Source organism: Schistocerca americana, chromosome 2, assembly GCF_021461395.2.
Source record: "Schistocerca americana isolate TAMUIC-IGC-003095 chromosome 2, iqSchAmer2.1, whole genome shotgun sequence".
NCBI lineage: Eukaryota > Metazoa > Arthropoda > Insecta > Orthoptera > Acrididae > Schistocerca > Schistocerca americana.
Window position 1 is genome coordinate 55,232,922 of NC_060120.1, and position 144,179 is coordinate 55,377,100.

Below are 144,179 nucleotides of genomic sequence, written 5' to 3' on the forward strand. Positions count from 1 at the left end.
GAGGCAATCAGATGGAAATAATTGATAAGAAGGGCGTAGGTCTGGAGTTTAAACAGGAGACTGGGATGCCAGACACAGTCATAGGCCTTTTCGAGGTCGAGGGATACAAAAATGACGGAGTGACGGGAGTTAAGCTGGAGGGAGAGGAGATGAGTGAATCGTAGGAACTGGTCATCAACAGAGAAGGAAGGTCAAAAGCCACATTAGGTGATGGGGAGGAAGTGGTGTCGGTGGACGTGGTGATGGATGCGCCGGTTAAGAAGGATACCAAGAGCTTGCTGAACACCGAGGTGAGACATATAGAGCGACAGGAAGAGGCATCAGATGGAGGCTTGTTGGGTTTGGAGAACATCAGGATACGGGAGGTTTTCTACACGTCTGGGTAGAAGCCGGTGGCAACTACTTTGTTGGTTTACATTGTGAGGTTAACAATGGGCAACTACAATGAACCATTCATGAGTGTAAAACATCTCTCTCATGTCGAGATGCTGGTCAACTTGAGCATTCGATACCACTCATCTGCTTCTACGCGTGACGTAACTACTCGTATGTTGCGTTGTGCTATGTCACGGCAGTGTGACGTATTAGAAATGTATGTGTTTGCAGAGAGGTTTTGGACTATAAAGTGGCGCACTCTAGTGTAGGGTGTTTCTGTTTCTAAACTGTTTGTGCACGTCGCAGTGATACTAGACTCCTTAAGTGCTGTTGGTGGTAATAATATTGAAAGAGTTTGTGGCTGTTTGTTACTGAATTATTTTGATATTGGCAGAAATGGGCGTTGGATCTGGAATTATTATTAGTGTTATACGTTGTTTGTGGCTGGAGATTTAATTTTATGTTTTGTTTTTCGTTACTTGTGGACGTGGCAATGAAGTTCACAAGGGACTAACGTTGTGCACGATTAAATTCCTACAGTTATCCAGTATAACTGCCGAGTACGTGTAGTGTTACGTTTGTGGAGAAGGTGTGACCAAAGTTCCGCATCTTGGACCAGGGACCATTTTATGTGGTGTTACACCACAGTCCTGCCTGGCGCAGCACCCTGCTTTCCTGACCACTCCGCAAAACGACGTCGGAAGGAGGGGTCGCAAGTTAGGAAAGTAACTAGGAACCACGTCGTAAGAACACGCATGCGGTACGCAAGAACCAGTATTAAAGGAAGCTGAAAATGTGGAATTTGGCAGACAGGGCTTCTGCATGGACTATCAACTCCGAGACCATGGCTGCGGTTACCCTGGACGCTGCATCACAGACAGGAGCGCCTGCGATGGTGTACTCAACGACGAACCTGGGTGAACGAATGACAGAACGTCATATTTCGGATGTTCAAATGTTCAAATGTGTGTGGAATCTTATGGGACTTTACTGCTGAGGTCACCAGTCCCTAAGCTTACACACTACTTAACCTAAATTATCCCAAGGACAAACACACACACCCATGCGCGAGGGAGGACTCCAACCTCCGCTGCGACCAGCCGTACAGTTTTTTGGATGAATTCAGGTTCTCTTTACAGCATCATGATAGTTGCATCCGTGTTTGGCCATACTGGCGTATCACCCGGCGTGATTGTGTGGGGTGCCATTGGTTACGCGTCTCGGTCACCTCTTGTTCGCATTGACGGCACTCTGAACAGTGGACGTTGCATCTCAGATGTGTTACGACCCGAGGCTCTACTCTTCATTTGACCCCTGCGAAACGCTACATTTCAGCAGGATAATGCACGACCGCATGTTGCAGGTCTTGTACGGGCCTTTCTGGATACAGAAAATGTTTGACTGCTGCCCTGGCCAGCACATTCTCCAGATCTCTCACCAACTGAAACCGTCTGGTCAATGGTGGCCGAGCAACCGGCTCGTCATAATACGCCAGTCACTACTTTTGATGAACTGTGGCATCGTGTTGAAGCTGCATGGGCAGCTGTACCTGTACACGCCATACAAGCTCTGTTTGACTCAATGCCCAGGCGTATCAAGGCCGTTATTACGGCCAGAGGTGGTTGTTCTGGGTACTGATTTCTCAGGATCTATGCACCCAAAATGCGTGAAAACGTAATCACATGTCAGTTCTAGTACAATATATTTGTCCAATGAATACCCGTTTATCGTCTGCATTTCTTCTTGTTGTAGCAATTTTAATAGCCACAAATGTAGTTCTTGGTCTAGGGGACTGATGACCTCAGATGTTAAGTCCCATAGTGCTCAGAGCCATTTGGACCATTTGAACCAAGAGCAACTATAAATAAAAAATTGCAGTTATGATACTGTCCAATTCTCAATTTTTCACTTCTCTTCTGTATTGTGGCTATTCTCTCACCTAAATATGTCCCGCTAACTAGGTCTTGGCAAATGATACTCGCCTTCGAACAGGGACCTTTCCCAAAACATCGCAGCGTTCGATACAGTGTAGCTCGTCCCGCGATCCAGTGAGCTCTGACGGTACTATGCGCAAGACGGGTCTCGCCGCTGTAATTCATACTCATTTTAAAAGTTAGTCCCTTTATCACGATATATTTCGTTTGTTCGGCGTTTAATTCATCATTAACTATCTTGTTTTCTTCGTCTGAATGTTGCCATAATATTTTCAAACTGATTAAAGTATGGTAACGTTTTCATCTGTTATTGTAATATTTGAACATTGATTGACTTGCTCCTTTCTTACCTTCTTGACAGAACGTTAACGCCTCTCATAAACAAAGGAAATGTTATACTGGGTTAAGTCAAGTAGTTTTTTCTACGAGGACAATATTTTCGGCTTTGTCTGTTACTTTTACTTAGAAGTCAGCGTAAATGTTTATAAATCCATATGTGCCGTTACTGTTTGAGAACTCGTGTTGTGTGTGTTCAAATAGAATAGGAAAGTGTAGAGAGGTGAGACTGGACGCTATTTGCTGTGTTTCACGAAGTTGTCAAACTGCAAGGCAAGCCATCGCTTATTGTTGTGGCTAGTTCCTAGTTACTTGCGAATCCCTTGCCGTGCGAGGCAAATATCACGTGATTGTTCGAATAAGCTCGATATTATATCGAATGCTGCGGCGTTTCGGGAAATCTCGAGCCGGTTCGAAGGCAAGCATCATTTGCGAAGCGCTCGTTGACGGGATATCTTTGGCTAAGACAATAGCCACAACATGCGTGAGAAATGAAAAATGTTTTACGAGAAATGGAAAGCTCTCAGTCTGCTCGCGAGGCCAAGTATACGTGTCACCTAGCACTCAATTGTGATTATAGACAGAACATTAATATTGACAATAAAATCTGATTGTAACTGTCGTCAATTCTCTCTTTGCAGAAATTTTTGAAAGTTTTCGTTTGAAATAAATTTATAGTAATTAGGACAATACTATTCTGAAGTCAGTTGCGGCTAGTGTAAACATGCATTCTTGATTATCTCACAAACAGCTCGTTTGCTGATCTTTATTTGCTGGAACGTTGTTGTTTCTAGTTCCGTTTAATTTAAGCCGTGTCTCGTCATTTATTACGATACAATGTGGGATTGTGAATCCACTTTGATGCAATCACTTTTTGTTTAATTACTTACTCAAAATAGTTTCAGCGAATACCTCCATTATCAGTAGGTTTCTTTATTCTAAAACATGCAAAAACTACCATCGTTACAATACATTACGAGAAAAAGTTATTACATATGGTCTTTTTGCTTCCACATATTGTGTGTGTAATTTTATAGTACCTTTTTATTTTAAAATCACTACATAATTTCTGGATTTGTTGCCGATTCTTGCGCATGCAGCATGCCTTATACAAAGGTATGACCGGCTATTATTAACAAATATATAAATGTGAACTTTCAAACGTGAGTGTTATTATGATTGTAATTTGCGGTCGAATTATGATACGATTTTGGTGCGGACCCTCCTCCATCCTACAGAGACACGTAAGTAAGGATCGGAAGTTGTCAGAATTTCCGCTTCTAGTTTCAAAATTTTCTTGTGATGCGCATTACATCTGGCGACACACATCAACAGTTAAGGTGGCGTAATAGCTGATTACTGCCAAGATGAAACGTTATGCTTCTTTTTATGTTTCCGGAGCAACTAAAAGCGGGCCATCTAACGTGAGTACGGGGAAGATTACGCCACACACTTGTGCACACGAAAATTGCACTACAATACAACCGCAAATTTAATTTGTAATAACTCTGACGTTTGTCAGGTCACATTTTCATATTCAATAATAACAGCCGCTCATACCCTTGCAGATAACATGCTGTATGCCGAAAAACGCCAGCAAATATAGAAATTAGGCAGTGTTTTTAAAATAAAAGGGTACTATAATATTATTTACACAGTGTTTGTAACCAAAAAGCACATACGTAATAACGATTTTTCATAATGTGTTGTAACGATGCTACTTTTTGTGTGTTTTAGAATAAATTAACAAACTACGGAGCTGATCCCGCAAGGTACAAAAAACAGGCAAAAACATTGTTGAAGAGAGAATGAAAAAAGCATGCCAGATTTAAATGAACGCCAAAATCCCCAAGACTGACTATATTTTACAGGAGCTCGAAGTGTAGCACGGACTTCAATTGAACATGCTTATAATACTTTACGCAACGAAACTTTGTCTCTAAATCTGGAAGAAAATCCAGAGTGATCCTGGTCGAATGTAATGAATGTTAGCGGCGAGATACAATGAATGACTCCTCTGTGCAGTAGGAATGGGAATACTATAGATGACAGCGCTGCTAAAGCAGAATTACTAAACACAGCGATCAGAAATTCCTTCACCAGAGAAGACAAAGTAAATATTCCAGAGTTCAAATCAACAACAGCTGCCAACATTAGTGACTTAGAAGTAGATATCTTGGGAGTACTGAAACAACCAATAAAAGCAAGTCTTTCGATCCAGAGTGTGAACCAGTTAGGTTCCTGTTAGAGTATGCTGATGCAGCAGTTGAAAAATTAACAATAATATACAACTGGTCGCTCGGCGAAAGATTCGTATCCAAAGGCTGGAAGGTTCCGGAGCAATACACTAAATTACAGGCCCACATCATTAACGTCGATATGCAGCAGTATTCTGGGACACATATAATGTTCGAACATTATGAAATACCTCAAAAAGAACGGTATATTGACACATAGTAAACACAGATTTAGAACACATAGTTCTTGTGAAACACAACTAGCTCTTTACTGACACGAAGCATTCAATGGTATGGACAAGGGATTTAAAATTGATTTCGTATTGCCGACTTGTAATCAAATTTCGTGTTTATGGAATATTGTCTCAGTTATGTCACCGGATTCGTGATTTCCTGTCAGAGTGGTCAAATTTAGTAGTAACTGACGGAGAGTCATCGAGCAAAACAGCAGTGACTTATGGCGTTCCCCAAGACAGTGTATGTAAACGATTTGAGCAGTCGTCTTAGATTGTTTGCAAATGATGCTGACGTTTATCGTATCGTAAAGTCATCAGAGGATCAAAACAAATTGCAAAACGATTTAGAAAATATATCTATATTGTGTGAAAATTTGCAATAGACCCTAAAGAGTGAAAAGTGTGAGGTCATCCACATGAGTGCTAGAAGGAATCTGTTAAACTTCGGTTATATGATACACCAATAAAAGCTATGGGCCGTAAATTCAATAAAATACGTAGGAGCTACAATTGCGAACAACGTAAATTGGAAGGAACACATAGAAAATGTGGCTTTTATTGGCAGAAGATTTGGAAGCTGCAACAGATCTACTAAAGAGGCTGCCTACACTACCCTTGACCGCCCTCTTTTGGAGTACTGCTGTGCAGTGTGCCATCCCCACCAGATAGGACTAACAGAGTACATCGAGAAAGTTCACAGAAGGGCAGCGTGTTTTCTATTATCGAGCTATCGGGGAGAGAGTGTCACGGACATGATATTGGATTTGGGTGGACACATTAAAACAAAGGCGTTTCTCGTTGCGACAGGATCTTCTTGCGAAATTTCAATCACCAACCTTCACCTCCAAATGCGAAAGTATTTTTTTGACACCGTCTATATAGGGAGCGAGGATCATCATAATAAAATAAGGGAAAGCAGAGCTCTCACGGAAAGATACAGGTGATCGTTTTTTCCGCTCGCTGTTCAAGACTGGAATAATAGATAATTATTGTGATGATGGGTAGATGACCCTCTTCCAGGCGCTTAAACGTGATTTGCAAAGTAGCCATGTAGATGCAGACGTAGATGGTGGTATTCTGCTGAAACTAGTTTGTGGAAGTAAATAACAAAAAGTACTCGCATCAAGGCGGGCCCACAATCTCATTGTTTTCGTAGACACGCACCAACAGAAGAGACCAACCTACAATTTATTTATTCTTTTATCAGAAACATATGTATTATACACAGTTATGACTTTATTATTTTTAACCAAAACGTGGCCACTTCCAATGCATTTTCTTGCATGAAGTTCATCTCCCGTGCAGGATACGGGACATAGTGGGCACTGAAGCAGATGATGAACAGCCTCGTCTTCTCCACAGTGATACTGAATATCATCTTCGTCAGTGTAGCCAAATTAACCTTTGATCTGCCAACTCTAGATCTCAGTCTGCTCAGGGATTTCCAAGTCGTCCATTTCTCATCACAGCTAGTAGGTAGAGTTTCTGAAACACTTTTCGAGCCAGGGGGGAACCTAGGTCGTAGCCCTCCACATTGCAACCTAGTTTTTTCAGCAGTGGTTCTAAGTGCCGTAGATATTCTAAGGAAACTCCTACTTATGTTGGTTGGTTGGTTGTTTTGAGGGATGGGACCAATCAGCAAGGTCATCGGTCCCACCGGATTAGGGGATTAGGGATGGATGGGAAGGAAGTCGACCGTGCCCTTTCAAATGAACTATCCCGGCATTTGCCTGAAGCGACTTAGGAAATGCACAGAAAACCTAAATCAGGATGGTCCGACGCAGGTTTGAACCGTCGTCCTCCCGAATGAGAGACCAGTGTGTTAGTCACTGCATCACCTCGCTCGGTTAGACTTCAGTCTTTATGGGTGCGGTTCATGCCCATACAGAGGATGCTTTCTCTCTTACTCCACTTTCATTCTTTTCTCATTTTCAGCTTTTTTTCTTCGAACAAGTGGTGGTGCTATCCCTACGAGCTAATAAAGCCATTCGACTGGAGTGGATTTCAAGCGTCCTATTATGATTCCACATGTGTCACTGAGAGGTATGTCCAACTCCTTGGCATGTGTTGAATTATACCAGACAGGTTTATCGGGGGTTTTCTTACATTTCTGGAAGTTGTATATACTTTGGATGTCTCAAACGCTAAGCGACAATTGTGAATTGTTTATTATTCACGCTCTGTCTCTGGTGAGAATAGCTGTGTCGCTGGAAGATGTGCTTGTTTTGTCGTCGCTGCGTGGCAGCGAGGAAAGCCGGAGTTGTATCGTGAGACAGACGTTGAGCAGAGGACCCGAGGCAATGTAAACGTGAAGTTAAGTGTTTGAGTGAAATGATTTGTGTTGGAATATTGTGAAACAGGGGAGAAATATTCGATTAAAGAATTAGAATGAAATGAGATTAGAAAAGCATATGAAGAGGAATGAAGGTAATATTTTTCATTTAGTTGCATTGCAGTCACACGTAGTTTGGAAACATTGCTGAATGAGACATCTTTATCAAGGAACTTTAGATTCCGCATTAAAGATTGAGTACATTTCAATGTGATGTATTTTTCGTGTTTATTAATGATTTGTCTAACATTTGTGACAGTAAGAGTTTGATAACACTATGGTCCTTTGTCATTGTTAATCATTGTTGTAACATGAATTTCATACAAGTCACAATATATCAGATAATTTAAAAACAGTTTTTTAAAGAAATATTCACCTAAGAGCATTGTCCACATCCTCAGTCCAAGTCATTTTTATTTGATTTGTTGTCTGGCGCATTGCACTAAGCTCTTAGCAACTGCAGTTAGAAATTTGCAGCTGGCGTACGGAGGGCAGCAAGCACCGCGTTTCCAAGCAGGTACCTTACGAGGTAAAATATTTTCATTTCAGGACCAGTTTGCTACGAATATTATCAACGCACAGGGACCATTTCACGAACAGAATTATTAGGCAGATGACTAGGGCATAGGGACCACTTTGATTAATTAAATAGGATTCAATCAGTTTGCACATTTTTTTAGAAAGATTATAAAACAGGGCTACAGTCAGGCTGTATTGCCGCAGTCAGATGTATTTGGTTTTCCCTGCAGTTGGAAATGCACAAAGTCACCCAAGCGCCGGCGGCGGTGGCCGTGCGGTTCTGGCGCTGCAGTCCGGAACGGCGGGACTGCTACGGTCGCAGGTTCGAATCCTGCCTTGGGCATGGATGTGTGTGATGTCCTTAGGTTAGTTAGGTTTAAGTAGTTCTAAGTTCTAGGGGACTTATGACCTAAGATGTTGAGTCCCATAGTGTTCAGAGCCATTTGAACCATTCACGCAAGGCTAAACAACAGCGAAGGTACAACCAACCAAGCCAATAGGAGTTTAAAATCAAACGAAATAATTTTTAAAGGAAACTTTCAACACCTTACCGTACTGTCTTCAATTAGCGACTACCTTCCATGTTTCTCATGATTCAAAACCTGCGCTCGGTCGCTAGGAGAAGGTCATCTGCATAGAAGAAGCTAATCTTACTGGGTGCTAAATGTTGGCCGTTCGTGTACGTATTGAACAGATCTGGATCCAGCAAACTTTGCTGTCGGACGTCGGTTTTTCTGTCGTCTCTATCGGCTACGCTTTTCGTGGAAGTCGACGGAGAACCTGTGATTCTGCAAATGATTAAGTACGAGGGGCGTTCAGTAAGTAATGCGACGCACTTTATTTCTGAAAGCAGGTTGGTCTTATTCAGGATTCCAATACAGTATGTTATTCCACACTCTTCTGGGTACAACACCTCCTTTTTCAATGTATTGTCAGTTCGATGGGACGGACTTGGGTCACCTTACTGGGAGGGCCTTTATGCCCGCGTGGTACAATTCTATTTTTCGACATCAGAGTCAACATCTTGCTGCATCAGTAACATCCCCCTCATCCACATAATGCTTCCCACCGAGTGCGTCCTTAATTTGACCAAACACATGGAAGTAGGAAGGTGCGAGATCCTGGCTGTATGGTGGATGAGGAAGAAGAGTCCAGTGAAGTTTTGTGATCTCTCTTCGTGTACCCAGATCTGTGTGAGGCCTTGCGATGTTGTGGAGACGCAGAAGTCCGTTTGCACCTCTGTGGCGACGAAAACACTTGAATCGTTTCTTCAATTTCTTGGGGGTAGCACAATATGCTTCAAAGCTGATCGTTAGACCGTGAGGGAGGACATGAAACAGAATCACCCCTTCAGAATCCTGGCAGGGCGCCGCCATGACTTAACCAGCTGAGTGTGCAGCTTTGAACTTTTTCTTCGGAGGAGAGGGTGGGACGCCACCCCCCATGGACTGCCGTTTTGTTTCCGGTTCGAAGTGATAAGCCCCTGTTTCATCGCCTCTGACGATGTTCGCCAAAGAACTGTCGTAATCAGCCTGTAAGCAGCAAGTAGTTCTGCACCGACGGTCTTTCGTTGCTTATTTTGGTCTCCCGTTAGGCGATGAGGAACCGAGCAGGCACACACCGTTGTGAGCCCCGACTGGTAGACGAGTGTGTCAGCCCTACCAACAGTGACGTCCAGTTGTGCAGTGGGGTGTTTGATTGCGATTGGCCCATCGCCCCGAATGAGACCGTCCACACATTGCAACACAGCAGGAATCACAGTCGTGGGCAGCCGGCAGGCACACGGCAGATAGGGCAGGTTTGCGCGACCTTGTTTCGTTGATGACAGACTCATCACCCGACGACTCAACTTGCTTTCGTTCACTGACAGGTCTCTGTAGACATTGTGCAAGCACCTGTGAATATTTGTAATGCTCTTGTTTTCCGCCAAACGAAAGACAATGACTGCTCTCTGCTTGGAATACACTCCGTTACTGATGCGTTTTGAAGGCTACGTAACGTGTTGTCACCTATCAGGAAACTGTACGTGTTGAAGCGAGAGTGTCGCACGATGACCCACAACAAATACCACATTTTTCCAACGGAAACTGTCAGAAAAAAATGTGTTGCATTACTTATTGTATACCTCTCGAATGACACACCCGGTATAAAAGGAAAGCGTCTGTTGGTAATGCAGGGTGTATACGACCCGGGACAACCGGGAAATCCGGGGAAAACCCTTGAATTTTTTTTCATCCGGCAGAAAACCGGGAAAAACCATGGAATTTTTCGGAATTCCGGGAATTTTTCATTGTTTTAGCTTTCAGTTAAATTTTTGTAATTTTGACTCGTAAGAATTGATTCTCTAGCAAAGAATGTTACTGTATCCTCCTACTGGAAAATGATACTGCAGCAATAAAATATAAATGAGAGGGAAAAAAAATAAAACTTCATAGGAAAAGGAAATGCACCATTTACAACAAAACACCGTGCACGCACAAGCGCCAGCAAACAGCAAAAATATGTCAAAGGCCTTAGGGCGAAGACTATGTAATACTTTGTATCAACCAACTGTTTTCTATGAGCGTGACGTCACAACTGTTTACATTTGGTTCGTTTGACCACTTGCCAGCGGGCTGATGCACATGCGCAGTTGACTCGCGTATGAGCAGTACCTTCTCCCGCTTCCCGGTACTTGAAGTGTGGCTGTTACCTGTATCGGCAGTAGCAGAAAGCAGCCAGATGCAAACGAGAAAAGCTTTTCTCGCGCGCTGTAGCTGTCAGATTCGCTCATGCGCAGAGTTCTCTGTGTTGTAGTGGGGAGGGGGTTAGTCTCCACCTGACCCCTGTTTGCGTTAAGTGATTTCGCTATTTCCTCTTCGTTTCCATCTCTCACGTCAAATGAAAACAAAACGGATTTCTGCGGCCGGGAGCTATCAAGTGAATTATAATACGTTCACATAATTACGAAGGGCAAAAATATATTATTAGTTGCAGTTTTCTGATTTTATTTTATTCCCAAATTATTAGCAGTCAAGCATTAATCGCCTTGCAGAACAATGAAGTCATGTCACTCTGACAAAGAAATTTGGCTTTATTAATCTTTCCGCTGAAGTAATCAATTTATTTGAAACGAAGTCTTTCGTTCCACAGTATTGGCTAGTTCCAACTGTTCGCTTAATTTCAAGTGCACATATTCATCTTCTGCCACAATAAAGAACCAAATATGAGACAGTACAGTACTGGTACTCCAAGAAAATTTATATTCCAAAAACCTCACTGAAAAGCTTAATATCAGATGGTACCTAGTTCATTGTGAATCTGAAAAAAAAAAAAACCAATGTGGACTTCAAGCCGAATTACGGATTTTAATGTGGTTTACGAAATTCCGATGCTTTTTGAGTATCCTCTGATGTCCTGTTTCTTTTATGGCGTAATGTAAGCTGTCTTAGTGCTTTATACATACGAACATGCAGACTTCCTACACCTCTGCAGCCGCGCACGCGCAATAATGTCTGTCTTCTGGAGCTCTCTGGCAACCACTAAGTAGAATCTATTTCTAACAGTCTCGGGATAGTATTAGGAACGGTGCTTCGAGAAGTGTTACTTTCAAAGTAAATTTCTTTTTACGCAAGATGAATTATGTGTGAGAAGGTGGGATGAATTTCTTGAATCACAGAACGTTTAAAGCTGAACACTTTCAAGACCAGTCACTTACAAGAATTTCGAGCCCAGTAGACCACACATTTATGTCATTATTTTAAATTTACTGGCACATTTGTGTGATGTATGAATCATCGAGACCAATATTATATGTGAAAGCTTAGCTTTTCTTGTAGCTATACTATGTATATTAATGTAAACCATTAACTCTTCCTCTTTGTGTGTTCACGGTACGTAACAGTGATCTTGTTATTGGCTGACTGAATCACGTGTCCTATGCTCTGAATATCTACTGTCGTCGGCTGGCGAGATCACGTGGCATGAGATATGATTGGCTTACAAAAGGACATCGCAATCTCGATTTCAACGCTCCGGAAAGTAACGTGTTGTGTTTGGTGCAATTCGAATTTCAAAAATGGTTCAAATGGCTCTGAGCACTATGGGACTTAACATCTGTGGTCATCAGTCCCCTAGAACTTAGAACTACTTAAACCTAACTAACCTAAGGACATCACACAGATCCATGCCCGAGGCAGGATTCGAACCTGCGACCGTAGCAGTCGCGCGGTTCCGGACGGAGCGCCTAGAACCGCGAGACCACCGCGGCCGGCTCGAATTTATACTTTCGTAATACGAAAATATGCAGCGTATATGTTGCTGCACATCAAAGGTCTTACCAAAACTTCTCTCCTTTTTTCTCATCAAAAGTCACTCCAGAACTTCTCTGCCCCGTTTCTTTATTTCCGGAAAGCTCTACGCATGTGTATAAAACGTTAACCATTCAAAGTAGTGATAAGTTTTACCGTTCCAAAGGAAAAATCTACAGAAAACCTAATGTCACTTTGCACGGATAATGTGTATTTTCACCCGGGAAAAAGTATATTTTTTAAACGGGATATCCGGAATAATTCGGGATTTTTTTCCTTGTCCACGTAATCTTACTGTTCAGTCGTTCTGAAGACGTCACCGCCGATATTCCCGCGAGTGAAGTGCGGACTCGAGACCAGAATACCAGCGGGATGCGGCGGCCGACAGCGATCCATCGCGGACGCCGGATGTGCCCCTCCTAAGCGGCTCAGTAATGGCGACGCCCCGGCCTGCCGGCCCGCGCTGTCTCACGTCAGCCGGAGCAACAGGTCCCGCATTCACGGCCGGCCCAGCTAATTCAGGGCCGCCGCCCCAGACTGGGACCCCGCGCTCGCAATGAGCTGCGCCGGCGAGTACCCAGCACAGCGCGGTTTGTAAACAAAACAGAACTCGGTCCGCGATTTCATTTTTTAGTTGAGATACGAGGGTCAGTCAAATGAAAACCTTAAATTTTTTTTAAAAGTATTATTTATTGTGCAGAAGTGGTACAAAGCTGTATCACTCTTCAACATCATTCCGCCACACTCAATGCAAGCTGCGGCGCCCGCATCTCGTGGTCGTGCGGTAGCGTTCTCGCTTCCCACGCTCGGGTTCCCGGCGGGGTCAGGGATTTTCTCTGCCTCGTGATGGCTGGGTGTTGTGTGATGTCCTTAGGTTAGTTAGGTTTAAGTAGTTCTAAGTTCTAGGGGACTGATGACCATAGCTGTTAAGTCCCATAGTGCTCAGAGCCATTTGAACCAAGCTGCGGCGGCGCGGTTCTTTCCGTCCCTTTACGACGGACCTGCACCTACCTGTAAACATTGTCTCAGCAGACCATCGCCGGCCAGGGTGGCCGAGCGGTTCCAGGCGCTTCAGCCTGGAACCGCGCGACCGCTACGGTCGCAGGTTCGAATCCTGCCTCGGGCATGAATGTGTGTGATGTCCTTAGATTAGTTAGCCTTAAGTAGTTCTAAGTTCTAAGGGACTGATGACCTTAGAAGTTTAGTCCCGTAGTGCTCAGAGCCATTTTTTCAGCAGATCATCAGTAGGAAAGCCGAGTGAAACCTACTGTACTTCGACGTCAACCAGGCTGCAATTTAAGTCACTATCTACGTTTCGGGAGAAAGTTTTCACACAAATGAAAGGTTGGAAATTTTGTCCTCAATTAATACAGAGTGTTACGAAAAGGTGCGGCCAAACTTTCAAGAAACATTCCGCACACACAAAGAAAGAAAATATGTTATGTGGACATGTGTCCGGAAACGCTTACTTTCCATGTTAGAGCTCATTTTATTATTTCTCTTCAAATCACATTAATCAATGAATGGAAACACACAGCAACAGAACGTACCAGCGTGACTTCAAACACTTTGTTACAGGAAATGTTCAAAATGTCCTCCGTTAGCTAGGATACATGCATCCACCCTCCGTCGCAAGGAATCCCTGATGCGCTGATGCAGCCCTGGAGAATAGCGAATCGTATCACAGCCGTCCACAATACGAGCACGAAGAGTCTCTACATTTGGTACCGGGGTTGCGTAGACAAGAGCTTTCAAATGCCCCCATAAATGAAAGTCAAGAGGGTTGAGGTCAGGAGAGCGTGGAGGCCATGGAATTGGTCGGCCTCTACCAATCCATCGGTCACCGAATCTGTTGTTGAGAAGCGTACGAACACTTCGATTGAAATGTGCAGGAGCTCCATCGCGCATGAACCACATGTTGAGTGGTACTTGTAAAGGCACATGTTCCAGCAGCACAGGTAGAGTATCCCGTATGAAATCACGATAACGTGCTCCATTGAGCAGTACATACTGACGAAACTAAAATGAGCTCTAACATGGAAATTAAGCGTTTCCGGACACATGTCCACATAACATCTCTTCTGTATTTGCGTGTGAGGAATGTTTCCTGAAAGTTTGGCCGTACCTTTTTGTAACACCCTGTATATTCTGAAACTTAGGTGAACAAGTATCACTGCCAAGCCCGTGCCAGTCTAAACACAGTCACTCACAATCCCTTTCACTCACGTTAGCAAGTTTATGGTGTTGTATTTCCCGAAAACGTAGTAGCTACAAAAATACTGATTGTTTTTGATTGAGAATGCTCACCAAATATTAAGTCTGTCGGTACCAAATGCAGTCACAGTTTTTAGCCACCGACCTGCTCAATACGCCACGCGTAATATATGTCTTTTCTCGTCACAAAATTCACTTAAAAATTCCGAAATTTCTACACGTCCATCGGAATAATTACGCAGTCACTTTACCACACTTTCGATGTATGAAACACTGCTAGGTCGAGTAACTTATCGTTTCCATCTACTACACACGTCCGAACTGTTTCATGGCTAGGCTCCCACTAATCTCTAGAATACTCTAAGTCTTCTCTACCAGCAGAGAAAGGCGCGCGAAGAATATTACTTTAACATTGGTCAGTTTACTCAACAGCCAATAGGAAAACAACAATCTCCCGCGTCAATCCGCGCTTTTCATTAATAACCAATCGCAAATAGTAAACCTAACGACTGCACTTTTTACCGACGTAATTATCTAATATGCTGAAGTTTTGTTTATGCATAAAGTTATTTATCATTGTTATTTATACCTGAATTAACTTTCCCTTTACCATAAACTTACTTTACAAATCTGTTCTACAAAAATCCCCTTTGTCCACATCCATACTTCTTCGAAATGTTCCCACACTAAATCCTACTACATAACTCGTTAAACAATTATCTTCATATTAACCTTAAACCACACTCACGCATCATTCAAACTGCTAAAACACATTTACAACATTTTACCTACACAAAAAGACATAATATCACTTTATGAAAATACTAGAACAGTTTATGAAAAACATTCTATTACTTTAGTGCACTCTAGAGGGCACAGTCGAAACTAAATCAGTCCCCTATCCAATACTGTCATCTATGGGCTGATACATAAACTACGTGCCCGTCCAGTGTCGCCGTCACCATCTGTTACTATCCAGCTCTGAGAGACATCTCCTACTTAACCGCCTCCAAGGCAGGATCGTTATACGGCGCTGCGCCTCAAAGTCCTCCACCGCTTACAAAGTGCATAAATTCCTTTAGAAAAAAAATGTTTTGGTAGTCCGCGCAAACACTCATACACCACGTGGCGTACCTCTTCATCAGAACTTCTTTCGTCCCATTGCGTCCTTGAGTGGTCCAAACATATGGAAATCACGTGGGGCAAAGTCTGGTGAGTATGGTGGATGAGGAAGACACTCAAAATTCAGGTCTGTGATTGTTGGAACTGTTGTACGGACGGTGTGGGACCTTGCATTGTCATGTTGCAAAAGGACACCTGCTGACAGCAATCCACGTCACTTTGATTTGATTGCAGGCCGCAGATGATTTTTTGGGAGATCTGTGTATGATGCACTGGTGACAGTGGTCCCTATAGGCATGTAATGCTCCAAAATGACGCCTTTTTCGTCTCAAAAGAGAGTCAGCATAACCTTCCCTGCTGATGGTTCTGTTCGAAACTTCTTTGGTTTTGGTGATGAGGAATGGCGCCATTCCTTGCTCGCTCTCTTCGTTTGTGGTTGGTGGAAGTGAACCCAGGTTCTTGCAAGGAAGCCATCACCTTCTCGTTCAAAGCGCCGAAGAAGTTCTTCACAAGCATCAACACGTCGTTCTCTCATTTCAGGAGTCAGCTGCCGTGGCACCCATCTTGCAGACACTTTGTGAAACTCGAGCACATCAAGCACAATGTGGTGCGCTGACCCATGACTAATCTGTAAGCATGCTGCAATGTCATTCAGTGTCACTCGGAGGTTTTCCTTCACTATGGCTTCAACTGCTGCAATGTTCTGTGGAGTCAAAACTCGTTGTGCCTGCCCTGGACGAGGAGCATCGTCCACTGAAGTCACACCATTTGCGAACTTCCTACTCCATTCGTAGACTTGCTGCTGTTACAAACAAGCATTACCGTACTGAACCTTCATTCGTCGATGAATCTCAATAGGTTTCACACCTTCACTACGCAAAAACCAAATAACAGAACGCTGTTCTTCCCTGGTGCAAGTCGCTAGTGGGGCGGCCATCTTTATACTGATACTGCGACGGTATGTGTGCATCTGCACTATTATGCCTCCTACAGGCCACTCTGCACGCTGTTTGTAGCACGCTTACCAACTTACGGGATAACGGCGCGAAATTTCGATTCGTTATTACAAATTTAAGGTTTTCATTTGACTCACCCTCGTAATTTAAGTGACTAGTCTGGAAGAATCAATGCACGAAGAAATGGGATAAGGAAGTACTAAGAAATGAAGAGACATGCATGTTCTCTGAGGCTATAGATTCTGCGATAGTGAATAGCTCAGTATGCAGTTCACTTGAAAAGGGCAAACACAGAAGCTGGAGAGAAGACTTAAGCACAAGGAAGATAACTGCGAAGAAACCACAGATAACAGAAGAAATACTTCTGTTAATGACTAAAGAAGGAAGTGCAAAAACCGTCAGGGAAATTCATAAACACAGAAATGCAAGTCACTTAGCAATGAAATAGAAAGAGCTGGAAAACTAAGGCGAAATGGCTACATGAAAAATGTGCAGAAATCCAAAAAGAAACGATTGTGGGAAGGAGTGAGTCAGCGTATAGGAAAGTCAAAACAGCCTTCAGTTAAATTAAAAGCAAGGGTAGTAACATTGAGAGTGCAATGGGAGGTCCTTTCTTAAATGCAGAGGAGAGAGCTCATAGGTGGAGAGAGTACATTAAGGGCGTCTGTGATGGAGAGGGCTTATTTGATGACGAGATGGACGAAGAAACAAGAGTCAATAGGGAAGAGATAGGAGATCCAGTATTTGAAACAGAATTAAGAAGAGCTTTGGGAATAAGGCAGAAAGGGTTGATAACATTCCATCAGAATTTCTAAAATCATTGGATGAAGCGGCAACAAAACTACTATTCATGTTGGTGTGTAGAATGTATGAGACTATGATATACCATCAGATGTTCGGAGAAACATTATCCACAAAATTCCCAAGACTGCAAGAAGCAACAAGTGCGAGAATTATCGGTACAGTCACCTTAACAGCTCATGCCCCAAGTTGGCGGAAAGAATATTATGCAGAAGAATGGAAAAGAGAATTGAGGATTTATTAAAGGACGATCAATTTGGCTTTAGAAAAGGTAAAGCCACCAGAGAGGCAGTTCTGACCTTGCTGTTGCTAATGGAAGCAATAATGAAAAAAATCAAGGCTGAAGAAAACTCAAGGCTGAAGCAAAATCAAGACATGTCCATAGGATTTGTCGACCTGGTAAAGCCGTTCGAGAACGTAAAATGTTACAAGATGTTCGAAATCCTTAGAGAAAAAATGGCGTAAGCCATAGGGAAAGACGGGTAGCATACAATATGTACAAGAACAAAGAGGGCTCAATAAGAGTGAAAGACCAAGAACGAAGAACATGGATAAAAAAAGGTGTAAGACAGGGAGTAGCTTTTGTTCCCTGTTGTTTGATCAGCACATCGAAGAACCAATATTAGAAAGGTTCAAGAGTGGGATGTGAATTCAAGTTGAAAGGATATGAGTGTTAATATTCCCTGATGACGTTACTGTCCTCTTTGAAAGTGAAGAAGAATTACAGCATCTGTTGAACAGAATGAACAGTATAATGGGTACAGTATACGAACTAAGAAAATGTCAAAGAAAGTCGAAAGTATTGAGAATTACCAGAAATGACAACAGTGAGAGGCAGCAAAATAACCCATGACTGACAGAGCAAGGAGGAAATAAAAAGCAGACTTGCACTGGCAAAAACTGCATTCCTAGTCCAGAGATTTATTTTTATTTATTGTTTCGTGGGACCAAAAAATTGTTCAAATGGCTCTGAGCACTATGGGACTCAACTGCTGTGGTCATAAGTCCCCTAGAACTTAGAACTACTTAAACCTAACTAACCTAAGGACATCACACACATCCATGCCCGAGGCAGGATTCGAACCTGCGACCGTAGCGGTCGTGCGGTTCCAGACTGAAGCGCCTTTAACCGCGCGGCCACTCCGGCCGGCTCGTGGGACCAAATTAAGGAGAAGTCTCCATGGTCATGGAACGAGTCAATACATAAAATTATAACACGATAGTAGAAACAGATAAAATGAAATATAAGAAACATATTCAGGCGACAAGTTGTAAGTTTAAATAAAGAAAATCAACAATGAAACACTGAAATTTGCTTAATTTTTCAGCTCTTCCAGGAGCTACTCGAGAGAGTAGGAGGAGTGAGCCAAGAGGAAACTCTTCAGTTTAAACTTAAAAGTGTTTGGGCTACTGCTAAGATTTTTGAGTTCTTGTGGTAGCGTATTGAAAATGGATGCAGCAGAATAGTGCACTCCTTTCTGCACAAGAGTCAAGGAAGTGCATTCCACATGCAGATTTGGTTTCTGCCTAGTATTAACTGAGTGAAAGCTGCTAACTCCTGGGAATAAGCTAATATTTCTAACAACAAACGACATTAAAGAAAATATATACTGTGAGGGCAATGTCAGAATTCCCAGACTATTGAATAGGGGTCGACAAGAGGTTCTCGAACTTACACCACATATAGTTCAAAAAGCCCGTTTTTGAGCCAAAAATACCCTTTTTGTATCAGAAGAATTACCCCAAAAAATAACACCATACGACATAAGCGTATGAAAATATGCGAAGTAGACTACTTTTCGTGTTGAACTGTCACTTATTTCAGATACTGTTCTAATGCTAAATAAATCAGCATTTAATTTCTGAACAAGATCCTGAACATGGGCTTTCCACAACAGCTTACTATCTATCCGAACGCCTAGGAACTTGAACTGTTCCATCTCGCTTATAATATGCCCATTCTGTCTGATCAAAATATCGGTTCTTGTTGAATTGTGAGTTAGAAGTTGTAAAAAATGAATCTTACTGTGATTTAGCATCAATTATTTTCCACAAGCCACAAACTTATTTCATGAACAACCCTATTAGATACTGTTTCAATATTACACACAAGATCCTTCACTACCAAGCTGGAGTCATCAGCAAACAGAAATATTTTTGAACCACCTGTAATATTAGAATGCATATCATTTACATAAATAAGAAACAACAGTGGCCCCAGCACCGACCCTTGGGGAATGCCCCACTTAAGAGTGCCCCATTGGGATTGAACATCACTACCACACTCAATACTGCGGAGAATTACCTTCTGCTTTCTGTTCTTAAAGTAAAAGGCGAACCAATTGTAAGCTACTCCCCTTACTCCATAATGGTCCAACTTCTGCAGTAATATTTTGTGGTCAACACAGTCAAAAGCCTTCGTTAAATCAAAGAAAACACCTAGCGTTCGCAACCTTTTATTTAATCCGCCCAAAACCTCACAGAGAAAAGAGAATATAGCATTTTCAGTTGTTAAACCATTTCTAAATCCTAACTGTACATTCGACAGCAAATTATGCGAATTTTATGCTCCAGTAACCTTGTATATACAGCCTTCTCGATAACTTTAGCAAACACCGATGGCATAGAAGTAAGTCTAAAATTGTCAACATTATCCCTATAGCGTCACTATCGAGTACTTTAATCGGTCAGGAAACCGACCACTCCTAAAGGAAAAGTTACAGATATGGCTAAGTACTGGGCTAACATACATAGAACAATACTTCAGTATTCTGCTAGATCCCCCGTCATATCCATGTGAGCTCTTGGTCTTTAGTGATTTAATTATCAACTCAATCTCCCTCTTGTCAGTATCATGGAGGAGCATTTCAGGTAACAGTCTCGGAACACTTTTTTCTAAGAGCGCTATATGATTCCCTGTTGGGACTAGGTTTGTATTTAGTTCACCTGCTATATTCAGAAAGTGATTATTAAATACTGTACATACACGCGACTTATCAGTAACACGGACATTCCCACTGCGCGCTGATTCTATATCCTCGACTTGTCCCTGCAGACGAGCCACTTCATTTACGACTGAACATATGGTTTTAATTTTATCCTGAGACTTAGCTATTCTATCTGCATACCACACACTTTTTGCCTTCCTAATAACATTTTTAAGCACCTTACAATACTGTTTGTAATGGTCTGCTGCATTTAGATTTTGACTGTTTCTAACGTTTTGATATAACTGCCACTTTGTTCTACAAGATATTCGTATCCCTCTAGTCAGCCACCCAGGCTGCCTGTTTGTGCTAGTACCCTGTTTTGAACGTTCTAACGGAAAGCAACTTTCAAAGAGCACGAGAAAAGTCTTGAGGAAAGCATTATACTTATCGTCTACTGTATCAGCACTATAAACATCTTGCCACTCTTGTTCCTTGATAAGGTTTACAAAAGCCTCTACAGCAACTGGATCAGCTTTCCTAAACAATTGATAACTATATTTAACATGTTTTGTAGTACAAAAATATTTTAGAGTTAAAATTTGTGCATCATGATCTGAAAGGCCATTCACCTTTACGCTAACAGAATGCCCTTCTAGTAAAGAGGAATGAACAAAATGTTGTCTCTGGTTGTTCTACTATTCCCTTGCACTCTCGTTGGAAAGAATACAGTTTGCATAAGATTACATGAATTAAGGTGATCTACCAGAATCCGTTTCCTTGCACAATCGCTTATACAATTAATATTGAAGTCACCACATATAACTAACTTTTCGTATTTCCTATAAAGTGAACCAAGAAACTCCTCTAGCTTTAGCAAAAATGCTGTAAAATCGGAGTCTGGGGATCTATAAGTAACAACAGTTAGAAGTGTGACTCCACTAAATTTAACCACACCTTTTCAGTGCAGTACTTTGAAACATCAATTGACTCAAATGGGATGCCGTTTTTCACATACATGGCTACTCCCCCACACCGCAAAGAGCTCCTAGAAAAGCTGCCAGCCAACCTGTATCCTGGTAAAGGAAGCCTCTGAATTATCTCCTTATTTAAGAAGTGTTCAGATATACCAATTATTTCAGAGTCAACATCTATAAGCAGTTCGCTAACTTTACCTCGAATAACTTGTATATTTGGATGAAATGTGCTAATTCCCTCATTCCTCGGATACCTAAGCTTTGTCGAAAGTGGTTCCTTTGTTAGAGATACTTCCCTTAAGCAGGAATACCTATCAACTGACTTCAATCTAAAAAAAGGTGCAGCTCTAACACCCACTACTACAGGAATTTTCCCATGAGTGATCCCACCACCCCCACCTATGCTGCCACCTATAACCTTTGCCAACCTCACCTTTCCGTACCTGTTGATGTGCAGGCCATGTCTAGTGAAACCCGCCCAGCTGGTAGACTCCACCGACACCACTGAAATGTGATCCATGCCTTCTGTCATCAGTGCACCCCCAAGTCTCATGTTATTACGCCTGACGGCTGTATTAGGATGAGGCCGATCGTGACGCTGAAACAGTTCCACGAAATGCACATTCGTGTTGCCAGTCTGAGTGGCTATCTTTTCCAGGCCACCATCTATGTCATACTCCCCATCCCTATCAATACTATTACCAGCCCCAACCACAATCATTACCTGATCCTCTTTAGTAAAATCTCTACATAACCCCCCTATGTTAACAGTCACCTGAGCCAATCCTGCATTAGGCTTCACAATGCTGGTGACCTGGTACTCACTCCCCAGCACTTCCTGCAACTGCTGGCCGACACCTCTGCCATGAGAACTACCTAACGGGAGAACCTTCTTCTTTCTCTTAGACTTTGCAACTGTTCTAGCCACCGTAACTACTGAGGTCTGCTGCATACTTCCTACATCTACAGCTACTAGAGATTCCTCTCCACTAGACTCTGACAGTTGGTCATATCTATTGCAGACACCAATTGTAAAACTATCTGAAAATCTCCTTCTCCTAGCAGATCTCTTGCCAACAGCCAGCTCCCATTCCCCAACCCCCATCTCCTTCCTCATCCTATCTAGCTCCACCTGTGCGTTTTTCAACTGCACCTGAAGGGCACAGATCTTACGCTCCAGATATCTACTGGTACCAAACATAAGTCTTAATTTGGGGGGAGAAATTTCTGAGAATATACGTTTAGAGCACAGCATTGTATGGTAGTGAGACATGGATTGTGGGAAAACCGGAACTGTACGTGCTTGAGCATTGTCCTGCAAAATGATGATCAGGTCCTGCTGAAAGTGTCATCACTGCCGTCTCTATGGTATTCATTTTTGGAACACAGCCTACGACCAGCTTAGAGACAGAAGTGATGACACTTTCTACAGGACCTGACCATCATTCTGCAGTACAATCCTCAAGCACGTACAGTGCAAGATGTTAGTGATTTGTTTGAGTGATGGGGCTGCTAAGCGCTATACCACGTACTGCAATCCTCGTGAGTTCAACTCGATTTCTAAACTGAAGGACACACTTCACGACATTCGCTTCAGAACTGCTACAAATTCGCCGGGCAATACACCGCGCCGCTCTAAATGTGAACACAATTGGCACTGCTAGGAGTATCCTACGACTTCCACATCGCTGGCAACGGTGACTACTTTCAAGGTCAGTAGAACTTTGAAACGCGCATCTATTTTGACCGAGCTGTAAATAGTGGCCACTATTTACGTTCCAACCCTCGTATGAAAACACTGACAAGAAGAAAGGACAGGATCTACATCTACATTTATACTCCGCAAGCCACCCAACGGTGTGTGGCGGAGGGCACTTTACGTGCCACTGTCATTACCTCCCTTTCCTGTTCCAGTCGCGTATGGTTCGCGGGAAGAACGACTGTCTGAAAGCCTCCGTGCGCGCTCTAATCTCTCTAATTTTACATTCGTGATCTACTCGGGAGGTATAAGTAGGGGGAAGCAATATATTCGATACCTCATCCAGAAACGCACCCTCTCGAAACCTGGCGAGCAATCTACACCGCGATGCAGAGCGCCTCTCTTGCAGAGTCTGCCACTTGAGTTTATTAAACATCTCCGTAACGCTATCACGGTTACCAAATAACCCTGTGACGAAACCCGCCGCTCTTCTTTGGATCTTCTCTATCTCCTCTGTCAAACCGATCTGGTACGGATCCCACACTGATGAGCAATACTCAAGTATAGGTCGAACGAGTGTTTTGTAAGCCACCTCCTTTGTTGATGGACTACATTTTCTAAGCACTCTCCCAATGAATCTCAACCTGGTACCCGCCTTACCAACAATTAATTTTATATGATCATTCCACTTCAAATCGTTCCGCACGCATACTCCCAGATATTTTACAGAAGTAACTGCTACCAGTGTTTGTTCCGCTATCATATAATCATACAATAAAGGATCCTTCTTTCTATGTATTCGCAATACATTACATTTGTCTATGTTAAGGGACAGTTGCCACTCCCTGCACCAAGTGCCTATCCGCTGCAGATCTTCCTGCATTTCGCTACAATTTTCTAATGCTGCAACTTCTCTGTATACTACAGCATCATCCGCGAAAAGCCGCATGGGACTTCCGACACTATCTACTAGGTCATTTATATATATTGTGAAAAGCAATGGTCCCATAACACTCCCCTGTGGCACGCCAGAGGTTACTTTAACGTCTGTAGACGTCTCTCCATTGATAACAACATGCTGTGTTCTGTTTGCTTAAAACTCTTCAATCCAGCCACACAGCTGGTCTGATATTCCGTAGGCTCTTACTTTGTTTATCAGGCGACAGTGCGGAAATGTATCGAACGCCTTCCGGAAGTCAAGAAAAATAGCATCTACCTGGGAGCCTGTATCTAATATTTTCTGGGTCTCATGAACAAATAAAGCGAGTTGGGTCTCACACGATCGCTGTTTCCGGAATCCATGTTGATTCCTACATAGTAGATTCTGGGTTTCCAAAAACGACATGATACTCGAGCAAAAAACATGTTCTAAAATTCTACAACAGATCGACGTCAGAGATATAGGTCTATAGTTTTGCGCATCTGCTCGACGACCCTTCTTGAAGACTGGGACTACCCGTGCTCTTTTCCAATCATTTGGAACCCTCCGCTCCTCTAGAGACTTGTGGTACACGGCTGTTAGAAGGGGGGCAAGTTCTTTCGCGTACTCTGTGTAGAATCGAATTGGTATCCCGTCAGGTCCAGTGGACTTTCCTCTATTGAGTGATTCCAGTTGCTTTTCTATTCCTTGGACACTTATTTCGATGTCAGCCATTTTTTCGTTTGTGCGAGGATTTAGAGAAGGAACTGCAGTGCGGTCTTCCTCTGTGAAACAGCTTTGGAAAAAGGTGTTTAGTATTTCAGCTTTACGCGTGTCATTCTCTGTTTCAATGCCATGATCATCCCGGAGTGTCTGGATATGCTGTTTCGAGCCACTTACTGATTTAACGTAAGACCAGAACTTCCTAGGATTTTCTGTCAAGTCGGTACATAGAATATTACTTTCGAATTCACTGAACGCTTCACGCATTGCCCTCCTTACGCTAACTATGACATCGTTTAGCTTCTGTTTGTCTGAGAGGTTTTGGCTGCGTTTAAACTTGGAGTGAAGCTCTCTTTGCTTTCGCAGTAGTTTCCTAACTTTGTTGTTGTACCACGGTGGGTTTTTCCCGTCACTCGCAGTTTTACTCGGCACGTACCTGTCTAAAACGCATTTTACTATTGCCTTGAACTTTTTCCATAAACACTCAACATTGTCAGTGTCGGAACAGAAATTTTCGTTTTGATCTGTTAGGTAGTCTGAAATCTGCCTTCTATTACTCTTGCTAAACAGATAAACCTTCCTCCCTTTTTTTATATTCCTATTAACTTCCATATTCAGGGATGCTGCAACGGCCTTATGATCACTGATTCCCTGTTCTGCACTTAAAGAGCGAAAAGTTCGGTTCTGTTTGTTATCAGTAGGTCCAAGATGTTATCTCCACGAGTCGGTTCTCTGTTTAATTGCTCGAGGTAATTTTCGGATAGTGAACTCAGTATAATGTCACTCGATGCTCTGTCCCTACCACCCGTCCTAAAAATCTGAGTGTCCCAGTCTATATCTGGTAAATTGAAATCTTCACCTAAGACTATAACATGCTGCGAAAATTTATGTGAAATGTATTCCAAATTTTCTCTCAGTTGTTCTGCCACTAATGCTGCTGAGTCGGGAGGTCGGTAAAAGGAGCCAATTATTAACCTAGCTCGGTTGTTGAGTGTAACCTCCACCCATAATAATTCACAGGAACTATCCATTTCTACTTCACTACAGGATAAACTGCTACTAACAGCGACGAACACTCCACCACCGGTTGCATGCAATCTATCCTTTCTAAACACCGTCTGTACCTTTATAAAAATTTCGGCAGAATTTATCTCTGGCTTAAGCCAGCTTTCTGTACCTATAACTATTTCAGCTTCGGTGCTTTGTATCAGCGCTTGAAGTTCTGGTACTTTACCAACGCAGCTTCGACAGTTCACAATTACAATACCGATTGCTGCTTGGTCCCCGCATGTCCTGACTTTGCCCCGCACCCGTTGAGGCTGTTGCTCTTTCTGTACTTGCCCAAGGCCATCTAACCTAAAAAACCGCCCAGCCCACGCCACGCAACCCCTGCTACCCGTGTAGCCGCTTGTTGCGTGTAGTGGACTCCTGACCTACCAAGCGGAACCCGAAACCCCACCACCCTATGGCGCAAGTCGAGGAATCTGCAGCCCACACGGTCGCAGAACCGTCTCAGCCTCTGATTCAGACCCTCCACTCGGCTCTGTACCAAAGGTCCGCAGTCAGTCCTGTCGACGATGCTGCAGATGGTGAGCTCTGCTTTCATCCCGCTAGCGAGACTGGCAGTCTTCACCAAATCAGATAGCCGCCGGAAGCCAGAGAGGATTTCCTCCTATCCATAGCGACACACATCATTGGTGCCGACATGAGCGACCACCTGCAGATGGGTGCACCCTGTACCCTTCATGGCATCCGGAAGGACCCTTTCCACATCTGGAATGACTCCCACCGGTATGCACACGGAGTGCACATTGGTTTTCTTCCCCTCTCTTGCTGCCATTTCCCTAAGGGGCCCTATTACGCGCCTTACGTTGGAGCTCCCAACTACCAGTAAGCCCACCCTCTGCGACCGCCCGGATCTTGCAGACTGAGGGGCAACCTCTGGAACAGGACAAGCAGCCATGTCAGGCCGAAGATCAGTATCAGCCTGAGACAGAGCCTGAAACTGGTTCGTCAGACAAACTGGAAAGGCCTTCCTTTCGGCCCTCCGGATGGTGGGACATGTGTTGAGACATCAGGGAATAACTTCCATGTTACTAGAGGGAGCTGTAGAGGGCAAAAACTGTAGAGGGAGACAGAGATTGGTATACAGCTAGCAAATAATAATTGAGGACATAGGTCACAACTGCTGCTCTTACATGAAAAGGTTGGGACAGGAGAGGAATTCGTGGTGGGCCACATCAAACCAGTCAAAAGACTGATGACTTAAAAAAAAGTGATGAATATCCCTACAAAGGAAAAACTACATGAAAGCTATTCAAACCTTCTTCTGCACGTCTCAATGGCAGTTCAGCGCCAGTCACAATGTACAAGCATTTCACACAGGCCCTCCCACGATGTTGGATGAAAAGCACTGCTTGCCGAATGGAAGGAGCAAATTGTGTGACGTTACTACAGCCGCAATATTGCTCTGAGATAACATAGGAAGAATGGTTTGAGTAAATGATAGCTAATTAGGTGTGTCCGACATTACAGCGACTTGCTAAGTGGTGATCGCATATAGCATGCACGTAGGACGTGCAAATACAGCTTATCGCCATCTTTCGAACTTTGAGGAAGATCGAGTCTGTGCTACACGAGTACAGGATTCTGAGATCATAGTAAAATTTTCTTCGGCAGTTTCCATGAAATAAATTTCTTCCGAGGCATACCAACATAACAAGAACACTGGCATTTACTCCCTATGCATTTTCATTCACTCCCCACAACTTCGCCGCGCTGAGTGGCCGTGCGGTTTGAGGCGCCATGTCACGAATTGCGCGACCCTTCCCGCTGGAGGGTCGAGTCGGGCATGGGTGTGTGTTGTTCTTAGCATAAGTTAGTTTAAGTAGTGTGTAAGTCTAGGGACCGATGACCTCAGCAGTTTGGTCCCTTAGAAATTAACACACATTTAAATATTTTTTTCTCCACAACTTCGTTTTTCTTCTTGCATCGCAACTTCATCATACAAGTTAAACAATTGGGGCGGGATGTATTTTATTATCCCACACAGTATTCTGTTTTTAGGTAAATGTTCCATTCAAGCTAAGCTGTTACTAGTTCAGAAGTGTGGAAGGTGAATTATTTGTGGTTTGAATCAAACATCGTCCTGTAGAAAAGAACTGGTCATACTCTCTACTGCTTCTGTGCATACGTATTCTGTAAGAGACATACATTCATACCTACAGCCGTAATTTTTTTCTGCCAAAAGATTAATTCGATTACTCTACACTAAATATAAGAACAGTCTGCGTACAGGCTTGAGACTTACAATGGGGTGATGAAAGTCATGGGATAGCTCTAACATCGTCTCGGACCGGTGTGGTGCAGCAAGTCGCCGTGGCACCGACTCAACAAGTCGCTGCCAAGCCCCCTGCAGAAGACCGAGCCACGCTGCCGCTACAGCCATCCGTAACTGCTGAAGTGGTGCCGGTACAGGATTTTGTGCACAAACTGTCTTTTTGATTGTGTCCCACAAGTGTTCTATGAGATTCGTGTCGGGCAATCTTAGTGCAATTCGCTCGAATTGTCCTGAATGTTCTTCAAACCAATCGTAGACAACTGCTTCACAATGTCATCAATAAGAATTCCATCGTTATCCCTGAACAAAAAGTCCATGCATGATTGCAAATGGTCTTCCGGTGTTTGAACGTAACCATTTCCAGTCAATGATCGGTTCATTTGGACCAGAGGACCCAGTCAATCCATGTAAACGCAGCCCGCAGCACTATGGAGCCACGAGTATCTTGGATAGGGTCTTGTTGATACACTACTGGCCATTAAAATTGGTACACCACGAAGATGCCGTGCTATAGACGCAAAATTTAACCGACAGGAAGAAGATGCTGTGATATGCAAATGATTAGCTTTTCAGGGCATTCACACAAGGTTGGCGCCGGTGGCGACACTTACAACGTGCTGACATGAGGAAAGTTTCCAACCGATTTCTCATACACAAACAGCAGCTGACCGGCGTTGCCTGGTGAAACGTTGTTGTGATGTCTCGTGTAAGGAGGAGAAATGCGTACTATCACGTTTCCGACTTTGATGAAGGTCGGATTGTAGCCTATCGCGATTGCGGCTTATCGTATCGCGACATTGCTGCTCGCGTTGGTCGAGATCCAATGACTGTTAGCAGAATATGGAATCGGTGGGTTCAGGAGGGTAATACGGAACGGCGTGCTGCATCCCAACGGCCTCGTATCCCTAGCAGTCGAGATGACAAGCATCTTATCCGCATGGCTGTAACGGATCGTGCAGCCACGTCTCGATCCCCGAGTCAACAGACGGGGACGTTTGCAAGACAACAACCATCTGCACGAACAGTTCGACGACGTTCGCAGCAGGATGGACAATCAGCTCGGAGACCATGGCTGCGGTTACCCTTGACGCTGCATCACAGACAGGAGCGCCTGCGGTGGTGTACTCAACGACGAACCTGGGTGCACGAATGACAAAACGTCTGATGAATCCAGGTTCTGTTCACAGCATCATGATGGTTGCATCCGCGTTTGTCGACATCGCGGTGAACGCACATGGGAAGCGTGTATTCGTCATCGTCATACTGGCGTATCACCCGGCGTGATGGTATGGGGTGCCATTGGTGACACGTCTCGGTCACCTGTTGTTCGCATTGACGGCACTTTGAACAGTGGACGTTACATTTCAGATGTGTTACGACCCGTGGCTCTACCCTTCATTCGATCCCTGCGAAACGCTACATTACGGCAGGATAATGCACGACAGCATGTTGCAGGTCCTGTACGGGCCTTTCTGGATACAGAAAATGTTCGACTGCTGCCCTAGCCAGCACATTCTCCAGATCTCTCACCAACTGAAAACGTCTAGTCAATGGTGGCCGAGCAACTGGCCCGTCAAAATACGCCAGTCACTACTCTTGATGAACTGTGGTATCGCGTTGAAGCTGTAGACGCAATCCAAGCTCTATTTGACTCAGTGCCCAGGCGTATCAAGGCCGTTATTACGGCCAGAGGTGGTTGTTCTGGGTACTGATTTCTCAGGATCTATCCACCTAAATTGCGTGAAAATGTTATCACATGTCGGTTCTAGTAAATATATTTGGCAATGAATACCCGTTTCTCATCTGCATTTCTTCTTGGTGTAGCAATTTTAATGACCATTAATGTATGTTAAAATCTGATCTGGCGATAATGGGAACATACTTTTGGAGACAGAGACTGAAACCAAACCCGAGCAACACAGAGACGGTTTGCTTTCATTTGTGCAACAGAGCGGCGAGTAGACAGCTCCAGATCTATTTCGGCGACAGACTACTTCACCACAATTACCACCCAAAATATCTAAGGATTACATTGGATCTGACCTAGTCCTACAACAAGGATCTGAATAACACGGCAGTGATGATGCAAACTAGGAACGACATCTTACTTAAGATGTTCGGAACAACCTGGTGCTCTGCTGCTGAAGCTCTGCGCACTTCAGCACTTCGGCTAGTCCACTCTGTTGCCGAATATGGTGCTCCTGTACGGCTCAATTGCGCACAAATACAAACTCTGAAAGTTGGCAATACTCTCTTAGGATTTAAAGGTTGGCTACAGCGCGCATACACAAGCTCTGGAATCTAAGATATTGTTGTCGCGCTTCTCAGCGCTCGGAGTAACTAGTGGCAGCTTTGAAGCCAGTGTAGGAGCCCGCCTGCTGTGGTGCGCACGTGTGTTGGGGGAGGGGTCGTCGCCCAGCTGCCGTACTGCTGTGTCCATCAGAAGCGACACAGGAGTTGGTATTGAGCTGATATTTTTTATAATTTGCAGCGCGCTTATTAATTTAAAGAAAAGGGTTTTTGTATGTGCGTAGCAGCAGAAGGTAATTTTGATAATGATAGGAGTTGAATTTTTAAGGGAAGCTATTGTTAGGCGAATACATTAAGCATTGATTTTTGTCATTGATTTCTTTTGTGATTGTCAGGGAATTGTTTCACTATGTGTTTAATTGAGAAGTATTTCAGTCTGTCTCAAGAGTTTGATTAATTTGTAATATTGCTTTAATGCCACTGGAGGCAGATTTACATACGAAGCGACTGTTCAAAGAGCTTCTAGCGTTTTGTTAATTGAATGAGAAACAATAGCTTTCAGAATATAGTTTTGGAAAGAAAAGGGAATTACATGTTTGGGTTATCATTTACCGTGTTTAGATTTGACCAAACCCTTTCTCTTGAATTGTATCTAGATGTAGTAAGCAGCAGCAGCTGCAGCAACAGCAGGAGCCATCATACAGAATATGCATTGCACTCAGCATGAATAAAAGCTTTTTTAATGTTTTTGTTAAATAATGGAATGCAGCAGATCAAGCAGTGGCAGCAGAAAAACCAAGTAAGTTATTTGTTGCGATAAAAATAAATAAATAAATAAATCAAATAAAGTTTAGGCGATCTCTGTAATAGTAAAGTTAACAAGAGTTCAAGCACGAGATTTTCAGTAGAAAACACGAGATAAGAAGATACAGCTCGCGACTTTCAACTCTCAATGCATATCTCAACAACACACTGAGAATTGTCGGTGAAATACTAAGATCAACCCCTGTCGATTGATTGTCCATATTGCTCCACATTCTGCCCTCTGCACTTCGACGAAATGCAGCTCTACTCCGTAAGTTTAAACGCATATTAGGCACTCCGCAAGTCCCTATCTGTGAAAATCTGGTTATCCTAGAAAAAACCGCTTCGATCAAGAAAACCATCTATGAAAACAGCAGTCTCAGTTCCACCTATCAGATTCGTTGGAGCGAGGATGGACAGGCTAGTCCTCTGCATTGCCAGAACTTGCCCTGCATAAAGAAGGAACCCCCTGCCTTAGACCAGTCGCCATAGCGTGGACAATGTTTAGCAGGATACGTACTAACCATGGCAGAAGCATGGACTCTCTTCATAGATGGGGTAGACCTCCAAACGGCAAACCGTTCGTCATATAGTTACAGTATGTACCAATAGGGTCTATCTAGTTCCTTTCATGCCGAAGAATGAGTCAATTGATTACATTGTAAATTTAGATATCTATTTCGAAATTACATGTGTTACTGTAGTATTACTTTTGTCATTGTGCTTAAAAGAGCCACAAGTTGTATAATACAAGTACTAAAGCGGCCAGGTGGAGGGAGTGTGGGGAGGCGGCACGCGCCACAAATCTGCACAGCCTGCAGACGGCCGACTGCCGACTGCCGACTGCGGCCCCTGCCTGCCCGGCCACGAGGCCCGCCGTTAATTAACGCGGCTCGTTATCGGCTGCACAGTTTTCCCCCGCCGGCCGTATCGGCCGATGCCGCCGCCCGATATCCCATTAAGGGACGCTGCAGCGTCTGCGTCGCACTCAGCAGCAAAACCAGCCACACGCCGGCCAATCAGGTGGCTGGGGAATCGAGGAAATATGGGAGGAATTTGAGGAACACAAACTGTGCGAGAGGCGGCGAAAATCTGATAGTGCTAGGCGACTGGAACGCTGAAGGAGGGGGAGACAAGGGATGATTGAATTACTGGAGATAAGCGGTTCTGGAGTGTTTCAATACGATTTTACCGCCTGCAGCGGACATCCTCGCCCATCGCCCAGAAAACACAAGACAAAAAGAAATATTTACAGATCAATAGCACGGCTAAGCAGGGATGGCTAGAGGACTAATGTAAGGATGTAGAGGCTTATCTCACCAGGGGTAAGATAGATACTGCCTACAGGAAAATTAAAGAGACCTTTGGAGATAAGAGAACCACTTGTATGAACATCAAGAGCTCAGATGGAAACCCAGTTCTAAGCAAAGAAGGGAAAGTAGAAAGGTGGAAGTAGTATATAGAAAGTCTATACAAGGGCAATGTACTTGAGGACAATATTATGGAAATGGAAGATGAAATGGGAGATACGATACTGCGTGAAGAGTTTGACAGAGCACTGAAAGACCTAAGTCGAAACAAGGCCCCCGGAGTAGACAACATTCCATTGGAACTACTGACAGCCTTGGGAGAGCCAGTCCTGACAAAACTCTACCATCTAGTGAGCAAGATGTATGAGACAGGCGAAATTCCCTCAGACTTCAAGAAGAATATAATAATTCCAGTCCCAAAGAAAGCAGGTGTTGACAGATGTGAAAATTACCGAACTATCAGTTAAATAAGTCACAGCTGCAATATACTAACACGAATTCTTTACAGACGAATGGAAAAACTATCAGGAGCCGACCTCGGGGAAGATCAGTTTGGATTCCGTAGAAATGTTGAAACACGTGAGGCAATACTGACCCTACGACTTAACTTAGAAGCTCGATTAAGGAAGGGCAAACCAACGTTTCTAGCATTTGTAGACTTGGGGAAAGCTTTTGATAATGTTGACTGGAATACTCTCTTACAAATTCTGAAGGTGGCAGGGGTAAAATACAGGGAGCGAAAGGCTGTTTACAATTTGTACAGAAACCAGATGGCAGTTATAAGAGTCGAGGGACATGAAAGGGAAGCAGTGGTTGGGAAGGGAGTGAGACAGTGTTGTAGCCTCTCCCTGATGTTATTCAATCTGTATATTGAGCAAGCACTGAAGGAAACAAAAGAAAAATTCGGAGTAGGTATTAAAATCCATGGAGAAGAAATAAAAACTTTGAGGTTCGCCGATGACATTGTAATTCTGTCAGAGACAGCAAAGGACTTGGAAGAGTAGTTGAACGGAATGGATAGTGTCTTAAAGGAGGATATAAGATGAACATCAACAAAAGCAAAACGAGGATAATGGAATGTAGTCGAATTAGGTCGAGTGATGCTGAGGGAATTAGATTAGGAAATGAGACACTTAAAGTAGTAAAGGAGTTTTGCTGTTTGGGGAGCAAAATAACTGATGATGTTCGAAGTAGATAGGATATAAAATGTAGACTGGGAATGGCAAGGAAAGCGTTTCTGAAGAAGAGAAATTTGTTAACATCGAGTATAGATTTAAGTGTCAGGAAGTCGTTTCTGGAAGTATTTGTATGGAGTGTAGCCATGTATGGAAGTGAAACATGGACGATAAGTAGTTTTGACAAGAAGAGAATAGAAGCTTTCGAAATGTGGTGCTACAGAAGAATGCTGAAGATTAGATGGGTAGATCACATAACTAATGAGGAAGTATTGAATAGGGTTGGGGAGGAGAGAAGTTTGTGGCACAACTCGACCAGAAGATGGAATCGGTTGGTAGGACATGTTCTGAGGCATCAAGGGATCACCAATTTAGTATTGGAGGGCAGCGTGGAGGGTAAAAATCGTAGGGGGAGACCAAGAGATGAATACACTAAGCAGATTCAGAAGGATGTAGGTTGCAGTAGGTACTGGGAGATGAAGAAGCTTGCACAGGATAGAGTAGCATGGAGAGCTGCATCAAACCAGTCTCAGGACTGAAGACCACAACGATAACAACAGCACGAGCTGTTCTGAAGTACCGCGCATCGACACATGATCAAACACCCCTATTCGTAAGTGGAGTAGCCTCCGTGGTTGGCAATTCACGCGCTGACTCAGGTATGCAGTCGATCGTACATATGATGAATACGGTCTGCGGACATGTTATGCCACGTCTGTGAGCCATGGAAAACTTGCTGTTTTGAAGAGCGCGCCGCAGCGCGTTGTGTGTAGCAGTCGCCCTTCGTTTCTGGCGGTGGCGCCGCTGTGGCAATTGCAGCTTTGGTGTGTCCCTCTGGTGGGAAAGGGGAAACGTAGCCTGTTCACGTGCATTTAAGGGGCGCTATGAGATCGCTAGGGGCGTCGCCGTCGCCGTCGCCGTCGCCGTCGCCGTCCGACCCTGGTCGTCCGATCCTGGTCTTCATCTTCGTCTTCGTCTTCGTCTGTTCCCAGTTTGTGTCCTTTCCTTTTCGTGCTGTGCGTTTTTTCTCCCTGTCGTCATGTCCGCCCTTACCACCACCGCCACCACTACCACCACCGCCATCGTCTATACCTCACCTTCCGCCGCCTCCACTACTATAACTTGGTGTGCCCAGTCACACCCCCCTCCTTCCATCCCACCTCTCCTCACTCTCCCTTCGCCCTCGCTGTTTGTCGCCCCCTCTCCCCCTTCTTCCTCTCGCTCCTCTCGTTCTGACCCTTTCCCCCCACTCCCCCAGCCTGTCACTGCGGCTCCGGCTAGGGTGGTGGCCCGTCGGGCCACTGTCCACGCCCAGCTCTCACCGTCGCCTTCGCCATCACCGCCACCACCGTCATCATCGTCGCCGTCACCATCGCCTTCGCCTTCGCCTTCGCCTTCACCGTCACCATCTCTGGCGCCGACTGCTGCGTCCACACCGGGACCTGTCCCTTCCCACCACCTCCCCATCGCTCCCGTCCCTCATGTAACCACCCGCCCTTCTGCCGCCGTCAAACGCCCTAGTGGCAGCCCCACCTCCTCCGCTCCCAAAAAGGCCCCGCCCCAACCTCCATCTCCCCCCCAGGGTGCCATGGATGTCTCCCCGTCTGGCCCTGCTCCCACCTCCTCCTCCTCCTCCTCATCCCCCCCCTGTTTATACAAATATCTCCTGTCCCATCCCGATCCTTCCTTTCTCGAGGCCCGGAACCTCTCCCTCCTCCTCCGCCAACATTTCCCTGGTGCCCCCATCTCTCTCCTTACTCCCAGACGGTATTCTGTTCTCATCTCCTCCCCCAGCCCAACCCTCCATACTGACATCCTCTCCCATCTCCCCGTCACCCGTTTTGGTCCCAATGCCTCCCTTACCCCTGCTCCTTCTCCATCTCCTACCCACCAACCCCAACCCCCGCGTCGCCTGCCGACCCTCACCGCCGTGATCACGTGGCTCAGTCCGTCGATCATGGAGGAAGAGGTGTTGGCGGAGCTCAAGGCTCATCCCACGCTGGAGGTGCAGGCGGTCCGCCGCATTTTCAACTCGGCCGGCCCCACCCGCCTTATGCGGGTTTTCTCTGAGGACGCCCCCTCCAATGACCGTCTCCTGAAGGAGGGTGCCCTCCTCTTCCACCAGCGGTACAAGGTCGACCCCTCCCGTTCCCCTCCTCAATCCCTGCGCTGCCAGAGGTGTCTGCGCTATAATGCGCACCCCACTGCTGAGTGCCGTGAGGCCCCCACCTGCTCGCATTGCCGGCAAGCGCACTTCCTCTGACAGTGCCCTAACCTCCAATCCCCTCCTTCCTGTAATACCTGCAATCTCGCTCATCCCACCTACTCCCAAAAGTGTAAAGCCCGACCCCCTCCAACCACTCCTGAACTCACCGTACCTGTCCGTCCTCTGGACGCCCCCACCCCTCCTGGCAATTCCCTTCGTCCCCCACCCACCGCTGAGGACATCATCAGGTTCCTCACCATCGTCCTCCAGAATGTTCATCCCTTTCAGCGCCCCCACACCCTCCAACAGATCTCCCTCGCCGCCCGTTCCATTTTTCACCTTAAAATGTACGCCACCTATTCCAACAACCAGGCCCATTTCACCTTCTCCCGTCTTGAAACCCTCGTCTAAATCCCTGTCATGGCGCGACAGCACCGTATCCTTTTCATCAACATCCGCTCCCTTCCCGCCAACAAGAACCTCTTCCTACACACCCTTGCTGCCCACCGTGTGGATGCCTTCCTCCTCAATGAAACCTTCCTCCAACCCCACCACTCCATCCACACCTCCCCCTATCTCCTCCACCGCTCCGATAATCCCCTCCCAGTTGCGCGTGGCGGAGTGGCCATTGGTCACCACTGCCAGATCCCCGTTCGGCTCCAACCTCTCCTTCCCGACCCCACCGAACACCTGATCCTTAGTCTCTTCTTCCCCGGCCTTACCATTACCTGTGCCACAATCTATGTCCGCCCCAATGCCCCTCTTCCTTTCGACTTCCTCTCCCACATCGACCGTACCTTCTCCTCCTACGTGATCGCCGCCGACCTCAACATCCATAGTCGCTCCGCTGCCCAGTTACGGCGGTGGCATCGGTTCCTCTCCTCCCTTCACGGCGACCTCATCCCCATCCCCCAGCACACCCGTCCCGAATCCAACTCCACTCCCGATGTTCTTCTCTCCTCCCCCAACCTCCTTGGTCGCATTACGGTGGATGTCCTGGAGCCTATTGGTAGCGACCATCTCCCTGTCCTCCTCACCGTTTCAGACGGTCGTCGCCCTCGCCCTGACCCTCGTAATGACCCTCCCCCTAAGTACGTCCATGACTATTCCCGTGCCAACTGGACTGCCTACCGGGATACCCTTTCCACCCAGGTCGATAGCCACCCTCTCACCTATCGCCTTCCCGATGATGTCGCCCGTGCCGCCTCCTTTCTCCAGCAGACCTTGTCTGAGGCCGTGGAGGCCCACGTCCCTACTGTTGCCATCCACCCCCACCGCCCTACCTTACCCCCACAGGCCGTCCTCCTCCTCCATGAATCCCGTCGTCTCTACCGTGCCTTCCTCCGCACGCGTGACCCGGACACACTACGACGCCACCGGCAACTCCAGCGACACATTCGTAATTTGCTCGCGGCTAAGAAACGCCGGGACTGGCGACAGACATGCACCCGTTTAAATGCTACCCTCCGTATAAACTCGTCCAAGTTTTGGTCAGCCTTCCGTCGCCTTACCGGAACTAAGCCCTCCCCCTACTATCCTCTTCTCCATGATGATCACCCCTTCCCTGACGCCCTTAGTAAGGCTAACCACTTTGCCTCCTACCTGTCCGATGTGTTTTCCATCCCCGATGATCCCCAGTTCGACTACTCCCTCTTCCCGGATATCCGCGATCGAACTGACACCTCTGCCCCTCCCCTCGCTCCTGGTTTCCAGTACTTGGACAACATTGCACACACGGACCTCAATACTCCTATCACTACACAGGATCTCATTGCTACACTCCGCACAAAACGCAACACCGCTCCTGGTCACGATCGTGTCACCTACCGTCACCTTCGTGAAGCTCCTGTCTCTTTTCTCTCCACCCTGGCCAGGCTCTACAATGTAGTCCTGTCCACCGGTTACTACCCCGACCTGTGGAAAACCTCTCGTATCCTGGCAAACCGCCGTCCGCCGTCTCCTCCTACCGTCCCATCAGCCTTACCTCGGTCTTCAGCAAGGTCCTGGAATCTATCCTCACCCAACGCATCCACCAGCATCTCCGCCAGCACCGCCTCCTTCCCGTTACCCAGTGTGGCTTTCGGCCGTCCTTCTCTTCCGACGATCTTCTCCTTCACCTCACTCATCTCCTTTCTGAACAGCTCAATTCCCGTCGCTCCGCAATCTTCCTCTCTCTTGACCTCGAACGCGCTTATGACCGCGTATGGCGTTCCGGTCTCCTCTTCAAGCTCCAAACCTTCGCCCTTCCCATTAACTACGTCCGTCTGATCGGTTCCTTTCTCTCCCACCGTCCTTCCTATGTCACCATCCATAACACCGATTCCTACACCTTTTTCCCCTCCGCCGGTGTGCCCCAAGGCTCCGTCCTCTCCCCCCTTCTGTACCTGTTGTACACGGCGGACATGCCACCGCCGTCACCCCCCATCCACCTTCTCTAGTTTGCCGATGACACCGCCTTCCTTGCCCTTGCCCCCACCCTGCAACGTTCTCAACGCCTTCTCCAATCCCATCTTGACCGGTTCACCACTTGGTGCAACCAGTGGTTGCTCAAGGTCAATCCTTCCAAAACCCAGGCGATCATTGTAGGCAAAACCACCCCTTCCTTCCGCCTCCTTGATTTCTATCTCACCGTCTATGGCCGTCCCATCGCCCTCACTCCCACCCTTAAGTACCTTGGCGTCACCCTCGACCGTCGCCTCTCCTGGACTCCCCATCTCCAGACAATCCAAGCCAAGGCACGTTCCCGCCTCCGTCTCCTCAAGCTCCTTTCCGGCCGCACGTGGGGTCTGGACCCCTCCACCATCCTCCACACCTATAAATCCCTCATCCGCCCTATCCTTTGTTATGCCCATCCAGCATGGATTTCCGCTCCCCCTACCTTTTATAAATCCCTCCAAATCCTGGAACGCCATGCTCTCCGCCTCGCCTATCGCATCCGTCTCCCCTCCCCCACACGGATCCTGTATGATCTCATCCCCTTCCCCCACCTCCTCCTTTTCCTTGAAAGGATACGGATCCTGTACACCTCCCGTAAACTTGATCCTCCTCACCCACTCGTCTCCCCGCTCCTCTCCCACCCCCGCCCGCTGCCGCGCCTGTACTCCCACATCCCGCCCGGTCTCCATCTTTCCACCCTCCTTACCCTCTCCCAAGGTGGCTTCCGCCAGCTCCCTCTCCCTGATGATGCCCTCCTCCCCTCCATCTACCCCTCCTACCAACTTTGATCCTCCCACCCTCCTCCTGTCCTTACTCCTCTGGGCACCCTCCCTCCCTTCTCTCCCTTTTCCCTCCCTCCTCCTTTTCTCCCCCCTCGACCCCCGGGCCTCCCCTCCCCTGTCCCTATCCTCCTGTCCCCGTCTCCTAAGCCGTGGCATCCTCTTTTCCTCCCCTCTCCCCCTCCTCACCCCTGTTCACCTCTTGGCAGGTCCCCGGACTCGCACATGCTCAGTGGACATTCGCGCGCCGGAGATCACCGCCCTCAGTGTATCGTGTGTGCCGTCATGTTTAGTGTTCAGTTTCGCCGTCACGCTCCATTGTTCACCAGTGCCATCGTCTTCTTCAGTGTTTGTGCATCGGGTCACCAGTTCGTAGTGTGAATTGTCATCAAGTGTGAACGGCTTCTTGTGCTTTTATGTTCTTGTGTCTCCTGTTTTTTTCCCACCGTTTACTAAATGATGTCTCTTCTTTGTTTATCTCCATGTACTCTCTTCGGCTGAAGAGCGGCGTATTGTGCCGCTGCCAGCCTACCTGGTTGTTCAGGTGTCAAAATAACAATAAAGTAAAAAAAAAAAACTCGCTAGGGGCGAGTCTGGTCAGTTAGTCAGCCGGGTCAGTGTGGGGCTGTCAGTGTCTGTCTGTCATCCGGAATGCTAGTATGTGATAGGCCGCCAGTCTGCTCGAGTTGCTCTGGCAACGGTCATTGGCGGTTGGATCGATCGGTTGGTCGGTCGCGCACTGGGACGCAAGATGACTTGTCCGCCTTGGGCGTCGGCGTATGTGACGTCGCCGCGTGAGTCCAGTGGGCCGAGCCGTATAGCGACGGGTAGTGGCTTCCGGTCGACACGAGAGCAACAGGAATAAACCCACTACATCGGTCTGGCCGGCGCGAGCTGCGACGCCGTGAGACGGGAGATCGGCGCACCTTCCTGCGTCCGTTGAAGCGGCTGGCAGCGGACGGTTCGGGACAGCGTTTTGGGGGTGCTGCGCCAGGTCTTCGCCAGACATCGCAGTTTATCAGAAGTTAAGTGATTCGTGCTATGTTGTTTCATTGACTTGTTAAATTCTGTTTTCTTGGTCAGTCTCTCGTCCCCAGCTTGCTCGTCTGTCTCCCGTCCGCATCTGTTAGGCAGTTAGTGACTGTCTGTCTGTCGGTCTGCCGCACGTTAACAGCTGCCTCTGTCACGTTTGTCGGATTCAGTGTTAAAGAATTTATTGCTTGAAGTGTAACGGCCGAATTCCTGAAATATGTTTTTATCTTGCCTACCATCTTGAGAGGCGGTATATGTGTAATGTAGAGCATGTTTGTATATTTTATGTAAGACTGTATTTCATGGGTTTTTATTTAAATGGGCATTTTAGTATATAAAGTTGCCACCCTTCCACTGTAAGAGTTTTTTTTTTTTTTTTTTTTTTTTTTTTTTTTTTTTTTTTTTTTTTTTTTTTTTAAAAGACAAGTTGCACCTTCGGTGGCAAGTTAATTTTTTTTAATGTTAGTGTTTTGTACCATTTCCATCCCTCCTACGCGGTGCATAGTTTATGTGGTTGTGTGAGTTGTAAAAATTTTTAGTTTAAAGTAATCTGGTGTGTTGCAGAATGCGCCAGTGTAGTCTTTCAGAGGCTGTTGTGAACGATCGTGACTACGGCCGTGTTAAAAGGGAGCGGCAAGGTTCTCTGCCCGAAAGCTCATGCTGTCAAAATTTGTTCTTTCTGCCTCTGAATGAATTGTAACTTGATATTTAGAGGGTGCTTTCTGATTATAATTTTAAATCTGTTAAAAAACGGGGGCTTTTACGAATAAAATTTCCATTAATTAAAAGAAATTTGTTTTCATCAGTTACCCACTTGCAACTACTTCCGCGCTCACGTAGTGTGATTAAATGTGTTAATGTTCCTGATGAATCGCTAGTAAATAAAGTAAATTCTTAAGAAAAGGTATTGAAAGTAAATTCACGGTTCAGTCTGCTCAACCTGATCACGTAGCTGTGTAAGAGTTGTTGGTTGATGAGTTGCACAGGCCACTTCTCATCCCATCACATACCACACGTGCTCTGTTGGAGATACGTCTGGAGATCGTCCTGGCCAGGGAAGTTGATGGACGTTTTGTGGAACACATTGAGTTTAACGGGCAGTGTGTGGGCCGGCATTATCCTGTCGGAACAATACATCACCTTCCTGTTGCAAGCGTAGCGAAAGATGGGTCTAGCAACAAACTGCACGTACCGAGCGCTGGTTAGCGTCCCATCCAGAAATATCAGGGGTGAACGAGAGATGTAGCTTACGACAACGCAGACCGTAACGCCTGGGGTGGGGACAGTATGTCTTGGATGAATGCATTCTACGAGACATCGCTCACCAGGTCTTTGTCGTATGCACAAACGAACACTTGCGTGCAGGCAGAATCTGCTTTCATCGCCGAAGACCGTGGAGCGCCATTTCGTCTTCCAACTGGTCCGCTGATGGTACCAGTTGAGCCGTGCACATCAACGCTGTGGCTTGAATGGAAGACGATATAGAGGTGTGCATGTCTGCTGTCCCACAGCTAATAACTGGTTTGCAACTGTTCGTGTTGTCACATCCGGGCTAACAAGGCCTCTTATCTGTGGTGCGGCAGCTGCGCCTTTAGACAATATGACGATCCTGGCGGGCGTCTGTCTACATCTACATCTACGTGATTACTCTGCTATTCACAATAAGGTGCCTGGCAGAGGGTTCAATGAACCACCTTCATGCTGTCTCTCTACTGTTCCAATCTAGAACGGCACAAGGGAAAAACGGGCACTTAAATTTTTCCGTGCGAGCCCTGACTTCTCTTATTTTATCGTGATGATCATTTCTCCCTATGTAGGTGGGTGCCAGCAGAATGTTTTCACAATCGGAGGAGAAAACTGGTGATTGAGATATCATGAGAAGATCCCGTCCCAACAAAAAACGCCTTTGTTTTAATGATTGCCATTCCAATTCACGTATCATGTCTGTGACACTATCTTCCCTATTTCGCGATAATACAAAATGTGCTGCCCTTCTTTGTACTTTTTCGATGTCATCACGCGATGCGGATCCCACACCGCACAGCAATACTCCAGAACAGGGCGGACAAGCCTAGTGTACGCAGTCTCTCTGGTACACCTGTTGTACCTTCTAAGTGTTCTGCCAATGTATCACAGTCTTTGGTTTGTTCTACCCACAATATTATCTATGTGATTGTTCCAATTTAGGTTATTTGTAATTGTAATCCCTAAATATTTAGTTGAATTTACAGCCTTCAGATTTGCGTGGCTTATCGCGTAATCGAAATTTAGCTGATTTCTTTTAGTACTCATGTGAATAACTTCGCACTTTTCTTTATTCAGGGTCAATTGTCACTTTTTGCACCATACATAAATCATCTTGCAAGTCGTTTTGACTTTTGCTGCGTGGACGTCCAGAACCTCATCTACGGATATGAGAATGTTCACGTGACCACTGATACCACCATCGTTGAACAACTGACGCAGCCGTCTCCAACTTGTGTGGCTATTCTCCAAAGGACCATCCCGCCACTCGGAAGGCCAGAATTTGACCTATTTCGAACTCACTCAGTTGGCTGCAGAAAGCACGAATGTGTCTCTGTGGCATGCTTGCCTGCTTGCTTCACACGTTTACACCACACTCAGTCTTCTGACTGAGAGCATCCCCTATTAAATTGTAGCACATGTGGCGCTGAAATTCAGTACTGTCAGGGAAAGAAACCATGCAAAGGAGAGGAAGGCATGAAACGCACGACAGAATAACTCAAATAAAAATACGTTAGGGTGATGAGCTTTGGTTGACGTACGCTAGTCAAAAGCACGTAATTAGAAGAGGAAGCAATTAAGATGTTCAAATGGCTCGGAGCACTATGAGACTTAAGGGGCTCCGGAACGCCCTATACTTGCAATGTTAAAATAACGCTTATAAATTACATCTTTCTTCACAAAGTATTTGAGGTAGGAAGTTGAACTTTTTACAGATTATTTATTGGAATATGGGCTACAACTTAACACAGGGATTTTACAAAATTTTAGTTTAGTTATTAAAGATGATTTTTTTTCAATTGTAATGAAAACTCACAACATTTTTTTGCAATTTTTTATTTATATATTCAAAAACATACAGTTTTTTTTGGAAAAAGGCTGTGTTAAATTATGCAGAAAGTACTGTGTAACATTTACGGAAAGTTTGAAACAAATATGTTTGGAAGATCCTTATAAAACATGTGATTAGTATGAGAAAATAAAAGTTTTGGGAATCGAGCGACAAAGATTGGATTAACTTTTTAGTGCATTCCAAGTCCATAGGATGGATTATCTTCATCCTCTGCAAACTCCTCTTCCAGCTTCCTCTTGTTCCTCCTCCTGTTTACTCTTGCTTGTATTTCTAGACCCTTTACAGCCCTGTCTGCAGCCCGAAGGCGTTCCTTGTCTAAAGCAAGCATCGCTCGTTGTTGTGTTCGTAGATTTTGCTACCATTTTCTTCAGTTGCAGTTACTGCAACACTGTTCCAAAAGGTGGTCATGTGTGAACACTTATCACATTTCAGTTGTATTTCACTAGCAAGTCCTACGTGCTTTATTATGGAGAGTTCCAGACCAACTTCAATACAATGAATACATCTTACACACTTTGAAAAAATTCCTTTGAGAACCGACATATCAAATATTTCATTCACATCCGATTCGCCCATAAAACATTCATAGTTTTCACTCATTGAACCAAGCTTCTTCTGTGAAGTATTTTCTTTCCCACTTTGACTGCTATGGGCAGGTGTACTTGAGAGATTAGGTTCACTCACTTGGTTATCGTCTTTATTGTTTACAGTAATAACACATACCTTTGGCTTTCCAACATTTCTCCTTTTCCTAAAAGCCTTCAGAGGATTTCTAATAACTTTACTTTTACTCATTATTATACTTCAACAAAACAGAGACTCAAGAAACAGAATTAATTACGAATATTTTCGAGATAACGACAGAGTAAATAAACATGAAACAATCGACAATCACACCAGCGATATATATTGAACCATCACAGGTTAGCCACAACACATACTTTATCTCACATCACTAAAATGTACCTGATGAACACGGACGTTAATAATAACACCATTTGACAGCAGTTTAACAGCGCCACAGTGGGTCACGCCCATGTAGAACACATTTCAAAAAAAAAATTAAAAATAGTTGTAGTCTTCGGAATTGAATAAATTATATATCTATTAAAAGGTAATAGTCTGCAGATTCAGAAAACGCAAAAAAAGTAAAAATTGAACTTTTCATGATTTTGGGCCTTTCCGGAGCCCCTTAACTGCTGAGGTCATCAATCCCCTAGAACTTAGAACTACTTAAACCTAACTAAGCTAAGGACGTCACACACATCCATGCCCGAGGCAGGATTCGAACCTGCAACCGTAGCGGTCGCGCGGTTCCAGACTGTTGCGCCTAGAACCGCTCGGCCACTCCGGCCGGCAATTACGATGTAACAAGGTAACATACATACACTGAGATGAGAAAAGTGATGGGATACCTCCTAATATTCTGTCGGTCTTCCTTTTGCCTGCCATAGAGCAACAGTTCGATGTGGCATGGACTCAACAAGTTGTTGAAAGTCCCCTGCAGAAATATTGACTCATGCTGCCTCTATAGCAGTCCATATATGCAGAAGTGTTGCCGGTGCACGATTTGGTGCGCAAACTGACCTCTCGATTAAGTCCCATAAACGTTAGAAGGGGTTCATACCGGGCCATCTGGGTGGCCAAATCACTCGCTCAAACTATCCACAACGTTGATCAAACCATCGCGAACAATTGTTGCCCGGTGAAGTGGCGCATTGTCATCCATAACAATTCCGTCCTGTTTGGGAACGTGAAGATCATGAACGGCTGAAACTGGTTTCCAAGTAGCTGAACATAGCCATTTCCAGTCAATAATCCGATCAGTTGGACCTGAGAACCCAGTCCATTCCATGTAAACAGAGGCCACACCGTTCTGGAGCCACCATCAGCTTGCACAGCGCCGTGTTCACAACATGGGTTCATGGCTTCGTGGGGTCTGTGCCACACCCAAACGCTTCCATCAACTCTTACCAATTGAAATAAGGAGTCATCTGACCACGCCACAGTTTCCCAGTCGTGTAGGGTCCACTCAATCTGGTCACAACATCAGGAGATGTGCTGTAGGGGATGTCGTGCTGTTAGCAAAGGCACTCGCGAGCGTCGGCTGCTGCCAAAGCCCATTAATGCCAGATTTCGCGGCACTGTCCTAACGGATACGCTAGTCGTATGTTCCACATTGATTTTTGCGATTATTTCAGTCAGCGTGGTCTGTCTGTTAGCAATGCAACACTACGCAAACTCTCGAAGTATTGAATTCCCTAACGGTTTCCGAAGTGGAATATCCCTTGTGTCTAGCTCCAACTGTCATGCGTTCAAAGTTTGTTAATTCTCGTTGTGCGGCCATAATCACGATGGAAACCTTTCTACATAACTTACGTGAGTACAAATGACAGGTCCGCCAATGTGTCGCCCTTTTATGCCTTCTGTATGCGATACTATCACCATCTGTATCTGTGGATTTCGCTATGTCATCGCTTTTGTCACCTCAGTGTGCAGCTAAAACAGAACGAAAGGGTCACGGACAATTTGGGAAATACTGTCGATTAAAGAAGAAAAAGTGACATCGGAAACGACGTTCTGTAGTACAAATTACATTCCTGAATGTTAGTTCGGAGAAGTAATAAGTAAACACTGACAACAGTCATGTTGCTGTATCGATTACTATTTATTTTACAGTTTTGATCGGCACTAAGCATTACGAATGAACGATCTCACGACCAATTTGCTCCGCTTTCCGGCCCTAATTTGTTAATCGGGACCAACGTGCCATCCTGTGCCAACGGCGTCATTGGATGCGGTATGTAGGGCTGTGGGTCGGCACATCGTCCTTCCGGCCGTTGTCGGTTTTCTTCACCTTGACGACGGCACTTCTCAGTCAACTAGCTCGTCAGCTCGCATCATGCGGCTCAGTGGACCCCGCTCCACTCCCTCCACCAACAAAAATTCCCAAGGAATACCGGGAATCGAACTCGGGTCCTCGGATAACAAAAAAATGGCTCTGAGCACTATGGAACTTAACATCTGAGGTCATCAGTCCTCTAGAACTTAGAACTACTTAAACCTAACTAACCTAAGGTCATCACACACATCCATGCCCGAGACAGGATTCGAACCTGCGACCGTAGCGGTCTGGCGGTTCCAGACTGAAGTGCCTAGAACCGCTCGGACACAGGCCGCAGTAAAGACACAGAAAACTTATTGGCAGATCTCGACCTTTGTCTCTTGAACACTGTTGCTCCCATACACTTCAGTGCGGCACTTGGGACTTACTCAGCCATTGATCTTTCTATTTGCAGCCTCGGTCTTCTCCCATCCATCCACTGGAGAGTGGTAGCGACCATTGAGCGATCTTCCTGTCCCTCCCTCAGCGTCTAACCCCTGGGCGCCCATCAAAATGGGCTCTCAACAAAGCCGACTGGGCTGCTTTCATGTCCACTGTCGTGCTTAGCTCCACACTACATGTAGGTGACTGCAGCCATCCTATTATCAGTCAGCTTTAGCAATCCCCTGTTCTTTGGGATCGCCCATAGGAAGATAGTACTTTGGTGGACCTCAGAAATCCAGAGGCCATTAGAGATCGCAGGTAGGCTCTCCAACTCTGTAAGCAGCATCCACAGATGGAGCACCTCACTGCCTTTAAATGGCTTCATTCTCAGGTCCGCCAACTAGTAAAGCAGCAGAAGAAGAGTACAGTATGTTTCAACCACTCGACCACTTTCGCAGGTTTAGGCGAAGATCAGACCCCTGGTAATTCCTTGAATGTTGCTGCCTTCACTGACCCAAATGCAGCCGCCGAATATTTTGCTCTGCATTAAGCTCAAGCCTCTGCATGTGAGAACTATCAAACTGCCTTTCGTATCATTAAACAGTGGATGAAATGAATACAAATATCTTTCAGTACATGCCACTTGGAGCCCTATAACGCTCCATTCAACGAGTTGGAATCTTTCAGTGCCCTAGCCCTTTGTCCTGATACATACCCATGGATAAAGCATCGACAACCAAATGCTTAAACACATATCAGCGGACTGTCAGCGTCTTCTCCTTATCATCTTCAACTACACCTGGATTGAGGGTGAATTCCCATCAAAATGGCAAGAAAGCACCATCTTCCCGGTGCTGAAAATGGATAATCATCGCCCAGAACTCCATCTCATACCTTTCCAGCGCTTTATCCAAGTTTGCCAAGCCAATAGTTTATAGATTTCACATATGTTTGACTTTGTTAACTGTTGGGGGCAGTCTGAATTAATCTTAAAAACCAGATTCGCCAAGATCGTTTGTAAATCTTTACAAGCAATCTCGGTGAAGCTGGTTTTTAAGGATGTTACATATTTCACTTATTGTTAAATCCGTGTCTTCTGATATTTGATTACTTATGAGTAATAAACTGAATTAAGTAGGATCATTTTTTGATTCTGCAGTCATTAATTTGATGAGTGATGATTTACTTGTATCAAATATTACAAGACGATATTCATTGATTCCGTTAGTTAAAGTATCCACTTAAAGAACTCCACACACCCAAAGGCAAGTTTACATTGTACAAACCTAAAATTGACTTAACTACGTTTTAGTAGAGACGGAGTAAAGAAATGACTGAATGTAGCCTATTTAAAACTTTCGGAGGACAGCTGAACTAACGTCTGAAGTACAGAGTGATGTCATATTCAATAACAATATAAAAAATTGTAATTGTTGTCAACACTGTTACAAAATTGCCAGTGGAGTCATCCTGATTAACTATTGCCTACGTATTGCTTGTGTATTTGATAAATGGCTCTGAAATAACGTTGTAATTTTATGGCCAGAAGTTTGGGCGCGTAAAATTTTCCTCGGTCAAAAAAAAATTTTACTTTTGAAATGTTTCCTTAACTAATACGTTTATTTGTAAAATTATACATTTTTGAATACAGATGAAAACAGCGCTAAAAAATACCAAGACTGGAATTTTGGAATGATTACGCTCTGAATTCGGAACGTTTTGGAATTCTTGCGACAACACTTATTTTGAATACGAATGCTGCAGGAATTATATAATTGTGAAACAAAACGAAGTGTTCTTTACAATGAAGAAAATGAGAACTTTCGAATAAAGCATGTAAATCCTAAAATAAGCAATTGTTAGCGGAGTCGAAATTTTACGAGCTCGTGATTTTTCGGAATATAAACTTCTGAATGTTTGCTCAGATAAAATATTACTATGCTTGCTGTTTATGTTATTGGCAACAGTTTAACTGCAAACTACTCTTTGACTTATAAAGATTAAAGAAGTATAAACACAACTTTGGTATTCCACACACAACTGAATGTATCATATCCGAAGGATTTTTTTAATGTATTAAAGTAGATAAATGACAACCAGTAAAGGTTAATTGGATTACAGATCCTGTATCATATATACAGATTTATATATTTTTATTTAATAAGCCGTTTACTAGCCTCACCAGAACGATTATCACATGGCACGGTCTAATTTCGCTTGATAAAATAGCTAATAATCTTATGGCGCATTTTTGATGATATTTTACTATAGAATCTTAGGGAGCAATGAACTCCACGAAGACGAAAACTGGAACTCGGTAGACCGTTATCAACAAAAATTCGCAGATGGCGCTACTCTGACGGATAACGTGGTTTCGCCTGTTTCAGTTCGACGTGGCCAGTACAGAGCCAGATAGGCGGGTGCCAACATGTATTTTTAACGGAACGTATGCCGCTGCAATTACCCGCCCGACGACTGGCTTGCGTCCATCGAACTAATTGCCGATACTCCGTCCCGCCCTGCACTCTGACTGATTGGCCAGTGGTTTCAAACGGGCTGTCCGTTCCTAATCCACAACATTTGCTGCTGCACGAGCTCTTTCCCAAACAACATATACACGACAGGTGTTAGCGTCTTCAGCTCACGATGCAACAGGTGAATCGATACAAAACAAAAAAAAAAACGAGAAACGCTTCCAGGTGTTGACGGAATCTAAAGGAAGAAATTCGTTTTGATGGAAGATGACAGATTTCATATGGATAATCATTCACATTGTTCTTTCACTGTACTGCTGAATTACTTCATGTTCGGCTGTCTCCTTGGCAAAAGTAAAGCAATTTGAACTGCACCGCGAGCTTACAGTATAGCCGTCATCTACTGATACGACGTACGTAAACTTACTTTCTTACATCAATACATGCTTGACACATTGTAGCACATCATAAGTTTGTTTCAGCCTAAAAGCAAGAACGGAACCCATGGTATAAGTGGAATTTGTTACCGAGATGCGGCAGCCTCTATTCGTCTTGCTTGATGTGAGTCTCAGATTCGACGAAGTCTCGCATTGTATAACAAAGAGTTATGAAGGACGACGATAAAGTAAGAGCACGCCGTTCCTATGAGGTTTGGGCTACATTACAGAAGCCATGGAACACATAATTCTCGCAGCAGTGAGTATCAGAATCACTCATGAAATAAGCAACACAATACCACACAAGCGGCTTGTAGTGAAATTGTATGTTAATGGAATATCGTCTCAGTTATGTGACTGGATTCGTGATTTTCTGTCAGAGAGGTCACAGTTCGTAGTAACTGACGGAAATTCATCGAGTAAAACAGAAGTGATTTCTGACGTTCCAGTGTTATAGGCCCTTTGGTGTACCTTACGTATATAAATGATTTATGAAATAATCTGAGCAGCCGTCTTAGGTTGTTTGCAGATGATGATGTCGTTTATCGACTGGTAAAGTTATCAGAAGATCAAAATAAATTGTAAAACGATTTAGAAAAGACATCCGTATAGTGCAAAAATTTGCAATTGCCCCTAAATAAGAAAGAGTATGAGGTCATTCACATGAGTGCTGAAAGGAATCCGTTAAACTTCGATCACATAATAAATCAGTCAAATCTAAAGGCCATAAGTTCAACTAAATACTTAGGAAATAGAATTACTAATAAATTAAAGTGGAAGGAACACATATAAAATGTTGTGATAAACGCGAACCGAAGACTGCGTTTTATTGGCAGGACACTTAGAAAATGTAACAGATCTATTAGAGAGACTGCCTGCGCTACGCTTGTCCGTCCTATTTTAGAATGCATCTGCGCAGTATGGGTTCCTTCCCAGATAGGACTGACGGAGTACATCGAAAAAGTTCAAAGAAGGGCAGTATGATTTGTATTATCGCGAAATTGGGGACAGAGTATCGCTGAAATGGTATAGGATTTGGGGTGAACATCATTAAAACAAAGGCATATTTCGATGCGGCAGGATCTTCTCGTGAAACTTCAATCAGCGACTGTCTTCTCCGAATGCGGAGATATTTTGTTGATGCCGACCTACAAAGGCAATAATAAAATAATGGAAATAATAAAATAAGGGAAATCGGAGCTCGCACGGAAAGATATAGGTGTTCGTTTTTTCCTTGCACTGTACGTGATTGGAATAACAGAGAACTATTGTAAAGGTGCCTCGATGAACTCTCTGCCAGGCACTTAAATGCGGTTTACAGAGTATCCATGTGGATGTGAATGGATGGATGGACCTTTTCCGCCACGTGGGTCCTTAAGTCTGCGCCGAACCTCTTTCCTTGGTCTTGTACAGCACGTCCTGTGTGGACGCGACTTTAACGAAAACTGTATCAGATTCATTGCACTGCGCTGTCATAAGAGTATTCTCTTCATAAATTCGGAACAACGTTGTGCGTCCACAAACCGCACTGTGTCTCTGCAACGTGGTCATCAGCGATATAACAAGACACATTAACGATGAAAGCAAACCGTAGGCCTACTTAATTCGTCTGGAGAGAGATGAAGTCTTGTATGAGCAATTAGTCTCCGACCTGATTATTCGCTGTTTAAATTTCTCTTAAAATCCAACTAATCTTCGGAATGCTGTCTAAGTTGTAACGTGCTGCACGAATTTGGGATCTACGGTGACTGTTCAATTACGGAACTGGCTGCAATCTCTGTATGCCGATCTGTTGTCTTCACTGTCCGTCGGTCGATGCACCATGCAAGCGAATGTCAACGCCAGTGCTTGATTTGTGATAAAAAACAGGTTCCGGTACTATGACGTTCCTGGGGGAGGGCGGGGGTGGGGGTGGATTTTGCAATCCACACTTCTTAAAACGTTATTTCTGAGCATTTTAGAAGCGTGAATACAAAATTTTTACTGTTTGAAAACAAAATTCTGTCGTACCACATCTCAAAATCTGCAGTTATCATTGTTTTTCTTCAGAGGTACCGGTGCGAGGTACCGGTGTGTACCGTCACAAATCAAGCACTGGTCGACCCTATTTCTCACCTCAGACCAACCCTTCTGACGACCTTTGCCGTTAGAAATATTGTGGCGGACTCAAATTTAGGTGTTATTAACATAATTGCTCGACGTTAAACTGCAGCGTGGAAGTAAGGCGGAATTAATCAGTATTTTATTTAGCTGTCAAAACTGTTAGCTGGTACTCACTGTTTATCTCCTATCGCCACCCAACTTCTATGGATGAGGTCGTCTTCTCGGCTGAGGTGTGTCTCCACAACTTTATTGTTACTTACATTTTTTTGAAACCGCACATTCAGCTACACCAATGATCTAGAACGTTCCCCCTGTCTTGCACACAGATTCCATGTCGACACCTTCCGGTCATCCTCCGACTTCCTCTGTGCTAACGTAGAACGCCTTACGACATCCCTTAACACCACTCTGAAAGCTGTTTCTCGCTAAGTGCAAAAACATAATGCTTTGCCACGAGTACCACTGCATTTGGAGTGTTGTTGTTGTGGTCTTCAGTCCTGAGACTGGTTTGATGCAGCTCTCCATACTACTCTATCCTGTGCAAGCTTCTTCATCTCCCAGTACCTACTGCAGCCCATATCCTTCTGAATCTGCTTAGTGTATTCATCTCTTGGTCCTCCTCTATGATTTTTACCCTCCACGCTGCCCTCCAATACTAAATTGGTGATCCCTCGATGTCTCAGAACATGTCCTACCAACCGATCCCTTCTTCTAGTCAAGTTGTACCACAAGCTCCTCTTCTCCCCAATTCTATTCAATAGCTCCTCATTAGTTATTTGATCTACCCATCTAATATTCAGCATTCTTCTGTAGCACCTCATTTCGAAATCTTTTGTTCTCTTCTTGTCTAAACTATTTATCGTCCACGTTTCACTTCCATACATGGCTACACCCCATACAAATATTTTCAGAAACGACTTCCTGACATTTAAGTCTATACTCGATGTTAACAAATTTTTCTTCTTCAGAAACGCTTTCCTTGCCATTGCCAGTCTACATTTTATATCCTCTCTACTTCGACCATCGTCAATTGCATTTGGAGTATGGTCTTCAATAAATGTGCTTGATTTATAACCAAAATAATTACATCTCAAAAGAACATTGTCTCTCATCTAGACATATTTAAAAACACAGCTGTTGGTTTCTTTTGTTGTGGTCTTCTTCCCGAAGAACGGTTTGATGGAGCTCTCTGCGCTATTCTATCCTCTTCATCTCCGAATAACCACTGCAACCCATCTACTTCCTATAATCATATCTTGGTCTCCCTCTGCAATTTTTCCCTTCAGTGCTAAACTGATGATTCCTTGATGTCTCACAATGTGTCCTCTCAAACGATTCCTTCTTTTATTTAAGTTTTGCCACAAATTTCTTTCCTCCTCGGTCATATTTAGTATCTCCTCATTAGTTACGCGATCCACCTATCTAATCCTCTGCATTCTTCTGCAGCACCACATTTCAAAAGCTTCTAATATCTTCTTTTCTGAAATGGTTTTCTTCCACCTATCACTTCCGTACAAGGTTACATGCCACAGACAAATAACTTCGAAAAGATTTCCTAACACTTAAATTTATATAAGATCTTAAGAAATTACACTCTTCCAGAAACAATTTCTATGCTGTAGCCAGTCTGTATTTTATATCCTCTCTACTTCTAGCATCATCAGTTATTTCACTGTGTAAATAGCAAAACTCAGCTACGACTTTTTGTGTTTAAAGTTGTATGTATATAATTGTGTATGTAATTTTCTTGTTATTGGATGTTTTAGGACGTGCGTGTAATATTACTATCGTTTAGTGTTGTGCACCACCTCGTCACAGACGCTGCTCTGCCCGCACACTACTTAGGTCATCTTTGCTCTGCGAAGATGTGCGGTTAAGTGTTGATTGCGAGGAGAGGAGATAGGTAGTTATAGCGGGGTAGTCACGGCAGTGAATTTGTACAGGAATGACGCAGAACGTGCTGCTCTTGGAATTATTTTTATTAATCCATTGGAAGATATTATTTTACAAAATGAATGTTATCATTACCCACTGAATGAGATGGATCTACTAAGACAGGTACTATTTTTAGAAGATTATGATTTAAGGTAACGGATAAACATATTTTACTTTACGATGGCAAAATTTATTTAGGGATTGTTGGCTCAACATAAAGGCATCTAAATCAGGAATGTCTTGCTATTTTTATAAAGTTTTGTCACAGTCAATTTTAAAGCACTTGAAAAGACTGAATTAATTTAATCATTACTATGAGAACTTTTGCGACTTCCCACGTCGGAGGTTCGAGCCCTCCCTCGGGCATGGGTGTGTGTGTTGTCCATAGGGTAAGTTAGTTAAAGTTAGATTAAGTGGTGTGTAGGCTTAGGGACCGATGGCCGGCCGGAGTGGCCTAGCGGCTCTAGGCGCTACAATCTGGTACCGCACGACCGCTACGGTCACAGGTTCGAATCCTGCCTCGGGGATGGATGTGTGTGATGTCCTTAGGTTAGTTAGGTTTAAGTAGTTGTAAGTTCTAGGGGGCTGATGACCTCAGATGTTAAGTCCCATAGTGCTCAGAGCCATTTGAACCATTTTTTTAAGTGACCGATGACCTTAGCAGTTTGGTCCCATAAGACCTTACCACACATATCCATATTTCCATGAGGAGTTTTGTCTTAGAGTATAATTTCATGTTGAGTTACATATTTGTATTTCCCTAGTTTTGACCTTACGTGACTGTAATTTGTAATGAAATATTTTCTTATTGCTTGCTGAACATCCAATGGAAAAAATTTGTTAGTGGAATAGTGTCAAGAAATTTTTAGATGATTTTTTAACACAGTTTATTGATAGGAATTTTTGTCTAGGGAGTAACTCGGATTATCCTATTCCATTATCCAGCTATCATTACCTGACGATAATTCTTTCTTATGACAGATAAAGTTTTTTATGAGAACCAATTTCGTATTAGCCGACAGCCTTCCCGCATTGGTAAGACCGTTTCCCGTCAGATCACAGAAGTTAAGCGCTGTCGGGCTGGGCTAGCACTTGGATGGGTGACCATCCGGTCTGCCGAGCGCTGTTGGCAAGCGGGGTGCACTCAGCCGTTGTGAGGCAAACTCAGGAGCTACTTGATTGAGAAGTAGCGGCTCCGGTCTCGAAAACTGTCATACGGCCGGGAGAGCGGTGTACTGACCACATGCCCCTCCATATCCGCATCCAGTGACGCCTATAGGGTGACGATGACACGGTGGCCGATCGGTACCGATGGGCCTTCACGGCCTGTTAGGGAGGAGCTAAGTTCCATTGCATGTATGTAAGAGATCGCACTGCACTACTGCAACTCCACAGCTAGTAACAGCTCAGAAATGATGTGCCTTTTTTTTTCTACAGGAATAGTTGCACGGCGTCTTCCATTGCGACACCGTTAAGCCAAGTACAGGAGATACGAGCTTTCAATTTCACAGGGTAAGTTACCAGTGCTGAGTTTAATATTCCTACTTAAAGTTCAGAGTAAGTGTTTTATTTCAATTTTTTTATTCTGTTTTTATCAGACAGTGTTGGTTCAGACAGGACACATTTCATTTGCATTCTCGCAGTCAGATTTGCTTGCTAGAAACATTTAGTACCTAACTGTAAAAGTGAGGTTTCTGTGGGTACTTACTTACTTTCTCCAACACACTAATAAAGAGAGGCATTTATTGATTTGAAATTACATTGGAAGGTTGTTATGGTGATTCAAGATGTCGGTGAAGCGGGTAGGACAGGGTACCTCTAAATGATGAAGAAACCGAGATTTTTTGTGACCTTATTTTGTATATACCAAATTTTAAAGATACAGTCATATATGTCGCCACGCCCCCATTATTTCTGTTACAGAAACCAGCATTGTTTCGGAAAGAACTGAGAACTTTGTTTCCAGAGATTATACGTATGATACATTGTACAGTACTGGCCATTAAAATTGCTACACCAAGAAGAAATGCAGATGAGAAACGGGCTTTCATTGGACAATACATTATACTAGAACTGACATGTGATTACATTTTCACGCAATTTGGGTGCATAGATCCTGAGAAATCAGTACCCAGAACAACCACCTCTGGCCCTAATAACGGTCTTGATACGACTGGGCATTGAGTCAAACAGAGCTGGGATGGCGTGTACAGGTACAGCTGCCCATGCAGCTTAAACACAATACCACAGTTCATAAAGTGTAGTGACGAGCAAGTTGCTCGGCCACCATTGACCAGACGTTTTCAGTTGGTGAGAGATCTGGAGAATGTGCTGGCCAGGGCAACAGTCGAACATTTTCTGTATGCAGAAAGGCCCGCACAGGACCTGCAACATGCGGTCGTGCATTATCCTGCTGAAATGTAAGGTTTCCCAGGGATCGAATGAAGGGTAGAGCCACGGGTCGTACACATCTGAAAGGTAACGTCCACTGTTCAAAGTGCCGTCAGTGCGAACAGGAGGTGACCGAGACGTGTAACCAATGGCACCCCATACCATCACGCCGGGTGATACGCCAGTATGGCGATGACGAATACACGCTTCCAATGTGCGTTCACCGCGATGTCGCCAAACACGGATGCGACCATCATGATGCTGTAAACATAACCTGGATCCATCCGAAAAGATGACGTTTTGCCATTCATGCACCCAGGTTCGTCGTTGAGTACACCATCGCAGACGCTCCCGTCTGTGATGCAACGTCAAGGGTTACCACAGCCGTGGTCTCCGAGCTGAAAGTCTATGCTGCTGCAAACGCCGTCAGACTGTTCGTGCAGATGGTTGTTGTCTTAGGAACGACCCCATCTGTTGACTCACGGATCGAGACGTGGCTGCACGATCCGTTACAGCCATGTGGATAAGATTCCTGACATCTCGACTGCTAGTGATACGAGGCCGTTGGGATCCAGCACGGCGTTCCGTATTACCCTCCTGAACCCACCGATTCCATATTCTGCTAACAGTCATTGGATCTCGACCAACGCGAGCAGCAGTGTCACGATACGATAAACCGCAATCGCTATAGGGTACAATCCGACCTTTATCAAAGTCGGAAACGTGGTGGTACGCATTTCTCCTCCTTACACAAGGCATCACAACAACGTTTCACCAGGCGACGCCGGTGAACTGCTGTTTGTGTATGAGAAATTGGTTGGAAACTTTCCTCATGTCACCACGTTGTAGGTGTCGCCACCGGCGTCAACCTTGTGTGAATGCTCTGAAAAGCTAATCATTTGCATATCACAGCATCTTCTTCCTGTCGTTTAAATTTCGCGTCTGTAGCACGTCACCTTCGCGGTGTAGCAATTTTAATGGCCAGTAATGTATATATTAGTAACAGTGCAGGTTTCTAGTGTCTGCAAATGTTTATCCTTGCCAGTATTTACTTTTGTTTCGCTGAAGCAGTTTGTTCACGTGTTACTGAATGTTTGTTGCCCAAGTGCTACATATATTTGTGGAAGTACATATCCTTTAGTGTGCAATAAATATGAACTAAGTGACGCATTAAAAATTCAATAAAAGGAAAACTCAATGGTAACCGGTTCATAAACAAAGAAAGCCACACTGTTGAAAATAACCTATGTATCAGTTCTTCAGGGAAGGTACTCCCACATGGCATGCCTCCTGGTTATTCAAATTTTTGTGTTAACAATGACGCAGTTTGTAATGCATTTGTTGTTGTAGATGTGGGCATCTTATTTTCTTTGATAAAGGAAGTGGGGAAATGTAAACAATGTGATAGTGCAGGCTGTCTGGAAATAACTGAGCAACAAAGCAGCAGGAAGGGTTTAGCGTCAAAATTAGTATTACTGTGTAAGTCGTGCAATAAATCTACCTCGAAAATGACTTCGAATATTGTGCATAATACATATGATGTGATTTTGAAGTAACTGTGTGCAATAGGAAAAGGAAAAAAGGCTGCTCAAACGTTTTGTGGTTTGATGGACCTTCCTTCTCCTCCCAGTAGTTTCAGCAAGTACATAAAAATACTTGACGGTTGTGTCTAAAGCATATATGGAACGTGCAGTGGAGGAAACTGTAAATATTAGTGAAACCAGGGAATTGCTGCTGCACTTGATGGGACACGGCAACGTCGACAACATCGTTCCTTGAGTGGTGTTGTAAGTGCTATTTCTCTGGAGAATGGAAAAGTTGTTGATGTTGAGTGCGTATCTATGTACTGCCACACCTGCCATGGTAACACTGAAGGACATACTGAACATCAGTGTTCTAAGAATTATGATGGTTGCAATGGAGGCATGGAGTGTTATGGAGCTCTAAAAATGTTACAGAGGTCGGTACCCTTTATTACATTAGATATTCGAAGTACCTAGGCGATGGGGACTCTAGAGCTTTCAATAAAATTAATGAGTTCAATGTTTATGGTGCTACCTTGGTAACAAAACTGGAGTGTTGTGGACATGTGCATACGAGGACGGGTCCTAGACTGAGGAAGCTACGAAGAGAAGTGAAAGGAAAGTTGCTATCTGATGGAAAATCTCTGTCTGGCTGAGGCAGATTGAGAGAAACTGAAATACACCTTCTTCAGAGTTATTATGGACTGGCCATTAGACGAACTGCACTTCTGAATGATGTTACAGCAATGAGAAAATCTGTATGGGCCACCTACTTTCATACGTTGTCCACAGATGACCACCCTGTTCACGAACTTTGCCCTAATGGAGTAGATTCGTGGTGTGGATACCAAAAAGCAAAAGAAAGTGGTCAAATATACCATCATAAGTATTCTCTTCCTGAGCCTGTTATGAACGAAATATAACCAATTTTTAGAGACCTGAGCGACCCTGTTTTGCGTAGTAAATGTCTTCAGGGGGCACTCAGAATCCAAATGAAAGTTTCAACCATTGCATGTAAGAAAGATTACCGAAGAATGTTTTTGTAGGTGTAAATACATTAAAATTTGGTGTACTAGATGCAGTGATATGTTTTGAAGATGAAGTGATAGGAAGGTTGGAAGTTCTGAGATATTTAATCATAAAATGTGGCTCTAATATAGAAGATCAATTGCTTGTGTGTGACAGACAATGGGTGCATGAAGCTGAAAGATTCGCTTTTCAAGTTACCAAAGACGCAAGAAGTGCTAAAAGGAATGCCAAGAGGAAGCTTGAACATGAAGAAATGTTGCAGGATAAAGACTATGTGTCAGGAATGTTCTAAGGCACAGATTAACTGGACTCATATCTTCATTCGCAATTTCCCTCAAGTTGTATTTTTCAGAATTCAGGTGTAAATATTTCATAAGATTTTTTTTATTATTATTTATTTTATGGCCTTCGTTGGACCACTGTAGTCAAAAATACAAAGTTCTAAACAAGTTGTTACACAGGGATACAATTTGGTTCTACAATAACTTAATATGATATTTAGGTAATATAATTCTTAGGGGCTATTCTTATATGAAAGGTGTTTTGCTCTTCTGTCTGCCCAATATTTCTTCATTCTTTCAGATATTTTCTTTCTTTCTTCATCTGAGACAACTCTTCCTGTACTCCTTTTATTGATTTTCATTTGTGGTCTGGTTTGTGGATCTTGCAGTATTCTGGTTTTCTTTGTCTTGGTTTTTAGGTCATCTACTGTAATTTGAAGTTCTTTTATATCTTCCTTAATTTCTGTGATCTATTTAATGTCGCTCTTGCTATTCCACAATTTTTGTATTATTTTTTTACTAATTCTGTTTTCTGGAATTCTCATCAGATGTCCAAAGAATGAGATGCGTTTCTTCCTGATTGTGCTCATGACTGGTTCTATTTTCTTATATAGTGTTTCATTTGAAGCTATTCTCCAATGTCCATTTATTTTACACTGTTTATTTATACATGTCCAAATTATTCTTCTTTCTATTTTTAGTATTCTGTCAATTTCTGCTGTATTAGTTGTTTTGAAGATAGTTTCAGCTGCATACGTTATTTCTGGTTGTGTAACTGTTTTATAGTGTTTTAATTTTGCACCTATAGATAGGTTTTTTTGTTGTATGTGGTTTTGGTAATGTAATTTGCATTGTTCAGTTTTTTATTCTATTTTGCCATGATTGCTTCTCATTTAGATTGTATGTTATTATTTCGCCTAAATATTTAAATTTATCAACAATTTTGATTTCCTGTTCTCCTATTGTAATTTTGTTTGCAAGTGGTGGATCAGTTAGCATAATCTCCGTTTTTTCAAATTATATTCTAAGGCCTACTTTCTCTGCTATTTCTTGTAGTGATTTCACTAGTTGCCTGGCTTCTTGAACGGTGTTGGCTAGGAGAGCAAGATCATCAGCGAATCCCAAGCAGTTTAAGCTAATATCATCTTTTGCACTTCCAATTCTTATCCTCTTTGGATTGTCCTTGTACCATTCTCTCATTATGTATTCCAGCGCACAGTTGAAAAGTAATGGTGATAGTCAGTCACGTTGTCTTAAGCCTGTTTTTATGAGGAATGGTTCCGAAATTTCTGTTCTAAACTTCACTTTTGATTTGGTGTTGGTTAGAGTGAGTTGTATTATTTTAATTAGTTTTGGATGGAGTTCTAGATTTCTTAAAATTTTTAATACTGAAGGTCTGTGGAGACAGTCATATGCCTTCTCAAAATCTACAAATGTTATTGCCAGAGGTTTGTTCCGTTTCTTGTAGTATGCCATAATCAATTTTAAACTAATTATCTGCTCTGCACAGTTTCTCCATGGTCTGAAACCTCCCTGATATTCCCCTAACTCCTGTTCTAATTGCTCCTTGATTCTTTCATATAGGATCTTGGATAGAATTTTATATGTGCAATCTAGGAGAGAGATTCCTCTGTAGTTGTCTGGCGTGCTCTTATCTCCCTTTTTGTGTAGTTGGTGGATGATAGCTGTGGTCCAATGTTCAGAAGAGTGTTCTGTTACCCAAATTTTTGTTAGAGCCATGTGTAAGGAAATTTTGACTACGTCACTTGCATATTTCCACATTTCAACAAAAACCTGATCTTCTCCACATGCCTTATAATTTTTTTGTTCTTTAAGAATTTCTTCTACTTCTTGGAAAGTTGGAGGGTCTAGTTTGTTAGGTTTGGTTTTTGTTGGGGTATTTATGTTGATTTGTAAGGGTTCTTTGGGTTCCTCGCAATTTTGAAGTTTGTTAAATGCTTTTGCCATGATTTCTGCATTTTCCTTGTTACGGTGTGTCATTCTTCCATCTTCATCTTTCAGTATTAGTGTAGGGGTCTCATATTGTTGTAGTTGTTTCCCAAAGATTTTGTAGTAGTTCCTGGAGTTGGTTTTATGATAATTACCTTCTTTAGACTTTATAATATCTTTATGAAATCCTCTCTTGATTCTTCTAATATTTTGAGTGAATTTTTTTTCTTTCATTTTTTAGGTTGATGGCATTTTCTTCAGTTTTATGTGTTTGAAACTTTAACCATGCTTGGTGACTATCTTCATGGAATTTGTCACATTCTGATGTCCACCATGCATGTTTCCTTCGTGGGTTCAAGGGAGCTAGATTCTCTGCTTCTTTCTTAAGATTAGGCACTAGTTGTTCTAGATCATCTGTTATTTTGATGGTTTGTATTTGTTGGTACTTATTATTTTTAATTAGCTGATGTGGGTGGGTCAAACCTCCTTTTTATTTTATTAGTTTTTCCGGTCCTCTTCTTTAACGGTGTGAATTTGATTTTAATTTTAACCATATAATGGTCTGAGCCTGTGTCTACTCCTCTCTGTACTTTAACATTGTGGATCTCCTTATGAAAATTTTTGTCCATACAGACATGGTCCAGCTGCCATTCGCCCTTCCTCCAGTCTGGATGTTTCCATGTTTTAAGTTTACTTGGCTTCCTCTTAAAGTATGTTGATTTAGATATAAGGTTGTGTTCTCTGCAGAGTTCCACAAGTCTTTGACCGTTTTTGTTTGTAAATTTATGTGGACTCCATTTTCCAATTATATCTTAATATTTCCTTTCTTTTCCAACTGAGCATTGAAATCTCCCAATAAGATTTTTACATTCTTTTTATATGCTCTGTTCACAGTTTGTTCTAGAAGGTCCCAAAATTTATCTACCTCTTCCTTTGTTTTTGTTAGACAATTTTTTTCATTTGTTGGGCCACGAGCATTTATTATTGTATAGGTTTTATTCATTGGTTTAAAGCTTAGAGTCGCCATTCTTGGTGATACTGCTTGGAAATCCGTTACTGAATGTATTATATTTATGTTTACTAAAAACCCTGTTCCAAACTGGGGACATTGTTTCATTGCCCTCGGTCCTGGTTTCCCATTATAAATTCTGTATCCTTGTGATTCGAATGGGTCCTCTGTGGTGTTTCTCATTTCTTGGATCCCTGTTATTAAACTTTTTTGTTTGTTTAGTTCATCGGTGAGCTCCTTGAGTTTCCTGGTCTGAAGTAGTGAGTTTATGTTGTGTGTTGCTATATAATTTATTTGCTCATGTTTAATCTTCTTTTTGTGTTTTAATGTGCATTTGGATGGTTGCAAACGCTCCGATTCGTTGCTGTCTTCTAGTTGACTACCCACCGAATGCGATGTAGCCTTTTCCTGCCTTTTTGAGCAGGACGGTGGAATTTTTTTTCCTAAAAGATCTTTCCATTTTTGACTGTCGAAGGTTGTCAACCTTAGTTGGAGCAAGCTCCGATTTACAACTACGGTTGTTAACCGCAGAGGGTGTGTTTGGTCCGCGAGAGCTGTTTTATTTCACTCAAGTCCGCCAGTAAACCGGTGAGGACTTCCCTATCCGCCACCTGGGACGCGCCACGTAGGAGTATCACCTCTCCTCCTACCATGACAGCATAGTAGGTTTATAAGGCTTTGCTCTAATTTTTCTGTATGTTGGAACAGTACATACTTACGTAGCAGACCTATGCTTTATTGTAGAATCAACAAATTATAGGAAAAAAAACGTTTTTATTAGGAAAAAAATTATAAAAATTAAAATGTAAGGTGTGATGTTTTTTGTCCCTGTAATATACATAACAGGTGGCATTAAATAGGTCTAGTACCTCAGCCATCATGTCATGCATATCTGGTAAAAATTTGGTCTCGTTCAGATGTACTGGAATAAATGGTACCTCAGTTTGAGGAAGCATTTTGGAAAAAGAAACTGCATCAATTGCTTTCTAATTTTTTAAGAACCCTAAGCAGTTTCAAAAATATTCAAAATACTTGTAATCTGTTTAGAAAGTGTGCTGCATTACCTGATATCAACAAAGAATCTGTAAAACATGTACATTATATACAGTATCTGAAAGAAATATGTGTTGAATTTTGCTGGCCGTTATGGCTGAACGGTTCTAGGCGCTTCAGTCTGGAACCGTGTGACCGCTACAGTTGCAAGTTCGAATCCTGCCTCGGGCATGGATGTTGTGATATCCTTAGGTTAGTTGGATTTAAGTAATTCTAAGTTCTAGGGGACTGATGACCTCAGATGTTAAGTCCCATAGTGCTCAAAGCCATTTGAACCATTTTTGTTGATTTTTACATAATACTGAGCTGGAAAAGTACCCTGTATCCTTAACAAAAGGAGAGTTGGGGACGTCCACCGACAAACTGGTAAATATAATGTTACTTATAATCAGTCTTGATTGCAAAATGACGCAGCATGTGAAATTTGCTGGATTTGGACGGGTTAGTCCTGTAACTGAAATATCAGATCTGAAGATGATTGTGAATGAACCGAAATCGGTCATATGAATAAAAAATTTTGCAATCAAGACTGATTATAAGTAACATTATAAAATCACTGATTGCTCTTATCCCAATCAGACATTATGTCGGTTTTAGCAAAAAAAAAAAAAAAAAAAAAAAAAAACTGGTAAATGTTGGTGTTGCTTAAAATTTGTTTTGGTAACTCTTTTGGATTTAAGTGTAAAAACGTATGCCCTGGAAAATAATACGATTTGACCCAGATGTCCTGCAATTTCGAAGTTTTTGTCTGGGGTCAGCAATTTAAGTGTTGGTAGGCCTACCCGCCGTATTTAGCTTTCTTGATTATTGTAAGTTGCACTCGTACATTAATATACGTCCTATGTATATTAATAAATAATAAGACGCCCATTTTAATTTAAATGATACTTATTGGTTGAAATAGTAAGCTATTTGCCGTTCTTATTCCTTTGTTAAAATGTGTTTGAAATACATTGCACCCTGTATTGCTACATAATTATAAAAAAAATAATTGAATCTGTTGAAGTAATATATTCTCTGATTTCTGATGTCATTTTATCCAGTGTAATATGATACTCCATTGAGATGGGGGGACTATAGCCCCCATAGCCCCCCCCCCCTTGCCACTGTTCCTCTTATTTTTTGAGATATGGAATGCATCATGGACATGAGCATTCCGCATTATTGCAAATCATGAAAACAATCGGGTTGCCACGCTTGTTATGGAGTTTAATATGTTCAGCAGAGCTTCACTAGAACTGATCCCCTGGTATGCATTCTCTCTTTCTCTGACCTGAACCCGGCTCATTTAGCCAGCTGCAAGGAGACACACACACTACTGAGGCGACGGACTGATAAAGATACTCAACTCACACTTTGAAGAAACGAGGTTCATACCACTGTCCAGTTACTCAGATTTATGTTTTCTGTGGTTTCTGAACCGTCTGCCTCAGCGAATGTAGGCTGGTTCCACTTATTCTCAGTTATACTATGTCGGCGATTGCTGTGCAAACGCTTTCTCCATGTAAGCATACACCATAATTAAATCTACCAGGCAAGCATTAGGGGTTACACTCGTCTGATGTGAGACGTTCTCAGGGGGATCCACTGGGGGCCAAAACACATAATAAACCTGGGTTCGGTGTGGGGTGGTGGAGGGGTGGGTGGACTGCTGTAGCCTATTGTGGGGTTGTGTACCACTGAGACTATGTCGGGGACGAAGCCTCTCCATCGTTTCTAAGTCTCCAATTCAATACAATACAATACAATACAAGAGAGCGCTGGGTGCACAGTTGTAGGTAGCTGTCTGTGAGGGAAAGACACTGGCGTAGGCAGTCTTTGGGGGTGCAGTGTAATATGTCAGTCTTGTTGAACATGGAAGCAGAGGTCTTCAGGCAACCAGTGTAAAGATGTTAAATAACTATGATTTTTGTTTCTTACCAGCACGTTAGTATAGATGAGTTTGCTGATAATTTGTAATTGTTGAGTAATTCCAGAGTGTATGTAAACTGTTTTGAGAAAAAGGGTAGCTAGATATTTCATGTTGTAATGTTTCTAAGATTTGTTAACAGAGCATTGTGTAATTTGTTGATTTGCATTTATGTCATATTAATGAAGTTAAGTAATATTTGCTGTTTAAATCTTATTGTTTGTGAATCAATTGTGAGTAATGTAACTTCAATTGTGTTTTTGAAAGTCAAGTCTCGTTTATAAGCCAAAAGAATTTCATGTGCATTTCAAGTATTATGACCAGCATTGCACACTGCTGAGGCTGTAGCTAGCATATTTATATTTTTTTAATGAGAGACAAGAATATATTGCGTTACTCCACTGCTGCTCTAGAGGTAAGACAATTTAATTTATTTTTTACGTGTACAGGGACCAAAGTTATCAGTTTTGAACAGGGCCAGATGATTCAGTGCCTAAGGGGCTGAATGTATTTTGCAGTGGCTGTATTTTTTTTATTGGTCTTGAGAGTTGCGTTGTCCAATCAGTTCGTGTTAAGTTTTGCTAACAGTTACACAGAGTAAGCACACCACTTGCACTTACAACACACAGCATGGCAATTCGATTTATGTATCCATTCCACAGTCCAGACATCATTCAACGTAATCATGAAGATTACTTTTTCATGTTATCAAGAACTTCACTAATGGAGGAAGAAATTCTCTTCAGCTTTTCTTCTGTGTACCCACTGTGGTTGTGTTCTCCTGTTTCAGCTGCTCTGGAAGATGTTTGGCTATGAAGAAATTGTCATATGTTACAGTTCTTCCTTTCGAACTGTAAGTTTCCATGAGACTGGATACAGTTAGCTACAAATGAATTCCATACTGTGTCTGGTTAGCTTGCGTGGGCGTTTAGCTCCGAACTGATTTGGTCATTCAGAAGAACATAGTTGATTCGATTAAAGAAGTCACCTCCATAAGTAATAGACTAATGACAAAGCGCATACAATGTGCAAGCAAAAAATACGCACTAATTAATGTACGTTCACCCACAAACATTGAAAATAAGAGAGATTTGCAAAAAGTACAGCAGTTCTGGTCTAAACTTGAGAAGATTATGGCGTTAGTCCCCAAAGAAGACACAAAGATATTACTATGCGACTTCAATGCCCACATCAGCAGAGAAAAGGTATACCAAAATTCCAGAGGCAAATTCCCGGCCCATAAATTCACCAACAAGAACGGCATGAGACTCACTGAACTGTGCCAACAGAACAATCTGAAAATAATGTCCGCCTCCCTGAGAAACATCCTCGAAGACAGAAGAAGACAGAAGACTTGGTGATCCCCTATACAGTCTCTCGTAGAATATTAGATCGACCACGTGGCCATCACACACCCTTCACAGAAGGAAATTCGTGATGTGCAAGTCCGAAGAGGAGCCAACATTGACTCTGACCACTATCTAGTGCAGATCAAAGTGAAATTTACTTCGAAAAAAATCCACCCCAAAAAAACTCATCTTCAAAAATTTGATACCAAAATGATCAAAGGAAGAAACAAAAACAGGAAAAGGCAACCATATGGCATCAATTCCGTAACAAGATAATCCAGAGAGTCAAAGAGGCAGTACCATTGAAGAAGAATACGAAACACCTGTGATGGGGTTCTGCATGTGAAGAAGCACTGGAAGAAGGAAAGAGTGTTTCCGGAAATATAACTCTGAGAAGTCACTGGAGACTGAACAACATAACTTCAGACCAGAAAGAAAGCCTCAAAAATTATCAGACAAACAAAGAGGAGGCACATGAGGGACTAGTTGGACTCGATCGAAAAAGACTTCCGAGATGACAATACTCGAAACTCTTACAGGACGTTCACAGGGAGGATTCGAGGATACACCACTCAGAACTTATGTTTTCAAAAACCAGATGGGAAACTCGGGCTGACTATCCGAGATAATTGTAGAGATTTGGCTCGATATTTCTTAGAATTATTCAATTGCTAGGAGCCCACATCAAGATTGCCCAAAGAGACTCCCGCACAAGTAAACACAGAATCTCCACCACCTACCAAAGAAGAAATCCATAGACACATCTTCAGACTGAAGAATATCAGGGCATGTAGAGAAGATAGTATAGTTGCAGAACTATTGACGAACATAGGCCTAAATACACTTGAGGAGCTCACACAAATCATCATATACACCTGGAAAACGAAAAAGGTACCTGAAGAATGTAAATGTGCACTCATCCATCCGTTACACAAGAAATGTGACAGAACAAATGTCAATAACTACAGAGGGATTTCTCTCCTTGAAGTCACCTACAAAATTCTATCCGCATGCCTTCTTCAATGAACACAAGAACAGCTTGGAAACAAAATTGGTGACTATCAAGCCGGTTTCCGACTGGGGCCTTCTTGTGTTGAACAAATTTTCAATTTGAAGATGCTATTGAAATACAGAACTACCGAAAGCTCTCCGATCATTTGTATGTTCGTCGACTTCAAGAAGGCAGATGATTCGGTTGATTGACAGTCCCTCTTGAACGTGTTAGAAGAACAAGGAATTGATCGAAAGACATTGAGACTCATCGAGGAAACACTCACAGGCACGAAGTCTAAAGTGAAATTGATGAGCGAATTGTGAGAGCTCTTTGAGATAAAGACCGGTGTGCGACAAAGTGATGGATTGTCGCCACTGCTCTTCAGCCTTGTTCTGGATAAAGTCATGCGAGAATGGGAGAACGAATTGAAAACCCAGGACCACAGGAAACCCATTCAACTCGGACCAAAGAATGATGACATCAAGGTCAGTTGTTTAGCTTTCGCAGCCGACCTAGCGATAGTAGCGGCCTACGAAAGTACATCGATCAAAAAGATTGAATTCCTCAAGGAATGCTCTGAAAAAGCTGGAGTACAAATTTCTTTCGAGAAGACCAAGTTCATTTGCACTAAATTCGACATTCAGGAACTGGACGCAAAATACGCGCAGATCAAAGGATTTCCACATTTCAAATATCTCGGTGAGATCATAGAACGAACAGGGTTGGAAAAGGAAGCACAGAAAGTTTGGTTACAAAAGCTCAAACGAGCATATGGGAGAATGTGTGAAATCCACGACAGGAAATGTATGTCCATTCATAAAAAGATTAAACATTATTATACAGTGATTAAACCTGAAGTGCTGTACGCGAGCGGAACCTTGTTACTTAATAGAAAAGGCGGTCCGGAGAAAGAAGATCATGAGAAAAATACAGGGGCCAGATAAAACAGAAGAGTGGTATAGACTCAAATCGCGCAAACCAACAGAAGATATCAGGAAACGGAGGCTCAAATTCTATGGACACGTTCATAGACACTCCCATCTTCAATGCTAACTCATACGATTTTGACATATACTGCAAAACTGAAGAACATTCCATGGATAGAAGAAGTCAAATATTACTTGGGAAAGTCACAGATAGGAACATCGGTCATAGTAGACAGGAAAATTTACCGTCAGAAGATAAACAGATGGGTAGTAAAACCAGAGAATGAAGTCCCTAAAAGATCAGGGACGAATTGGTCAGAAGAAAGGAAGAAAGCACATAGCGAAAGAATGAAAGCTATATGGGCTATTAGAAAGGCGAATCATAAATGTAATGCGTGATCTGACAGGGTCCATATGCACATAGTAATAAATAATGAATTCCATACTGGGGTAGTTGCTGCACTGCCATCATCTTTAGTCTTTCGTCACGAATGTGCTTGTCATCAGATCGTAAAATCGCAATACGTTTGTGAACTTATTTCTTCTCATCGAGTGAGAAAAAAATGCTGGCCCCCACACTTGAGATCACAGAAGTTTCAGAGGGAAATTCTTTCCTCCATACTTTCCACTTGCATACATTATAGCTATGGCAGTTTTTAATTGGCCAGTTTTGGGTACCCATGTGGAGACGTTCTCTGTCTCCAATTTATATAAAGCTTTTTTTTCTCTGTAGAATATTATTGCCTAACAACACTCACCATGTACTCAAGTAACTGCCTGCGACTGTAAGTTTCTTAGCGTTACACGTTGGCCCAGGATTTTCTACCAACACTTGCCTGTGAGTAGGAATTTGTGGTGCCACTTGTATCGAACGTGTAAGCACTGTATTATTCGTATATTGTTGTACAGGTTCTGAATATTCATCTTCCGACTTTGATGATTTGCCTTGTTCTGTTTCATGGGGCTGATAGTCTGTATCATCTTTATAATCTTTGTCATCTTCATCATCCAACACATCACATTCAAAAATATCTTCTCCTTCAGAATCTTCATCTGGTAAACTGTTCCTGTAATTCAGTAATTCTTCATCTGGACGAAAACACTGGAGCGCCTTAATAATAAGAAGTGTTAAATTTCTGCAGAGCCCAACAAGGTGTTGACAGAGAACACAAACTAAAGTATGTCCGCTCTTCCACTAAATAAACTAAAATGTAAAGCGAGAGAAGGAATGAAATCCAAACAATAAAATAAGATAAGCAGATGAAATAATCCATTGTCACACCTTTACAGACATGATACATAAAAAATATTCACAGTCAGGATGGCTGGCTGTGGTGCTTTAAGGCAAAATGTTTATAAATCTTTCAATTTTTCTAATAGACGTTTGTTTTTTACAGACAAGGTACATTAAAAGTTATGAAAAATATGGCCCATAAATTAAAATATATGCTGTTTATTAAATATTAAACAATACTCACTGATCATATTGATGGGGATGGTCCTTCTAGTGTTAATGTATTTCGATATAGAGAGTTAATTGGTTCTTGATTTTTATTGCTAATAACTTTAGCATGAAAACACTTTTTACAGCCATGCCAAAAACAGCCATGGTATTGATAAACAGCATTGGTGTCTTCATCAAAACCATCTCCATTTGCTCTGACAGAGTGGCCACCCTACGCAACTGATCCAACAGTTGGTTTCCTAGTGAGATTCTGTTGTATCTTAAATACATCTACTTCTACTGGAGCCTCTTCCTTACTTAACTGCGGTAGCAAGACAAATCTACTGGTTGTGCCAATTGGGAAACTGTCAGACACTGTCCTCTTTCTGCGGCCCCTGTTCCCAGCTACCACTTCCCACCGCTGTTTTCCCTCCTCTCCCCTTAACCTCTTCAGTTCCTCCCTCGCTCTGTCCAAATCAGCCTGAAGGGCTCTAATTTTCTCCTGCTGTTCAGCTATAATCCTATCTCTTGAGCAAGCCCTGTAAAAGAATGGAGGAGTCTCGTTTGGTCCCCCAATTCCCACGCCACTACAATTTCCCCAATGAAACCACCTGTCACAACAGTTGCACAAAACCCCTGAACTAACTTTCCTACTGCAGCTCACACACTTAGTATCCATCGTAGTCTGGAAATTAGTTAAGAGATTTACTAAGCGATAACGATAATATATTAAATACAGATGCAAAACGACACTAAATATGTTTTGGAAACTAATATGTAAGTAAACTATTACCAAATGCACTTAAATTTGTGGTATGATGCTAAATATGCAAGATCAAAAATTAGGCCTAAACAGCCGAATGTAACTAAAACGTACTTTTTGCGATAAGTGGAAGAATACGTAAATAAAAGTAAAACCTTTAATGGCAAATCAGAATTAATTGCCTGGTAGAGGGTTCATCAAATCACCTTCATCGTAATCCTCTGTTATTCCAATCTCTAACATCACACAGAAAAGCAAACACCTCTATCTTTCTGTGTGGTGTCTGATTTCCTTTATTTTATTATGGTTATCATATCTCCCTGTGTAGGTTACCATCAACACAATATTTTCGCATTTGGAGGAACATGGGGACAGAAACTTTGTGAGAAGAAGCTGCTGGAACGAAAAACGTCTTTGTTTTAATTATGACCATCCCAAAACTTGTATTGTGTCAGTGACACTCTCTCCCTTATTTCTTGATAGTACAAAACGTACTGCTTCTTGAACTTTCTCGATGAACTCCGTTAATCCTATCTGGTAAGGACACATAACCACACAGCAGTAGTCCAAAAGAAGATGAACAAGCATGGTGTAGGCAGTCTGTTTATTATATCTGTTACATTTTCTAAGTGTTCTGCCAGTTAAATGCAATCTTTGATTTGCCTCCCCCACAAAATTTCCTTTGTTCTTTTCAATTTAATTTGTTCATTATCGTAATTGCAAGGTATTTAGTTGAATTTACAGCCTTGGGATTTGACTGATTTATCACGTAACTGAAGTTTGTGATATAGCTTATAAATGTAAGAATGTGAAAGAATTTGTTTTGAGATGTAAAAGAGCATAGATGTAGCTTTGAAAGATGTAGAAATTGTGATCCAAAAGTAGAAATTAAAAATCATAAACGTTACACACAATACAAAATACAAAAAGGTGATGTATGTGAAAGAAAATTTAGTGAAAAATATGTAGTCAAAAGTTGCGAAAAATGTACTAAGAATGGTTCTTGTATCAATGGAGAATATAAAAATTTTGCATGTTCGAAATTCAGAAATATACCTGCAGGAAAGCAGTTTAAGTGTTGTAAAAGAGGATTCCCAAAGAAAATTCCTTTTATCTATACTGAAAAATACATGGTGAAAGAAAATTTAGTGAAAAATATGTAGTCAAAAGTTGCCAAAAATGTACTAAAATGGTTCTTGTATCAATGGAGAATATAAAAATTTTGCTTGTTCGAAATTCAGAAATATACCTGCAGGAAAGCAGTTTAAGTGTTGTAAAAAAGGATTCCCAAAGAAAATTCCTTTTATCTATACTGAAAAATACATGTCATTTGATTATGAAGCTCAACAACAAACAGGAATACATATTTCAAAACTCATAATAGTACACAATTTTCATGGTGATACTGTTTATAAATTTAAAATGAGTTAGCAATTCTGTAGCTGGATGGTTCAAATGGCTCTGAGCACTATGGGACTTAACATCTGAGGTCATCAGTCCCCTAGAACGTAGAACTACTTAAACCTAACTAACCTAAAGACATCACACACATCCATGCCCGAGGCAGGATTCGAACCTGCGACCGTAGCGGTCGCGCGGTTCCAGGCTGAAGCGCCTAGAACTGCTCAGCCACACCGGCCAACTGTAGCTGTCTGTCAGACATTGGATTGGTTCCTGTCGAGGCTATTGATAGGGGGGATTTCACAAGGCATGGCCTACATCTCAATAGGAAAGGGAAGGGTGAACTGGCAGGGTTGTTAACGAAATCCATAAGGGGGGACACTAGTACTCATGGATGTACCTCTTTTTTAGACTAATATCAGTGTCCAATGAGAGGTTCAGGCAGGCAGGTGCTAAAGAGGTCCAAAACTCACAAAATTCTCACAACAGGAAAGTCAATAATAATGCTACCATATTTAACCAAAATATTGGTGGATTAAAGAAAAAAGTAGATTCTCACAAAAGTAAAGTAAAAAATAGTGTTACCATTTTTCACCAAAATATTCTGGGATTGAAGAATAAAGTAGATGAGCTCCTGGTTTGTTTAGATGACATTGAATCTGATAATGTAATAGATATACTATGCCTATCTGAGCATCACATTGTGTCTGATATGGAAAAGGTAACTGGAAATCTGGAAAAAACATACTGAGGATCTGCTGAAACGTTTGAGTTCATCTACTTATGCTATTAGGGTCACTGCAAATTTTGGCGATATACATCTGAGTAAATTAGCTTACCACACGTATTTTCATTCTCTGCTTTCGTATGGCATCATATTCTGGGGTAACTCATCATTAAGTAAAAGAGTGTTCATTGCACAAAAGCGTGTATTCAGAATAATTGCTGGAGCTCATCCAAGATCATCCTGCAGACACTTATTTAAAGGGCTAGAAATCTTCACTGTAGCCTCACAATATATGTATTCACTTACGAAATTTGTTATTAACAGTCCAAACGAATTCAAAAGTAATAACAGTGTACATAGCTACAACACTAGGAGAAAGGATGATCTTCACTACTCAAGGTTAAATCTAACTTTGGCTCAGAAGTGGGTAAATTATGCTGCCACAAAAGTCTTTAGTCATTTACGTAATAGCATCAAAAGTCTGACAGATAGCCATATAGCATTTAAAATGAAATTAAAAGAATTTCTTAATGGCAACTCCTTCTACGCATTAGATGGATTTTTGGGTATAGTAAGTGGGTAATTTCCCAACCCCCACAAAAAAAATATTGAGTGTCAAGTAATATTTTATGTTATATAATATCCTGTATAGACACCTTTTATTAACCTGACACATTCCACATCATTATGAAGTGTCATATTCATGATCTATGGAACAAGTAATAATCTAATCTAATCTAATGTAATCTAATCTAATTTTGCAGAGTGTCCATGTAGATGTAGATACAGATGTAGACATAGATGTAGATGTAGCAGCAGATCTTTCACCCATGTCAACAATAGTAATCTGTTTTTTAGTTAACAGTTTCATTAATCCGTCTGAGCCTTCATTTTCTTTTCACCAATAGTTAATTTATCTTCCTCAAATTTTATTGGTAGATTGCTAATATATTTTAAACTATCAACAGGTTTCAATCCAAAAACTTTATCTTCACTGTTATTAATATTCTTCCACTGATATTTAGTTTTCTAATTTCATACTCAGCTTGGGGAAATATTTTTTCTATCTTTAATCTCTTCTTCATATTTCATCAATACAGCTTGTATTTTTGATTCACTTAATGCATAGTCATAAAAACAGGATGATCATCAGACCATTGATTCCAGAATGAGATTTTCACTCTGCAGCGGAGTGTGCACTGATATGAAACTGCCCAGCAGATTAAAACTTTGTGCTGGACTGACACTCGAACTCAGGACAGCCCAGGCTGTGGCTAAGCCATGTCTCTGAAATATCCTTTCTTTCAGGAGCGCTAGTTCTGCAAGGTTTGCAGGAGAGCTTCTGTAAAGTTTGGAAGGTAGGAGACGAGATACTGGCGGAAGTAAAGCTGTGAGGACCGGGCGTGAGTCGTCTTTGGGTAGCTCCGTTGTTACAGCACTTGCCCACAAAAGGTAAAGGTCCCGAGTTCGAGTCTCGGTGCGGCACACAGTTTTAATCTGCCAGGAAGTTTCAGATCATTAATTCTTTGGACATCTCCAAATACATCTAAACGTCTATGACAGTATAGAACCATTTGTTTTTCAATCTCTTTATTTTCTTCAAAATCTTTGAGAGCATTATCACCTAAAACTTGGATTACTTCTGTAACATTTTCAGTTGCATCAGTAACAGGTGGATCTTATTTTTTATCTTTTTCTTATTCTGGTTTTGGTTGTTTTTTCCAAAACTTGAATCGTTCTTTTAGTTCTTCTAATTTTTTGCTATTTCACTTAGCTTCTTTAACAACCTGTAGGTCATATTTTGAAAACATTTACGAATGATAAAAACATATTAATGAAATTCATTTTTAATATCTACCTTTCATGTAAGGATTAATAAAAGTTAATAAGATAATGCAGTCTGCTGTTCCATTTCTAAAAAAATGAATATCAACCACAGATTTCTATCCCATCTTTAGTTTTTTACCAAGCCATCAACAATTAGTGTAATGCTGACCAATTTTTTTCTGATTTTACATGAACTGTTATATAAATAAAAAGGTTTTTGAATACATTTTTATATTCAAGGAAAATACCCTCATCCTGGTGTAGTAGATATGCAATATCATCGTTTATAGTGCTCATTTAATAAGGATAAAAAACGTTAGGTTAGGAAATCTTTTATACAACATCTAACTTTTCCTTCACTATCTATTGTAAAAAAATTCGAACTGATCTTCATTACAACAGTTCCAACTCATTTCTTTAAAGTCATCGAACTTTAAACCTCCAATAACAAACTCATGGTAAATATAATTTAAGTTTTTATATACTGGTCTGAACATTTAATAAAAAACATATATTGTCTCTGACTAATGGTTTAGATAATTGAGAATATGTCAGAGCTAAATAAAAAATGATCTAATCCTTTATGTCTACCTCTAGTAAATTATTCTCTAACTACATCCTGATTTTTAAGAACAAACTCATCAGAAACTACAAGTGAATTATCTTGGCAATGATCTAGTGGTATAATTTCGTCATTGTTTTCAATACCAGTACTAATCTTCTTATTATACCTATCTTCAACTTTTTTACACATTTTTATAAAGTCTTGATGTTTTGGTTGACCTAAACTTTTTGAATAAATGTACTAGTGATTAATTTTATTCCAATTCAACGATCCTGGAGCCAGAATATAATTGTTAATCATTAATGCTGTTTTTCCACATCCGCTTTGTCCTGTTATTGCACAAATTGAATTTGGTGAAATCTTACCATGTTAATTTTTTCATTTCTTCTGAATTTTTACTTTTAGTTTATCATATATTTTCATTTAATTAAATAAATTCTTATGAATATTAAACGAGTCACCTATTTTAGTTGGGGAGTTATTTCACTTGGATGGTGAGTCATCTGTTCTCAAAAAAAGACTGAATGTATCTATATGAGAAAGTTATGACAATGTGCATAAGTTGTTTTTATACAACTTTTTAAAATCCGAGTACTACATCGAAATATAATAAATTATATTGTGATGGAGAAAGAATAGACATTCCTGTTGGCCAATATAGTTTGAAAAACTTGGAAAAGTTTATTCATTAATAAAAGCAAAATATTCACTTTAGAGCACATGAAATTTTAAATAGAATTATTACTGAGAGTGATGTTAAATTATGTATGGATATAGAAAATAATGTTCAAAGTGGCGTTCAATTTAGTGGACAGACTATTGAACCTAATGAAAAACCTGTTGCTAATGATGTCCCTAAAATTATTCCATTCAAATTAATCAACATAAATTTTAATCTAGCTGATGGAATGTTTGTGAAACATACTGATCCCTTTCCTTGAGAAACAAATATCATTGCTTCATTGAAGCCTAACGCTGAATTTGGTAGACCAATAATTCACAAAACACATTATCCTGTATATTTTCCAGTTTTTGATACTATGCAGGAAGTAGAAGTAGCTGTAACTGATCAAAACGATGATTTAATTGTCTTCAATGAAGCTTGTGTGACAGCTGTTTTAGAACGACTTAATAAAGTTTCATTCTTATTAAATGAACAAGATTGAGAGCTACCTGTTCTACACTTACCCTGTGAATGAAAAAAAAAATCTAAATATTCCTAACAAGGACACAGAAAATAACATAAATATAGGTGTTGGATGGCTTCATCCTAATTATGCTCAATTGTACATGAGCTTCAGTATAACTGGAGCTGATGCTGCAGATTATCCAACTTACGATGGAAAATCTAATAAAACGATAATTTTAATTATGTGGCAAAGCTTTTGAATTTTATAACCATAAAGAAAGGAAACATTATCATGTCTTGAGTAGAGAATTGTTTTATTTCATCATCAGTTTTGTTGTATTTGACTACATCTCTTAATGATAAAATAAGTATGGAAGGACACACACTTAATAATGGAAAAATAAAGAGTAATAAAAATGAAGTGCTTCATTGACTGGATATCTTGGTGATTTATTTAGGAACTACAAAAGTATTTATGGGAAGGGGGTCTTACTGTACTGTTTACTTGGAGTTTGAAGTTCCAGTTCGGAAGATGCTCTTCTTAGATGGGCTGACTGCAATGGTGCTGGAGCTGAAATTAAAGATGGTGAAACTGTTGTAAAATATATTGAAATTCTTGTACCTGTTGTTAAATACAAACCAAATCATGAGCTTGAACAACGAGTAAATATGCTGAAATTTCAAAAATTCCAAGGTCTTTATATGAACTACAGACTATGAAAGTTGCTGATAAGTAAAAAGAAGAATTTGGAGCTGGATCTCACTAAGTGGCACAACTCAATAGAATTTGATATCTCTTACTTTATTTTTGTTTTGTTTCAAACTAATCTAAAAAATGAACAATGGTGATCTACACTATGTGATAATATAAAGTTCGATAACCTATGTTTCAAAACTGTAAGAAACGAAATATTTCCTCAAGAATCGTGGAATTTAGAACCACCAAATAATTATTTGAAAGCTCATGACGCTTTTCTCTATTTTAAACGAATTACTTAACTCAAGGGAGATGTTGATATAAATCCATATAATTTCGTAATAAATTGGCCTATATATGTGATTAACATGACACATAGAAAAAAATATTACTGTAAGTCAAAAGACAATGATGAAATTCGTGGGTACATTTAACGATAAGGTACCAAAAGGCACTCTTCTCTATAGTCATGTACAGTAAAAAAAAAAAAAAAAGAAAAAAAATTACACAAGATTCTCGATACAGAATACTTACTAAAAAATTTTAATCAGCAGATGATATCCAGTTTTATTCATTATATTTTTTCTGGCTAGCTCTTTTGATGTAGATTATGCTAGCTTTTTGAATTTTTAATATCGATTAATATTTGGCTGACAAATAAACAAAAATCTATCTATTTAACTGCCCCCATGAGGCAGCTGCTGCATAAACCTCCGCTCTAGCAGATTTCTCAGCTGATTAAGCTGGGTGTGGCTCATAAGGATATCTAATCACACATTCCATTTTTCTCTGTCTTCTTATCTGTATCTCACTCACACAGTAGCTCTTGCTTTGTTGCACAGTTATGTTCACAACACTGGTGCACAAGGAAGTGTTTTAAATTTTGATTACTAGATGTCACCAACAAAGCAAAGATTAATATGAATTTTTAAGTAAGTTTTGCCAATTTCTTAATGGATAGCAATGGTTTAAACTTTGAGTTATTGCGATTTTAGTGGTTTACTATTTTTGTCTTAATGGCTAAAGTTTATTTTAAAAAGTTAGCACGTACCACATATTTCGAGTGGCACAGCGTTTATAAACAATTTTTTCACTTATTTTTAATCGAGTTTCACTGTTTAAACTTCGTTTTCGAATATGCTGCTTGAGATACAAATAAAATTAAAGTAAAATTTTTCGCCTTGTGCAGTTAGCCCAGCGCCAGATTGAGTGGATTAAAATCATGAAACGTTTCGAAGGGCCATTTCATGGTTGCAATACACCTTAAATACTGGTACTTCTAAAAAAATCCTACATGGCGTTGCTCAGGATTTCTCCATGCAAGACAGGGACTTTCGCTGAAAAAAAATAGAATTTTGAGTAGCAAAGTTACAATAAAAATTTTGTATTTGTTATGTTTATAACCTTGCTAATGATTTTAATTATTTTGAAAAATAGAATATTAGAAATGAAAAGCTTAAAAATAGTAATAATGAATTTCATGACGTGTAATTTTATTAAGAATTAATTCTATTGCTCTGAAAATTAATGTGGATTTTCATATAGTAGTAGCAGTAAGTGGGTACATTGAGTGCAGTTGGCATGTTCTTTGCACAACCTTTTTTGAGGAATTAATAAAATTAATTTTGTTTGAATATGAATTAATTAAATTAACTCGTATTAAAATAGAATTAATTTAATTAATTTGTCAAAAGTAGGCTCTGCAATAAAAACATGTCATCTGCACTCAACGTAACCTGTTACTGCAGTTGAGGGACAGCTTGCCCCAGGGCAGAACAGAAGGGCTATACGACACATACCTCATCTGATTCTATGCAGAGGGCATGCAAAGTCATACTTACAAGTGGGCGTATATTGTCAAGTAATTTAACTCCATTTTTTAATCACTGAAATGACATCACATATCCTCTCAGTCCATGAGGTGTCATTCTGTTTCTTCCTTCCCTTCTGTACTTTCTTGTCCAGCAATGTAAATGTGTTAATTAAGTGTAATGAAAAAAAGGCAGGAAAACCCAATCTCCCTATAAATAATATAGCAATGTTATTTTTTTCCAAACCTCACAGTAGATTATAGTCGAAATTAATTCAAGAGATACTGGCTTGCTTTAGTTCTGTATACACATTTTGTTGCAAATGGTAATTAGGTATGCAACTGACAGTGAGGAAGTGGTACATGGCATACTGTCTCATTATTAATAAGGCCCAGGGAGAAATGGTCATGGGCACAGTTAAGGAACCATCCTAGCACTCAATGCAAATGATTTATAACGTCCTTGAGACATCAAGAAGCGAAGATGAAGACAGAATCAGATTTTACCTGACTTCAAGTGCAGATTAATACAGCAACTCCATCTCGCTCAGTAGTCTCAAAGGAAGTAATTACACCAGATGTGTCTGTCCACACTGCACAAACCATTGTAATGTACATGGCAGGGATGCTTCCTATCATACTATGTATTAGGGTTTCTTCCCATTCCATTCGTGTGCAGAGAGTTGAAAGAATGACTGTTTTGGTACCTTGATGCATACATTCATTACTCTAACCTTCTCTTAGTGACCGTTATGGGAATGAGGAATAGTAGGCTATTGTTCATTCCTATATTTCTCATTTTACTGCGCTCCTTGAAACTCTATTTATGGGTTTTTGTGGAATAGTTGATGCCTGTCTTCATCCATCTGACAATTAAGGTATTTTATCACCTCTGTGACACTCTCCTGTCAAACCAGCCTGTGATCAGTAGTTCTACCATTTTTTGTATATTTTCAGCATGCTATGCTCTTACTACAAGGTATGGGTACTACAAACTTTAGCAATTTTGTACGATATGTCACTCAAGAATTTTCTAAGCACACTCCTACCAACGAATTGAGGTATGCTACCGGAGTGACGTATGACTGTCATAACGATCACTCCATTTCTAGCTGCCAACAGTTCATTTAGGAATATGTATAGTAATAATGGATGACATAATGGCATGAGAGATGTTACTGCATAATGTTTTCAGATATACTTATTGTAACAGTCTCAGTTCAAATTAGTTTTTTTTTTTGATAACTACCATAGTTTCAATCACATTTAATGATCGTCTTCATATTTAATTAATCATGAGCAATGGAAAGTCAAAATTATTTAGAAAGAACACAATTTAATGGCTCAAGGGCACAGTGACTGCTACTGGAGGGAGCCGTCTCGGTGACTGTCACTCAACTCCCTCTGGGTACGTTCTGGGCTTGTACGATTGCAAAGGCGACAACAGTCTCTCTAGAATATAATGGCACAAAAAGGTGGTTGGAGAGAAACATGAGTGTGAACAAAACAGTCCTTCATTAATCCATCTGATACAGTGAACTATACTGATGTATCCTCATCTATGGCACGATATGATGTTGTCTCGTAATATTTCCTGCCAGCATGGCAAGAGAGGTTGAAGAAACTTACCAACCTGCGCATCAGTTTGAAAGTTGATCAAGATCCGCCCATTATTTTAGATAGTGCTTCATCATAGATCACAGCATTAGCTGCAAAAAGTCTGAAGTCAGCATTAAGATTCCCTGCCAAGTCATTAATACACAACAGGAAAAGCTAAAATTGCTTCTACGTATGTCAACTAGATGGTTCCGCAGTAAAGTGGTACATTGTTCTACAGGTACATTCTCTGAGCGCCTGCCTGTTTTGCTTGTTTTAGACTTCTCGATTGGACGCGGCTGCAAATAGCCAACTCCGCTTTTGCGTCACACTGGAGAGGATCGATAGCCCGTTTGCAGTCTAGCTGCGTTCTGGGGCCTCCATTTAGGCCCTGGGACGCGACAGCTCGTCGCGTCACCATTTGGGCTGTCGCCGTGTATAGAGAGCCACCACCGCGTCGAGGCCATCGTGCCGCAGAATGGCGCGCCCCTGGCGGAACTGCGCCGGCCGGCGCTGCCTTTTGCTAATGACCCTCATTCTGGGCGGGCAGCGTGTGCTCGTAATTACCGGCAGCCTTGACCCAAGACGCGCTGATAGCGCCCGGCCATTTTCTCCACACGCTCTTCCATTTTTGTTGTTGTAACGCCAGCATATGGCGAGGGAGGTGCGCGCACACAAAGGCCCTTTCAGCGCGTCCAGGGCGAACTGGCAAGATATTCAAAATAACATAAGAGAGAAAATTTGGGGTAAACGTAGATGAAGAGTCTGAACTTAAGGGTGGCGTACAGACTTCAGCAAGCATTACGAACCACCCAACGAAAATATGTGTTGACCATCACCAGCCTGCGTGAGACCGATGCTCCCTGTAATTCTGAACTGTTTACACTGAGACAGTTATTGAGATGCATGAGGAGGATCTTTCAAAATGGTTCAGATGGCTCTGACCACTATGGGACTTAACATCTTAGGTCATCAGCCCCCTAGAACTTAGAACTACTTAAACCTAACTAACCTAAGGACATCACACACATCCATTCCTGAGGCAGGATTCGAACCTGCGACCGTAGTAGTCCCGCGGTTCCGGACTGCAGCGCCTAGAACTGCACGGCCACCGCGGCCGGCGAGGATCTTTCAGAGAACAATCACCACCTGGGAGAGACAGATACGACCACAAGGGAATAGGGATGCAAAAACTTCATTCAAAACTGAACTAGTCACGACTATGGTGTATATATGCAGACTAAAGCGGGGAATAAAAATTTGTACCACGGCCAAGATTCGAACCCAGGCAGATGCGCTAACCACTACTCCACCCTCGCACAGTGGTTTTGCACATCTGCACGGACTACCCTAGTGCTAGTGTGGCACAGTGATTTGTGCATCTGCCTACTGTGCAGGAGCCCAAGTTCATGATTCGAAAACGCGTCCACTCATCCAGATCTAGGTTTTTCGTGATCTCCACAAATCACTCAAGGGAAATGTCGGGATTGTTACTTTGGAAGCTCATCGTCGATTTGCTTCTCCATCCTTGACATAATCAGAGCTCGTGCTCTGTCTCTGATGACCTCAATGTCGACAGGACGTTAAACCCAATCTTTCTTCCTTTTTAGGGGACCCTAGCTGTAATCCAGCCTTTGATACAAATTTTCCTTCGTCGTATCAATCTGCATACATACATAATAGGGGCAGCGTCCCCATTTCCATTCGATACTGAAGTGCTCTTCGAGCATGCTAGGGTAGTCCGTGCAGTTAAAAAAAGCCACTATGTCAGGGTGGCGTAGTGGTTAGTATATCTACATAGTGAGCAGGAGACCTTAGTTTGAATCCCACCCTGGATATAAATTTTAATTCGACACTTCAGTCTGCATATATACATCACAGATGTTTGATACTTGAAAAGGTCTCTGGAATTATATAGTTTTATTTGATTAATCATGAGTAAACAAGACACTGGGAACACTATGTCACGACACAACTTTGGGGGGGGGGGGGGGAGGAACACCTTACAAAAGTAATGACAGAGAAATTAAGTCCGCTCTTGTCCTGCTATACTAAGGAGGGGTGATGGAACTCCAGGGTGGAGACAAACGGCACAATACCTGCTCGAAAAACTCCTTCCCGATGACGATCCACGAAAAGATACATACACACAACACACACACACACACACACACACACACACACACACACACACACACCTTCACCTGTGCGTTTGCGGGACGGGAGTTTGCACCTGCAATCCTGACTTGAAAACCAAGAAAACACTAGGACCAGACAATATCCATTTAGAAACACTGCACCAGGTCTCACCGCAGATGACCCTATGTTTAACACAGTAATAATTAAAAAATCCACACATTGGCTAAGATCCATGAGAGGCGTCTATGTAACCACCTGCAGGCCCACATGGAACATAATAGCCTTAATCAACACCAGTTTGGCTTTAAGTTGGGAAAATCTACTGACGATGCAATTAATCGGACTTTCCAAATTGTAGTATAGAAACCACATAAGTATGTAGTTGCATTTCTTATAGACACTGTTGGCGCCTTTGATAAACTTTGGTGGCCAGCAATCTTTCCACGATTTCGAGAACTGCAGGTGCCCAGAGGTCTGTACAGTAGTCTCCGAGACTGAGTGGCAAGAGGGCAAGTGCAAGGTTATCAAAAGGGTTACCTAAGAATGGTCACAACCATCTTCTGGGATATCACAACTGAACCTCAATGAGTCACTCTTGAATTTAATCGAGGGAGATATACCGTCAAACGAAATGCTTGCGTACTCTGACGATCTGTTAGTTGTAATATCAGACACCACAAGAGAAATGTTGGAAAATAGGACCAGTATTTGCTACACAATGCCGGCCGGGGTGGACGAACGGTTCTAGGAGCTACAGTCTGGAACCGTGCGACCCCTACGGTCGCAGGTTCGAATCCTGCCTCGGGCATGGATGTGTGTGATGTCCTTAGGTTAGTTGGGTTTAAGTTGTTCTACGTTCTATGGGACCTCGGAAGTTAAGTCCCATAGTGCTCAGAGCCATTTGAACCATTTTTTGCTACACAATGGTTCAACCAAAACAAATTATTGGTAGCACCAGAAAAAAACATGCATAATGATCAAAGGATCACTGCAAAGATAACCGGCAACTAAAATCAACAGCGTAAACATAAAAAACGAAGTTGTAACTCGATACATGGAGGTGCACGCTAATTAAAAACATGCCTTCATCTAACATAGACGACTTACCACGAACGAAGCCGGAAGTCTACTTCACAAAATAGTGAGATTAAATTCGACACGATAGAGACTACCACTTACACACATAAGGATGTATCATTGCGCACTTTTTGAGTCGGTAGTGAGCTAAATAGGGGCACAGACTCGCTATCGTCATTGTAAGTATCACAGTTTGGCGCGGAGGCAGAGTAGTTTGCTACTTAGACTATCTGAGGTTTTGGGAACAGCATCAGTTGATTCTATGCGTGTGGTGCTTGGAATATAATGGGTCAACATAATCATAACTGCAATATTCTAGCTGAAACGGCTAGACTGAGAGAGCGAGTTGCCAATCACTGGGGCGAAAATTGAAGATAGGGACCAACTAAAAAACTGGCGTGTGATACTTGACAAATAGAGAGGAACGAAAGCGATAAGGATTGTCCAGACCATTCATTATTCCCCAATATCTCGGAGTGGTTACAGATGCGCCATGTCAATCCCAGCTGAGGCATTGTTCATTTTCTGAGTGGGGACTGCCTTTATTCCACACACCTGCAGCCATGTTGCTTTCAGAAAGCAATTAGGGCACTTGAGGGAAAATTTATTCCCCAGAACACTTCCTTTCGGAATGCGTTGGATACAGGCACTCACGTAACGACGTAGAACACATACCAGAAAATACAATGTACAACGCACTGAGGAACCGAGAAACATGGACACAAGTGAATACATTGACTAACAGTGTCTCAAAATCATAACATGACATGTATGAAGAGACTAATCAATACGGAAGGCTCAGAAATCAGTGACAGGACGACGTAAATACACTGAAGCGCCAAAGAAACTGGTATAGGCATGCGTATTCAAATACAGAGATTTGTAAACAGGCAGAATACGGCGCTGCGGTTGGCAACGTCTATATAAAACAACAAGTGTCTGGAACAGTTTTTAGCCCGGTTACTGCTACTACAATGGCAGATTATCAAGATTCAAGTGGGATTGAACATGGTGTTATAGTCGGCCCACAAGCGATGGGACACGGGGTGTCCCAGGTAGCGATGAAGTGGGGGTTTTCCCGTACGACCGTTTCACGAGTGTGCCGTGAGTATCAGCAATCCGGTAAAACATCAAATCTCAGATATTGCTGCGTCCGGAAAAAGATCCTGCAAGAGCGAGACCAACGATGACTGAAAAGAATCGTTCATCGTGACAGAAGTGCAACCCATCCGCCAATTGCTACAGATTTCAGTGCTGGGTCATCAACAAGTGTCGGCGTGCGAACCATTCAACGGAACATCAGTGATATGGGCTTTCGGAGCCGAAGGCCCATTCGTGTACCCTTGATGACTGCACGACACAAAACCTTACGCCTCGCTTGCGTCCGTCAACACCGACGTTGGACTGTTGATGACTGGAGACGTGATGCCTGTTCGGACGAGTCTCGTTTCAAATTGTGTCGTGTGGATGGTCGTGTACTGGTATGGAGACAACCTCATGAATCCGTGGGCCTTGCAGGTCATCAGGGGATTGTTGAAGCTGGTGGTGGCTGTGTGATGGTGTGGGGCGTGTGCAGTTGGAGTGATATGGGATTCTTGATGCGTCTAGATACGTCTCTGACAGGTGACACGTACGTAAGCGTCCTGTCTGATCACCTGAATACATTCTTGGCCATCGTGTATGGGCAATTCCAGCAGGACAATACGGCACTCCACACGTCCAAAATTGCTACAGTGTGGCTCCAGGAACACCTTTCTGACTTTAAACACTTCCGCTGTCCACCAGACTCCCCAGACAAGAACATTATTGAGCATATCTGGGATGCCTTGCAACGTGCCGTTCAGAAGAGATCTCCACCACGTCGAACTCTAACGGATTTATGGATAGCTCTGGACGATTCATGGTGTAAGTTCCCTCCAGCATTACTTCAGACATTAGTCGCGTCCATGCTGCGGCACTTCTGCGTGATCACGGGGGGCGTACACGATATTAGGCAGGTGTACTAGTTTCTTCGGCTCTTCGGTGTTTTGCGAGTAGTTCCAGTACTGACGATGAAACAAATGACTGTGGCAAACCTGATACAACAGACACACAAAACACATACAACATAAAACATACACTACAATTAACATGAACATTAATCAAATATATTTTACATCCCATTACGTGGGAATGTTATTAAATGTAAAAGTAATTAGAATAGTCTGTGGGTAGACATCGTTCTAGATTCCACGTTAAACCTATACACATCACATAAAGTAATGATACAAATGCACACATCATTGTAAATGTAATAATAAGAAATTAGTACAATTGTAAGACACAGTATCGTACACGCAGCAGTAATTCAAACTTTGTTACTATACAGCAGTGACATATCATGGATATTTCTCAAATGTATACAAAATTAACAAGTAGACTACTCAAAGAAATTAGTTTTATTAGACGAATTTGTATTTACAAGGATAATTATTAGGTTAGTTGTTATTTTTTCTACAACCACGTAAGATCCGTACATAACTTAATTAGATCAGATCGTGGCAGGATATTATTCCAAATCCAGGCAAAATTAGTTTACTTAGTGACCTAGTGACGGAAGTTTCCCGTGATGTCATACGAAATAAAGCACGTGAACTGGCACAGGAAGACAGTGTCCAACTTAAAGCCAGCTCCAGATTATGTATAAGGATGATGCGATTCAGTGGACTTGTGCTGCGACGTCGAACATCCCTTGTTCAGCGTCTTCCAGCGTCGTATGTGGGGAAGTTAGTCGAGTGTCAGCGACAGGTTATAAGAATGAGAAAGGAACACGCTTACCCCTTAGGGAAAATTGGAAACACTGACGAAACCCCTGTTTACTTCGACATGCCATCCAGTACAACAGTTGAAGAGAAAGGCGCCAAAAATGTACTGCTCACGTTTCAGGAAATAAGAAATCGCGAACCACCGTGATGTTACGTATGCTTGGCAATGGAACAAAGACGCGAAGCTACGTCATTCTCACTCGTACAGCTATGCAAAATAAAAAGCTGCCGCCTGATGTCATGTTTCGTTGCCACGGAAAAGGATGAGTAGCCACTGAGTTGGTTGTAGACTGGCTCTGTACAGTCTGGAGAGGAGGCCAGGTACTCTTCTAAAGAGTGGTAGGATGTTGCTCTTTGATGCTTTCAAGGGCTTCTGACACAAGCTGTGAAGGCAGAAATCCTGAAATTAAACGCAGGTCTTGTGGTCATTCCAGGAGGCATGACTTCGCAACTACATGTGTTAAATGTGGTGGTGAATAAGCCATTTAAAGACCATTTGAAGCAGCTGTACAGCAATGGGTTACTTCAAAGTGGTCAAGTCCTGACTCCTAGCGGGGGAGTTGACGAAGCCTTCAGTGCCTCTAATTGGCGAATACGAGATAACCATGACAGTGGCAGTGACACTGCAGATTTCGCGGACCATTCTAGTGAGGGGGACGAAGTGGCATCTGCATCTGACTGGGGGAGATCTCTATATGATTTTATTTTCTCTGTACCGGTACTTTCTTTGGCCCCTTTAGATGCCTGCAATACGGTAAATGCTGAAAGATAAAAAATACATTATATATATATATATATATATATATATATATATACAGGGTGGTCCCGAATTCATGGTACAAACTTTAATGGTAGGTGCAGGACATTGTAACAAGGATATATTGTATAGGAATGTATAGTCCCAGGTGACGCGGTGAGGCGTAAACAGGGGAAATAACGGCCGAAAGGAAAACGAAAGATTTTATTGAAATCGTTGTTGACAAGTGTCATGTTTACAGTAAGTGTTCAAAATTGCGTCCACCATGAGCGATACATGCTTGACAGCGTCGGTGCAGCGATTGGCGTACACGTTCAAAGATGCCTGGTATTTCACGCACACCTGCAGCAGCTACAGATATGCGAGCAACGAGATCCTCATCTGAGTCAACTGGAGTCTCATAAACAAGACTCTTAAGATGTCCCCATAAAAAGTAATCGAGGCAAGAGAAATCAGGAGATCGGGGTGGCCAAGGGACTGGTCCACCACGCCCAATCCATCTAGCACCAAACGTGGCATTCAGGTAATTCCGTACAGCAGTGCTGAAGTGTGCTGGCGCTCCATCGTGCTGAAACCACATGCGGTTACGAATGGCGAGCGGAACATCTTGCAGCAGTTCTGGTAACACTTCTTGCAGAAAAATAAGATAGCTTTCGCCACAGAGTCGCGTGGGTAGTAAGTATGGCCCAATCAAAAAGTCGTTCACAATACCAGCCCACACATTAATACCGAAACGTTGTTGATACGCATGTGGACGCGTTGCATGTGGATTATCTGTTGCCCACACATGGGAATTGTGCGCATTAAAGACACCCTCGCGTGAAAATGTCGCTTCATCTGTAAATAGCACATGACCTACGAAATCCGGCTGCAACGCACATTGCTGCAACAACCACTGGCAGAAGTTCACGCGAAGAGGATAATCTGCCGGATTCAATGCTTGTACTTTTTGAAAATGGAAGGGGTGTAAGCGATTTTCATTTAACACTCTGCATACAGTCTGATGACTCACATGTACGTCACGCGCAACAGTTCTTGTGCTTGACTCGGGTCTATCAGCCACTATGTTCAAGATGCGTTCTTCCAGTCTTGGAGTGCGTACAGCTCTTAATCGACCAGCGTCATGTCTGTTGACGTCGAACGTACCTGTTTCACAAAGTTGACGATGTAACCGTTGAAAAATTCTATGATCCGGCATTCGTCGATTAGGATACTCCGCGCGATACATTCGTAACGCAGCTCTGGCGTTACCATTTGCACGGCCGTACATGTAATGCATGTCTGCTTTTTCTGCATACGTAAAGTCACCCATCGTCTACGGCAGCACAATTGTGAATGGCGCTTGTCCCTACTGCGATACATCATGTTCATCTACTGCCCTCTACCGGCAGTGACACCAACCGATCACTCCATTTCTCTTTCCCCTGTTTACGCCTCACCGCGTCACCTGCGACTATACATTCCTATACAATAAATCCTTGTTACAATGTCCTGTACCTACCATTAAAGTTTGTACCATGAATTCGGGACCACCCTGTATATATATATGCTTTTCTGTAATCCCTTGTTGAACAATTGGGGGGAGGAGGGCACCTTGCATTCGGAGTCGTTTTGAAATGAGATATACAGCAATTTTATATTGCACTATGAAGTATTTGTCGTCTTCTGCAAACAATGCAAATCATGCTGATACAGAGTGGAAACCATATGACACTTCGATGAAATAGCATACTGAAGAGTAGATGGTAACTGACAATCTACGTCGTCGATTTGCTAGATGTATTTTAATTTCAGTCATCTTCTATTTTTTTTTTTTACCCTCTACAGGTTCGACCAGTATCAAGGGAGTTATACCTTGATGTCTTAACACGTGTCCTATTATTCTGTCCCTTCCTCTCGTCAGCGTTTTCCGTATACTCCTTTCTTCGCCGATTCTGTGGAGAACATGCTCATTCCTTATCTTATAAGTCTATATAATTTTCAGCATCCTTCTGTAGCTCCACATCTCAAGTTCTTCGATTTCCTTCTGTTCCAGTTTTCCCACAGTCCACGTCTCACTACCATACAACGCTGTGCTCCTACGTACATACTTAGAAATTTCTTCCTCAGATAATGTTAAACGAACTGAAAAAACCTGTTCTTCAAGTGATTTGTAAAGTGTAAAATATATTTTGAAAACGTACTACAATTTTGTACCTTTGAGAACCTATAAGTCTACTTTGTTAAACTGCAGGTCACTTGTTTTCTTTTTACACCAACCATGCAATATATATTTAACATGTTGGTGCAATGGAACACAGTTTCAAAAGGAGAGACATGTATTGGTTATTCATTTTTTAAATTTGGTTTAATATATTTCAGAATACAAACAAATTCAAATATTCGTGTGATTCTGTAGCAACCTCGGCAATGATGTTGATGCACCGTACTGCATACTGAAGCACAAAATGTGTCAAAATTCGTAGCAAAGACGTCTACTGAAGCGTACTGCCGGGTGATCTGTGTAAGAGAATGATAGACGTTTTCATATAACCCATTCTCGTTGACGTTCCACTAGCGTTTGTTGTGCACTATACGCAGGATGGCTAAGCTAGCATACATAAAGTTTCTGCATGCAGATTTCTCAAACTGAGTGCACTATGTTATATTCTCGTTGTATGTTTTCACTAATATTAGATGGTCACCGGCATATATTGTACACCAGTCTAATAACACTATCAGTTTCTGAGTGTCGAACATTGCAGCTATTTGTGTCGATTTCCGACATAATTTGTATCATTCACATTCTCCTAGCACAACTTTTATAATACTAAATAGTGGATTTTTAAAAATTTACCGCTACGTTGAAATCATTATCTGATGACAAGTCTAGAACTGTCATTCGGATTCTTCTTGTTCAATGCAACAAATTCAGTGGTGCACTATGCAGTGTTCGTAATTGAGCGAGACGTGCAGATGTTGGAGAGACCAGAACCTCAATGCCTGGAAACAACTCTGTGTCCAGATGCGATTTCTGATTCAATGTATCAGGTACTGCACCAGGAAACCTTAACGCGTCTGACGCTGATTTCTGCTCCAAAACATCAGACATTGCATCAGGGAGACATTTCGCCGAGGAATTAATAAATGAAAACAATACTTACATTCAACTGCTCAAGCCAGTTTTTCTTTTTTTCAACAAGAGGGCTGCAGATCTCTGATGACGCTTCATAATCAACCTTTCACCGAGCGGTGCACATTCCACTAGATGACTTGTGAACCTGGACTTTGGTATAGCGGTGGGCATAAGCGAATGCAGGACCACAAAAACTGGAACAATTATATTGGGTTGCCACAATTGCAGGATGAAAGTAGATTAGCTAAAAATAGCTCCCACTACCATTACATTCCCTGGTGTTAGTGGAAGACCCAGGAAATTTGACAAAGTGTTCCGGTGAGCTGTGACGTCAGAGGTGTGGGAGGTAAAATCAGTAAGACCTATGTCCGCCATTTAGCGCTAGTGATCTACTTCCACCGTAATGTCGGATGACTCGGAGAGAAACCTAATATGACAGCGGGACTTGCGTGATTTTTTAAATTTCTCGCCCTTTTTTTCATGTGTCACCATTTTAAACAGCAACTAGCCTGGGACTGTCATCTTTGATTTTATGCGTAGCACAAGTGCTCGTTTGGGTTTTTTTAATTTACCGCCATTTTAACCCAAAATTTTATTACCTTGCGTTTTTTGAATTTCCTGCTATTTTAAAAAGGACGATTGGCCTACTTCTGCCATATTGGCTTGTGACGTCAGAGGTGTGAGGGAGAGGGGGCCGGGGGGGGGGGGGGGGTTGAAATTGGCAATATTGCATGAAGTCACTGGGTGACGTCATCGGTTGCATCATCGGAAATATGGTAACAATTCAGGTTGCAGCTGCTCCTGCTGTCCCTACTACTGTTGTCCCACATTAAACTGCTTGAATGGGCCGGCCGGAGTGGCCGAGCGGTTAAAGGCGCTACAGTCTGGAACCGCACGACCGCTACGGTCGCAGGTTCGAATCCTGCCTCGGGCATAGATGTGTGTGATGTCCTTAGGTTAATTAGGTTTAAGTAGTTCTAAGTTCTAGGGGACTTATGACCACAGCAGTTGAGTCCCATAGTGCTCAGAGCCATTTGAACCATTTTTTGCTTGAATGGATGTACACAGATAAATGACGGTTGTAACTGATTCCAGTGACGGTTCTGCGCTAGTGAAACATAATAAGTTCAGTTGTGTTCATTTACACTAAATGATAAAAAGTATCTGGACACCACTATGTAATGACCAGTAGAAATCACGAGAGGCGGTCCCACGAGTATAAACGGCACCAGGGCTATTGTGTTGTCAGCACAGAAGCAGTACCATCAGAATGAGTTGGTCAGGGGAACTCAGTAACTTCAAAAGTGGATTAGGTATTGGATGTCAGCTGAATAACAAATGGTTCAAATGGCTCTGAGCACTATGGGACTTAAGATCTGAGGTCATCAGTCCCCTAGAACTTAGAACTACTTCAACCCAACTAACCTAAGGACAGCACACACATCCATGTCCGAGGCAGGATTCGAAACCTGCGACTGTAGCGGTCGCGCGGTTCCAGACTGAAGCACCTAGAACCGCTCGGCCACACAGGCCGGTAGCTAAATAACAGATCCACCAGGGACATTTCAACCTTTCTAAACCTGCTCAATTCAACTTTTGGTCATATGACTGTGACGTGGAAAAGCGACGGACCAAACACAGCTAAACGTAGACCACGCAGATCTCACGTATTAAGGGACGGATACCGTCTAACAACGCAGAGAGTGGCTGAAAAAATTGCACGAAATCAACGGATGGAAACCATCTAGACTTCCAAAGTGGTATCAGAAGTGCAACTAGCGCAATGACTGTGCATCAGGAATTAAAAACAATCGCGTACAATTATGGAGCAGTTCCTCATAACCCAAAACTTTTCGTAGTCAATGCTAATCGACGATTGAGGTGGTGTACAGAGCTAGGCGACTACATTGGATGGTTGGGAACGAGTGGCTGGAATCACGCTACATCCGATAGCAGTCCGATGGAATGGTTTGGGTTCGGCAAATGCCTGGGAAACATTGACTGATGTCATGTTTAATGCAAACAGTGAAGTACAGAGTAAGTGGTGTTACTGTATGGGAGTGTTCTTCGTCGTTATGATGCGATTCTCTTATTGTGCTGATACGGACGGATATGAACACATTTAATAGCATTGTGTTCAGCGCACAATGGATTAGCACGAGAATGCATACTGTCATGAGGCAGCATCCGTGAGACAATGTTTTGTGAAAAATAACATTCTTGATATGGACTGGCCTGCCCACAGTCACGACCTGAACAAAAAGGAACACCTTTAGGATCAATTAGAACGTCGACTTCGCTTCAGAGACCAGCGTCCAACATCGCTACCTTATGTGATTTCGGCTCTGCCGCTCCTCCTCAGACATGCACGAACATCACTAAAAGTGTCCCCAGAGATTTAGAACTGTCATAAAAGTGAAGGATGGACACATTACATAGTAATGTCCACTAATAGGTCTCCTGATACTTATGATCGTTTACTGTATGTTCACAGGAACCTTTAAAGCTATGTTATGGAACGACTGCAGCATTTTTTTTTGCCAATAATGTTTATCAGCATATGTTTTTGCATTTTGCAAAAGAGGTTGCAGATTCAAAGTTGCTTAAAAAAGTTTACAACCTACATAGAATTATACGGTTTCTTTATCGAGATCAGAGAGCTACACACTTCCTTGCAGTATTCTCTGGTCTACTTTTGCTTCTGCCAAGTGTCATTTGATTTGAAGTTTTGAAACTCTCACGTACACTGTTTGTTCAGAAAGTTACGAGACTGATTTTACTCCTCGTGTAGAGGTGGTGTCAGCGCAGTAACTACGCCGGCAGCATGAACCAGTAACTGTACACAACAGACGCCCACTCGACCTGCCAGTTAACAGGCAGTGTTATGTAGCGTGTCAACATCGTAGTGTTACAAATCGCAATGGAGCAAGGAGCTAAACATATCTAAATCAAATGTTCAAGAAATTCTGTAGAACGTTTTGAAGTTTCTGCTTCACTATCACATCGGAAACAGTGGACCTAGGGATGTTTAAGAGCTTGGAAATCTCGCGTACAGACGTATGACACAAGTGACACCCACTCACCTGACCACGTTCGCAGTCCGTGAGTTCCGCGGAGCGCCCCATTCTACTCTCTCACGATGTTTGATGACTAGTGAGGTCGCTGATATGGAGTATCTGGCAGTAGGTGGCAGCACAATGCACCTAATATAAAAAACGTATGTTTTTGGAGGTGTCCGGATACTTTTAATCACATAGTGTATGTCTCGCTAAGTTAGCGGCGTTCCATGACAATGCTGATTTCAGAAATCACTTGTGAATCATGACGTCAATGGCTACAACAATTTTATATTTCCTGACTTGAAGAGCTTTACAGTTCTCTGCATTAGAGCCAGCTACCAGTGAAGATATCTTCTGAATATCTGAATGGATATTTCTGTGCTTCATGTGAGATAATAATATCTCTGTTCATAAGGGTATCTCATTTCCAACAATTATTAGATAATTATCATCGTGAGTGTTATGTGTGTGTTTGTGTGTGTGTATGTCTGTATGCGTGTGTGTGTGTGTGTGTGTGTGTGTGAGAGAGAGAGAGAGAAAGAGGGGGGGGGGGGCAGAGGTCCTTGTATTTAATATTTCTATGAGCGTCGTGTTGATAGTTTTGTTCTTAACATTCCAGGTGGCCTTTAGAGGACTAAGGAATATTATGTATAAAATAGTAACTGAGCATACAAGCATAAAGGACAGACTACTTTAGCGTGCAAGGGTACACTTCATCTTTGAATGAAGAAGTGGATATTCATCATTTGGTTTTGCTGCTCTTTCAATGGCCGTATTTGCAGATGAAAGCCGAGCGGGATTAGCCGAGCGGTCTAGGGCGCTACAGTCATGGACTGTGCGGCAGGTCCCGGTGGAGGTTCGGGTCCTCCCTCCGGCATGGGTGTGTGTTTGTCCTTACGATAATTTAGGTTGAGTAGTGTGTAAGCTTAGGGACTGATGACCTTAGCAGTTAAGTCCCATAAGATTTCACACACATTTGAACTTTTTTTTTGCAGATGAAATTACTGAATACAATGTCCGCCTGTTATGCGAATCACTGTTTTTTCATATGACCCACACGTGCTTCATCATCTTTGTCCCATCGTCAGTGGGTTTTATTAGCTCAGATTTGTTAAATGTAAAAATGTGCAAGTTAAATTACGTGTAAAAATGTTTCTGTTTGTTGTTGGTCATTAGCTCAGTGTTACATTACAAGGCTACACAAGACCCTTTATACATTACAGAACTGATGGCTTGTCATCTGCAACTAAATGATGTTATTTGAAATTTGAATTTTGTTGGCGAGTTACCACACTTCATATCTGAACGTCATGTCGTTGTACGAAGATATTTCGCGATTATATTTGCGATTATTTACTTTTAGCTTTCGCAAATCCTTTTTCATCCACGTTCTCATGACTTGTTGAGAAGCACACACAAACATTACATATATTCTGCAGAACTTTATTTCTAAATAACAGTTTTCAACATTACAGTGCGTACTGTAAACAAAGTAAAAAGGTTCAGTTACATTAACAGTACACTTGACGAAATGAGAAAATGATATCGAAAGAATCAACTATTAAATAGTACAAATGAGTGACCGTTATAAGTTCAAATGGATCTGAGCACTATGGGACTTAACTTCTGAGGTCATCAGTCCGCTAGAACTAAGAACTACTTAAACCCAACTAACCTAAGAACATAACACACATCCATGCCCGAGGCAGGATTCGAAACTGCGACCGGAGCGGTCGTGCGGTCCCAGACTGTAGCGCCTATAACCGCTCAGCCACTTCGGCCGGCCGTTATACACTCCTGGAAATTGAAATAAGAACACCGTGAATTCATTGTCCCAGGAAGGGGAAACTTTATTGACACATTCCTGGGGTCAGATACATCACATGATCACACTGATGAATCACAGGCGCATAGACACAGGCAACAGAGCATGCACAATGTCGGCACTAGTACAGTGTATATCCACCTTTCGCAGCAATGCTGGCTGCTATTCTCCCATGGAGACGATCGTAGAGATGCTGGATGTAGTCCTGTGGAACGGCTTGCCATGCCATTTCCACCTGGCGCCTCAGTTGGACCAGCGTTCGTGCTGGACGTGCAGACCGCGTGAGACGACGCTTCATCCAGTCCCAAACATGCTCAATGGGGGACAGATCCGGAGATCTTGCTGGCCAGGGTAGTTGACTTACACCTTCTAGAGCACGTTGGGTGGCACGGGATACATGCGGACGTGCATTGTCCTGTTGGAACAGCAAGTTCCCTTGCCGGTCTAGGAATGGTAGAACGATGGGTTCGATGACGGTTTGGATGTACCGTGCACTATTCAGTGTCCCCTCGACGATCACCAGTGGTGTACGGCCAGTGTAGGAGATCGCTCTCCACACCATGATGCCGGGTGTTGGCCCTGTGTGCCTTGGTCGTATGTAGTCCTGATTGTGGCGCTCACCTGCACGGCGCCAAACACGCATACGACCATCATTGGCACCAAGGCAGAAGCGACTCTCATCGCTGAAGACGACACGTCTCCATTCGTCCCTCCATTCACGCCTGTCGCGACACCACGATGTTGGGGCGTGAGCGGAAGACGGGCTAACGGTGTGCGGGACCGTAGCCCAGCTTCATGGAGACGGTTGCGAATGGTCCTCGCCGATACTCCAGGAGCAACAGTGTCCCTAATTTGCTGTGAAGTGGCGGTGCGGTCCCCTACGGCACTGCGTAGGATCCTACGGTCTTGGCGTGCATCCGTGCGTCGCTGCGGTCCGGTCCCAGGTCGACGGGCACGTGCACCTTCCGCCGACCACTGGCGACAACATCGATGTACTGTGGAGACCTCACGCCCCACGTGTTGAGCAATTCGGCGGTACGTCCACCCAGCCTCCCGCATGCCCACTATACGCCCTCGCTCAAAGTCCGTCAACTGCACATACGGTTCACGTCCACACTGTCGCGGCATGCTACCAGTGTTAAAGACTGCGATGGAGCTCCGTATGCCACGGCAAACTGGCTGACACTGACGGCGGCGGTGCACAAATGCTGCGCAGCTAGCGCCATTCGACGGCCAACACCGCGGTTCCTGGTCTGTCCGCTGTGCCGTGCGTGTGATCATTGCTTGTACAGCCCTCTCGCAGTGTCCGGAGCAAGTATGGTGGGTCTGACACACCGGTGTCAATGTGTTCTTTTTTCCATTTCCAGGAGTGTAAGTCTAGTATAGGGAAGTAGGGGATAGATTCTAACAAAAGCCAGAGAAAAACAGCAGAATACACAGAAAGAGTCAAGAAAAAGGATATATTGAAACGTCCCCTTTCAACAATTATACATGACTGTGCTTAAACTGACACACAATGTTTTTAGCGCAACGCAATCTGACTTTCAAAATTCCCTACCAAAGAATGGCCCTGACTAACATTAAACTATACCTTTCACAAATCACTTACCTCACAAGAATCTTCGCTGCTCAAGCTACTGCAATACAGCGAGCGCCACTACTGCCAGCTAAATAAAAGTTTCAAACTACTGAAGGCACTAACTACTGATAGGGATAGTTAGCAAATGAAAGATATTAATAGAGAACAAACAATGTATTTACCTTGATATCATCATATATAAATATAGCAGTTCATGACAAATTTCAAAACTCCGCCATCTCTCTCCCCACATCCACCACTGCTGGCGACTCACCTCCAACTGCGCAACGCTACGCGCTGTTCACATCCAGCTGCCGCTGCCCAACACTACAATGGCAGACAACAATGCAAACTAGCCACAGACTGCGCACAGCACAGCCAGTGATTTTCATATTGAGCGCTACGTAACGTTGCCAATAAGAAAACATAAACAGCCTACTTACAATATAAATAACATCAATACGAAGTTTAGCCGTCTTGATAAGTCAGCTTGGATCACATCTTTATTATCTTTCATTTATATCCATGCAGGCATTTATATCCGCGGGATTAGCCGAGTGGTCTAGGTCGCTGCAGTCAAGGACTGTGAGGCTGGTCCCGGCGGAAGTTCTAGTCCTCCCTCAGGCATGGGTGTGTGTGTGTTTGTCCTTAGGATAATTTATGTTAAGTAGTGTGTATGCGTAGGGACTGATGACCTTAGCAGTTAAGTCCCATAAGATTTCACACACATTTGAACACATTTATATCCATGGGAAACCTTCGGTGACCCGCGGGAGTGATTCAACTTACTTACTTAAGCCTGCGGGCCGCATTGTCACGTGACGCAAAGTAGCGCTCTTCGCGCATAAAAAATGCTTCTATAGGAGCAAACGGCGAATATGTTCCTGTTTAAAAGATACTGGCTGAAACGTGGGGTACAGTTGCCTCATTCTACCTTTCTCAGCACTCTAAAAGTTTTCCCGAAGATTTTGGCATGCTAACATACTCGCGCTCCTTCTAACATGCAACTCACGTCTCACTCCCCCAAGTTCCCTTACTTACAACTCGCTCACATCCACTAGTCCGTCGTCGTAAGTTGCTCATATCCATCCAATCACACTTCCCCATTCTCATTCACTCATTCAGCCTCACTCGTATTCATTATCTCTTTCTGTCTCTCTATCACTGTTTAAAGTATCGCAGCCACAGTCTCCTTCCTTCTGCCCCACTACTATTGTCTCCTTCCACTGTCACTGTCTCTCTCTTCTCTCTCATTCCGCTTCTATCTCACTCATTCATTCCCACTTCTGCTGTTGCTTCTCATTATCACTATCCCTCTCTCCATCATTGTCACTAGTCTCTGACTCTCACTGTCACTGGCTCTTACCCAATTACACTTTCTCCTTCTGTTTATTCCTCTCCGATTGGCATTGTCTCGTTTACTCTTTTCCTGTCATTGGCACTATCAACTATGTTCTATTGCGACTGCATCCCTCTCTTGGTCTCACACTGCCATTGTCTCCTTTGCTCTTTCTATATGACAAACATTGTCTACTATCTTCCAGTATTTATTACTTTTCCATCTCTTTCCCACTGCCACTGCCTCCTTCTCTCTCAGCATAATAAAACGCCAGTATGTTCGCGTACCAAAAATTGTAGGAAAATTCTTAAGAGTGCTGAGCAAGGAAGACTGAAGTAGCTGGTATGCAACTTCTCGGTCAGAGTCTTGTAAATAAACAGGAATATACCCACCTTTTATGTGCTCAGATAGGAGCATTTTTACCGCTGGTTCCCTTCATCTCCCTACTGTAGTAGGTTATTTCAGTCGTATAAAAATAACTTTATGGTTCAGTAAAATTTTGATAGTTTGTTTATGTTAAATTTGAATAGCGTAAAACTAGATAATTTCACATCTTAGAACGGATTTTATTTGCATAAAAATTATGCGTATGCTTCAGTACTACAACAACATTATGTTACCAGAAGAACACAACACAGAGAATTAAGTATGGATTAATATTTCTTCAAGATTCAAAAGACCTAATCGTATTTGCTGCATAACTGAAATTTTAGTCATTATTAGTATTCATTACATTTTCTTAGACAGCCGTAATTAAATCATTATCCTTAGGAAAAATGGGCAGGGAAAGGTTTGGATAAGTTAGTATGTACGACTCGTTATAGTAAACTGATAACATTCTCGTTAAGGGGAGCTTTCAAGAAGCTTGAGAAGTAGTTTGCAATACAGACGGGATATCAAACAGATGACATTATAAGTCACTGTAGGTGGCATTAAAACTTAATCCCCAACCGTTTAATTTGCGTGTGAAAGATTGATCTGGCGTACCAGAGGTTCTACATCTAAATGCGACATCGAGATTCGAATTGGAAGCCTTCAGAACATCGTTTAAGAAATGGCTGATACGGATGCCTTAAATTCCTAGGGCAATAATATCTCGGAGGACTGTTCACAAAAAATTCTTTCTCACACTTGTACTATCTACTGTCTAAAAATACTGCCGATTCTGGGAAAATTAACTTATAACTACGTTTACATATACACAGATCATGCTCATTCAGAGATAAAAAACATCTTCGATCCTTACTTGTCAGTGAATAATCTTATAACAGATACATGACATGAAGGGCTGCTTGTTGCCACATGATAGGATAAGTACAAATTTTATACGTTTCAGAATTGTGCTTTGATGTAGCAATGGGTATAGAAACAATAACAGTTAATTCCTCTTCAATCATTAAAGAGAGTGATGTAATTCTCTTGTAGAAAACATATAAATTATAAGAATTACCAGTATAAATCATAGCAGATGTTGCATGTAACGTGCGTTCGATTAACACTGCTTTCTTTGTGGTGAGAGGTAATGCTCGTAATTTGGTATTCTCGGCACACTCTTGACACTGTGGATCTCGATATATTGAATTCCCTACCGATTTCCGAAAGGAAATGTCCCATTCGTCAAGGTCCAACTACCATATCGCGTGCAAATTCTGTTAATTTCAGTCGTACGGCCATAATCACACTGGAAACCTTTCCACATGAATCGCCTGAGTACGAATGACAGCTCCGCCAGTGCACTGCCCTTTTATACCTTGTTTACGCGCGATACTACCGCCATTTGTATAAGTGCATGTCACTATCCCACCTCACACATAAGCGTAAATAAATATTCGAAAAAATAGTGACGATACAAGTAACACTGTTCACGAAGGCAGCGACGTACAGCTTGAACTGCGGTGCGCGCACGGCTCTTCCCTCGGGCGCCTGTGGAGGTTTCTACTTGGGCCGCGTTCTCGGCCGCCTCTCTCCTCGGAGCGCTGGCGCTCGTAGAAACTCATCAGTGAGTTTTTGCGAAGTCCCTTCTAATTCGGAGCCGCTGAATACGAGACGGTCTGCCCTGGGCAGTCTGGATTTGCCGGGCCCGGCTCAGCCGGGATTTGCGACGCCCGTCTCCGCCGCACCTGTTGCTGCCGTCCTGTCCACACAAACTGAGACACGCTGCCCAAGGCCGCGCGCTACGTCCAATCCACCCCACCCTGTAGTACACGGAACGTATACGCTCGTAAGGATGGCTGAAGGACAGATGCACAGGTCTATAGACCAACATCTGTATCTCTACTCCACAAACCGGGCGAGGTGACACAGGAGCACGACGGTTCAGACTCGTCTCCGGCCATACTGATTTAGGTTTCCGTGATTTCCCTAAATCTCACCAGGCAAATACTGGGATATTTCCTTTGAAAGGGTAGGACCGATTTCCTACCCCGTCCTTGACACAATCCGAGCTTGTCCTCCGTCTCTAATGACCTCGACGTCGACGAACACTAAACCCAACCTTCTTTCCTTTTCTTTTTATACTCCACAAGCCACAGAAACACGTGTAGTGGAGGGTGATTCTGGTACCACTATGGTAGTAACATTACACGGCTTCCCAACGGCACACAAGTATTCCAAACAGAGGTAAAACCATATATTCTCCATTTTAATTAGCAATAAGTTAATTATTCAGAACTAATGTCCACAGATGCAGCAAATTAGCAAGATTAGCTGACACAAGTAAATGGTCTTCATCACCTATAACTGACACTGAATAGTTGTCTCCAACAGTTCACGTCAAATTCACTAACAATTGAAGTAAATATGTTCAGGACGGACTTCAATCACTGCAGAGAGTTCAGTAGTGCAAATCTAAGTCCAGACCGATCCAGTCTTGGATGGGAGTCCCTGAACACAGTCGCACGTTGTGATCTACAGAGTCCACTTGAGCTCAATGTTGGAGAGACTCGTAATGGCTGCAGAGGCGTTATTCATAGATTGGTGTGGTGGCTGAAACTGCTGGCTCTGTGGCTGGATGGTTTCTGAATACTGTTCCAGCAGACACAGTTTGGCATACTTGCTGCCATGTTATAAGGTGGAACAAAGCAATGCCATGTTCCTCGCACCGCTAGTGGTGGTACGGGCACCACCTGCAGACTATTTGGGTGTCTACTGGAGTTGTACACGAAAACAACCCAATGATGTTGTTGGCAAATCCAAAATGGCTCTGAGTACTATGGGACTTAACTTCTGAAGTCATCAGTCCCCTAGAACTTAGAACTACTTAAACGTAAATAACCTAAGGACATCACACACATCCATGCCCGAGGCAGGATTCGAACCTGCGACCGTAGCGGCCGCGCGGTTCCAGACTGTAGCGCCTAGAACCGCTCGGCCACTCTGGCCGGCCGATGTTGTTGTCAACCACGAATGTTTATTTGTGCTTTCCTGTAGTAAATTTGCCTGTATGGCTGGAGCATCAGCAACCCGAGAGACATGCCTATGTTGCTGGTGGTTGGAGTGTCCCAATACAGCCACCCTCATTTTCCTCCATCGTGTTCCATTCGCGAATGATGTGTGGGAAGAACAAATGGTAAACATCACTTCTTGTTGTTACTGCTGCTATGGTCCTCAGTTCGAAGACTGCTTTGCTGCAGCTCTCTACATTAACCTACCCTGTGCAAATCACTTCTTCTCTTCGGAACCACTGCATTAGAAGCCACTTACTATAGTCATCCCTGGGTCTCCCTCTACAATTTTTACACCCCACACATACCTCTGTTACCAAATTGACATTTATTTGGGGCCTTGGCATCTGTCCTGTCAGATGATCCTGTCTTTTTGTCAGGTTGTGCCAAAAATTTATTTTCTGCCCTATTCTACTGAGTACCTCCTCATCAGTTCTCCAATCTTCTCATCTAATCATAGCCTTCTTTTGTAGTACCACATTTCTTCTTCTGTTTTAATGTTTATCATCTACATTTCAATCCTCTACAAGGCTACACTTCTGAAAAATAGCTCCATAAAGCACTTCCTGACGTTTAGATTTATCTTTGATGTTAACAAGTTTCTCTTTTTCGGAAATACTTTTCTCGCTATTGTCAGTCTCCATTTTATATCCTCTCTATTGAGGTCATGATCACTTACTTGACTACCCAAATAACAAAACATATCTACTAATTTTAGCGTCTTATTTATTAGTCCAATTCCTTCTGAACCATTCACTTTAATTCTATTACATTATCGTACTTTTGATTTACTTTCGTTGATGTACATCTTAGATCCCTGCTACTTTCTGAATTTCAAATACTGTATTCCAGTTAAACTCCGCCGTGTGGAAAACAATTTGTTTGTGTTTGTGTACCCAGACATGTTTTTACGACTCTGTGGTATCTACTGTGAAGTACGAAGTTCTCGACTGTTTTTCTGTTTTAGGCCCAAACACATAACGTAGGGGAGTTTTCATTTTGTTTTGATTCCTTACCTGAGATTACATTAATTGTGAAGGTGGATTTGTAAAGGTCGGATTGAGTTGATTGCTGCTTATGGTTTGACAGCATCGCATCTGCAAAAAAGATAGAATGTTGTGCTCAAAGGGTTATTAATTCTGAAATACTTTTTCTGAAATTAGTAGTGAACTAGTCCTATGCTTGCGTTTCCCATGCTGTTGTGCACGTTTAGTATGTTTCCCTCATTGGCTGTAACTACATACACCTTTTACTCTTCAGCCTCATCTGGTATCCCACGTTCCCATGCACAAAATCTGATTTATGTCTAAACTTATGTCGCCATACTCATCGACAGACGCCATGTTATTTTCGCCGCTCAGTTGAGCATTGTTTTGTTTTTCTTCAGTGTTGCACTAATTTTGAATGCTTGGTGCGCGTTTTTGTGATGCGTCTACTGGGAATGAGCCTGTGTGTGTGTGTGTTTAGGGGACTGAGAGGCAGAGGTTCTGGATTTCTGTAGATTTATGAATACTACATTTTACACGCAGAAGTGACTTCATATAATTAATTGAGTGTTGCAAACATTCTTTTTTTACACGATGTGGCATTTTCATTCAAGACTTTCTTTCCTTGTATCACTGTTCCTCTACTGTGAATTTTTGATACAATCTATTGGTTTCACTAAGGATCTTGAGATCGGTCTCAGTGTTACTTGGGTGGTGGTTTTCTTGTATGAGATGATCTGCGCAAGTGGCGTGTGTACTGATATCTCGGAATATCTATTTGTAGTTTTCTACGTGTTTGGCCAATGTAGACAGATTAGCATGAACTGCAACTTATCTGATGGATTTCAGCTTTGTTAAATTTATCTGTGGAGGTGTTGTTAGTATTGATATCTTTCTATCCTATGTTGGTGCTCCTGGCTCTTCGTTGTGACTAGTAAGATTTTCTTCATTTACGTTTTCCATTTTGCTCTGTCTAGTGCTCTGGCTTATCGGAATTAGGTCGTACATTTTTTTGAGTTTATCCAGTGATGTGTTGTCTCTGTAGTATGTACGTAAGACTTGGAAGTTCGGCTGTCAGTGAGTGTGTGGACTGGTGCGAATGGTTGCACCTGTGATTGTGGGATTCTTATGCATTCTAAAGTTACGTTAGTTGTTGGTTCTGTATACGATGGTGTCTAGGAAATTTAGTTTTGTATCTGCTTCTCTCCCAATGGCGAATTTTATTTTACGATGAAATGTGTTCCTGTCAGTGTGAAACTGTTTTATCTGGTTGTCTGTACCATCTACGAAATAAATTATGTCGTCTATTTAGCGATACCAGTAATTAACCTCGTGTTGTTTTAGATGAATAATTTCATCACATATTTTGTTTTAAAAAATGGGTCATAAATATGTAGGTAAGTAGGCCACTGAGCTCATTGTTAGACCTTCTTTCCGTGAATAGAACTTATTAAAGAAAGTGATGTTTTTATTTTATAGGTTTTAGAATGGCTACAGTTTATTCCATGCATTCATTTATTGTGTTCTCTTCTTTCTACAGTTGTTCACTGATAATGCCGGTTGCTCCCCCTACTGGGGCTCTTGTGTGTATAGATGTGATGTCAAAGGCTGTAAGCTTCCAGATTGCTCTTATATTTATTTATTTTATCTTTTTATCAGTTCTCTGGCGTTTTGTAGATGTCTGTTGTTTTTCAAAGTGTATAATTTGATTGTTTATGTATGATTGTCTCTATCTATGTGGTAAGAAGTTGACTACTGATGCAATTGGTATGATACGTTTGTGTATATCTGGAAGACAGTTTAAGTCAGGTGTTTTGGGGTTCTTTATATAAAGTACTTTCCTTAGCCTTTTGTGATGGTACTTTTGAAGGTTTTTATAAGTATGAATCTTTGGTGGGATCACTAACTAATTTAATGATGTTCTCATCTAAGAATTCTTTTGTTTAGCAGATATATTCCATTCGTGAAATCTTCTCGGGTGGTCAGCCGAGTAAAGGCGTCGTCTTCTCGCAACGTTTCGAAGGGTTTCGTACCCATCATCTTCAAGCGAAGTGTCGAGATGCTGTGTTGCGCGGTCCTATAAAGGCTCCTGGACCAGTGACTGATTCCGGGCGCCGACCAATCAGGTACCTGCGGAATCGGCCGCCGCGCCAGTGGTGGAGGGTTCGCGGCGCGGACCGGGCGTCGAGTCCCTGCCGGTTCCTAATACGTCTGTGGCCGCTACCGTCTTCGTGCCGGAGCGTTCTCTTCTAATTTTAGTTATTGCGGGATTCCAAGCTGTACTAAGTTGGAAACCAGTGTCTCGATTGATCAGGTTGCTGTTCAACCGAATTTCTACAGCCTCTTTGAAAACTGAATCCCAAAATCCTTTAGCGTCACACAGCTTCTTCGTACCCTCAAAGAGGAAGGTGTGTCCTTCGTTAAGGCTATGTTCCGCTACCGCCGATTTTTCTGTCTGACCAAGGCGTACATTTCTAATGTGTTCCGAGCGCCTCTGCGTGATGCAGCGCTGCGTTTGTCCGATGTATTTTGTACCACATTCACATTCAATACTGTATACGCCCGGAGTCTGCAGTCCTAGGTGGTCTTTGACTGAGCCAAGTATGTCCTTAATTTTACTTGGGGCATGAAAAATTGTCTTGATGTTGTGTTTCTCCAGAATGCGGGCAATCTTGGCTGTTGGCGGTCCCGCGTATGGTAGAAATGCCAGGCATCTGGTCTCATCTTCTTCTTCTGGTGTGTCTACCTTCCTGGTCTTGTGTAGGGCGCGCGAGATTTGCGTCTCATTATAACCGTTGCTGCGGAAGGTCTTCCTTAGGTGTTGTAACTCTGCAGGTAGGCTGTCATCATCACAGATAGACTTGGCCCTGTGCACAAGTGTGTTAAGCACTGAGTTGCGTTGTGCTGGGTGGTGGCAACTCTGTGCATGAAGGTATAAATCCGTATGTGTCTTCTTCCTATACACAGCGTGACCCAAGGTGCCATCAGGGTGCCTCTTGATTAGAATGTCAAGGAAGGGCAAGCTTCCGTTTTCTTCCACCTCCATGGTGAATTGTATGTTGCTGTGTATGCTGTTGAGATGTCGCAGGAAGTCTTGCAGGTTCTCTCTGCCATGTGGCCACACGACAAAAGTGTCATCCACATATCTGTAAAAGGCTTTAGGTTTCAATGGGGCGGTGTCCAGGGCTATGTCTTCAAAGTGCTCCATGTAAAGATTAGCGATGCCTGGAGCTAAGGGGGACCCCATGGCTACACCATCCACTTGTTCATAAAATTTGCCTCCACACTTGAAGTAGGTGTTTGTTAACACATGCCGGAACAGCTTTATTGTGTCCTCACTAAAGCGTGTTTCGAGCAGCGCTAGGGAGTCTTCCAGCGGTACTCGTGTGAAGAGTGAGGTGACGTCAAAGCTGACAAGAAGATCTTCTTTATCCAGGCGAAAGCCTTGTAGTACCTTCACAAACTCCGCCGAGTTCTTGACATGGTGCTCACAGTGACCCACGATCGGTTTGAGCAGTTGTGCTAGGTACTTGGCTAAACCATATGTCGGTGAGTTGATGGTGCTCACTATGGGTCGCAATGGAACTCCGTCTTTGTGGATCTTAGGGAGCCCATATAGCCGTGGTGGTGCCGGTGCTCTGGGGTACAGCTTCCTGATGACGTCCTTTTCCAGTCCAGAGTCATTGAGCAAGGCGATGGTCTTGCGAGTCACGGAAGCTGTCGTGTCCTTGTCCAGTTGCTTGTAGGCAGTATCTTGTAGCAGTGAGTTTATCTTCTGCCAATAATCTTCTTTCCTCAGTATCACCGTGGCATTGCCTTTGTCAGCAGCTAGAACGACAGTGTCCTCATCCTCACGTAGGGCCTTAAGAGCCTTCCATTCAGCAGACGTTATGTTGTTCTTGGGCATTTTTGCCTTCTCCAGGACCCTGCACGTCTCTCTCCTAACTTCCTCAGCTGCCTCCGTAGGGAGGCCGCGCACGGCTTGCTCGATGCTGCTGATAATGTCTCGCTTAGGTAGTGTCCTGGGTACTGGAGCAAAATTAAGTCCTCTCGACAGCACTGATATTGTGGTCTCGTCCAGTTCTTTGCCTGCCAGATTGATGACAGTCTTGGCATTGGTTGTGTGGTCGGCATGTTGCCGGGCTCCAGACAGTCTGGTGAACTTGCCACATTGTTTTTCCGTGGCTTTTCTCTTGTGGATCTCACTGCTTGCATATGTGTTTCCGTCGATCCACTCCCATGTGTGTGGTGGGAGATAGGATGCCAATCGAAGGTGTTGAGTAAGCAGCATCCTTGCGTTCTTATCTAACTCCTGCCTGGTGACCCGTATGTGTTCGCGCACCAGGGCCGCACCGGCTCGTTGTAGTATGCGTCTGGATCTTGTCGTGCTAACAGGGTGTCGCAAGTTGGCAAATTTCGGCAACACTTCTTTATCTCGACACCGTTGTAAGAAGGCCAGTCTGCTAAGCAGCTTTCCCGTCTTGAGTCGTAGTTTCTGTAGCATCTGGTAGCTGCGATGGATATCCTCCCCTTAGAGGTATGTTAAATGTGATTTGAGACTTTCTCGGCGTATTCCATTCGTGAAATCTTCTCGGGTGGTCAGCCGAGTAAAGGCGTCGTCTTCTCGCAACGTTTCGAAGGGTTTCGTACCCATCATCTTCAAGCGAAGTGTCGAGATGCTGTGTTGCGCGGTCCTATTCCGTTTGATTCACAAGAACTTGTGTACTTCCTTTATCTGTATTGGTGATGACTGCTTAATACTATTTATTGTAACTTTCTAGAACTTTTTTGTTCTGCTGTTTTTCTTGAAGTAGATGTGCTCTTGTTTTCTGTGGATTACCTTTTTTGCTACCAGCTTTCTTGTTAGGCTGCCATCGAAATTTGGATTTTCCAGCGATTCCTATTGTTTTATAATGTGCTCAATTTCTGTAATCAGCTATCCTATTACTTTGTGTGACATATTTGAGTTTAGGTCCCTTTTTGAGTAATCTTCTTTCTTGATTTATTAATTCTACGCTAATTAAACTAACACGTCTGCCAGGGTAAGTTATGTTGGGCACCCACCATGACACCTTCACTCACTGAGGTCATGAAATTCATGATGTGATTTAGTTTTTTCTTTTGTTTCTTTCTTCATTTCAGTTAATGTTTCTGTGTATGACTTAACTGCGTGTGTGATGTCACTCAACTCATCCGATTTTTTCCCAATTCCAGGTAATTTTTACACAACCAAACACTGACCAGCTTTTTTTTAGCATATTATTCAAACTCATATCGAAATCCTCAGGGAAAGCAGTCGTCTCCGCCAAAAAGAGGCGACCTTGCTCAAAAAAAAAAAAGTAATACAAGGAAAGAAATTTTTAAATTAATACGTAACAATAGGCAACGAAACACTGTTTGCAACACATAATAAACTGTACAAAGACATTTCTTATCAAGAAAATATAGTACATAAAAAGTTCTCAACTACCGAAACATCTGCTTCCCAACATTCTCCAAATTCCGCTCTCTCTCTCTCTCTCTCTCAATCTCTCTCACACACACAGACACACACACACACACACACACACACACACACACACACACACACACACACACACATGTACCCAAAACAAAGCATTTTCTTCCCCAGCAAACACAGCACAAAACTCGCACCAGTCATTCAAAATTAGCACCACAATGGACAAGAACGAAACAAGAAACAAGTGTGAAAATAACATAACCTCTATCTATGGCTATGTGCGAGGGTGATATGTAAAAGGTATATAAGAAATTACAACAAAAGACGAAAACATAACAAAGACACACTGGACCACGAAAACTTTAGTATAGGACATAAATAACTACTGCTCTCGGCAAAAGTATTTCACAGTTAATAACTTTTTACGTATATTCTTCCGACTGTTTTGTAGATGATATGCTGTCAAGCCATAGAAATGTATATATAAAAGCCAACCTGTACAAATTCACTTGTACAGTTAATATAATTTCAAGCGAGCACTGTAAACAAGAAAAGAAAACTTGTACATAGTAGTTTTAAGGCCTAAAATAGAAAAACAACTATGAATATTCTGTAATATTTTTCCGGGGAAATGTCGCAACCCACAGTAAACGACACACAAGTGTTAGGAGATAACCAACAGTTACCCTTACTCATTCCTTCTAATGAAATGTTTATTGGAGAAAAATAATGCTTAACAAGGAGACATTATAGCAGAGACATCCAGGATTCCCACCCGGCCTGCCAGAGCAAGACAGCAGTTATTTATAATAGTACTATCATAAACTTGTTATGTTAGTATGACAGATATATCTATCAGTGAAAGCCATAGAAATAGACTGAGCTACTGCAACCCTATAGCCTATATGCTTCGCTGACTGCATGAGGACCTACTTCCATATGATAATGAAAGCGATAAGAAGTTATCGAGATATCACAGAGAGTTAAATACAAAGTTCAGAAAATTGTGTATACATAAAGTGTAATGAAATTAATACAATCTTAAGGCTGTGGTCATACAAGAAGAATGTTTCCGTTTTCTGAGGCGAGACTCAGTGTGCTGTAGTCAAGTGGCTAGCTGCAGAATGCCAAATACTGACTCGTCTGCCATATCTCTAAAAAAATTATTTTATGTAAACAAAATAGGGCTATGCCTCTCTGTTTTGTTGCTTTCTCAGTAAAACTTTTACTTTTCGTATAAAAAAATTAGAAACCACTGTTTTCAGATTTTCATGTGTTCTCCACTATTCAGTCTTTCTCATTTGATTTTGTGGAAACAATTTGTTGTTGCGTTAAAGTTACTACAATATTTTGAAGTTAAGTAACGCACCACAAGAACCGCATGTGATGTGGCGAACGACCAGACGTTTTGGTTTCCAAACGGAATGTTAAGAGAAAATACGACAGCTACGTACAGAGAAACATATCTGTTGTGTTTCAGTAAGATGATTACATGGCCTTCGTTCATACCTATACCTCTCCAGTTTGTCATCATTTTATATCACTTGTTTCAACATCGTTCATTTGATAAGCTAAGGTAGGAAATTAGATATATGACACAGAAACATCGAAAATGTTAAATTTTCTGTAAGAGACGCATAAATGAATGGATTTTTTTATTCAGTTTCCTTGATGATCTTATGGCCATTGGCAACAAGCGTTCACGTACTGTAAAAAATAAAATAGTTTGTTTTTAATGTGCCTAAGAAAGTAAACTTTCCCGTTGGAAATGTATTTTTGATTGTGAATTGTGTAAATAAATGTAAATTATTTAGATTACAAAATAATTTATACAATTTTATGAGTACTTTTGTGTGTCCTTGCACACCTCTTCTGACGAGAGTCCACACCACTCTCTTACCTTTGGTAAAATTTTATTTTGTTAATTTATGCAACAGTATTAATCTCTGAACAAAAAGTGTCAATAACATCATCACATCTTTTTTCTCCTCGAGATATTGTGGCCGCTCGCATATCTGTGGCGGTTGCTTCAATTTTGTGACAGTTCGCACTGTCGCCTGATAAAGTAAAAGCCTACGGAATATCAGACCAGCTGTGTGGCTGGATTGAAGAGCTTTTAGCAAACAGAACACAGCATGTTGTTCTCAATGGAAAGACATCTACAGACGTTAAAGTAACCTCTGGCGTGCCACAGGGGAGTGGTATGGGACCATTGCTCTTCACAATATACACTCCCGGAAATTGAAATAAGAACACCGTGAATTCATTGTCCCAGGAAGGGGAAACTTTATTGACACATTCCTGGGGTCAGATACATCACATGATCACACTGACAGAACCACAGGCACACAGACACAGGCAACAGAGCATGCACAATGTCGGCACTAGTACAGTGTATATCCACCTTTCGCAGCAATGCAGGCTGCTATTCTCCCATGGAGACGATCGTAGAGATGCTGGATGTAGTCCTGTGGAACGGTTTGCCATGCCATTTCCACCTGGCGCCTCAGTTGGACCAGCGTTCGTGCTGGACGTGCAGACCGCGTGAGACGACGCTTCATCCAGTCCCAAACATGCTCAATGGGGGACGGATCCGGAGATCTTGCTGGCCAGGGCAGTTGACTTACACGTTCTAGAGCACGTTGGGTGGCACGGGATACATGCGGACGTGCATTGTCCTGTTGGAACAGCAAGTTCCCTTGCCGGTCTAGGAATGGTAGAACGATGGGTTCGATGACGGTTTGGATGTACCGTGCACTATTCAGTGTCCCCTCGACGATCACCAGTGGTGTACGGCCAGTGTAGGAGATCGCTCCCCACACCATGATGCCGGGTGTTGGCCCTGTGTGCCTCGGTCGTATGCAGTCCTGATTGTGGCGCTCACCTGCACGGCGCCAAACACGCATACGACCATCATTGGCACCAAGGCAGAAGCGACTCTCATTGCTGAAGACGACACATCTCCATTCGTCCCTCCATTCACGCCTGTCGCGACACCACTGGAGGCGGGCTGCACGATGTTGGGGCGTGAGCGGAAGACGGCCTAACGGTGTGCGGGACCGTAGCCCAGCTTCATGGAGACGGTTGCGAATGGTCCTCGCCGATGCCCCAGGAGCAACAGTGTCCCTAATTTGCTGGGAAGTGGCGGTGCGGTCCCCTACGGCACTGCGTAGGATCCTACGGTCTTGGCGTGCATCCGTGCGTCGCTGCGGTCCGGTCCCAGGTCGACGGGCACGTGCACCTTCCGCCGACCACTGGCGACGACATCGATGTACTGTGGAGACCTCACGCCCCACGTGTTGAGCAATTCGGCGGTACGTGCACCCGGCCTCCCGCATGCCCACTATACGCCCTCGCTCAAAGTCCGTCAACTGCACATACGGTTCACGTCCACGCTGTCGCGGCATGCTACCAGTGTTAAAGACTGCGATGGAGCTCCGTATGCCACGGCAAACTGGCTGACACTGACGGCGGCGGTGCACAAATGCTGCGCAGCTAGCGCCATTCGACGGCCAACACCGCGGTTCCTGGTGTTTCCGCTGTGCCGTGCGTGTGATCATTGCTTGTACAGCCCTCTCGCCGTGTCCGGAGCAAGTATGGTGGGTCTGACACACCGGTGTCAATGTGTTCTTTTTTCCATTTCCAGGAGTGTATATAAATGACCTAGTAGACATTGTCGGAAGTTTCATGTGGCTTTTCGCGGATGATGTTGTAGTATACAGAGAAGTTGCAGCATTAGAAAATTGCAGCGAAATGCAGGAAGATCTTCAGCGGGTAGGCACTTGGTGCAGGGAGTGGCAACTGACCCTCAACATAGACACATGTAATGTACTGCGAATACATAGAAAGAAGGATCCTTTATTGTATGATTATATGATAGCGGAACAAACACTGGTAGCAGTTACATCTCTAAAATATCTGGGAGTATGCGTGCGGAACGATTTGAAGTGGAATGATCATGTGAAATTAATTGTTGGTAAGGCGGGTGCCAGGTTGAGATTCATTGGGAGAGTCCTTAGAAAATGTAGTCCATTAACAAAGAAGGTGGGTTACAAAACACTCGTTCGACCTATACTTGTGTATTGCTCATCAGTGTGGGATCCGTACCAGGTCGGGTTGACAGAGGAGATAGAAAAGATGCAAAGAAGAGCGGCGCGTTTCGTCACAGGGTTATTTGGTAAACGTGATAGCGTTACGGAGATGTTTAGCAAACTCAAGTGGCAGACTCTGCAAGAGAGGCGCTCTGCATCGCGGTGTAGCTTGCTGTCCAGGTTTCGAGATGGTACCTTTCTGGATGAGGTATCGAAAATATTACTTCCCCCTACTTATACCTCCCGAGCAGATCACGAATGAGAGGTTCGAGGGCGCACGGAGGCTTTCCGGCAGTCGTTCTTCCCGCGAACCATACGCGACTGGAACATGAAAGGGAGGTAATGACAGTGGCACGTAAAGTGCCCTCCGCCACACACCGTTGGGTAGCTTGCGGAGTATAAATGTATATGCAGAATATCTTATTTATCCGCCGATACGAGGCAGCAGCTTTAAATTAATATGCTCCCCTTCTTCTCCTCTCTCCCCCACCCCGCTCCCCAGCCCTCCTTTGTGCGGGCATTACACCAAGTGTGCCAGTACATGTTGTGACGCACGAACGACGACGTAATGGACTTTGGGTCTGGCCGCGAGTCGAGCACGGTTAGCAAAAGCGGTTAAAGAGACCGCTCGTTTGAAGGAGGAAATGCGATGTCGAATCCCGGTGCGGCACAGATATTCATTCTCGTCATTCTATTACATAGCCGATGGTCATCCGTATTCGCAGCTGCTAATATATTTTATGTGTTTCTATATGGCTGTAGTCGCTACAGTGCAACATTTTATCGTACTTCTTAACAACACAGGCACTGCAAGTATTATATTTACCCGCCGATGCGAGGCACCAACTTTCAATTAAAATGTCCCCACTCCCCTGTAAGGGAATTACAGCAAGTATGCGAGTGCAGGTTGTGAACAGCGACATGTGGAAGTTAGGGCTCTGGCCACGACTCGTGCACAGAGAGCCAAAGAGCCGGCACGGTACCTCAGCGTGTTCGGTCAGAAGGTTAGCTGCCCCCTGTAATAAACACCTAAGTTAATTGATCGACGATGAACTTGAACAAGCTTCATGGGACGTCCGCCTCGAACAAACAGAACGAACAATAACGAACAAGAAGAGATCAACAAGAAGAAAAAGTCGGTAGAGCACTTGCCCGCGAAAGGCAAAGGTCCTGAGTTCGAGTCATGGCCCGCCACATAGTTTTAATCTGCCAGGATGTTTCATATAAGCGCACACTCCGCTGCAGAGTGAAAATTTCACTATGGGAACATCCCCCAAGCTGTGGCTAAGCCATGTATCCGCAGTATCCTTTCTTTCAGGAGTGCTAGTTCTGCAAGGTTCGCAGAAGAGCATCTGTGAAGTTTGGAAGGTAGGAGGCGAGGTACTGGCGTAATTAAAGCTGTGAGGACGGGGCGTGAGTCGTGCTTGGGTAGCTCAGTCGGTAGGGCACTTGCGCGCGAAAGGCAACGATCTCGAGTTCTAGTCTCGGTCCGACAGACAGTTTTTGTCTGCCAGCAAGTTTCATATCAATAACGAAAAAAATGGGATCAACAAAAAAAAAGAGAAGTTAAGGCGACCGCTCGCCTAAAGTGGGAAAATCGCATTCGAGTCCAGGTGCGGCACAGTTTTTCACTGTCGTAATTCCATTATACAGCCGATGGCTGCTTATATTCGCAGCTGCGAATTCATTTCATGACTTTAATTTTTTAGCAGCACAAAGAACTTATGCTGCGCCGTCTTAAGCTCATAACAACTGCGCCAGTCTCAAAGGACACCTTGAAATGACTCGTGGTATTTTATCATACTTTCTCAAATAATACTATCAGATATGCGTTGCATGTTTAGCTGAGACTGAACCTACTAGGTTCTCTTATAACAGAACAAACTTCTTGCGTCGGCTCTGGACCAGCCGCCCTCTCAGATCCTGCAAGTCTTCAGCTTTAGAAGATAACTCTGGTCATGAGATAATTTTCAGAGCCTGTAGAATGGTCTCGGCTATCGCACCAGTATAACGAACAGCAAGTGTCTGGGGCGGTCTGCAGGTCACAGCAGCCGGGAGGAGCTTCTGAAAACGACAGTGGAGTGTAGAATATCTTAAACGCCCTTGAGCAATGTCATCAGCTGTTTTTATCTTTTAATAAAATTTCCCAGTCGTTAGTAAATGGTCAAAGTAAGCAGTTCTACACCATTTACATCAAATCTGTGAATAAATTATTTAACTGATATCTGACGTGTTGGTCAACATTGTCATTTAGACACACATACAGAGGACTGTTCATGTGAAGTTGCGGCGTTTCATTGGATGTGAAAAACTTACACGAAAGTGGTGACAGAGAACTGAACAGAAGTCTGATGCTCAGTGAATGTTCCTAAAATAATGTGAACAGAATAGAGGGAGAGATGGGGAGAGAGTGAGAAACAAACAGTATTGTGTCAAAGAAACACTATTGAACGGCTCTCTTCCATTTCTTCTGGGATTTATACGCCAATGAATTCATGAAACACCACAGGAAAAATTCCACTGTGGGAACTTTTAAGATGCCTGTGTATTGTTTTTGAGGGTAGCGCTACGAATATCGATACAGAAGGATAAGCAGTACACAAACACCTGCCTCACATTCTTTGTCATTCAAGAGTTAGTACTGTATGAAATACTAATTTCCAACGACTGGTTCCTCATCTCAAAAAAATCCAGGTTCAGATCCTCTGTCATATGCGTAATTTTGATCCCAAAGGCTTGAGACGCCTTCTATACGATCGTATGTGTCACACTGAAGGCGATCAGTGAATGTCTTCGGAGACTTCTGGTCTGTGATCTTCCGAAACCAAGCTGTGACGTTAGGAGTAGTCTACTTGTGGAGCGAGATCTGGCGAAGGGGGCATTGATGATCAGTGCGTCGGGTGGGTAGGATTCCCTCAGATAGGCAGTGAGCGATGGATGCAGTGTTTTCTCTGGACGAACGATACAGGCAGCGCTGAGGTGGTTGGAGGAGACAAAATCCCAATTACAGTGGACGATAAATAACAAGGATGTTCCTTCTTCAGGGGAAATACGTTACAGGCTTTACAAACAAGGCCATTAAAAGCAGATACACCACATAAACCACGGCGATGAGAAGAGTTCACTGAAACTTTAAGCATGATTCTACGATAGATATGAAGTACGCTACAACTATCTTTTATTATGAATATTACAGTGGATAATTGAAAATAATAAGATTTAAATCATTATAGCGATCACATCATATGAGGTATCAGCAAACACTACGACAGGCTGCATTTGAAATCCTGTGTGTATATCAGAAGTAGCAGACGATGTTATTGAAGACAGATAAGCAAATACACAGCCATCAATTCTCTACAAACTACACATAGTATAAAGGCAACATGAGTTAACCATTTCTTTACATAATCATCCCAGATCATTACTGCCTACAGTTATCTGCTAGATTTACTTTAAGTGATTATGTGTGAAAGTGGCTTTTGGTGAAAGAGTACATGGTATGCAAATAGGCTAATTCACAGGATAAGATTAAAACCACATAGTCAGTTCTGAAGGAAGTATCTGGTCAGCAGCACAAGGTCGACGATATAAAGTCAGTTCGCAGTAAAAATATTTCTGTTACTGATAAATCAGATATATGTACAGTATTTAACATTCATTTTCTGAGCGTTGCTGGTGAATTAAATAAAAATTTAGTTTCTACAGTGAATCATATTACTTTCTTGGCAAATGCCTTTCCCAGATTGACGTCTGAAATACTCCTCTGTGATACAGACAAGAGGGAGATTGAGTCAATAATTAAATCACTGAAGACTCTGATGGTTATGATGTAGTGTCGAGCAGAATATTAACGTACTGTGCTGCACATGTTAGCCCTGTATTTAGCCATATTTGTAATTTTTCCTTCAGGAAGGGTCAGTTTCCTGAGCGATTAAAGTACTCAGTAGTAAAGCCGCTTTATAAAAAGGGAGAAAGGGATAATGTAGGTAGTTTTAGACCTATTTCTATGCCATCAGTGTTTGAAAAGTTATTGAAAAGGCTGTGTATGTAAGGATAATCGATCATTTTATATCACACGATTTGCTATCAAATGTACAGTTTGGCTTTAGAAGTCGTTTAACAACTGAAAATGCTATGTTGTCTTTTCTCTGTGAGGTACCGGATGGCCTAAACAAAAGGTTTGGGACGCTTGGCAGATGTTTTGATTTAACTAAGACATTTGATTGTGTTTATCACAAAATATTGCAGTAGAAGTTGGTCCATTACGGAATACAGAGAGTACCTCACAATTGGTTCACCTCTTACTTTAGCAATAGGCAGCAACAGGTCATTATTCACAATGTTGATAACAGCTGTGATGTGGGGTCTGAGTGGAGTAACGTCAAGGGGGGGGGGGGGTGTCCCAGGGATCAGTGTTGGGGCCGCTCCTGTTCCTTATTTGTATAGATGATATGCCTTCTAGTATTACATGTAACTTTAAAATATTTCTGTTTGCTTGGTAGTAAAGGATGTTGTGTGAAACATCGGCTTGGTTTCAAATAGTGCAGTGCATGACCTAAGTTCATGACTTGTAGAAAATAAACTAACGCTAAGTCACAGTAAGACACAGTTTTTACAGTTTCTAACCCACAATTCAACAAAACCTGTTCTAATTTCACAGAACGGGCATATGATTAGTGAAACTGAACAGTTCAGATTCCTAGGTGTTCAGATAGATAGTAAGCTGTCGTGGAAAGCCCACGTTCAGGATCCTGTTCAAATACTTAATACTGCCATTTTTACCATTCGAACGGTATCAGAAGTGAGTGATCGTTTGACACGAAATATAGTCGACTTTGCTTATTTTCATTGGTATTATATTCTGGGGTAACTCTTCCCACTGTAAAAGGATACTTTTGGCTCAGAAACGGGTGGTTCAGGCAATAAGTGGTGTAAGTTCACGAACCTCTTGTCGACCCCTGTTCAAGAGTCTGGGTATTTTGACATTGGCCTCTCAATATATATATTCCTTATTGTCATTTCTTGTTAACAATATTAGCTTATTCCCAAGAATAAACAAATTACACTCGGTTAATTCTGGCAGAAATCAAATCTGCATTTGGATCTGATTTTCTTAACTCTTGTGCAAAAAGGTGTAAAGTACTCTGCTGCATCCATTTTCAATAAGCTACCACTCGGATTCGAAAATCTCAGCAGTAATCCACGCGCTTTCAAATCGAAACTGAAGAGTTTCCTCGTGGGTCACTCCTTCTATTCTGTCGAGGAGTTCCTTGAAAACTTAAGCTGATTCTTATTTTATTGTTGGCTGCGTTTACTTAAACTTATGGACTGTCTTTTTTCGGGTTCATGAAGATTGATTTTTATTTGTTGTTACTTTTATGTTGTAATTTCATGGACTGACACGTTTCATGACCTTGGAGATTCGCTCCTCAATTTGGTCCTACGGAACATGAAGCGTAAATAAATAAAAATCACTTGGGAAGCGCGAATAAGAAAGGTAGAACCCAAGAATAAAAGGATACGTACCTAGATGACAGAAGGACTTGTAGGGAAGCAGCCTACTCACGCTATAGTAAATTCACATCAGTTTCCATTATGTGCAAGTCAGTCTGCTGTAACTAGCTCTGACGTCATAAATGTTGCGCAATACCTTAAAAATCAAGCACATGAACTAAAACTTTTCTAGCATGTCAGAAATAATACTAAATTAATGTGTGTTAAATATCAGTTTGATAACTTCAGCCATTTCCGAGATTTGGACGTTTTTCTGGAAAAATCATTGGCGCAACAGAAAAGAGCTAGAGACTTCAAAGTTTATATTTAGATTCACCTTTCATAATGATTTAATAAAAACAGTACTTTGGATTTCACAAATTGAGACTTTAGTGGAAATTCATGATTTTCTGGTTTTCATCTCAAAACTGAAGGAAGCAAGATAGATTAAGTAGGCTAGTAAATAAGGCTAGGATGTTTAGATTTAAATAGGTTGGAGGTCCGCTATGATTATGAAGATGTGTAAAGTTTCTTTTTAATACCTATAAAATTATAGCGATAGCGGATCTCAAAAGGGGCAGTTCAGAGCTCATCTGCTGCGTGCAGTGTAATTTAATTAATTCTCTCGCTCAAAGTATTTAACTTAGCCACGTCAAAATTTTATTATCAATACTTACCTGCGTGCTGAATGCACGTTTAAATTAAGAGCTTCTTCGGCCATCAGCCAAAGAAGCTATAAATTATTATGTAACTTGAAGTGGTGCGTTACTAGCCCAGCGGCTAGTCGAGAGAGCCGGAAAGATCAGGCGTTCCCTTCGCCGTCCGCACCGCGGCTTTATATATAAGAACACTGCGCGAGGAAGCAAGGCCCCAGTTCTCTCCAGACGCTGAATGACACGCCATCTGTGTCGGTAGTCGCGTCGCTTCAGTGTATCTGCTACAAACAGCCTCGGGTGCCGTATTAAGTTACTAGAGATACGCGGAACCATGAAAACATTTTATGTGAAGTGTTAATTCTGGAATGATTTTCATTATCTAGCTTCAGTTTGCGTTTTGTCGTATTTTCACGTGCCGTCGCGGGACAGTCATTCTACCAAATATTTAGCGTGGCGTTTGATGAAATATTTTCATCAAATTTTGGCGAGGATTCTTTTTTAACATTTAATTCGGACATTTATAGTTGCATCAGCGCATTAGACTCTGAACTGCTCTGTTAGTTAGGTTGTAGGGATACTTGTGGTTTTTATCAGTGAATTTCAGAATATACTCAACTATTTTGGAAAACCGTTTTTGATTAGAAATCCCGGACAATCTCCTAATTCCTCAGAGCTATAAGCTGCAGCTATAAGAACATTCTCAGGTAAAGTGGGCACTAGGATATCTATTTACTGGCTCCAAGTTTTATTAAATCACTTTCTGGGGGTCACGGAGTAAATAGAGAGCCAGTGTTGAGAACGGCAAAAGACAGCAATAACAACATTCTAAAAGCTAGAAACTGATTCAACACGCAAGCATATATCCAGCAATCAGATTTATTCTTATTCCAACGTATCCGCCGCCCCACATATGGTGCATCGGCCGGGAATTCAACTAAGTGAAAGTGATTTTTAACTATTCGGATTCGCGAGTGAAATGCGACACGCAACTGAGTATAAAACAGTGAATGTGTTACGTGTGCATGTGGACGACGCAATTGGATTAACAACGCATCTGGATTGACGGAGCTGGCACTGAGTCTAGCGGTGCTGCCGGCATCGCGAGAAGCCAGTCTCGCCACACCGCAGTCGTCCCCTGGAGCAGCCGGCGCAGAGCCTGCAATTGCGGGCCACGCAAACACACAACAGCCGTCGGAGAGCCGTCCGCAGCTCAACGTGCCACGTCGCATCAGGAATCCTGGTACGCCGCGCCGGCAACGCCATACGTCGTGCAGAAGGAACTAAGTTAAGTGAAAAGCTGTTAAAAATTTTACTAACCTGCACTAAAAGACTGTTGGCGATGGAACCGCCAAAAGAAACTGAGGTTAAACTTAAATTAGAACCTATGTCTGTTGAGGGAACTGTAAATACAGACAACGGTTCGAGTGTAAATATGCATGAAAGTAGTAATGTTAAAGTGAAATATGAAGTGTTGTCTCCTGACAGTAGTGTGGGAAGGGGCAATGATTCCATAATAGAGACCCCTGTAGTAAAGCGGAAAGTAGAAATTGTAAATTTATTGGATGATAGTTTCTCTGATGAATTAAAAATGAAACAGTCATCAGAAATGGTAGAGTTTAAGAAGGAGAAGTTAGATATGACTAATCAATCAGAAGTTTCATTTAGTTTTGATGATTCTGGTATTGGAGCTAGTTTTTCGTCACCTGAGTGTGATAAAAAGCCAGCTCGTGAGCAACCCAAAGATGCTGGGGCTGTTGATCTAAATGTTATATTACAAGCAATAGCTGCCAGTCAAACAAATTTTAATATGCGGTTTGAGGCAATGGACAATAAGTTAGAATCCAATAATGCTGAATTAAAGGCTGAAATAAGTGAACAGGTCAAAAGCAGTAATGCTGAAATGTCAGCCAGTAATGCTAGGATGAACGCTGAATTAAAGTCTGAAATTTTGGCCAGCCAAACAAATTTTAATAAACGATTGGAGGTAATGGACGATACCTTCAAGGCTGGTTGCAATAAGTTGAAAGAGGATCTAGACAGTTTGAATTACAAAATTGATTGCAATCATGAGGATATTAAGAAAAAGGTTGCTCAACAGTTTTCTGAAATGTATAAAACAGTTAAATCCGAAGTTGCTGAGGTTCGCAGAGACTTCCGAATGGAAGATGCGAAGCTGGAGCACAAGTTAACAGAAAAGATCGAGGCGGAATCTGAACTGTGCTCAGATAGATTTAAAGATGTTAATATTAAAATAAACATATGTCAAGCAGACGTAGATGCAATCAAAACTGATACTACTCATATTGTACAAAGAGTAGATAATGTTGAAATGAAAGTAGAAAACATTAGTACTAACATTGCTAACATTGAGAGTAAAGTAGCTTCAGTAACTTCTGGTAATGGTAATATACAAGTGGTAGCTGCAAACGCCGCTTTTATCGGGTGTCGGCAGTTCTTGCGGTTTGATCCAGATAAAAATATCCACCCGCTAGATTTCTGGAACGATTTTGAAGATGTGATTCCACCAACTTGGTCTGAACGAGAGAAAATCTCATTTGTTAGAAGCCATTTAGCAGGTGACGCCATGCGTTGGTCAGCTGATGTTATGTTGAAATGTAAAACATTAGCGGAATTTAAAACAGCTTTTATTAATGAGTATAGGTCTAGCAATAAGCAAAATGAAGTGTTGAGAGAATTTTGGAGTGGAAAACGCTTCAATGGAGGCAAGGAATCTATTAAAGAGTTTGCTAGGTCATGGATTTCACGTTTGTCACATTTGGCGGAAAAGCTAAAACCAGAAATGATTATACTAGGTCTGGAAGCTAAACTGCCATGGTACTGGCAAACTAGAATTATATCAGCCCCTAGAGACAATCTGGATCGTTTCATTGAGTATTTGGAACGTGTAGAACGTGTTGCTGCCAATGAGGAGCAAGCACGTAATAACAGAAATGCCAATAACAATAATAGTAATTTTAGGAACGAGCAAAATGGCAATGTAAACATCAGAACAGTAGGTGTTCGTAATCCTAAGAGAGGTAGGAATTGGGGAAATAATTATCCGAACCAACAGTGGCGTCCAAGGGATAATAATTTTGTTCCAAACAGAAATATGCATGTAAACAACAGTACGGAAAGTAAGGCTATGCCAGTTAACTATAATGAAACTAAAGGAAACAGTAGTATGCCGAGGCAGGAAAACTAGTTCCCGTCTATGAGGACACTGGCGCTCACCAGGCGGTTACTTTTCCTAAGCCAGTAGTTAAGGGAATTGGTAAGACAGATCAGAATACTCAAACTGAACAGATGGATGAAATGTCGGTAACACCTAAGGATACAACAGAAATATTAGATCACTCACAGTATTTGATAGATACCGTGTTAGAGACGCTTTCTAAGTGGGAAGAGAAAGAGAAGGCGCAGCAGTGTAACAGTAGGGATGAGCTACAAAATACTGAATTGTCAGGTGAAGAAGCAGAAGAAATTCATGCTTATATTTACGATGAGGATGATGTGCTCTTATCTAAAGTGCCTGTGCAGGATGTTGATAATGTACTAATAGATTTAGAACAGGAGATAAGTGGGAATGTAGAGGGTAGGCAGTTTGGGGTCGATGAACCCAGTAGCTGTGACCAGTTGTCACTTGAGAAGGAAACCGACGATAATGGTGAAAGTGGTTTAGCTGTAACTAATGTTATGCCCGGTCTGGAGGCGCAGAATCGCTCAGACTACAGTAATTTGGGTCATGTTCAGCAAACTAAATGTAATGAAGTCGTGCGGTGTTTCGATTTAAAATTAATAGACCGACTGGAAAAGGCAGCTGAAAATGTAATTCAGGAAATCCCTACACACTGTGACCTAAATGTAATGAAGACAGATGTTGATCACTTTAGTTGGAGACAAATCCAAAAGGAACTACTAGATGAATCTGAGGAACCACCTGTACAACTTAGAATAAGCCACCCTATAATAATAGTGAATATGTTGGGTATCAATGTACGTTGTCTCTTAGACAGTGGAAGTGAGGTGAGTGCAATATCTCAGTCCTTCTTTGATGCATTACCTGGTAAAGACAAGCTTACAGTAATGAGGGTATCAGGACTAAGAATAATTGGTGCTACTGGCAAGGTTTCAAAAACGGTAAAGCAAGAAGCTTTACTGCCCTTTAACATTAATGGTAATTTAATTGATCATCCATGTTTAATTGTAAACAATCTCAGTATTGAGGTTTTAATTGGCATAGATTTCTTGTCAAAATATCAGAGTGTTGTTGACTTTGAAAGAAGCCAGTTAAAAATGGTCTTGCCAATAACCGGAGTAATTACAGTACCTTTTAGTGATAAATATGTAGTAACTGATCATGAAACTTGGGAGCTGCCTATACGAGTTCTGAAAAACAGGAGGTATTGGGACGAGGATGTTAATCTTAATAACAATAAGTTGAATACAGAAGAAGAAGAAGAAGCAATTATTTTAGACAAGATAGAAGCTAAGTTGCAGGAAATCGATAAAATTTCCGCCAATCAGAAGGAAGAATTGAGACAGGTTCTAAAAAAGCATCATAAGGTATTTTCAGATCGACGTGGCGTGGTCAAAGGTTATGAATGAATGCTGTAGGGAGGAGGTTGTTCTGTAACCTCTACACAGTGTGGCAGCTGTGCAGTCCCAGCTGTGTGAGATCTTCTTTCCATTTCAGGTCTCACTCAATCTTCATCTTTCCTATCCCCAAAAATTTCGACCTCTTCTTTCATACATTAAATTTTCCGGTATGGTTGTCAATACAGCTTTAAACCAATGAATGCTGTAGGGAGGAGGTTGTTCAGTAACCTCTACACAGTGTGGCAGCTGTGCAGTCCCAGCTGTGTGAGATCTTCTTTCCTTTTCAGGTCTCACTCACTCTTCATCTTTTCTATCCACCTAAAATTTCTAACTCTTCTTTACAGCATTAAACTAATGAATGCTGTAGGGAGGAGGTTGTACTGTAACCTCTACACAGTGTGGCAGCTGTGCAGTCCGAGCTGTGTGAGATCTTCTTTCCCATTTCAGGTCTCACTCACTCTTCATCTTTCCTATCTACAAAATTTCGACATCTTCTTACAACACATAAAAATTTCTAACTGTTCTTTACAGCATTAAACCAATGAATGCTGTAGGGAGGAGGTTGTTCTGTAACCTCTACACAGTGTGGCAGCTGTGCAGTCCCAGCTGTGTGAGATCTTCTTTCCCATTTCAGGTCTCACTCATTCTTCATCTTTCCTATCTACAAAAATTTCGACCTCTTCTTTCCAGACATGAAAATTTTCTGCCATGGCTATCAAGCCATGAGTTATGTAACCATTCTATCTACCGATTAGTGAAGAAAAATACCTAATGTGACAAACCTAATAGTGACAAACAATAGAGAAGTATGACGTAATTAAGATATAAAATGTATTTGAGTAACAAGTATGTATAGTACGCTGGTAATATAGTAAGTACAAAGTGTTGTTTTATTGGAATGGTCCACCAACAGTAATTTAAAACGATATATGAATTCATGTACAAGCAAGATCTGAAGTGGTAGTGAAACCTAGTGTATGCATTAGAGCTAACTAATAAATAGTAAGAAAGAGATTGCTTAGTGTTATGAAAAATATGCAGATAAGTTGTAAGATTAAACTCACCTGGTATAGCAAGGAAAGGCAGTGTAATAGAATTGAGCAGTGTTTGTGGTTGAGACGTGAAGGACACGTCCCTGAAGTATTTATAAGGTTGGAGCTGGCCATTATTTTGGTGTAGTGTGTGACAGGATACACCTACACGTATTGAGGTTATGAGTTGGAGGCGTGAATGCGACCATAGGTACCCTTATGTTAGATGAGACAGAGCAGCTCATGGTGTCCTATAGGTTTAAGGAATTTAGCATTACGCTCGTCCATAATTACTTGATGCAGTTTAGTGGTAGGTCCGAGAGAGACTACCTGAGGTTTCAGCATCCGATCGAGTGGAAATGGATTGCCACGTAAGCAAACTAATCAGCTGCAATACACTATGAATATGAGATAAATGTGCTTTCCTATGCTTTAAATTTAAATGGAGTGAGTATTACCTAAGTTCATACACTAGCAAAGTAAGTAAGTACATAATGACAGACGTAAAACATTATTTTAGCTCCGCATAAATACACTTCAAAGTAAGTAAGTACCTAATTGCAGATGTGGAACTGGCAACAGCAGAGGACCAATAAGTGGATTTTGTAGTCAACTAAACGTAGTGTGTTTTGAACACTCAAAACTGTACTATTACCAAAAGTTACTCACATGTACATGGAAGCTGAGAAAACAACCACTAATCATACTCATACTATCTCTAAGAATAAAGTAATCAAAGATGAGTCAGTTAAGTAAATAAGATGCATATTTGTCAGGAATGTACCGAGCGTTGGTTCAGTGTTCCGGCCCAGAAATAATAAATTCAGATTAAATATGATTTATGATTGTATGCCTTAGGAGCATAAATTTTCTCCAGTACGTGACTAACGGCGTTTTGAGCCATTTGTTTACCGATTTTATGACAGTTAAGTAACCGTGAGAGTAAAATTGAGAAAGGTTCTGTTAACTTTGTTCCAGCAAAATATTGAAGGATAAAATGTATATATCCCCATTTCATTGTGACCCACCCTTAGATAATAAGTGAACAGAGTCTGAGGCACTCTTTTTGTTTGTTCTACAGGACAAACCAGATAATGGCAGCCTGGTAGCTGCGTGAAAGCGTGGAGTGACTTGGACACAACTCACAGTGACCCCTCCCCTTTCCCCCATGTAATTTAGAGAGAACGTGAAGGACGCACACCATAGCAACTTCCCCTCCTCTACCCTTGTGAATGGAAGTGTAGGACGCCAGCCAAAGCAGCTACAACCACGTGTGTAAAAATTATTTGTGAACTTTTCTTTCAGGTTTAGAAAAGACTGCTAAGAGGTAATCATCGGTTTATGTATCATGTTATTTTCTTTGAATATGTGTATGTAAAAATGTATTTAATGTAGTTAAGATTTTCATAATTTTTCAATTTGTATGTGTTTGTTTGTCTAAGGCAATATGTATGCCAAAATATTTCGTTGACTTTGCTTAAAATTTTGAGTAATGACACTGTTTACAAGGCAGTGAACATGCCTACAATTTAAATAATTAATGTAGGTAATCAGTTTTCTTTAATGTTTCTACAGGTTTATATTTCGATTTTGATTTTTCATAGGGAGTTAAACTGTACTCTTGCTTCCCTTTTTGTAATTAAATTTTTTTTTCATTCATTAACATTCATAAACAAAAAATTTAAGTAGAGGGTGATGTAGGGAAGCAGCCTACTCACGCTATAGTAAATTCACATCAGTTTCCATTATGTGCAAGTCAGTCTGCTGTAACTAGCTCTGACGTCATAAATGTTGCGCAATACCTTAAAAATCAAGCACATGAACTAAAACTTTTCTAGCATGTCAGAAATAATACTAAATTAATGTGTGTTAAATATCAGTTTGATAACTTCAGCCATTTCCGAGATTTGGACGTTTTTCTGGAAAAATCATTGGCGCAACAGAAAAGAGCTAGAGACTTCAAAGTTTATATTTAGATTCACCTTTCATAATGATTTAATAAAAACAGTATTTTGGATTTCACAAATTGAGACTTTAGTGGAAATTCATGATTTTCTGGTTTTCATCTCAAAACTGAAGGAAGCAAGATAGATTAAGTAGGCTAGTAAATAAGGCTAGGATGTTTAGATTTAAATAGGTTGGAGGTCCGCTATGATTATGAAGATGTGTAAAGTTTCTTTTTAATACCTATAAAATTATAGCGATAGCGGATCTCAAAAGGGGCAGTTCAGAGCTCATCTGCTGCGTGCAGTGTAATTTAATTAATTCTCTCGCTCAAAGTATTTAACTTAGCCACGTCAAAATTTTATTATCAATACTTACCTGCGTGCTGAATGCACGTTTAAATTAAGAGCTTCTTCGGCCATCAGCCAAAGAAGCTATAAATTATTATGTAACTTGAAGTGGTGCGTTACTAGCCCAGCGGCTAGTCGAGAGAGCCGGAAAGATCAGGCGTTCCCTTCGCCGTCCGCACCGCGGCTTTATATATAAGAACACTGCGCGAGGAAGCAAGGCCCCAGTTCTCTCCAGACGCTGAATGACACGCCATCTGTGTCGGTAGTCGCGTCGCTTCAGTGTATCTGCTACAAACAGCCTCGGGTGCCGTATTAAGTTACTAGAGATACGCGGAACCATGAAAACATTTTACGTGAAGTGTTAATTCTGGAATGATTTTCATTATCTAGCTTCAGTTTGCGTTTTGTCGTATTTTCACGTGCCGTCGCGGAACAGTCATTCTACCAAATATTTAGCGTGGCGTTTGATGAAATATTTTCATCAAATTTTGGCGAGGATTCTTTTTTAACATTTAATTCGGACATTTATAGTTGCATCAGCGCATTAGACTCTGAACTGCTCTGTTAGTTAGGTTGTAGGGATACTTGTGGTTTTTATCAGTGAATTTCAGAATATACTCAACTATTTTGGAAAACCGTTTTTGATTAGAAATCCCGGACAATCTCCTAATTCCTCAGAGCTATAAGCTGCAGCTATAAGAACATTCTCAGGTAAAGTGGGCACTAGGATATCTATTTACTGGCTCCAAGTTTTATTAAATCACTTTCTGGGGGTCACGGAGTAAATAGAGAGCCAGTGTTGAGAACGGCAAAAGACAGCAATAACAACATTCTAAAAGCTAGAAACTGATTCAACACGCAAGCATATATCCAGCAATCAGATTTATTCTTATTCCAACGTATCCGCCGCCCCACAGACTCTCTCTCCTCTAGCACGTCACACGTGTTTCGTAATGTTGACGTAACTGTTTCATATTGTAAAACAGGATGTGTGCACTAATTTTACTACTATCTTTTGTTATACTGTATTCTCTTTATAATAAGCAGTCGCAAAATAATCATATGATAATGTGTTTATATATGAGAGTAGTCTAATTTTAAATGGTGTTCATTGCTTCAATATTTAACGGGGATTTAGTAGAGTGTGAATTCATGGCAAATAATTCGTGGTCAGCAGGAGCACGCACGTCATCTTTAGTCTGCAGACTGTCGCCTTTGTAGGCTTTCGTCTTCTGCGAGTGATGTTTTTTCAGGGGATGTTTCTAAGCAGTCGAGGTATACTGCTAGTTGAAGCAACTGTGCTAGTTAAACACATTGAAATTGTGTTCTAAGAGTGCCGACTCGTACTTTGACCTTTGACAGCGTTTTCAGCTACTAAACACACATACAGGCTTTAACTTTATTTTGGGGGCTTGAGGAAGCTGAAAATTTTCTGTTTTGCTGCAATTAATTTGAGACTAGCGTTTGGTGCACTCCTTTGCCTGTTTTTGTAGTGATTATTTAGGATAATGAGTTTCAGTTTTATGGTACGATTAATAAAGAGAAACCGTGCGTTCGAACTTAGGGCCGGACGGGGTGGCTGAGTGGTTCTAGGCACTACAGTCTGGAACCGCGCGACAGCTACGGTCGCAGGTTCGAATCCTGCCTCGGGCATGGATGTGTGTGATGTCCTTAGGTTAGTTAGGTTTAATTAGTTCTAAGTTCTAGGGGACTGATGACCTTAGAAGTTAAGTCCCATAGTGATCAGAGCCATTTGAACCATTTTCGAACTTAGGAATGTTCGATTTTGAGAATTGTAATTATTACGCTGTCCTATTTAGTTAATTCTGCTATGCTATACTATTAATCTTTTTTTGCGTTGCAATGCAAAACTGTGTAAGGTCACCATTCGCACACGTGTAAATTTTTGCCGCAGACATTTATTAGATTTAAGAGATAACTTTTCTGTTTCGATAACATTTTTAATACCACAGGAAATATCTATGCAGTTTATTTATTTAATATTTCACTAACATGCCGCTTAATTCATAGTGACGTAAGGTTCAGTTATTTAATAAACGCTTGGGATTCAGAACGCTGGTGTATGACCGACTCCTATGACATTAAAGCGAGCCAAACTCCTATGACATTAAAGCGAGCCAAGTTAATAGCCCAGGCCGTGCGCTGTCCACCCTAACAGCGGACTTTAAAAACGCCGATGCAGTCGTAAAGTTATGTGGAGGATGACCGGACGGCGGTTCCAAATTTATGTTTACCGTGATTTCTCTAAATCACTCAAACCATATGGGAGTTTATTACTTTGAAGAGGGCTCGGCCGTGCCGTCACTAATGATCTCGTCATCGGTGACCATTAAATCTTAGTCTCCCTTCTTACTAAGAACTCAATATTGTATACTACTGTGACCATAGCTGTATAAACGATAGGTGCCTAACAACTTCACACACACACACACACACACACACACACACACACGTGTACTCCAGCAAGGAAACAAATGATAACGACCTGGAAAGCAAACGATTGACTTTCCAAAGTTCATTATAGACGTCTACTCGAAACATTTTGCTGCAATTGCAGTTCAATCATACGAAAATAGGCAGTTTTTCCGAAAACACCGTGCCGAGTGCGGTTACTAAAGGAAATAAGAGTAGATGGTACACAGAGAAGATTTTTTTCAGTATCTGTAGATAAGTGAATATTTCCAAAGAAAATCGACATTGTTCGATGAATCATTCATTTTTTAGACCCTTTTTAATCCAAGCACTTCGTTCTTCGTCTTACATCCTTATTGTTCTCTTGGTTCTTGCACAAATTGTGTATTACCTGTCTTTACCTGTAGTTTACCCCTGTATTTCTCACAATTTCGATAATTGCACCATTTGACATTGTCGAACGCTTTTTTACGGCCGACAAACCTGTGAATGTGTCTTGATTTTCGCATAGTCTTGTTTCCGTTCTCAAACCGACGTCAGAAATGCCTCTGTGGTGCCTTTACCTTTAAAAAAGCAGAACGTATTGTCTTCTAACAGATTTTCTTTTCCATTCTTCTGTATACTACTCTCGTCAGAAACTTTGATTCGTGAGCTGTTAAGCTGATTGTGAGATAATTATCGCACTTGTCAGCTCTTGCTACCTTCGGAATTGCGTTGATGACGCTTTTCCGAAAATCTGATGGTATACCGCCAGTCTCATTCATTCTACAAACCAAAGTGAATAGCCGTTTTTTTACCACTTCCCCAGAGATTTTAGAAATTCCCATGGAATGTTATCTACGCCTTCTGCCTTATTTGATATTACATCTTCCAAAGATCTTTTGAATTCTGATTCTAATACTGGATCCCTTATCTCTTCCTTGTCTTCTTCTTTTTCTTCTTCTATCGCTTCATCAGACGAGTCTTCCCCCTCATAGAAACCTTCAATGTACTCTTTCCACTATCCTCTCTCTCCTCTGCATTTAACAGTGGAATTCCCATCGCAGTCATAATGTTACCGTCCGTATTTTTACTGTCACAGAAGGCTGTTTTCACTTTGCTGTATGCTGAGTCAGCCTTCCCGACAAACAATTCTTTTTCGATTTCTTCACGTTTTTCATCAGCCTTTTCACTGAGCTTTCTATTTATTTAATTCTGAAATTACTTGTATTTGAATATTCCTGAATTTCCCTGAATATTTTTGTACTTCCTTCTTTCGTCGAGGCTCGGACCCTGCGTCTAAGACGTTTTGATTACTAGTCAATGATGCTACCCCTAGTCCACGGGTTGTGGTATGGGTGATGTATAGCAAACTTTAGAACCATTGGTGATGTGCAGGCAATATGTCACAATGCAGTTTTCTTTGCAAAGTAATGTCAACGCTACGCTGTGGGTCCCTGCATATAGAAAAACCGTGATGTTCCGCCTCTAACGATCTCGTTGAAGGGACGTAATTACTAATGTAAGTTCCTTTCCGTTGTGTCCATTTGTAGTTCCACTTTAGGTCTGCAGTATCATGTAGGCACGTCAGCAGTGTTGCGTGCTTGAAGGAATGCACAAAGAATATGCGGTCAGACACACTTCATTTATCGATAGTACTCAACACTCGTTTGCTATTCTATCCATAACATTCTAACTATAAAGTATCAAATATGCTATAAGAGAATCTTCGACAGTCTCGGCAGAATTTCGTTACTATATATTAATATCCGTTGATTGCAAAGGAGAATCAAATGAATAAAAAAAAAAAGGTTCTTTCTCCTACATTCAGGTCTTTAGATCTCTAACTTATCTTCATGGTCTCAGGAGACACCAGTCGCTATGGTTATTTGTAAACTGCTAGTGTTCAGCGATATGTGTGGGGCGCCACGTGGGACAGATAAGTTGCAGCTCAACAGCTTTGAGATTTCTTTTCTGCACACACTATTAGTCTTATATTCAAGATCTCTCCAGACGGACGGATACCTTCACGAAAACTCAAATATTTTGGGGCGCAGATGGGCGCTGATGGATTCACAAGCTACTGTTGAAAGTTATTTCTTTGATTGTGAAACTATTGTTCCTGATTTTTCCGGCCAACTATGAAAATTGCTTCTGTGACGCCCACCAAATATCAAGACGTTTTCCACTATTTTAATTTTTCTCTTGCATGAATCTTACGAATTTTATGTTAGTGTGATTTAATTTAAAAGCCGGCCATGGTGGCCGAGTGGTTCTAGGCGCTACAGTCTGGAACCGCGCGACCGCTACGGTCGCAGGTTCGAATCCTGCCTCGGGTATGGATGTGTGTGATGTCCTTAGGTTAGTTAGGTTTCAGTAGTTCTAAGTTCTAGGGGACTGATGACCTTAGAAGTTAAGTTCCATAGTGCTCAGAGCCATTTGAACCATTTAATTTAAAAAGTATGATTATTCATTCATCGCTTCTTCTATGATAAGGATGTTCCTGAGTTAAAAAATTAGATTTGTTTGAATGAAAGTTTGTGATATGTCTAAGTTACGTAAGAAGTTTTTGTCTACAAGTAAATTACATTTACAGCTGCAAATTTATGGAAGCTAAGCATAACTTTGATTGACGTTACAGTCTCAGATTAGAGAACATTTTCAAATAGTTTTCGCAAAGGTTTTCAAGCTTCTTATGGATAAACCAGCTTGCACTTCGTTAATAAAGGTTACTTGACATAGGGAATAAAGAATATCTGTTTCTAGTTTCTTAAATGACCAAGTAAGATTCCATTTTAAAGTACTTCGTGGAGTTTACAAATAGTTTAAAGTGAAAATTAATACTCCAGCGTGAAGTCTCACAGACCTGAGTGGGAAGCTGATGTCCTGTTTCAGCATCAGCCCATTTTGCTGGAGGCAGCCTGGATAGAGAGATGGAAGGGTTTTAAAGGTTTCCGTCGTTACTGAACTCACTGCACCCATTATGCTCAAACTGTCACGCAGTTAATTTGATAATATAGTAAGCAAATTCAGTTAGATACTGTAATCGATTCCTTAACGCCGCATGAAAACTGCAGACAGTATTCACTACTGTCAATGATTTGGCAACAGATTACTCCTTCTTCTTCTTCCTTTTATTATGGTGAGGGGTGGACCTGTTTTTTTCCGCAGCTTTGGGAACTTTCATTAGCTGGTTCGTGACAGGGAAGTTGACTTCAAAGGACCAGAGTCTCATAAACGTGTTCGTCACTGAAAGCAATCCCAAGCACATATAGGACCGGGAAATCGCTGCGTTCCGTCTCCGCACAGCAGGAATGTGGAAGGAAGGCCTCTGTGTCATAAAAGCTGCATTATTTGAGACATTTGAAGGAACAATTTTGGTGAGATAAAATGCGAAAGCTTGGCAAGTCGCTAAGTATTTGAGACCATGCCATCAGCCGTTGTCTGCTGCCACGCCAAGAAAAAAATGTACGTTTAAATACGGCTAACAAGAACTGTGATAGGCACACAGTAATTATTTTCATAGACGGCGAGTTTTCCCATGCGTATTCACGTGCAAGCCTTTTGGTTGGCTGTGGTTGGAAACCTGTCCTTTGGTGAGACATATCTGCCTGCATTCCGGCGCCACACCGTAACTAATTAAGCATGAAAATATCTGCGAGACGGAGAGCACACACTTGCAGCAGCGACTGAAGAGAACAGTTGCTCCAGGTCGTTACAGAAAACTGCAGATACCGATATCTCTGATTTACAGCAGAGTACAGAGGTCGAGCTGGTTTCACAACTTCCAGCCATCACTGGAGCCATCTTCTACGTTCACACCATATGTATAGGAGTAGAAAACATGAGACAGTGATGCAGTCACCGAGTTGAGGAGGGTGTGAGGATAGTTCATTTACATCAGGATTTAATTCCACAGTTTGAGTGTTTGCATCCAGCTACTTGCTACCATCATACAATCTGCTGAATCTGTTGGTGATCGTACTTGCTTTTCTTGGGATCTTTCTTCAAATCTCTAACCATTTTCGCAGTCGTTGGCTTTACCCGCCATACAGTTCCATATTATATTTTGACGTATCCACTGATCTGTATCAAATCTAAAGTTCATAATTACAATCCTTGCCCACTTGTTAAGTGTTTATGTGTTTTATTTAGTAGGTAAAATTTTGTTTAATGTCCATTGGTAAGAAACCAAATTTTTGTGGTGACCACCATTTTCCTTTTCTACTGAGATGAGCCCCTTCACTACTACATCTGTGTGAGGTGTGGTACCCATACCGTCTTGCTTAATTGGGCCACCCCTAATAATTTTCATTCAGTAGGACACCTGTTAAGTGGCATTGCTTCTCTTAAACTTGCTTGATCTTACGGGGAGCTTCCCTTCTCTGTAGGTGACTGGTAATCAGAAACAGAACCTCACAGAGCCGAAGTCAGAGTCCAGATCACCCAGGAAGATCTGGTGACACTTAAATAGGATACAAACAGGCATGCCAGAACTAGGGCTACCCTACACTTGTGGTGCATCATTGGTAGCCCTGAATGTAAGTGTAGAACAGCAGTAACGTCCTGCAAGTCACAGCTGAAGCTATAAATCGGATATCAAATACTGGCATACATATATGTATGTGGAATACTTTGTCAAAGTTATTTTTGTACAGAATATGTGATTTGTATAAATTTTTGTTTAATTTGTGCATTGCAGTTTTTCTTTTTGCAATTTGTGGTCTGTAGTTCTTTTTCTCTCGTATTTGTAATTTATAGATGTTTCTTTATCATACAACAAATGAAAAATAAATAAATAAACCAGTAGCAGGGAGCCATGTAATCACACAGCCACTTGCAGCTCAGCAATAATTAGAAAATATGTAAGGTGAAGAAACTGTGCTGACCGTACTAGATAAATATTTGATGATTTTGTGAGTTTTACAGCAGCAAAATGTGTGTTTAAATTAAGCATTGTACATCTCTGTCAAAGGTTTTAAAAGATTAGTTAATTTCAAATAAATTAGATGAAGCTTCTGTCCTTATTCAACATCTGAAGTTATTTTCTTTTAGCTGAATCATTTTCTGTTATTTAAAAGTTGTCGACTTGATCACAAATAGCAGAATTTTTCCACCTGTGCAGAGTAACCATAAGATACATATTTATTTTAAGGAAATCGAAGGCAGTGCAGTGATCCTCTTTTGGTGATTATTGATTATGATAATGAAATATAATGTCATTTTCGTACCTGATCATAAAATATTTTCTTCTTTTTTTTTTTTAAACAGAATTTTGCCAAATGAACTAATGAACACAGTGTCATATATGTTGGTTAATGTGTGCTGAAAATGCAACTTTGAGAATTAAATTGTTAATTGCTTTCTGGGCTGGTACATTTTAAAATCTACTTTCCAGAAAAGCATTGTATTTACCAGAATTTTTCAATGTGTTATGGTTGTAAAATATGTCCCTGTGATAGACAATGAATGTCAGATAGGATAAGTATTAATTTGAGAAAGGAGACTGATTGTTTCATTTATGTTTCCTTATGGTGACTTACCAATGTATCACTACTAGGTAAAAAGTATATGCCAACACTACCCTCTGCAGGCTTTCTTCTTTGTAAGGTAATGTTTCCAAAAGTTTGTTAAATTAAAAGGAAGTTGTTTCATAGTTTATTAGTGTCTTTTGTTTTCAGAATGAGTTATTTTCTCTGTAGCAGAATATGCCCTGTATTGTAACTCCCTGCTAGGTCTAAACTGTTTGATGAACTGGAACTCAAACCCAGAACAATGACAGTTGTGGAGAATAACAACTGTAATTTAAGTTGAAAGGTGGTGTTGGAATCAGTCAGTGATTTCATTGGCATTTAGAAATGAAAATTGACTACTGTGAGTTTAAATTTATGTTTCCTGTAGACAAAACAGAATTAGATAAGTGATTTTATAGGCACAGATCATTTTTAAGATTCTGAGAGCGACTTGTTATTCTTATAACTCTAACTGCAAAAAAATGTGACTAGTATAATATATGTAATGGTAACTATTTTACACAATTATTCCTGGTATTTTATCTAGTATGTAGTTCCCACAGCAGAAAAGAGCTTTGCACATTAAATTTTACAGCTTTTAACCGCCGTTTTTGGAAGCTCACAATATATTCACAGGTCCTTAACAATTTGTGCTCAAAACAATCCCTTGGGTGAAATTTGTTAAAAGGAAAAATAGCTGCATGAATTCCGCTTCATTACCTTTTGATATCTACAGTCACCGTACACCTAAAAATATTATGAAGTACATGAATATTGTATATGTGATAAAAGTTGTGACTAGAACCTCCTCCTCTACACACCATAATAACTGTGAAAACTATTATTTGATGAGGAGTACCTGCTTAACTTTTGTCTGTGTATAAAATAAATATTGCAGAGGAGTCTATTAGATATATGGTATTATACTCTCAGATTTATAAAGGATGAATTGAACTTTGAGGTAATTGTTTTTGTTTTATATTTGAATTTTTTGTTGTTTTAGCCTTAGTACTTATAACAAAAATAGTTAAAAGGTAGTTTTTCATATAGTTTTGTGAATCAAAAAATATGAAATAGTGATCAATTTTAAAAATTTTAAATTTCATTTTAATATACAATTATACAATCTATCTTTGCTTATAAAAATCTCTTTACGAGCCATTTACCATCTGAATTAAATATATAATATACAGAGTCTCCTCAGCAACATTATTTATCATAGTAACAATAACGAGATTTTAACATAAAATTTCATATTTATAATTTTTAATTATTAACAGTGTGAAGAAAAATGGAAAATGTATAATATGAATATTAAAAGTGGCTTGATTTTAGTTGACTCTGCTGTGTTATATTTTTGTTAGATACAAAATGAAATAGTAGCATTAACTTTAAGTTTTCCAAGCTCATAATAGTGTATCAAATTCAATAGTATGATTTAGAATTTGTTTTGCATTCTGAAAAACCATACTACCTGATTTCAAACTATAACAAATCAATATTTTATGAAAGAAAGAACATAAATACTGACATCTAAATGGATGTGCTGTGCATCACTGAGATAACACAAAAACTAAACTATAGTTGAACAGTTTTATTTCTATAACCCAAATATACTCTAAATTCATGATATAAATTGCAAATGTGCATAATGAAAAGTACAACAATAGAAGGCTATCAGTATTGACTGCCTCCAAAAAGCTTACTTTTCGTAATTCTGTAAATAACTATGTAATGCTGGCATTTATACAACATTTTTAACCACAATAACAAAATTTCAGTATGACCATATAGCCACTTCTTATCATATATCATTTCAGAAATAACAATACACAAATCTGTCAAACAATTTTCTCATACAACCTTCTTAAAAATCATTTCATGAACATGGATTTGTGCTTATCTGGAACGCAACATATCCAGGTAACATATTGACAGAAAGATGTTTTATATACCAGTAATCAGAGCACAGGAACTTGCACATATATTTCAGATATATTATATGCTTATTTTAGAATATAACAAAGCACATTTACTTTTCATATGACTGCACTTCAGTCTATCATTGTCTTCATTCAGCAAGAATAACAAAATATGGCTGAAGCACCACAAGGGCCATACACTCTATTCATTCCTATGGAAGGACACAATCAGTCAGCTTACACAATCTCAGTGCCATAATTGTAATTTTAGTTTAAATGAGGTGATAAACTGATTTTTCACCATTAAAGATACATAGCTGTATGCTGTCCTTTGAAGTTAAGCAAGAACTTGTCATATCTATCAAACAGATGTTCATGTGCCACAGCTGATAATCATTGTTCCTGCTGAACATAAAACGAAAATGACAACAGCAGCTGGAACAAAAACTGCGCTAATTGGTAAATTTTGAATGCTGCTGGTTGTTAACCTAATGACTGAACTGGTATATTAGGTATTATGATTAACTTAAATTCTATAAATTATTATTAATTTTTTAGTTATTATGACCCCTTTGGACTTCACTAAATGGCAGGAACTGGAATTGAACAAAATGATTCCTGGTAAGCAAACGCAAATGATACTGATTAATTAATATTTAATGTTTATTTTTTGAATTATGTTTCTGTGTTGATGAAGTAATATATTTTAAGAACTTTGATTTCTTGTTATGTATTGCTTCAACACCTAAAATACAGAAAAAAGTCATCTCTCCTTCTGTGTATATTCATGATCCCTTTCAAAAGTTAAAAAAATATTCTTGGTTGGTTTAGAGGTTACAATGAAATGTATTTCAGTATGATGTAAAACTGTCAGTGAAACAGATAACTAATGTGTGTAATATATAAATGAATAATGGAAATAAGAGCTTTTCCATATGTGATAATATGATTATATGTACCTGTTAATGGACTAATTTTCAGTAAAATATTTGTTACCAAAAACATCTGAGTATGAAATCTTATTTTCACGTACCTTAGTGTTCATAACTGACAGTAGAATTTACATGAAAACAATAGAACATCTTAGTTGAAAGAGGTATTAAGGAATTTTTTCCTATTAGAATTTACATTATTTATTTTCTCCTAAAATTTATGTCTCAAAGATCAATCCTGAAAATATCTGTCCTCTTGAGATGATAATAAATGATATGATCTTACAAAAATCTGACTTTCTAATGATTTCTCTAGTAAATTATTGATATTTTTATATTGAAACAAATAAATTACTGAGAAGCCATAGCAGAAACCTCTGTATAATTATTAAATAAGTAAAATACAGTCTCTGTGAAAACCATCTGATCATTTTGGCATTTCTTTGTTTTAATACTAAATGATCCTAGAATAATAATAATGAAAGTGATAGAAAGCAGTGTTGGTACCGTACACTGTCTGTTTACTATAGGTAGCTCTGTGTAAAATTAATTTAATAAAAATCAAACTGAACAAGAAACATTTGATTTGAGTGTATTAGACTGTGAAGAGCAACATCAGTTATGTGCAAGAAATGTTAACACATATGCTTTTGTAATCAGTTAATTTTCACAATTACTATATTTTACCTATGAAGGCAGTTTATTTTTATAATTATCGTTATTAAATATATATAACTCTTTATAAACAAGAGATTTTTTGGTCTAATCTATCAATTTTTAAATTAGATTTTCTATACCCTTTATATTGGTGCAATTTTAGTAGTCTTTTAAGCTGATGAATATATAATGAAGGTCTGAAAAATGTAAGAAATTTAGTATAAAAAGGAATGGTTTTTAATTAATACCCTTTGCATTGCAAGAGTTTGATAGTGTTTCATCAACTCTAATAATTTTGCAAGTTGAATGTTTTTATAACTGATGCTCTCTAACAACATACTGTCGTCAGGTAAAAGTAAAAATGGCATTATGACTCACTTCCATAGCTGAATGTACATCATGAAGTTCCTGGGCTGTGAAATGTATACTCTTACAACTTTAAGTAGTTTGAAATCATAACTAAAATAACAACTGAACAGAGCAATATTCCTTTTGCATTTCTTAAGATTTAATCGAAAAAGAGGAAAAGTGGAGAACAAAAGTTAAAAAAAGAAACTTGCACTTAACGTTTCAACTATTGAATTCTTTTCACAAGTTATTATAACTCTATGCCAGAACATCTTAGAACCTTGGAACTTATTGTATGTTTTCCATGATAACATTTATTCGTTTTTAAATGCTGTGTATACATGTAGTTTTATATACAAAGGTACATTTACTGCAAATGAAGCACCACGCAGAGGGATAACTCTTTAAAAAATATTTTCCACTCAATACAGGGAGTCTCATTAAAATCTCTCTTGGCGATGCTGTGTGTTCACAAGCAGAGCCTCAAGCAACCAACTTTGCAACAAAGCGCCTTCTAAACAAGAATGCAAGATAACAGACAACACGGACTGGAGAGCATCGTTGCTAATCGAATGGGTCGGCACAATTTTTACTTTGAACCGGAATCAAATATTACATCAAACAGAGTGCATTATTTTTTTTTTGCCAAACTTTATTTTAAGGACTTTATATATCTTTTGGCAGTTAATCACCCACGGAATATTGTCAGATTCCTGGCGTGTATCACAGAAAATAATTTAACTTTTTGTTATTATTATTTATTATTATTATTATTATATACCTCTATACGTAGTATTTTACATATCATCCGACGGTGGATTACAAAGAGTACAGTTCTTTTATGACACCCAGGAAGATCATTGTTTTTTTTCTGGATTATTTAAAATACTTATCTGAAAGTTTATTTTATTTTTTTTTAAGTTAACGAGACAATAGCATAGAAGTCGATGAAGGAGTTGCCGGCTGTCGCAGCCGTACAGTCGTCCACTGTCGAGTGTCGTTGCGGAAGAGACGTCACTGCTTAAGTGCAGAGTGAACGTTGGTCCCGTGCTCGGCCACGAGTGTGCCCGCCGTCGCCACTGCCCCTCAGCGGGCGCCGCGGCTGCGGCGGCGGCAGCGCGGCGGCCTGCGGGCGCTGGTGCCGGCGCCGGCGGGTCCGGGCGGCGGGTGGCGAACGCTGCCGCCCGGCCGGCGCTCCTGTTAAATGATGGACTCGCGGTTGCGCTCGTTGTCCTCGGTGCTGGAGCCGCCGCTGGACGCGCCGCAGATCTGCATCTCGATCTCGGCGAGGCGGTGCTCCACCTCCCACTGCTGCTGGCTCAGCTTGATGCTCATCGACGCGTTCTCCGTCTCGAGCACCATGAGCCGCTCGCGCAGACGCTTGATCTCCGCGATTAAGGCCTCGTGTGACATCATGCCGCCGTCGTCCGCGCCAGCGGCGGGCGCCGCGTGCGCGGGCGCCGCCGCCGCCGCACCGCCTGCCGCTACCGCCCCCGCCGCCCCCGCAGTGCCGCCTCCACCGGGATCGGGGCCGGCGCTGCTGGACGCCGCCGCCGCCGTCGCACAGGCCACGGCGTATGCTGCGCATACACAGAATGCGTCACTAGTAAGGGAAAAGATTCGCTCTCCACTGGTGTTATCTACCGTTAGGTGCGGAGGGCAGGATGACTGGATCCTGGCAGGAAACTGCTGAGGTTCTCCTCCGGTCCCTGCTACTTGATGATAGCGAGGAAGGGAAACAGAGGCTCAGGACCCAACAAGAGAAGAAGACAGCGCAGCTTACGTGAACTAAAGGGCGGTATACCCCTTTTCAGAGGAAGAGCTGGCTGCTCAGATCAAATCTTTAAAGAAGGGGAAAGCTCTCAGGCCAGATGACATTGTTGCAGAGGTGGTGCAGTTCCTCGCCCCCCAGTTAGTGACACCATTGACAAAGTTGTACAATGAGTGCCTTAGGCTTTATAAATTCCCAAAAATATTGAAGAAGGCAAGTGTGCTCATCATTAAGAAGGGACCAGACAGTCACCCAACAGAAACAAAATCGTATAGGCCTGTATGCCTATTGGATCTTCTGGGGAAACTCAGTGAAAAATCACTGGCTGATAGATTGTCAGCACGCTGAGTGCTGTGTGGGATGAGTGACAGGCAGTTCGTTTAGGACTGGGGGGCCAGCATGTGACGCAATCGCCCTGTCGGTCAAGGTCTGTGGCTCGGCCCCGTGCATGTACATCGTTGGCATCATGTTGGATATCAGTGGCGCCTTTGACCACAAGTGGTCTCCTGCCTGCTGGAGAAGGAGTGTCAAGGGTCCCTTACAGTTATCTGAGGAACTATTGTGAGGGTCGGGAGGTCTGGCTGTCGCCCCCTAGCGGGAGAGCCCCAGGGCTCTGTATTGGGGCCATTATTCTGGGACATCCATATGGAGGCATTACTAGATAGTATGCAGCAGAGCGAGGGTGTGATAGAGGTGACAGCCTACGCAGACGACCTCCTCCTGCTGGTCGCGCGACCGTAGCCACAAGGATTTAGAGCCCTTGTCTTAACGCCTCTGCGATGGAGGTCAGAAGAGCGACATTCAGTGTTTGAATCACGCGGCTCTCTTGCGGCTGACCAAGGGAAACATTTCAGTCACACCACCGCCCAGCACGGACACGACAAGGCGTCAGGAGGCGGCATAAAGGACGTCACTGGAATCACCCCTTCCCTTGGGGCGTGCACTCGTACACATTTCGCGGTCGAAAATGACAGTTCGAAGTTCGATAAGCAACAAAACGACATTCTCGACAACCTTAGACACTGCTGACACTCTCAAGACCATTAAACCCTTTCCTAAGGACATCGTGGGCCAGCAATCCCAGTGGACGTGATCACAGATCTAGGGAGTGAAACGTGAGCGTACGTTTTGCCTTGATGTACAGGGTGGAATCACCAGGGACCGATGAAAACCATTCGACGAAATTTGAACGTGATCCAAAGCAGCAAAGGTTTTTTTAATACTTTTTCAGCCCTACTGTTTTGCTCCCTCCTGTGGCATGATCAAAAGAGGAGGGGGTGAGGTGGGGGTGTTCAACTTTGTCACCTGCATGGATAGAATGTCAAACGGGCCCTCTACGACCTTCCAGTTCGGCAACACCCTCAGTGCCGCCCAAACACCTTTGTTAAGCATCTTAAATATGTAGCTGTAGGGATTTCGACACCCATTCAGCTATGCTCTCCGCTGCTACTTCAGCGCCTGCTTTTTAGGCATACTGAATATAAGCAAAACAAGGATAATGGAATGTAGTCGAATTAAGTTGCGTGATGCTGAGGGAATTAGATTAGGAAATGAGACACTTAAAGTAGTAAAGGAGTTTTGCTATTTGGGGAGCAAAATAACTGATAATGGTCGAAAAAGAGAGGATATAAAATGTAGACTGGCAATGGCAAGGAAAGCGTTTCTGAAGAAGAGAAATTTGTTAACATCGAGTATAGATTTAAGTGTCAGGAAGTCATTTCTGAAAGTATTTGTATGGAATGTAGCCATGTATGGAAGTGAAACATGGACGATAAATAGTTTGGACAAGAAGCGAATAGAAGCTTTCGAAATGTGGTGCTACAGAAGAATGCTGAAGATTAGATGGGTAGATCACATAACTAATGAGGAAGTATTGAATAGGATTGGGGAGAAGAGAAGTTTGTGGCACAACTTGACCAGAAGCAGGGATCGGTTGGTAGGACATGTTCTGCGGCATCAAGGGATCACCAATTTAGTATTGGAGGGCAGGGTGGAGGGTAAAAATCGTAGAGGGAGACCAAGAGATGAATACACTAAGCAGATTCAGAAGGATGTAGGTTGCAGTAGGTACTGGGAGATGAAGAGGCTTCCACAGGATAGAGTAGCATGGAGAGCTGCATCAAACCAGTCTCAGGACTGAAGACCACAACAAAAACGAATATAAGGTATACTGAACATAAGGGGTGCTGAAGGGGTTGCCTGCACTCAGGCGCTAGAGCTGTAGCGGAGCGCCACTTAGCTGAAAGAGTGTAGAAGTCTGTGTACAGATGAATCTTTAATATAGTCAACAAAGGCGCACAGGTTTCAACGAGGATGTTGCTGAACTGGAGGATCTTGGAGGACCATTTATCATTTTATTCACGCACTTGTCAACAATGCAACCATTCGTGATTACTTCACTACGTCACTGAAGGGCATGAGACAGGAGGGCTGAAAAAGCATAAATACTGAGCCGTACTGGGGTTGCTGCCGTCGCCTTTCGAATTCCTGGCACCACTAGGTCGATCTGTTGTGATGTTCCTTGGGTTTGAGACCATTAAGATCTTTGCTAAGGTGACGGGGCGTGTTGTTGCGTGGCGAGTTGGGGAGTGCTAACGCAGTGAGGAGAACGTTTGTGAGGTCTCCGCTGCGTAAGGTGGGCACTTGCCCAGTCGCCTTGGGCACGGAGTCCGGCGAGTTGCTGCTGAGCCTATTTGTAGATCGATCTGAATCCGTGGCTGGGTTTGAGTACCGTCTTCGTGCGTAGCCTGGCCAGCCAGCTCTGGGACGTGGCACACCGATGACAGAGTTGAAGCCAGTCTGCTGTGCTGAATTCTGGGCCCCCTTGGGAATCGGCATGTATCAGCTTCGATTCGTGAACTTGTTGTTTCGGACTTAGAGGTCTTAACTGTTACTTTTTTTTATTAATACCTATAGGCCTGTTGTGATCATTGCGATTTCTGTCCGCCCCTGGTAGCTGAGTGGTCAGCGCGACGGAATATCATACCTAACGGCCCGGATTCGATTCTCGGCTGGGTCGGAGATTTTCTCCACTCAGGGACTGGGTGTTGTGTTGTCCTTATCATAATCATTTCATCCCCATCGAGACGCAAGTCGCCGAAGTGGCGTCAACTCGAAAGACTTGCACCAGGCTCTAGTCACACGGCATTTCCATTTCCATTGCGATTTCTTACCCGATCTATTTCATTACCAGATGGTTCCATGAATTGTGGATGTTCTATGCTTTTCCTGAGACGATACGGGCCTTGGTTGTGTTAACAGGATATCTTAAACTGTGTGAGCCGATGGTGTTTCCTGAGCCGGAGCGATAACATATTTCTTCTATGCTGTAGATGACCTCCTCCCCCGCCTCCACCCCTCCCCCTCACCCCCCCCCCCCCCCCACACACACACCATCGTCCGCAATACCTAAATTTTTGGGTCCTAGTCGACTTTCCTACCAAACGTCTTCGAACACCAGATAAGTACGTTTCTCTTGTAATACGGCCGGGTGCTGGTTTCGAGATACCTTCGGGCATTGCTCACGTTATTGCTCTGTTAATTATATTAGCTTAGGAGGTGCCTGAATCTCAAAACTTGCAGTTGCTGGGGCTATGTAATTTGGTTTGGCAGCTTAGTTTTCTCTCTGTCGTTTTGCCGTCGTTGTAGAGGCGGTACCTTGCAGTGACGCGGATATACCGTTTGGTTCGTTATTATTGCTTGCAAGTAATTAAACATGCTATGCTAATATTGCCTTTGCCGGTCTGTGCCCCACGAAAACGGCCTTGGAAGGCCGGTCTTCTCGTTGTAACCTTTCTTGGTCTTCCTTTTTGATGTAGGCTTGTGCTCATTGCGTGTAAGCCTTGTGCACCCGTTGTGAGGAGGCAAATCAAAATTACTTAACTGCAGCAGTTACTCGTGAAGGACTACCTGTTTCCTATTTGGTAGTCTTACTTAACTGAAGCTGATATTAAAGAAGGCTTGCTTGTTCTCTGTTTGGTAAATTCATTTAACTGAAGCTGTTATCATTGAAGGCCTGCCTGTTCCCTTTTAATTAAATTGAGAGATATTTCATAATTTCGCTAGGCAAAACTCTTATTAATAAAGGCCTACCAGTTTTTATTGCTTTATTATTGAATCTAATATCTTAGTCAGTCTGTATTGTAATTAACTGAAATTATGATTGCCTACCTGTTTCACAGGTATTTATTTCAATAAGGTAATAACAGGAAATGACGCATGATGGTACATGGAACATAACCTTTTGCCTTTATCCATAACTGAGGTTTCAAATACACTTTCCTACTTCGGATTACGTTAGAATCTAGTCGAACGGTTTTTGAACGGTCTCTTGTGAATCCACTCCGAACACCAGAGCAAAAATTGTGGAAGTGCTGTACTCCATAGGGTTGCAGTCACTTTCAGTGGGGTTTCAAGCCCACAGTGTCCATAGAGTAGGGTCGTGTCAGCAGTGACTGTTATCAAGAACATCGTCCTGCTGCTCGTCACTCTGCGAACTCTCATTTACTAGCGCTAAATCTGTGGGAATGAACGTCCCAAGTAAAGGGGTGGTGTCATTGAGGCTCTTAATGCCAAATCCTGAGGCTGTTTCGTGTCGAATTTAAGCGGCAGTACGCCTGAAATTCCCTCGGCCAGCGATAAGGAAACCACCTCATTTAAACGCTAAGCGTCTCTGTTCTGATCTCCAAAGCAGAGGAGTAAAAAGAAGGTGTGAAATGTGCGTAATGGTAGGTTTGACGGCATTTCTATGGTGTGAGTCGCCCTTAATAGCGTTCGGCAGAATTATAGTGAAATATGGTGCCAAAATGATAGTATTCACCCACCTTACACCTCACATTCACTTCTGAACTCTGGAATATTTTTCGTATGTGTAGATACCTCGCAGTTTGAAGCGCCGCCCAGCCCTAGGGTGATGTCGCAGGGCGCACTGCTTTTGCACGATTAGAGAGGAAGGTCGTAGGAACCTTTGAGCCAAATATGAAGGTTATGGGTCGCAGTGGGGGAGAACTATAGGCTTTCGAAATAGTGATCCCTTAATTGAGATGCTTATCGATCGGAGTAGGAGACTTTAGGGTGCTTAAGGAGATAGAGACAATCACAGTCCCTTGTTGGATAACGAACGGAATGAAAGGATTAATGGTCGATAAAGTTACGAAATACGCTCTAAATCTACATACATAATCCGCAAGCAACTGTAGAGTGCATGATGGAGGGTAGTTACACAGATATTTTAATTTTTTGTAATATTCAGTTCGTGT

General features: G+C 42.1%; 1 protein-coding gene across 1 annotated transcript in view; it reads right to left on the minus strand.

Moving 5' to 3' along the window:
- Window positions 1-138,350: 138,350 nt before the first annotated feature.
- The window catches only part of LOC124596227 (cyclic nucleotide-gated cation channel alpha-3), a 1,106,485-nt gene continuing 1,100,656 nt past the window's right edge, over window positions 138,351-144,179 (minus strand). The window contains 2 exon segments of the mRNA XM_047135285.1: window positions 138,351-138,551; window positions 143,390-143,419. Coding sequence (XP_046991241.1) covers window positions 138,351-138,551; window positions 143,390-143,419 — 231 coding nt within the window.